The sequence below is a fragment of the Acartia tonsa genome, chromosome 6 (assembly GCF_053477335.1).
Source record: "Acartia tonsa isolate MP-2025a chromosome 6, ASM5347733v1, whole genome shotgun sequence".
Lineage (NCBI taxonomy): Eukaryota > Metazoa > Arthropoda > Copepoda > Calanoida > Acartiidae > Acartia > Acartia tonsa.
Window position 1 is genome coordinate 29,464,459 of NC_137265.1, and position 144,179 is coordinate 29,608,637.

General features: G+C 33.2%; 8 protein-coding genes and 2 long non-coding RNA genes across 22 annotated transcripts; 3 read left to right on the plus strand and 7 right to left on the minus strand.

The window, feature by feature from the left end:
• Positions 1-6,710: 6,710 nt before the first annotated feature.
• LOC145323056 (uncharacterized) lies at positions 6,711-15,020 on the minus strand. Its single transcript, XM_080165440.1, has 10 exons — positions 14,981-15,020; positions 14,644-14,706; positions 14,359-14,476; positions 13,849-13,964; positions 13,280-13,378; positions 12,993-13,074; positions 12,515-12,586; positions 7,885-7,994; positions 7,240-7,302; positions 6,711-6,780 (listed from the first exon to the last, which is right to left on the minus strand). The coding sequence occupies exons 1-10, from the start codon at positions 14,983-14,985 to the stop codon at positions 6,711-6,713; spliced, it is 798 nt and encodes a 265-aa protein (XP_080021566.1). The 5' UTR covers positions 14,986-15,020.
• A 10,297-nt stretch (positions 15,021-25,317) lies between these two features.
• LOC145322340 (luciferin sulfotransferase-like) lies at positions 25,318-33,564 on the minus strand. The gene is made up of 9 exons (XM_080164306.1): positions 33,238-33,564; positions 32,117-32,184; positions 31,554-31,624; positions 28,981-29,110; positions 28,345-28,536; positions 27,509-27,563; positions 27,131-27,247; positions 26,342-26,396; positions 25,318-25,745 (listed from the first exon to the last, which is right to left on the minus strand). The coding sequence occupies exons 1-9, from the start codon at positions 33,466-33,468 to the stop codon at positions 25,636-25,638; spliced, it is 1,029 nt and encodes a 342-aa protein (XP_080020432.1). The 5' UTR covers positions 33,469-33,564; the 3' UTR covers positions 25,318-25,635.
• Positions 33,565-41,171: 7,607 nt separating this feature from the next.
• On the plus strand, positions 41,172-46,952 carry LOC145323336 (uncharacterized). Its single transcript, XM_080165762.1, has 7 exons — positions 41,172-41,281; positions 44,217-44,308; positions 44,636-44,675; positions 45,053-45,116; positions 45,507-45,581; positions 46,530-46,590; positions 46,818-46,952. The coding sequence occupies exons 1-7, from the start codon at positions 41,193-41,195 to the stop codon at positions 46,850-46,852; spliced, it is 456 nt and encodes a 151-aa protein (XP_080021888.1). The 5' UTR covers positions 41,172-41,192; the 3' UTR covers positions 46,853-46,952.
• Positions 46,953-47,603: 651 nt separating this feature from the next.
• LOC145322342 (tektin-3-like) lies at positions 47,604-70,727 on the minus strand. Its single transcript, XM_080164307.1, has 16 exons — positions 70,701-70,727; positions 59,197-59,255; positions 58,891-59,004; positions 58,454-58,538; positions 58,249-58,356; positions 57,798-57,870; positions 57,097-57,242; positions 55,817-55,954; positions 53,594-53,717; positions 52,953-53,022; positions 50,999-51,054; positions 50,581-50,646; positions 50,036-50,136; positions 49,505-49,613; positions 49,125-49,193; positions 47,604-48,704 (listed from the first exon to the last, which is right to left on the minus strand). The coding sequence occupies exons 3-16, from the start codon at positions 58,988-58,990 to the stop codon at positions 48,573-48,575; spliced, it is 1,377 nt and encodes a 458-aa protein (XP_080020433.1). The 5' UTR covers positions 58,991-59,004; positions 59,197-59,255; positions 70,701-70,727; the 3' UTR covers positions 47,604-48,572.
• Positions 70,728-71,686: 959 nt separating this feature from the next.
• LOC145322343 (uncharacterized) lies at positions 71,687-73,662 on the minus strand. Its single transcript, XM_080164308.1, has 4 exons — positions 73,577-73,662; positions 73,117-73,302; positions 72,389-72,458; positions 71,687-72,271 (listed from the first exon to the last, which is right to left on the minus strand). The coding sequence occupies exons 1-4, from the start codon at positions 73,640-73,642 to the stop codon at positions 72,144-72,146; spliced, it is 450 nt and encodes a 149-aa protein (XP_080020434.1). The 5' UTR covers positions 73,643-73,662; the 3' UTR covers positions 71,687-72,143.
• On the minus strand, positions 73,642-81,723 carry LOC145323057 (uncharacterized). Its single transcript, XR_013880860.1, has 3 exons — positions 81,586-81,723; positions 74,031-74,154; positions 73,642-73,663 (listed from the first exon to the last, which is right to left on the minus strand). It is a non-coding gene; the product is annotated as an uncharacterized LOC145323057 (long non-coding RNA).
• Positions 81,724-81,957: 234 nt separating this feature from the next.
• LOC145323058 (uncharacterized) lies at positions 81,958-87,270 on the minus strand. Its single transcript, XM_080165442.1, has 8 exons — positions 87,147-87,270; positions 86,241-86,309; positions 85,788-85,876; positions 84,376-84,472; positions 83,808-83,969; positions 83,163-83,266; positions 82,524-82,625; positions 81,958-82,125 (listed from the first exon to the last, which is right to left on the minus strand). Exons 1-8 carry the CDS (start codon positions 87,187-87,189, stop codon positions 81,958-81,960), a joined length of 834 nt encoding a protein of 277 aa, XP_080021568.1. The 5' UTR covers positions 87,190-87,270.
• A 3,799-nt stretch (positions 87,271-91,069) lies between these two features.
• LOC145322345 (uncharacterized) lies at positions 91,070-95,066 on the plus strand. Of its 2 annotated transcripts, none has more exons than XM_080164322.1 (7): positions 91,070-91,202; positions 91,941-92,015; positions 92,464-92,542; positions 93,157-93,295; positions 93,939-94,069; positions 94,428-94,470; positions 94,932-95,066. In XM_080164322.1, the coding sequence occupies exons 1-7, from the start codon at positions 91,082-91,084 to the stop codon at positions 95,049-95,051; spliced, it is 708 nt and encodes a 235-aa protein (XP_080020448.1). In that variant the 5' UTR covers positions 91,070-91,081; the 3' UTR covers positions 95,052-95,066. The 2 variants fall into 2 exon arrangements, with proteins under 2 accessions (XP_080020448.1, XP_080020449.1); XM_080164323.1 differs by having other exon boundaries at positions 92,467-92,542.
• A 354-nt stretch (positions 95,067-95,420) lies between these two features.
• LOC145322346 (uncharacterized) lies at positions 95,421-96,292 on the plus strand. Its single transcript, XR_013880630.1, has 2 exons — positions 95,421-95,486; positions 96,174-96,292. It is a non-coding gene; the product is annotated as an uncharacterized LOC145322346 (long non-coding RNA).
• A 457-nt stretch (positions 96,293-96,749) lies between these two features.
• CkIalpha (Casein kinase Ialpha) lies at positions 96,750-113,000 on the minus strand. Of its 12 annotated transcripts, none has more exons than XM_080164320.1 (13): positions 112,195-113,000; positions 111,553-111,635; positions 110,591-110,694; positions 108,444-108,556; positions 107,991-108,077; positions 107,367-107,489; positions 100,812-100,907; positions 100,281-100,407; positions 99,709-99,803; positions 99,300-99,433; positions 98,568-99,093; positions 98,371-98,437; positions 96,750-97,056 (listed from the first exon to the last, which is right to left on the minus strand). In XM_080164320.1, exons 1-10 carry the CDS (start codon positions 112,218-112,220, stop codon positions 99,301-99,303), a joined length of 987 nt encoding a protein of 328 aa, XP_080020446.1. In that variant the 5' UTR covers positions 112,221-113,000; the 3' UTR covers positions 96,750-97,056; positions 98,371-98,437; positions 98,568-99,093; position 99,300. The 12 variants fall into 12 exon arrangements, with proteins under 12 accessions (XP_080020446.1, XP_080020442.1, XP_080020441.1 ...); XM_080164316.1 differs by having other exon boundaries at positions 98,122-98,437; XM_080164315.1 differs by having other exon boundaries at positions 98,122-98,454.
• Between the last annotated feature and the right edge of the window lie 31,179 nt (positions 113,001-144,179).

The window sequence follows — 144,179 nt, forward strand, 5'->3', positions numbered from 1 at the left end:
TATTGGAATGTGAACTTTATAAGAAATTTTTAAATCTAAGTAGTGAAGTTTATCTTTATCTTGAAAGCTCTGAAATTGTTATTGTAAAAAAAGAATTAGATATTAGATTATCTAAGTTTCTTCTAAGTGAAAAAAACAAGTATAAGGCAAAACTTTTTAATCTACAAAATGTGAATAAACCAGATTTTATTAGCAATGAAATAAAACCTGCTGAGTCTGACAATAACACAACTAAAAAACGTAATCGCAGATTTATAAAACGTTCCAAATATAGGAGAAAAATGAAAAGGTTAAGTCAAAAACCTTTAGATGATTTGGTCATTAATTATTCTGACCATGTTTTAACATCAGATGAAATTTCGCTTTTCAACAAACATTTAAATTTCGTTCCTTTGCCAAAAAAGCTGAATATTACCAGCTTAAGTTATGATGTTAAGAGATTCTCTAGGTCAATGAGATGGAGGGATGCCATTGATTTAAATCCCGATATTTTTGGTGAAAATTCTGATACAAATAATATACCAGAATTTAGCGTTCCTGTTAAAAAGTTTAATCTACCTTCATGTCAGCCAACTAAAACTTTGTCTAATTTTCTGTATGGAATTGAAAGTGATTTAATGTTTAATCAAAAAAAGAAAGTCTTTCCCAATGTATCAAAAGGGGAAGAAATTGCCTTAAAAAATTTAATTGACAAACAAAAATCGGGTCACATTGTTTGTTTAAGAGCTGATAAAGGTGGTGCATCCACTATAGTAAATAGAAATGATTATATTTCAGCGATTGAAGGTGAACACCTCAGCTCAAAAATAACCAATCAGGATGGATCTGTTTTGTCTGTTTATAGACAAATAGATCAAGTAATGGTGAAAGTACACTACAACAGAATCAAGGAGGCCTTAGAGGATGCTGTTGTAGACGAGACTATTGACAAAAAGCTGGCTGACCAACTTTTGCCTGACCAACCAGCAGAAGCGCGAGGTTATGGCTTAATCAAAGTACACAAAGGTGTAGCAGAAGGTAAAAAAATTCCGCCCACTAGATTAGTGATAAGTGGGTGTTCCAGCAATACTGAAAATCTAAGTAGCTATTTAGATTTTAAAGCCAAACATATTCCCCCAATGCTTGATAGCCACATTTTAGATACCCCCGATTTACTACGTTTTCTTGATCAGCAAAATGAAAATATGGACCAATCAGAACAGGCTATATTGGTCAGTATTGATGTCGAGGCACTTTATCTTTCAATTCCTATCAATGAAGGGATACAAGCTTTTAAAGAAGCTTTAAGTGATAAGAAATATGGCGATTGTAATGTATCTATTCCTTTTTTAATTATGTTACTATCTTTTGTTCTAAAATTCAACTCGTTCATATTTAATGGATTGTATTATTTGCAAGAGTGGGGGACAGCCATTGGAACAAAAGTGGCACCAACATATGCCAATATTTTCATGGGAAAACTTGAATCCCAATTACTCACAGATTGGAAAGGCCGTCCCCCCTCTTGGTGGAAACGCTTTATTGATGACATTCTTTGTTTGTTTGTAGGAACAGAGGATGAACTTCTTGATTTTTTAAAATATATAAGTACATTTCATAACACTATTAAATTTACATGTGAATATCGTTTAAAAGATAAAATTGTAAAAACAAAATGGAAAAATGGCCAATTTATTGTTGAAAATTTTCCTATTTTAAATATTAGGCCCAGATCTGTTGATTTTTTAGACTGTAATATTTGGATAAATGAAAATAATAAATTTGAAACTGACCTTTTTGTAAAGGGATCAGATCGTGTAACCTATTTAAAGCCTCAAAGTGCACATGCACCATTTGTTACAAAAAAATATTCCTTACAGCTTAGCCTATAGATTAAAACGAATTTGTTCTTCAAATGATAACTTTGTAATTAGATTAAAAGAACTTGAATGTAATTTATTAATTCGTGGATATAACTCTAAAGTTATAAAACATGCTTTTGAGAAAGTAAAGATTATTTCTCGCACACAAGCCTTACAAAAAGTTGTTCATGTAAAAAGTAACAGTAGACCTGTGTTTTGTTTAACATATGACCCTCGTATTGATTCTGTATCTAATTCTATGAAAAAACATTTCTCTTTAGCAAGTAAAGATCCAGTTTTTAAAAAAACTTTTCCTCTGATGCCAATGATAGGATATAAAAGAGCAAGAAATTTAGGTGAACACCTAATTCGAGCCAAGTTATATCCTACTCAGAGATACAACTTAAGAGAAAGAAATGGATTCTTTAAATGTAGCATAAGAGATATTGGTTGTAACCTGTGTAATCGTAGTCAAAATATTTCTGAACATGTTGCCAGTTTTTCTCAAAAAAAGTACCCAATCAAGTCAAATATTAAATGTTCAGATAATTTTGTAATTTATTCTATTCAGTGTAAACAATGTCCAATGCAATATGTTGGACAAACTTCTAATGCTGCCTCTGTTAGATTTAATGCTCATTCTTCGGATATTTTAAACAAAAAAATTTCAAAGCCAGTTGCCAAACATTTTAACAGTAGAAACCATTCATGGTCAGACATGGTTTTTACCCCTTTTGAAAAACTCCACAAAAAAGATAAAACTCTGTTGGATATCAGAGAAAAATATTGGATAAGAGAAAAGGAGAAAGTTGAACATGGTTTAAATATAAATTCATGACAGTTTTATGTACCTTTTTGCTAGTTGCAATAAAAAAATTTTTTTGTTTTGTTTTGTTACATTTGCTCATCTTTTTTTAAAAAAATTTCTTGGTCAAACTTTTACTTAAAGACTGATCTGCAAAGCTGCACCTATACTGAAGTTTTTTCTAGAGCAAATGATTTAATAACTTGTTTAATTTGACCGTCCAACTTTCAAAAAATTTACAAAAAATCAATCAAAAATTTGCCAGTTTCAATTTGTGTTTTGTTAATAATGTACATGGACGAAAAAAAGTAAGATTTTATTTCAAATTTAATTCTATTTTGTTATTTAAACTGCCCTACTTTGCATTTAATTAACCTTGTATAAACATATATCCTATCTATTCACTTTATTTGTTATCAATGTGCAACCATAGGGAATTTTAATTCTTTTTTTTATATGTAAAAATGCCTATAAAACATATATTAAGTAATAATTGACTTAAAATGCATATTTTGATAAATTTTAATTGCTATTTTTTTGTTTAGTTCCTGATGATGAGGGCAGTTTGCCCTCGAAACGTTGAATAAATTTAAAAATTTGATGCCTTGAGTTTTTCTGTCTGAGGATTTTACATGTTGGGTCCGTTAACCATTCGTCTTACTTACATATTACCATACTAGAGGTGGCGGGCTATAACTATTCCGCAACTGGCTAGATTTATTTATTGTTTTATTTACTTTTTTATGGTTTTACAATATAAAAAAAACTTAATCTTCAATTAAATGTTCGTTTTTTTATCTCTTTCAATTGCTTATTCACATTTCTCTCTATTTTAATTTTTTATTAATATATTAGAAGATGTTTCGTTTATTAAATATGTATATTGCAATTTTAATTTTGTTTAAATTGTGATAACTTATATTTTTACATTTTTAAAATTTTATATTTTCTTACCCAAAGGGTTAAATTGTTTAGTTCCCGTAGCTGCCACAAAAAAACTTGTGTCGCTACTGTATACTTCTTCAAAATATCCTTTTCTTTAAAATTACATCATTATATACTAATATTTTTTAAAAAAAAATAATCAAAATTATATTTATTAGGACATTTACAATAGCAACATAAAATTAAAAACTTTATCTAGTCCGTGAAAAATAGTATAATTGGATTAAACTAAGCAGTCAATGAGAGTTATTACAGAATGATTTAACCACTATGAGTTTCTAACACAAATACTTTGGAAAATTTGAGCTCATATATAGACATTTATTTCCTATATAGATCTGTCATGGATCTTGATGCAATAAAGTAAGCCGTTTTGTACATGTTAAAAATTGGAAAATTCTATAAAACAAAAGTAATCGCAAATATAGTATAGAATAAACCAGAGAGGAAGGGAAATTATTCTAATATCTTAAGTTTTATAAACAGTAAACACGTTGTTAAATTAGTTTTTTCAAAACTTTGGGGAAATTTTATAAAATCTTAATCAGGGGAGGTAATTTTGTTTATGATAACAAAATTACATCAACTTATCGTCAATTGTCTTATCTCTTGGGATCCCTTGGTATTTTAGGTACTCATTAATTTTTTAAATGTTGAAGATGTTTGGACACTGATAGATTAAAGAGTGGCATAACTGTAAAATATTAAGCGGTTTTTGTACCTTTCTATACAATGTTAGATTCGTAAGAAAGTTCATTACATAATTCTACACATTGATAAATCTAAGCTTTTTAAAGTAAAGCTTTTATATTTTATGGAGTGTCGTCCATCATTCCGACTGATAATTTTTATTCATGTTAGAACTGTCCTATCTATATTAAAATGTGACATGTGAAGCAACTCTTAGTAATTATCAAAACGTATGTATGTCCTAATTTTAAATTATTTCCAGACACATAATTCTAATTTATGAATCACATTGTTAATAAGTTATTTTTTTAAACTTCAATATTAAAAGTGTTTTTTTTTTGGCTCTATGATTGGTTATAATCTTTTATTCTTTTTCTTCTCAGCTCATATGGAGTTGTTTTCATCCTTGTTTCTATTGATATTTTTAAAATTGCAGTGTAATCCTTATGTGTAAAATGTTGATATTATAAAAGTAATCTTATTATTTATAACTAAACAATTAAACATTTGATAATAACTTAAATTAAGAAATATGCTAGATTATCAATATCTTGCTAATGTAACGTAAAGGTACGTAACGGAACAAGGATGACAACAAATTATAAAGTTGTTACACTTCCTGTTATAGGAATCACTATTCAAAGTTTGAAAATAGATAGGGATAAAAAAAGGAAAGTCCCCTAACTCCCTGGTAACTGTTTGGGGTAATGCCTTGGCCAAACTTATTTTATTGAGGATTGTAATAGGTCAACATAAAGTCAAGGAAAATGTATGTCAGTATATACCTTTTAGGTTTAACAAAGACAATCATTTTATTTCATAAAATAATAGAAAATTACTTTTATATATAATTTCAATTTTATAACAATTTAACAACTACATTAACATAATATATATTTCAACACTATAACACTATTAATTCATTAATGTTATTCAATAAAACCAGGGCTTGGCAGCCGCGGATAAGCCTCAAATTTAAACACTCTGGTGAGATAAATTTTTTTCTCTCAAAAAGATGGATTGTCTGTTCGTGAGAAGGACAACCAGCTGAAATTTAAAGTTACAACATTTCTATAAGACTTTCACGCGGCTAACGCCCGGCTGCCGAGCCCTGAATAAAACAGTTTATAAAACAAGGAAATTAATTGTGCAATAACGTCCGCAAAACAATAATGCCTGCAAATAATTATTCTGCAAAACATTGAGGAAAGTGGCAGAGGTAAGGGAACATTGCATATACTGGTATCCAAAGGTTTATGAACATTTGTTGGCACTTTTTAAAATTGTCATTGGTTAATTACAAGAGTGTCTAAAATTTTCAATCAAAATTTGAAATCTACAGAAGGGGCAATTTTGTTTATTATCAATAGGGATGTACTTCAATTTATTGTCCATTGTCTTAACCATTAAGATTAAGTAAGAATTTTGAGGAAAATTAAATCATTGCTGAAATTATGATAAATTTCAGGGATCTTAAAAGACAATTATTGACGATAAATCAATTTACATCCTCAATGTAAAAAAAATTCCCATTTTGGCGTATATTCGAATTTTTGGTTGAAAAGGTTGGGCACTACTATTTTGGAACAAGCCAAATAAACTTCAATTAAAGTACCTAAAGTTTAAGCCAACAAATTATATAACGCGGTTATGAAACTTTGAGTACCAGTATAATTTACAGTCTATTGCCCATTTCCTTCCTAAATAATTTTATAATTATGATTGCTATTATAATTTTGAATCATCTACTTATATATGATTAACATTATTAAAAAAACAAGTATTTTTGCAACTGAGTTTGAACACTAAAACTTAAACAAAAAAACTTAATCAAACAAAGAATATATTAAATTTGTACTGGACATAATCTTAGTTTTTCAACAAATTCTTAAAAATGATACAATTTGTTCTGTTTTTTTTAAATTTCATACGTAATAACATTATAAGTAGCGAAGCTACTCTATAAATCACTATGTCTGTCCGTCCTTACAACTATTGAGAAATTTGATTTTCTCGGCTGCTACTTCATTTAGATTACTGAGTATCCAGTCCAGTATACATGTCAATGGGTCTGTCGGACAAGCTACAAAGTAACTGGACAAAGTGTCTCAAAAATCAGCCACATGACGTCATAAAAATGAGGGAGATGAGAGGTGAAGTGGGAAAGAAAAACCCTAAAAAAGAGATGGATAATCCTCCATTTTTATGACGTCATATAGGTAATTTTTGAGACACTATTTTCATTAAAGATTTCGATATCTAACTCATTTGTTGTTTTATCCTTCAATGATCTTTTTGTGCTTAGCTACTAATGTATCTTGTCATCCTTGTTTATAATGAAGATAATATTATGGAATCATAACCATATCCCCAAATCAGCTACTAATGTATGTTGTCATCCTTGTTTATAATGAAGATAATATGTAATATTATGGAATCATAACCATATCCCCAAATTGATCCCTCAGTCTGTCAAATTTCTCCTTCAGACCTGCGCGTCTAAAAAAAACAAGAATCATTACCTTCATAAATAGTTTCCATTCATAAGTTTTTACTCGAGCACAGATTCCCCTCCCCCAATTTTTTTTAAAAAAATGGATAATCTAAGGAAAATCACCAGTTTTGCTTTAAAACTTTTCTTCTTAATTATAAAAGTTAATCTCAATGTGCTTTATTTTACCTTTCTTATCAAAATGATTCGTTAATGCGTTACAAGCTAAAGAAATAAATGGAAGAATAAGTGAGATTTAGGAAGGTGATTTTTATCCTCTTTTTCAGATATGTGAGAAAAAGGAGAGTGATTTTTGTCCATATTTGAGATATCTGAGGAAAAGGAAGATGATTTCTGTCCTTTTTGGAAGGGAATTTCTGTCCTTTTTAGGAATGACTTCATTTCCTTCATATGATCCTGGTATTTCTATCGTCTAATGTTCTATCCCTGTAAATATTGAAACTTGCCTAAGAGCTTCATCTGTGTCTTTTTCATTATCTTTCCCAAGATTTAGGATCCAACCATTTTCACTGAAATATGTTTTATTTTATCAATATCCTATTTGTTAATTATGTTGCAGACAGAATGGATATAGTTGGAAGGGAGGGGAGGGGAGAGGATAAAGGGGTGGATGGGGAGGATCGTTATTTTAGCCAGCTGTTAGTATTACTTTATCAGGGTACATGAAAATCTGGTGCAACATGGAATAAATTATTGATTGTTAATTAGGTTGCAGAAGAATGTAATATAAAAACTGTTTTTGGAAAAGATGGAAAAGAGATGGTATGTTTGTTTGTTCATCTGTCTGTATGTCTTTCTATTTAGCTACCTTCCTCTTTAACAAATTACTTTATTAGTTTGTCTATATGTCTCTTCTTCTCTTGTCCATCTGCCAGTCTCTCTATTTATCTGTCTATTTGAAGAAAATATATTCTTTTATAAAAGTAACAGAATATCTGTCTGTATATGCTCAAGGATCTCGATAACCGCTGAACCGATATGGTTTTCCTTTACAATGTAGCTTCTCATAGGTCTCGGGAAGGTTTTTAACACAAAGATTAGGGGAGGGGGGTTAGCAGCTATTAAATGTAAACAATGCTTTTAAGACTTACTTTCTAAGTTGAATAAGTTGTTGTATTTCCCTGGGATATACACCACTCCAACTTCGTAGGTCTGTCAGCTCACACAGGTCAGGACAACAGGATAACATTGTTTCTACACTCTAAACAAGAATAATTATATTTATAATTAGTATAGCTCCAACTATATATAGGTATATCAGTTCATATAGGTTAGGACAACAGGATAACATTGTCTCTACACTCTAAACAAGAATAATTATATTTATAATTAGTATAGCTCCAACTATATATAGGTATATCAGCTAACACAGGTTAGGACAACAGGATAACATTGTCTCTACACTCTAAACAAGAATGATTATATTTATAATTAGTATAGCTCCAACTATATATAGGTATATTAGTTCATAATCATATAGGTTAGGACAACAGGATAACATTGTCTCTACACTCTAAACAAGAATAATTATATTTATAATTAGTATAGCTCCAACTATATATAGGTATATCAGTTCATATAGGTTAGGACAACAGGATAACATTGTCTCTACACTCTAAACAAGAATGATTATATTTATAATTAGTATAGCTCCAACTATATATAGGTATATCAGTTCATATAGGTTAGGACAACAGGATAACATTGTCTCTACACTCTAAACAAGAATAATTATATTTATAATTAGTATAGCTCCAACTATATATAGGTATATCAGCTAACACAGGTTAGGACAACAGGATAACATTGTCTCTACACTCTAAACAAGAATGATTATATTTATAATTAGTATAGCTCCAACTATATATAGGTATATCAGTTCATATAGGTTAGGACAACAGGATAACATTGTTTCTACACTCTAAACAAGAATAATTATATTTATAATTAGTATAGCTCCAACTATATATAGGTATATTAGTTCATAATCATATAGGTTAGGAGAACAGGATAACATTGTCTCTACACTCTAAACAAGAATAATTATATTTATAATTAGTATAGCTCCAACTATATATAGGTATATTAGTTCATAATCATATAGGTTAGGACAACAGGATAACATTGTCTCTACACTCTAAACAAGAATGATTATATTTATAATTAGTATAGCTCCAACTATATATAGGTATATTAGTTCATAATCATATAGGTTAGGACAACAGGATAACATTGTCTCTACACTCTAAACAAGAATAATTATATTTATAATTAGTATAGCTCCAACTATATATAGGTATATCAGTTCATATAGGTTAGGATAACAGGATAACATTGTCTCTACACTCTAAACAAGAATAATTATATTTATAATTAGTATAGCTCCAACTATATAGGTATATCAGTTCATATAGGTTAGGACAACAGGATAACATTGTCTCTACACTCTAAACAAGAATGATTATATTTATAATTAGTATAGCTCCAACTATATATAGGTATATCAGTTCATATAGGTTAGGACAACAGGATAACATTGTCTCTACACTCTAAACAAGAATAATTATATTTATAATTAGTATAGCTCCAACTATATATAGGTATATCAGCTAACACAGGTTAGGACAACAGGATAACATTGTCTCTACACTCTAAACAAGAATGATTATATTTATAATTAGTATAGCTCCAACTATATATAGGTATATTAGTTCATAATCATATAGGTTAGGACAACAGGATAACATTGTCTCTACACTCTAAACAAGAATAATTATATTTATAATTAGTATAGCTCCAACTATATATAGGTATATCAGCTCACACAGGTTAGGACAACAGGATAACATTGTCTCTACACTCTAAACAAGAATAATTATATTTATAATTAGTATAGCTCCAACTATATATAGGTATATCAGTTCATATAGGTTAGGATAACAGGATAACATTGTCTCTACACTCTAAACAAGAATAATTATATTTATAATTAGTATAGCTCCAACTATATATAGGTATATCAGTTCATATAGGTTAGGACAACAGGATAACATTGTCTCTACACTCTAAACAAGAATAATTATATTTATAATTAGTATAGCTCCAACTATATATAGGTATATCAGTTCATATAGGTTAGGAGAACAGGATAACATTGTCTCTACACTCTAAACAAGAATAATTATATTTATAATTAGTATAGCTCCAACTATATATAGGTATATCAGCTAACACAGGTTAGGATAACAGGATAACATTGTCTCTACACTCTAAACAAGAATAATTATATTTATAATTAGTATAGCTCCAACTATATATAGGTATATCAGCTCATATAGGTCAGGACAACAGGATAACATTGTCTCTACACTCTAAACAAGAATAATTATATTTATAATTAGTATAGCTCCAACTATATAGGTATATCAGTTCATATAGGCTAGGACAACAGGATAACATTGTCTCTACACTCTAAACAAGAATAATTATATTTATAATTAGTATAGCTCCAACTATATATAGGTATATCAGTTCATATAGGTTAGGAGAACAGGATAACATTGTCTCTACACTCTAAACAAGAATAATTATATTTATAATTAGTATAGCTCCAACTATATATAGGTATATCAGCTAACACAGGTTAGGATAACAGGATAACATTGTCTCTACACTCTAAACAAGAATAATTATATTTATAATTAGTATAGTTCCAACTATATATAGGCTAACAGCTCATATAGGTCAGGACAACAGGATAACATTGTCTCTACACTCTAAACAAGAATGATTATATTTATAATTAGTATAGCTCCAACTATATATAGGTATATTAGTTCATAATCATATAGGTTAGGACAACAGGATAACATTGTCTCTACACTCTAAACAAGAATAATTATATTTATAATTAGTATAGCTCCAACTATATATAGGTATATCAGCTAACACAGGTTAGGATAACAGGATAACATTGTCTCTACACTCTAAACAAGAATAATTATATTTATAATTAGTATAGCTCCAACTATATATAGGTATATCAGCTCATATAGGTTAGGACAACAGGATAACATTGTCTCTACACTCTAAACAAGAATGATTATATTTATAATTAGTATAGCTCCAACTATATATAGGTATATTAGTTCATAATCATATAGGTTAGGACAACAGGATAACATTGTCTCTACACTCTAAACAAGAATAATTATATTTATAATTAGTATAGCTCTAACTATATATAGGTATATTAGTTCATATAGGTTAGGAGAACAGGATAACATTGTCTCTACACTCTAAACAAGAATAATTATATTTATAATTAGTATAGCTCCAACTATATATAGGTATATCAGTTCATATAGGTTAGGACAACAGGATAACATTGTCTCTACACTCTAAACAAGAATAATTATATTTATAATTAGTATAGCTCCAACTATATAGGTATATCAGTTCATATAGGTTAGGACAACAGGATAACATTGTCTCTACACTCTAAACAAGAATAATTATATTTATAATTAGTATAGCTCCAACTATATAGGTATATCAGTTCATATAGGTTAGGACAACAGGATAACATTGTCTCTACACTCTAAACAAGAATAATTATATTTATAATTAGTATAGCTCCAACTATATATAGGTATATCAGCTAACACAGGTTAGGATAACAGGATAACATTGTCTCTACACTCTAAACAAGAATAATTATATTTATAATTAGTATAGCTCCAACTATATAGGTATATCAGTTCATATAGGTTAGGACAACAGGATAACATTGTCTCTACACTCTAAACAAGAATAATTATATTTATAATTAGTATAGCTCCAACTATATATAGGTATATCAGTTCATATAGGTTAGGAGAACAGGATAACATTGTCTCTACACTCTAAACAAGAATAATTATATTTATAATTAGTATAGCTCCAACTATATATAGGTATATCAGTTCATAATCATATAGGTTAGGACAACAGGATAACATTGTCTCTACACTCTAAACAAGAATAATTATATTTATAATTAGTATAGCTCCAACTATATATAGGTATATTAGTTCATAATCATATAGGTTAGGACAACAGGATAACATTGTCTCTACACTCTAAACAAGAATAATTATATTTATAATTAGTATAGCTCCAACTATATATAGGTATATTAGTTCATAATCATATAGGTTAGGACAACAGGATAACATTGTCTCTACACTCTAAACAAGAATAATTATATTTATAATTAGTATAGCTCCAACTATATATAGGTATATCAGTTCATATAGGTTAGGACAACAGGATAACATTGTCTCTACACTCTAAACAAGAATAATTATATTTATAATTAGTATAGCTCCAACTATATATAGGTATATCAGTTCATATAGGTTAGGACAACAGGATAACATTGTCTCTACACTCTAAACAAGAATAATTATATTTATAATTAGTATAGCTCCAACTATATATAGGTATATCAGTTCATATAGGTTAGGACAACAGGATAACATTGTCTCTACACTCTAAACAAGAATAATTATATTTATAATTAGTATAGCTCCAACTATATAGGTATATCAGTTCATATAGGTTAGGACAACAGAATATCATTATCTCTACACTCTAAACTACATTATAATTGATTAAAAAACGAGTAGATTAGTATTTTTTAAAACTTTTGTTTTGAATGGTGGAAAAGTTGTAGCATACCTGAATTGTAAGATCAGATCTGTCACTTGCTCTGATTTTTAGCTTCTCCAGGTTAGGAATCAATCTAGCAACCTAAACAAGTACATATCCTGTTCAAATTCCATTATAGGTCCCTAGATGGTTTTATGCTATTCAATTTCTATATCTACGAGTGCTTTTGGTCTACTTTCCTATTTTCTTTCTACTTCTAATACATAGCTCATAGATGCTATGAGCGCAGCCGCTGGTAATAGTATAAAATTAAAGTCCTATGAAATTATATTTTATTCTTTTGAATTTTAAATCAACTGGTTGCTTCGACTCTGGTCTCAATAAGAGTTTCGAGAAAATAGTGCAAATGAACCCTTAAGACATTAATAAAGATCCCATGAAAATTATATCTCATTTGGACATGCAATATCCGAGATCTTAAGTTAAAGACAATACAACTCTTACTGCTTATATCATAGGATAGAATTATCTATAAAAATATTATAACCTGGGTTAAATAATAATCATTAACTTCTACCCCTAACCCCAAATCCAAAGATTTTAATTGTGGTACATTCTTCAGCAGTAGGCTAAAATAAAATTGTAGTGAATTTAAATTAATCTATTTAATACCAAAAATATTTAAGTACGTCGATAATAAGGGTTGATAAGATGTTATTATTTTCTGAAATATATACTTTAAAATCTCTTTTTTTAAATATTGATAAGAATTTTAGTTTTAGTAGGTGCAAGCACTAAGAAATTAATAATCAATCAATCAATAATCAAAAATACCTAGTATATTGTAGATCACATGTGCTATTAATACAAAGATGTTCTAAATATTTGAAAGTCTGCATGATCTCTATTGTTGACTGATCCGTCAATACAAGTCTGTAATGAAATAATAAGATTAGGTATTAAATTTAGGGCGAGCAGGATAATTTCTGACAGATGCAAATAAAGAATTTCGTCCTATTTTTATTATTTTATTTCCTACTAGGATAAAACATAACTTATCTATGTCTAATGTCTACTATATTATAGAATGAATGTCAGGTGCATGATTTATATGTACATTTTAAATATGATGAATTCCTTGGCCTAAAGCAGGCGCAAATCATTACCATATACAAGTAGGACTTCCAGACAAAGATCGTGCAATCAAAGAGTTGTTAGTCTTTTGGGTGTTACCTAACATAGTGTACCGGATGTACAGACAGAAAAGGATAAAAGGCTACCCTTAGATATCCCTGGTTGTTAGACCTAACGATATAGTGTAATGTACAACAGCCTTATCCGTATGAAGTAATGGACAAGATAATCTCTTCCTCTAAAGGTTATCCAGGTTATCAAAAATTTACCTGACTATTGAGCCAGGAGCACCCAGTTCATGATTGTTATCCACTGGAATAAATCCACAGTTGGAAAACGAAAGTTTTGTTAGTCTTTTACAGTACACTGATAGCATCACTATGGCCTAAAAATAATAAGATTGTATATTAAAGAATATATTTTTGAATACAGTACACTGATAGTATCACTATGGCCTAAAAATTGTTAGGAATTCATTAGTTGGAAAAGAATAGTTTAATAATTAGACAGCATCACTATGACCTAGAAATCTTAAATATGGACATTAAAACGTAACAATTGAATGCATAGTATATGGATCACAGTAGACTAAAAAAATAGTGATTTCTGTCCTTTTTGGAAGGAAATTTTTGTCCTTTTTAGGAATGACTTCATTTCCTTCATGACATCTTTTGCCTATAGATTAGTAAATATAACAATAATACTGACATACAGACATATTTAGTTTGAGATATAAAGCCTAATTAAACAAGCATTGCTTCTAAACCTTTAAGAAATACCTTGATGTCAATTGTATCCACAAACTGGAGGTATAAACTTGATAATTGACCTCCAATAATTTCCACAAGCTCCAGTAGTTTGTCGTCATAAAAATCTCCTCCACAAATGTAAAGATCTCTAAAATTTGAAAAAAGTTTATTCATAACAAAATTAAATATAGAAAGGAATATTAGTTTGAAGCAAAAAATCTCTGAAAATGAGTAGCGGTAGTTCTTTAGGATTAATTAATACCAAATCAACAGTCTCAAGATTATAAATTAATTTTCTTTATATCTATTATCTACCTTAATTGTTGAAATTTGGAAAGTGGTAGAAAATCTACCAAATGTTCTTTACTGTACATAAACCTAAAAAGAACAATCCTTAAATAAAAGTAACCGGATCTCTATCTGTCTGTACTGAATGATCTCACTAACCGCTGAAACGATATAGCTTCTCATAGGACCTGGGAAAAAATCCCCCCCCCCTTATCTATAAAAAAATGTATTGAAAACCAGTAGAGACAGTCTATTTGTTGTTCTTTGACAATTAATGAAGTTTGCTCTGTCTCATTTGATGAGCTTTGCTGTCATTGATGTTATTATCCTTGTTTTTCATATTTGAATTAAAAAAAAGCTTTACCTCATACTTTTTAAAGTTGGGCAGTATTTAGCTACTAAATTCATCTAAACAGTTTTTATTTACAATAAATCTATGTATATATATATTTTCTCCTAAATCGTTAAAATATAATGCAATTTATAATTTTATCTAGAGTTTAAATAGATGTTATACCTGTTGTCTAAGTAATCAAATCACTATTTCAATTCTTCCAACCAAAGAATTTTCTATTCAATAATACCAACATCCAGTTGAAAAAAAAACTCTAACACGTTTAAACTTTTCATATTGATTTAGAATGTTATACTTTTAGGTTGATTTTAGCATTTAATAATTTACAATTAGAGCAATGCTTCTCTGACAGATTATGTAAAAGCTTCCCTCTTTAAAACTAATCTTAGGTTGTAAATATTTCCTGGTGTATGGTGTGGAAATGATAATCTTCAGAAGAAACAAATTCTTGAATATTGAAAACTTTGTCCTTAGTGTCTGCCATATAGTCAATCCATTCTAAAGTAAATTTTAAAGATGAAAACATTCCTAAATATAGCGAAGCTTAAAATATTGACAAAGTTATTAATGATCAGATGTTCATTTGTATGTATTTATCAAGAAATAAATTATAGAACAAGCCATGAAACCTTTCATTCATTATTTTTTTTGGCATAACTGGCCAACTAATACAGGATGCTCATTTGTGCATGGAATCTTAGCAACATAATTTCAGCCATGTACCTTGTATAACAGCCTAGAAAATAGCATTTCCCCCCATAGCGTTACGAGCTGACGGACCGACTGATAGACAAAGTTAATTATAAAGTAGCTTCGCTACTGACAAGGATGCATCGCATCATACTTCAGCAATTTTCTAAGAAAAGGTTAGGCTAACAAAAAACTTACCCAAAGCATCGCAAAGAAAATCTCCTCTGCGCAGATGAACAAGATTCGGCAGACAGGCTAATATTTGTGCTTGTCCCTGGATTAGCATGCAAACTGAACTTTTATTTTGCAAATATACTTTAAACACATCATGTCTTTCTGATGGTATTTTTAGTTGGACTTTTTTTATCTCTATTTTTTTATCCCTTTTTTCTTTTTGCCAGCCCTTTTAAATCTTACATTTTTCCTTTTGAATATTATCAACATACTATTGGCTGCGCCACTAGCATCTAGGGCAGAAAAATGGCATAAACCATCTAAAGATTTTAATAATAGAAAACAACCTAAAATCATCCCAGGACCTTTATGAAGCTTTCCTGAAATGTAGAACTCGGATCATTGACAGTAATTACTGGAATATTAAGCTACAGACAAAAACTTTATACTTTATAGTATGTGAATCTATAACCAGACAAAAACTATTCTAGAATTAAGGTTGTAAGTCAGTTTGTAATCCTGCCTCAGAGGAAAGGCCACATGAAAATAGATTCAACTCTCTGAAAAAAACAATACCTTTGTGTTTTTTTTGATAAATAAAGAACTTTAAAGAAGGATATTTAAGAAAGAAGAAATATTATTTTGACTATAAACTTTTTGCGAGTATTTTAATTAGTATTTCAGTCATGATGCAAAAGAATATTTACATTTGCGAGGACGTCTAACCTTTTTTTGTTGGGGGGGGGGGGATGTAAACACTTTTTTATCACCTCCCGGACATCCTTGACATTTTGATACAGGTTTTGTGATTTTCATTATCTAAAATTCACAATTTCTCTGACTTTTTCTTTTTTATGATCAACGAACTTCTGCTGCTTCTGTGCTTCGCTGCAAATGAATGACGTCATCCTTGTTCTTACCTAATAGCAGACAACTGTTTGAAATATGGGGCACATTGATCTGTAACAAGAACTGAATACTCTATATCCAGGTTTCTTAGAGTTTTGCTGCAAGGAGAACAAGCTAATGTCTGAATAAAACAAGCATAGTTATGTTCTGTGGAAGCAGCGACAAGAAACTAGGATTCTAACAATTCTAAGTAAATATTTCCCCATAACCCACTTCACCCCCCCCCCCATTTCTTACCCACTTTCCTCTAGTTACAGAACAAAACAAGTTTTACGGAAGACGAAGAAAGTTCCTTAAAAAAAAAAATTCTGACATCATAAAAATGAGAGATGAAGAGTGGAGAGATAGATAATCCTACACTTTTAAGACGTCACAGGCTGATTTTTGAGTGACTTTCTTCGTCTTCGTTTTGAGACAACATTACGCCACTAAAATATACTAATTATCAGCAATTTGAAATAGAATTAATTTGCTTATTCATAAACCCTGTAGCTATATGAGAGTATATCCTTTACATTTAAAGAAATTATTTCAGTTTAGAAAATTTTGAAAAATTAAGGATAATCGCCCAAAATAAAACTACGGAACCCCTTTTCCCCTCTTCCCATTTTGTCTATATACATATTTTATGCATGAAATTAAAAGACATAAAATTTTAAAATAACTCCACCATCTAATTGAAAATTACTATTTACCTTTATAAGATCATCAAAACAGTCATAATGGAGAGAAAAACTTGACAAATAAGGCATATTCTTTATACCTTCTATAAATTGAATCCTTAAAAAGTAAAATCATTTTTATTTGCTATTTTAATCAAATTTTAATATTTGAAATGCAATTCAAATAATGAAAGTTGTGCAGCAATACCAATCTACCAAGTCTATTGTTTATAAAAAATGATAGTATTTTTGAACCATTCTATGTTCTATGCATGATTATTTTTTTATATAAACAAAATTTTCTTATAGGTATTAACTGCTGTTAAAAATACTTAGACACAATGGCGTAAATTACTTCATCTTAGTCTTTTGTACTGTTGAATTGGCATAGAACTACTAGAATAGTTTCTAGAAGTAATTATACTGACCTATAAAGCTCTGGAACATATCCATAGGATCCCTCAGCTAAATTTAGATGTTTCATTCCAGTAAAGTGTTTCAGGTTGGAATATAGTTTGGTTCTGGAAGGCTATAATAAAATTTTATTAATCACACAAGTTTGATCTCATTTAAGAAATTAGACAGTTTGTTCAATGAATATAAACAATCAAAAGTGACAGCCATTCTATCTATTTTACCCAGGGAGCTAACAGTGTGACAATGGCCGATAAATTGATGTACATTCCCAATAATGACACACAAAGATACCCCTTCCATAAATTACAATTAGTGGTTGAAACGTCTGGACACTCAAATTAATGAACCAACCGATTAAAATACCCCAAGTTCTTAAGAAAACTAATTAGAAGACAATAATCTAAAACTTTGAGGACTAGTGTAATAAACATCCAAATGTCCCCTCCGTCCCTGATTTTTACCTGTAAAAGATTTGAAATGTCCAAACTCATAATAGATGGAGAAACTATAGCATCAACAAAACTAAAAACATGAATAATTGTGTTCATAAGCAGCGCAGATAATAATCTTAAATTGTTTTAATCAATACAGCTAGATAAATTTTTCATTATATAAAAGGAACTGGATGTCTATCTGTGTGATGTAGTGAAGGATCTTGCTAACCACTGAACCGATATGGTTCTCTTTTCAGTGAAACATTTCATTGGTCCAGGTCATGTTTACAACTATTTTTTGGGAGGGTACCTTCCCTCTCCAAAGAGAAATCGCACCTGGAAAAAATGTCCACCCTACAATTGCCCCTAGAGGTCTTTAGAAGCATGGCCGCGTATACTTAATATTACAGGTACAAAAAACTACATTAAAATTTTATCGTATTTTTCAAAAAAAATCAGTACCTGATAATGATATACATTTGTGTAGTGATTCTTGCCATCTTGACAGGCATATTTTGTTTCTGCAGCTCGGAATTTTTATCTACCACTGCATTCTCTATTCCCTGAATAAAATTCATACATTTTTAACCGCTTTCTGTGCAGTATTTTAGCTGCAGATAGACTGAAACAAAATTATTGTCATTCAATTAATGTCTGTTTGCATCTAGATTCTAAGGGATTGCAAAAAATATCATTTTCACTGAGGTAGAGTGTTGCATAAAGGAGCTGCAGTCAATGGTCCCAGATGGGTGTTTCAGCTGCAGCCTCTAAAAATCCGTTAAACTAAGGGAGGTTAATGCTGAAGAAGATGGATTTAACTGAATGTGGCGGAATTAAAATTCAAAGTGGCTGCCTCTGTAGCTTCTTAAAAGCTACACAGCTTAGGATTGCTGTAGCTGTAGGTGGCTGAGGGTGTTCGAATTGAAATTTGGTGGCTGGACTAAAGCTTATATTGTACATGAAGGACTTCAGCAGGGGTCTTATTAATTGATTTACCTGTAGAACAGCATTAACAACTTCATCTAGAACTCCAGGTATACAAGAATTGATAAAATATTCTCTGAGGGTTAATGTGGTTTCTTTACTAGCCACTGACAGGTTCGTATCAAGCTCTATGTTTCTAGCATCATACTAAAACAAGGACAATTATGTTTATTAGAAGCACAGCAACAAAAATATAAGAAAATTGTTGAAAGAAACAGAAAAAGAAATTTGTCACGGGACTGCTAAAATTTTCTAAAGTTTTATAATGTGTTTAAAACTTTTATTTTTTAAAATGCAGAGATCTTAAGAGATAAGACAATAGACTATAAAATTGTAAATTAACAAAATTACCCATCCAGTATATAAAATCATTAAAAATTGTTGTCACTGCCTTTTTGGACATTATCCTCTTATGAATTTTTTTCAAAATTCGAAAATTTTTGTAACCCCCCCCCCCCCCCCCAGTTCAGTTATTTTTTTTTTACAATTTCTCGGTTAGGTTATATGGCTAGGGGGCCGATCGTCAGCGGCTAGGCAGGCAAGGGGGCATGCTCATTATTTTGTATTTGGGAGGGAGGATATAAATTTTTTTTTAATTTGATAAAAAGTCCTGGATTTTACCCCTTTTTGATCCTACCAATCAAGATTAAATATAAAACCTGATCAAACTGTTCTCTATGCTCATAATCCAGATTTTGGTTTGAACTGTTGGCAAATACCATTTCTTCTCCTTCTCTCACTCTACCTAGAACAATAATTATAGAGTAGCTGCATAACTTTTTACAACTTAGTTTTAGTTAGATTTCATGAATTTAAGTTCAAGGGCTTTTACTCTACTTTCAATTAATTATCAAACCATGAGCTGAATAAAGTATTATGGTATTATTTTAATATCTTTAGTATGACACAGATTCTATTTTTGCATACCTGATGTAAGGAAAACTTGGCCTCTAGTTGTGATACCAGGTCGACGTTTCATCTATAGCACGAAAAAGTAAAAAAAAAAATAAGATTGATTGTTCTTTTTTTTCAAAAATTCCTGATAACTTATAATTATGTTCCTGAAATGTAATATTTAAAGAAAGGAAGAGGACGTTGGAATATAAAAGTTATATAAGTTATCTTATTCGTTGGTTAAAAACATTTGTGTACTATTATTGGTCCTATGACAAACGCAGGAGTCCCAAACGCAGGAGTGGAGACTTAACCTAACCTAACCTATTTTAGACCTTCTTTTAGGTTTTATTTAATGCCTAACCCCTGCGGGGGGCTTATTTGTGCATTCATATCTCAACCTAACCTAATCTGTATAGAAATACTTAATTAAATTAATATTTTAATACTCCTGCGTTTGTCCACTCCTGCGTTTGGGACTCCTGCGTTTGTCCTGGAACCCTATTATTGAACGTTACAGTTAGCCATTTTAGAGATATTTTACATGAATCAGCCGAGCAGACAGCATTACGATTTATATTTATTTTCAAAGTCTAAGATAGCAACAAAATAACAATTGCAAAGCATTTAAAAAGAGCAAAAACATAGAAGAGAATTACAAAGAAAAATAAAACATCAAGCATATTAAATTTCTCTTACTTAATTGCATTGTGTTTTTCAAAAATAAAATAGTACGTATGTATAGAAAACAGTGGCGTATACAGGGTTTTATCAGGGGGATGCGAGAGGCGAATCCGAAACACATTCCTTGAACCTAAATCGGGGAGGGGGGTTGAGTTTTTAGATGGATGTAATAAAGACAAAAATGAAGGTGATATTTTATTGTTAGGGAAATGGTACTCAGTCTTTCACATGATTATACTTTTCACAGAGGAAGGGAGAATTGACCTATGCTACACAAAATAGCTTAATACCTGTCTTTGAAAATACTTTCCAGAATATCTTAGATCGTTATGTCTAGGATAATATTTACATATCGTAATGAAAACTCAGTCACACACATCCAACTACATCATTTCCTTTTGTTTGAAAAGTTGAATTAATAAACCTGTGGGGGTGTTCTCTTGTATTTTGCCCATTTGTTGACTAAATTTGCTGCAGCATTCGATACACACCCCTAAACAAGATTAAATCTGTCCATGAAATACTTTTTAGGTATTTTATAATTGATTTAATACTAGCTAGCAGAACGTAAGAAAAAGCTAACAGAGGAAAGCAACGAAGAAACTGCATTGTTAAAACATTTAAGTTTTGGAGGAGCTGAAATACCTAAATTTACCTTTTCTTTACTTTACCCGTACAACTGTTCCGTCAGCCGAACGAACTAACGTGTCTACCTTGTTGTAGCGTTGCCATTAATGCTACCCTTGCATGCTTTATATCAATGATTTTTTCTAACTCCTTTAGGATTGATGGACGAGCTTACCAACATATTAATGTGTAGAGAAGCTGCGCTACTAATAATTTACCTTTACTATAACTTGAATTCTTTCTAAGCAAAAATCTCTCATTGAAACCACACCTATATGTTTACGGACAATTGAACGGACTTACAGACATATGCATATGTAGAGTAGCTGCGCTACTAACAATTTACCTTTACTATATTTGGAATACTTTCTAAGCACAATTCTCTCAATGAAACCACATATATAGAATAACGGACAAATTGAAGGACTTACAGACCTATCCATATGAAGAGTAGCTGAGCTAATAATTTACCTTTACTATAACTGGAATACTTTCCAAGCACAATTCTCTCAATGAAACCACACTCAAGTGCTGTGGCATTATTTACCATATATAATATCTAATTACAAGGATGGCAATACACATAACACAAGACTTAACAAATTATATGGTCAAACAAACGAACATTTACTAGTATAACCTAAAAACACTAGGACGTTTCTAACATGCTTAAATCAACAGTAATAGCTATCTGTTATATTTATACAGACCGACCCTAAAAGAAGAAAACTTTTTTTAATATTAATTAAATAATACAAGTAGCGCTTTAAAACAATTAAAAATATCTACTGGAAAAGAACAATAGACTCTGATGCAGCAAAGTTTTTTATTGTTATTGGTGCGCTACTTAATAAACATTAATTCTTCCTCCATTAATAAAATCACAGCAAAAACTACATGTTTGAATTGCGCGCATGGGTCAATCTGTTTGTAGCGTATGGGTCAAACGAGCGGGTTTAACTGGACGCAAATATTATACCTGACATAAATAATGCCAGGAACATGGACAGATAAACATGAAAAGTTATACTAATAATTGATTTTAGATATTTCAAAACTAAAGGTTTTTTATCAAATTCTTCCTCTTTTCTTTTGGTAGGAAAAGGCTATTTTTTCATGGGGTGTTTCTGATGACCCCATAAGTTTGCTTAAAACCTGTTCTCGACTAAGGTAAGCAATCCTAAAAAGCAAAGCAATTGGGTTTTTATTATTTAAGAGATCTTAAGAGTTAAACAGATAGTCAGGTATAAAAAATGTATTACAAGCAAGCACAAATAACCAATATAAAAAGAAGTATTAGATAAATTTAGCTGCCACTAACTCGCCATTAAACTAAGATTAGATTTAAAAAAAACAATTAGATCTTAGCAAAAGGAACAAACATGCAAAAGAAAATATTTAAAGAAATATTATTTAGTATGTATGTGTCCATGAAATCGACAAAAACGGTGAAAAATCACCGCGTAAGCAGTTTTTGTCGATATTACTTGAACATAAATAAAAACAATCTCGCACACATACACACGCACACCTACACACGCACACACGCACACATACACACGCACACTCACACACGCACACATACACACGCACACTCAAACACGCACACATACACACACACACACACACGCACACACACACCACGTACATAAACACAGACACTTAAAAAAATATTTACAAAAATAATTTATCTTCAGACAATAACTAATAATTAAAAAGATACAAAAACTAAGATAATAACGATTGGTACTTTTTCAGAATTTTTATTTCCTGTAATCGGACAACCCTTAAAATAATATAATTTTGACTTACTGCTATCTAATCGCGTAAAAAGAAGGGCTTTTATTTCACATTTCTGTGGACATAGTGTTTATATAACATTTATTTTTTTCTACTTTAGGTTTTAAGATTACTAAAGGAAAATACCACCGATTTTCAAACCCATTCAGAAAATTAGGTTTTTGGCCTTAGAAAAATTAAATTATATTAAAAGCTTCAAATATATCCTAAAGAACTATAAAAATAAAGGAAAAGAAAATTTTACTTTACCAATAATTCTATCTATACCCTAAAATAAAAGAAATATGCAACTAAATAAATATATTATTATCCCCATTTTAAAAGTTCTCTTTACGCCCTTAAAACATTAGAAATAGACAACGAAATAAGTATATTAATATCCCCCTTTTAAAAGTTCTGTTTAGGCCCTAAAAACATTAGAAATAGACTACTAAATAAACATTTTGATATCCCCTTTTTAAAAAGTTCTGTATAAAAAACATATCAACGCCCTAAAAACTTGAGAAATAAACAACTTAATAAATATTTTAATATTCCCCCTTTTTTAAAGTTCTGCCTACGCCCTAAAAACATTAAAAATATCCAACTGAAGAACGATTGCAAAATAATTAAACTAAGTGTGACCTTATTTAGTGTCGTGTGTATTCACATCCGCTCATGCTGTTTTTTTATTCACAAAAACGCGAAATTTAGATAAACAAGCGGGAGGATTTATTTTCAACAGGGAAGTAAGAAAAGGGGCGATTGTATTTTTGTGTTATGGTAGTTTGATTTTAATGCATGTGTAGAAGTGAATACACACTATTTAGTGTAACTATGCCAATCTTGTAAACTATTGGCTGCACCTCTTACCTCTAATGACATTGTTTTAACCTCCATTAACATAAAAACTATTTAGGAAGACCTACCAAAACATATCTGTTCAGGACTCATAGAAGGATGTTACAGCATTTTATAAGTATAAAAAGGACATTCCATTATGTTTTAAATCAGCACAGATACCCTCAAAATAACATTACGTCACGGAAAAGTCATTTCATATTAATCCTCTTGATATATTAAAGACATGTATTGCCTAAATGAAGTTTTTTTCTCAATCAATATTTAAATCCTTATACAATAGTAAAACTAAAACTGAAAGTAGAGGGTCTTTTCCCCTCCCTACTTTCCCTTCTCCCCCCTGGCCTCTAGGGGCGTAGCAACCTAAGTATATATAGAAATATTCTGTTTTGATTGCCAAATCCTCTTTTTAGAATTTAATTTTAGCAAAATTTTGCTACACTACGCTGCTTATGGGCATAAGTGTTTTTGTTAACAATACATCTAAAATTCCAAATATTTGCTAGATTCATACAAAAAGTTTCGTTGACGATTTGTCAGTAGTTTTGACACTTGAAGGACAATGTTTTACTCTTTTATTCAATTTAACAATCATATTTATGACGTACATCACACACATCTTTTGTGTGTTGTCTAGTTATATCTCAGGAACTATATATGTATGTTAGTAGCAAAGCTACTTTAAAACTCATTTTGTCCGTCTGTCCACCCTATGAATAAACATTTACTATATTTCTCACTTATATGTAGTTTGTCTGTAATGCAGTAACTTCTCTCACCTTCTAATTAAGATAAATGGCTAAATTTCCGTTGGTCGGTCTGTAAAGCTCTTGTAAAAAATTTTTATTGGCTTTTCACAGATGCTATAAAGATGATTTTGTTGTTGTTGTTGTAATATTTTAATAAAAAATCAGCCATGTTACGTCATAAAAATGAGTGATTATACATTTATTTTTGAGGGGTTTTCTTTCCCACTTCTCCTCTCATCTCCCTCATTTTTTGACGTCTCGTGGCTGATTTTTGAGTCAGTTTTTTCCTTTACACTTATTCCGCTGATCTGTCTGTTAAACTCTTAATATTATTCTCTGGCGTCTATACATTATTTCTCATAAAATACAGAGAGCTGAATCTACTCTTTACCTGACTATTTGCTTCAATGTTTCTTATTGCCTCGCTACTTATGGATGTTGTTATCCTTGTTTTCAAATGAATATGTACATAAGACTACAGATGAGAATTACAAAATTTATTATTTTTACAAAAAATCTATTAAAAATAGTATAAAAATCAATAAATGCATTGTATATTTCTTTGCAGTCTAGAAAATATGGTAAAATTTATTCCTTCTGTAAATTACAATTAATGGTTGAAATGTTTGGGGACACTCAACTTAATGAACTAACCAAACAAAAATCAATTAAAGTCGACAACGTTGTTGAGTCAATGAAAAAGAAAACGCTATATAAAACTTTGGGGACCAGTGTGATAAACAGCCCCCTTCCCACCCTGTAGATATAAACATTATTATACAATTCCAGCTATTTTGAATTTATTCATATTGAAATTTGAGATCCGAGTTTTCAAGATGCTTTTTCTCCCAGGCTTCAATCCTGCTGATCTGATCTGGGGTCATTTTTTTCTTCCAGCCTCCAGATACACCTAAGGGAAGTTAAATTTATTTTCAGTATGGCTTTGAAACTGATTAATATCAACTGGATTAGAACCAGTTCTAAGCCATACTGAAATATCATGTATCATATCGTATTATAACCAGTTTTCTACGAATATAAAAATGTATAATAATCTTTAATATCCGCAGAGGGCTGTTTTTAATTTGCGATAAATAACTATAATATAGCTAGAAATAAATGTAGTGACCTTCAGAGCATTACAGACAGACTGACAGACCAATACACTAGATATTTATTGTCATAGAGAATCTTCACAAAATGTTTCAGTCGTCTATCTTGATTAACAGCCGAAAAAAATCACGTTTCCCCCTAAACGTAGTTGACAGAAGGGCAAACGGATGGACAGGTGGATATAATTATTTGTAGAGTAGCTTCGCTACTATAAAATGAAATAGATTTAAATGATACAAAAATGGAGAAAGAAATTTTAAGTAAGATGAATAATGAAATTAAAATGTCTGAGGAAATCAGTCAGACAGGAGTTTAGTCATTTAGTGAGGTAAATGACTGCATTCTTTTAGTAACCTTTTTTCAGTGAGGTAGATGAATGCATTTTATATTTACCTTTATTCATAAACTTAGCTCCAGTGCCACTGCTGAAAGCTTCCACATGTTGCTCCTACACACACATTATCTATACATAACTGTTTCACTTTGCAAAATATTTCATTATCTAAACTTTACTTTCCTATCTATAATACAAAGTAGAACGATGTCTGCCTGTCTGTCTGTTTGTTTGTATCAAAGGATCTCACTAACCGCTGAACCGATCGGGTTCTCCTTTACAGGGTAGCTTCTCATAGGTCCCGGGAAGGTTTATAACTATTTTCTTGGGGGTGGGACACCCCAAACCCCCCAAAAAATGAAAAATAGCCCCCCCCCAAAAAAAAAACTTTCTTTTTAAAACTAAAATTAAAATAGTGGGGTCGACTACCCCTCCCCCCCCCAAATAAAAATTTTTAAAAAAATTTTCTTTTAGATCTAAAATACATACGAAAAATCGGTTTGATCAAACCTCTTGGGGCAAAGCCCCTAGAGGCTAGGGGCGAAGCCGCTAGTATAAAATAATTCAATAAAACTATATGTAGGCAGAATATATTTTATCGGCTGATGTTTAAGTTAGACAACTAACATTTTTGGTTAAGATTCTCTGTCTCAATGATCATCCAATATATAATTTACTTGGCCAGTTAGTCTGTTGGTCATGGTTTAAAAATTGAAATCCTGTTTTAATAAGGGTTTGGCGAATTAACTAATATTCTTTCCCTTTCTTTTTCATTATATGACAACTGATCATCTGCTCTTATGAATTTAGTTGCCCTAAACTCGGCAGCTGTTTAATATGTGGTGTGCCTGGTTGACAGCTTTGTTGTTCTTCATGGCATCAAACTGTAGATGAGCAAACAGCTCTTCTTCCTGACTTTCTGTTAGGGTCTTGTCGAGGAATGCCGCTACTTTGCGCATCACTCCCTGCGTAAATCAACATTATTTTTTTTTGTTAGATATTTTTATAATAATTGGAATATATTTATCGCATTGTTTTATAAACAGTTATACAAAAAAAATCATCTTTTAATTTTTATTTTATTTTTTATGGTTAACGGTGTATGATACAAGTTTTGTTTTATTCAGCTTTAGTAAAAATCTGTTAGATTTGAAGCAATAATCAAAAGAATTTGCAAAAAAATCTTTTTAAAATTAATCTTAAAATTATAATATTGATAAATCTGCCTTTAGATTTTTTTTCATTTCTTCATATGTGATGTACAAAATATTACTCTGGTGCCTATATCAGCTCATAGATATCAGGATCTTAAGGGACAAAACAATGCATAATAACTTGTTGTATGTAAACATCCCCATCTATTATAGACAAAATTAAACTTTTTAAAAGCGAAGCTTTTCTATAATTAGGGTCGGTCCGTCCGTCCGTCCGTACGTCCGTAACGGATAGCTTTTCCTGTTAATTTTGGCATGTTAGAATTATCCTATCGATTTCAAATTTTGCATGGTGATTCCTTTAGTAGTTAGGTACGATTTAGAAAGCGTAGCAACTCTATAATCATTACCAAAATGTCCGTACGTCCATTTTAAACATGTTGATTTTTTTTTTTTTTTAACAACAAATTTTTATGTGATCAAATCATCGGATTGATCTGATTTTTGGTATATTGATTTCTGGGACAACAAAGTATAATGTAATAAGCGAAGCAACTCTATAATCAAGTCCTAAAAATGTAAGTATGTCCATAAAAATTATCCTATATCAAGCAGTTTTACAACAAATTTACTTACAATTTTGCTTTGACTCTTATAAATTTATATTATGATAATTATTAAGTTCTAACACTATACAAGTGTTAATGTCCGTTTGTCCTACCGTTTCAGTGCTTCGCTTTTATGGATGTTGTCATCCTTGTTGTGTTCAAAATCATTAGTGGTTGAACCGTAAGTCATCCTTGCCTTTTGGTTTCTCTTGGGAGGGTGGTAACATGATCATAAGCTACAGACAGACACACATCCTGTTACTTTTGCATTAGAATTTCAGATATATATTATCTATGTGCCTGATATTCCAAAATCCGAGAACATTATAGAAGTAAGAATTATATGTGGGTCCACCCTCACTAATAAATCCATCAAAAAATGTAGAATAGTCGCCAGAATATTCTTCAAACAGGCACCAGTGGTTGTGGTAGGAGGCCACAACATCCCTAGGATTTCTGGCAACATAGATTATCTTGGCATTGGCAACTACCTCCTGCAGTTAGATACAGGGTTGGATTTCTGTGTTTTGGGAAGATTGTGTTTTATTATCTGGTTAAAACAAAAGTCCTGTTTAATGGTATGAAAAAAGTGTTTTATAAGAGGGAGAAACACTAAGGAATCAATTATAAAAGATTATTCATTATTACTTTGTAAAGTAAAATTTGTACATAAAGATTTAAGATTCTTGTTGCAATAATGCATAAAAATGACCATAGTTTCTTGAAGCCCAAATGCACATAAAAAATGTACAAGATTTTTTTTCCTTCAAAGTACCTATTCCAGCACAGAACCTTTATAAATCTAGAATAAGGGAATTGTTAGTTTTTCGTGATTTGTGTCTGGCTAGGTAACGCCTATAACATCTTAAAACCACTTTGATGAAAGGTGTCGAATTGATCTTACTCTAAACAAAAGTCAATTCTTGTATCTAACAATCCTTGGGCAAAAAGTCGACAGGCAGGTGAGTTTTTATCATTCTTGTCTGATCCTTAGGCCAGGCCTCCGCAGTTTCCACAGACTTCATCCATATGTCCATGAAAGCGTCCAGATCATCCAATCCCATACCTGGACAATAAATGTATAAGATTAGATGAATACTAATAAAGCTAAATGGGTGGTTGTGCAAAGGACATTTTTACAACTTTAGCAAAAATAAAATGGATGTTGCTATAGTAAAAAAATACATCAACTATACATCTACAGGTTGTAAAATTGTAATACACCCAGGTGCCGTGATTCAGCAAATTATTCCATTTAATTTTTTTTTTTAATTTAGATATTTTTTTGGCGTAATGTTGGAGTAAAACCAGTTCTCTGCTGTAACTATACGGAAGTGGGTAAGAAAAAAGGGGGGGGGGGTATAAGGAAATGGGTCATAGGGAAATTTTTACATAGAATTATTTGTCAGAATCCTGGTCCCTTGTCCCTGAATATACCAAAGTGCAATGCCCTATATGTAGCAGAAAAGAAAACTAGAGACTGAAATAAATAAATATATTATAAAATATTTTAGATGTATCAAAATGTTATTATAATTGATTTATTTGATTCAGAAATAAATTTTAAAGTTAACACTTTAACAATTGGTCCTAGAACTGTTAGCTGTTATTTTTTTTATGAATTTGATATAGAACTTTTTGTTCCTCTATTCTTTCACTTCATTTAATAAGAGATTTGAATTAAATTCATTTTCTTATAATAGAAAACAAGTTCTGAACCATGAATAAAAAAAATCTAGTAAGGTTTCTAGAGATTATCAACAATACATTATTATAAGGTCAACTAGCAATACCCTTCTTATACCTTTTTCTTCCTTTTTTTATTATGTTTTTTTTTCATTTACATAACTGTGGACAACTTTTAATCAAACCCAAAAATGTAAATACCTGCATATCTCTCTCTGGTAATCAGCTCCATATAGTCTGTCATGATACCTCCAGTTTCAAGAAAAGTATACTTGCACATCTCTCTCTTGTGATCTGCTCCACATGGTCTGTCATGATACTGGTAAACCTTTTTCTCCTTTTTTTATTATGTTTTTTTTTCTCATTTACATAACTGTGGACAACTTTTAATCAAACCCAAAAATGTAACTACCTGCATATCTCTCTCTGGTAATCAGCTCCATATAGTCTGTCATGATACCTCCAGTTTCAAGAAAAGTATACTTGCACATCTCTCTCTGGTGATCTGCTCCACATGGTCTGTCATGATACCTCCAGTTTCAAGAAAAGTATACTTGCTCATCTCTCTCTGGTAATCTGCTCCACATGGTCTGTCAAGATACCTCCAGTTTCAAGAAAAGTATACCTGCTCATCTCTTTCTGGTAATCTGCTCCACATGGTCTGTCATGATACCTCCAGTTTCAAGAAAAGTATACCTGCTCATCTCTCTCTGGTAATCTGCTCCACATGGTCTGTCATGATACCTCCAGTTTCAAGAAAAGTATACCTGCACATCTCTCTCTGGTAATCTGCTCCACATAGGCTGTCAGGATACCTCCAGTTTCAAGAAAATTGTACCTGCACATCTCTCTCTGGTAATCTGCTCCACATAGTCTGTCATGATACCTCCAGTTTCAAGAAAAGTATACCTGCACATCCCTCTCTGGTAATCTGCTCCACATGGTCTGTCATGATACCTCCAGTTTCAAGAAAAGTATACCTTGTATGTATGTATGTAGCCTTGATTCTCTGAAGCTAGGATTCAGATGCACGAGGAGATTGGAGGTGAGAATCCTTTGGTCAATCATAGATTGGTAAGCTTCGCGCACAGCTGAGTGTATACTATGTTACATTACAAGCTGACCCGCAATTATTGTGGAAGCTACTCAATTATTACATCACCCTGGCCTAGAGTTTTGGCAGGTGTTCCATATTAAGCCACCCTAATTAATGGCACTCTCATATGAATGAGGAGCATGGACGAGGGAAAGCACGATTACAGTTGCTTGATAGGTAGGATCCTAACTTTCTACAAATCTCCCCCCTTACAACCTAAGGGCATCTTAGAGAAGGTTGCGTGATTATATTATGACAAATTGCAACAGCATTTGTCATCCAAGTACAATATTTATGGGGGGACTTGAACTTGGATTTTCCCAACCACAGCGTAGTGCACTAACCACTACTCTATGGGACACCCACAAAAGTATACCTTCACATCTCTCTCTGGTAATCTGGTCCACATGGTCTGTCATAATACCTCCAGTAGAAAAGTATACCTACACATCTCTCTCTGGAAATCACCTCCATATGGGCTGTCATGATACCTCCAGTTTCAAGAAAAGTATACCTGCACATCTCTCTCTGGTAATCAGCTGTACACAGGCTGTCATGATACCTCCAGTTTCAAGAAAAGTATACCTGCACATCTCTCTCTGGTAATCACCTCCATATGGGCTGTCATGATACCTCTAGTTTCAAGAAAAGTATACCTGCACATCTCTTACTGGTAATCAGCTGTACACAGGCTGTCATGATACCTCCAGTTTCAAGAAAAGTATACCTGCACATCTCTCTCTGGTAATCTGCTCCACATGGGCTGTCATGATACCTCCAGTTTCAAGAAAAGCATACCTGAAACATAAATAATTAAAATATGTTTATGTTTTGATATGCCATGAGAAAAATTAGCTTGTTTTTTGCTTGTGCTCTGCTTGTCCGACATTCGGCAGCCTATTATTCCTAATCTGCGGGAATCTTTACTTGGCTATTAGCTGGCCTTGGTTTTGGACAGCTGGCCTTGACAACTAGTAACTTTAGGCCAATATGCAACCTTGGTTGGGAAACACCCAAGAAAAGTTTTAAGGTATATTGGATTTTCTTATATTTTTATCAGTCTTTAGTATGAAAGTTTTTATCTATCAGCACTCAAAAATCTTGAAAGATGCCACATTGTGCCTAATTTCTATTGGGTTCACATTGTAAAATAGCCCATCACAGAAATCACCATGCAAGGTTTGAAATCTATAGAACAAATCTTATATACCTTAGTTTAAGATATGATCTATCCGTTACAGATGGAAAGACATACCAATATGTAGAACACCTTTGCTTTCATGAATTTACCTTTCATCCATAGTTTTACTTTTAGCTGTCTCAAAGTCACAATCATGAACAATGTTCCAAACCATTTCCTATAATACAATTATTATCACAGTAAAGTTATTCATGCTAATAATATCTTTAATTTTTAAAAATACATATGTATATATTATATAGCCAGAAATTCAAAAAGTCGGTCTGATTAAAAACAAATAGATTAGCATTTGCCGAAACAAACAGGGTTTTATAACTTTTAGGCTGTAATAATAATAGAATTAGTTATTACAACTTTTCATGCTTTTTAGTAGCGCAGCTACTATATAATTCAGAATGTCCGTCCGTCTATCCGTAATTTATGAATTGGGGGAAACGTGATTTTCTCGGCTCCTATTCAAGATAGGTAAATAGAATTTTTAGGGAAGATTCCTATGACATATGCCCATCTAATCTATAATTGTTTTGTCCATCTGTCTGTTATTTAGGGTGCTAGATCGATTCCTAGATTTTTAAGGTTTAGTTATTTTCTCAATTTCTTTTCAAGATAGAGGGCTGAACTTTTCAGGGATTAATGGATTTTACATTCTACATATGTTCACCACGTTTTATTAAGATTTGTTTATTAATTGGGGTGCTAGATCGATTCATAGATTTTTAGATTTTCAAGATTTTCTCGATTCCTATTCAGGATTGATGGCTGAAATTACCAAGGAATGAATATACCCATATTTTACATATTTCCATCTGGCATCAAGTTTCATTAAGATTTGTCCAGTAATTTGGTGCTATATCGATTCCTAGATTTTTAATTTTTCTTAATTTTAAAGGTTGTGTGATTTTAAAGTTTTCATTATTTCCCTATTTTATCAAGTTTAATGTTTATTGTATGACAATGCTCTATAGTAAATTTTTCCCCAATATCCATTCATCATTTTTGAGCTTCGCTACTTATGGATGTTGTCATCCTTGTTTAAAATCTATCTCTATAAAAATTTCTTCAGTAAGAAGCGTGCTGTGGGCTTTTCAACATCCCACAAACTAATAAAATTTTGAAGGATTTTACTCCCTCTTTTCAATCACTCAAGACTTTTTCCCTCTGTCTAACACGCCTGTTCTTACCCGATACCTAATAATTTTCCATGACCCACCTGAGTCCATGTGGTGCCAGCCTTGGGGTAGGAGGCTACCCAAACATCATTGTCACGTGGCACAAAGTCGGCCATCTTGGCAAAAAATGCGGGAAAACATCTTGGCATAACCAGTCCTCCAGGCTTGGATTTGATGAAACCCTCTGGGTAGTATGGGGCATGGGACATAAAGGTTTTAATTGCATCTGTCTCTTCTATCTCCTCCCACTCGAATTCATTTAGGGTACTCATTTTTCTACAATTTTATTTAATTTTAACAATTTTCAAACCAAAACAAGAAAAAAAAGTTCAATAAGTAGCTCAGCAATTATTATCCATGAACATTTTTTTAAGTAATAGGAGGTTTTATTAATGGTTAAAAATGATGATGACATTTGAAAAATTGTGAAAACTAATTTAAATATTGTACATATTGTACAAATGATTAATTAGATATCAGTTAGGAAGCTCATTAAATTTTAGATAATTTATTTTTTAAGCTTTTAAGACTATTTAATAAACAAGAAAGATAAAACTTATTATCTACGAAAATTCTGATAAACTAAAGAGTGACTACACCCTTAAAAATAGATCTGAAAATATATGTTGACAGCTTCTAAACTTTATTGCCAAACAAACTGAAATAGCAAAAAAGATTTATTTGCAAAACAAATATAGAATAACTACAAATGTTTTCTGACAACTAAACTGTACACTAAGCTATGTAGTATATTTCTGTTCCCTTTAAAAACTCAAGAATAAAAAGATAATCATATAATGTCTTGTATTAAACCAAACAATTTGTCTACTTTGCTTAAAAACTAAAGTATTGAATGAGAAATCATGATTAGATCACGGTGGATCTGTCTTATTTGCCCTACATTAATAGTGTTGCAAGAGAAATCATGCTTAGATCACTATGGATCTGTCTACTTTGCCTTACATTTACAGTGTTGCCAGAGAAATCATGATTAGATCAATGTGTATCTGTCTACCTTGCTTTAAATTTTTAGTGTTGTCAGAAAAACCATAATTAGAAGAATTTGAACACATGTCTACTTTGCTCCAAATGTTTAGCGCTGTTTGAGAAATCATGATTAGATTTCGCGATGAATCTGTTTACTTTGCCCTAGATTTATAGTATTACCAGAGAAACAAAGATCACTGTGTACATGTCTGCTTTGCTCTAAATGTATATTGAAATCATGATCAGATCGCGAAATTTATCTGTCAACTTTGTCCTAAAATTTAATTGTTGCCAGAGAAACCATAAATGTATTGCTCTGGATCTATCTTCTTTGTCCAAACTGCATGACAGGACAAAAATATAAAATTATCATTAATACTATATTTCCTAACTTTTAAAACAAAATAACACTTTTGACATACAATATAGAAGATACAATAGTCAAAAATGAATAATTCATATGCATATCCCTATATCCTTTGTTAAAACTGCATGTCTGACTTTGGTTTTTAACTACAATTTCAAAATATAATCACAGAGGAGTATAAAGTTATTCCAATCTGATTCTGTTTTGTAACATTTTATAATCTGTTAACTTCAGGCACAACGCCATCACTAATTGAAAAATATTATAAGCTTATCACGCTACTCCTTAGTTGCATAAAGCCATTTATAAAAATTTATATCAATTATTCTGTTTAAAAAACTTGTCTAAGTGTTACTAAATCATTATTAGTTTATATTATAAACATAATAAAAATACTACTCAAGAAAATTACAGTTTCGTATATAAATAACTGTGCATTCATTTTGGCGACCTTAAGGGATAAGACAATGAACGATAAATTGATATACATGATGATAAACAATATATTAAAATTCTGTTAATCAAAATTATGGAAAAGATAGTTTAGAGCCATCTAATCAAATTTCAATATAAAGACTACAAATGAGATAACATGGCTAGAAACTGATTAATATCCGCTGGATCAGAACTGGTTCCAAAACATACTGAAAAATCATGTATTGTATCGTATTGTATCCAGTTTTCTACGAATATAAAAATGTACAATTATATTATTAAAACTAGTTTTGGTCACCCGTGCCTTTGGTAACTAGGGTCTAACAAAACTGGTTTTAATCTTATAATTGTATGTTTTATATCAGCGGAAAGTTGTTTATTATACGATGCGATAAATAACTATTCCTATCTTAACTAAATTAAGGAGAACAACATTATTTTAAATTTACCACTATTACTAAACAGCAGATAAGAAGCTTTAGAATGGCCACAATACGTTGAAATAGTTTGGAAATGCAGTTTATGTTTATCTTTATGTAAAACAGTTTTTCCTTGTTTTTCATTAAGTACATAAAAAGATATTCGTATCTTCTACTTATCAATTGAAGTTTTTAGCAAAGAGAGAATGGACAATGGGCTGTTTATTTTACAATAATGTTTTCTTATTCGTTGCCTTATTAACTTTGAGGACTCTTACTGAATTTTGATTGGTTGGTTTATTGAGTTGAGAGTTCAAACAACTAGTTTTAATCTACAGAAGGGGTAATTATGGTGATGTACATTAATTTATCGGCCATTGTCTTTAGATCCCTCAGTTTTTATTGAATTATTACACAATATTTAGATTTGATCTATTTAAAAAATGATGCTTTCCAATTGGGTTTGATGCATTGCATCTCATTAAGTTTATGCAATGTAATTTATTATGATTTTGAATACACACAATAACAGTTTATTATAAAACTTACTCTAAAATGTATCTATTAAACATTTAAATGAATCTTAATTGAATAGAGACACATTAACATAAACAGTGAACATTGGAAAACATTTAGGCTATAGGGGTTATAGTAAACAATATTCTCATTCAGAATAACAAATATTAAATATATTACTAGCGGATTCGTCCCTAGCCTCTAGGGGCTTTGCCCCAAGAGATAATTAAAAAAAACAGTACCACTGGTGCAACAAACATCCGTTTAAAAAAAATGGTGGGGGGGTTGTGAGTGTCCCACCCCCAAGAAAATAACATAAAACCACCACAGGACCAGTAGGTATATTCCCTGAGAAGTAGAATCCGATCGGTTCAGTGGTTACCGAGATCTTAAGGGACGGACGGACAGACGGACGGACAGACATCATTTTACTTTGTACTATAGATATTTTGGGAGGTTTAATAGATACATTTTTTCTAGTAAGGCTTCGAAACCGATAATATCTGCTTGATTAGAACTGGTTCTCAGCCCTACCAAAAAAACATCGTATTGCAGACAATTTTGCACGAATATCAAAATAAAAAAAAACATAAAATTAAAACCAGTTTTGTAAGCCTGAGCCTTAATAACCTTGTTTAACAAAATTGGTTTTTAGGTTATAGTTTGTTATTTTAATATCCGTGGAAAGCTGTCTATTATACGATGCGATAGAGTAACATATATTTGTCTCATTTATTTGTGATAAAAAAAATCATGTCTTTAATTATATATTTATAGACAAACATATATAAATTCACAATATGTTTACATTCTAACTGAGATAAGAAGCAATTTTGAGATGCCGAAAATATTATAAAGGATTCACAATAAAATGCACCCTTTTTTTAATACACGAATTGCGCGGCTTGTGTCAATATTGCTTTTCGCACACCCCTTGTAAAGAAAAACATACTATTCTTATATGAATTTAAGGTTGATATTTCATAAATTCTTTAAGATTTAGACCCTCTCTTGGTTTGATGGAAGAATCATGATTTATTCCATTTACTCCAACTATTGAGATAGTGCTCTCTCGCAAGCCCATGACCTTATAATAGAAAGCATCAAAAAATATATAAAAAGACGCTCTAAAATCAGAAAGACAATAGAATTATTAGACAAGAAGCATAATCTGACCCCAAAAATCGTAAATCTGAAAAAGGAACTCCTCCAGCAGACAAAACACCTTAACATTTTTCGAGTATGTCCTTAAAGAGAATTCTGTATTTAAGAAGTTTTGCAACAAATATACTTATAATTTTGTCAAATTTTTTCAGAGCTTCGCTTTTATGGATGTTATCATTCTTGATAAGACTTTATCATTTTAATGATTACAAAAACGCACAAATGACCACTAAAGTAAGACTATAATTTTAAAAATGCAAATATAGACCTAATAGCCTTACCTTCAATGAATAACTCAATCTTCTATGAATAATTTCTAAATAAATAAAACAATATTTAATTTCATAAAATAAAATACTAATGCCTTTCCAAGAAATGGTTAGTGATATTATAATATCAGATCTTCTTTTGTACAATTTAAAATTAATTTTTATCACTGTGATGCAAACTTTTCTTCTTTTTGTGCGTGATTGAGCCTGCAGTCGTTTTATTTATTTATCAATAAACTAGTGGTTTCGCCCCAAACCTCTAGGGGCTTTGCCCTAAGAGGTAATTAAAAAAACATTAGGTACGTGCCTAAAAAATGATGTGAGTATCAAAATAATTACATCTTCTATTACCTACCCAGACGAAAAAATTGCAGATGGGTCGGAAATTTTCGCGAATAAATGGCGAATTAGCAAAATTCGCAATTTTTGCAAAAATTCTTTTTAAAAAAATTGGGAGAGGGATTTCTTGTGTCCCACCCCCCAAGAAAATAGCCTAAAAACACCACAGGACCAGTAGGTTGCTTATGTGCGATGGCGTTTTACGTTTAGACTAGGTTAGGTTCGGTTAAATTAGATATAATATTAGAGAAGTCCAACTTCACAAGGTTCCGACATATAACTAAGCTACTCCCTTAATTAGCCTAGGAGAAGGTAAATGGTATTATGTGCTCACTAAGATAAGGACAAGCACCTAAGACTTGTACATATTCATTAATGTTAAAATTGTATACCAACTATTTGTTGTTCAAGGTCGAATGCCAATCTTGAGTCAGCCCTCAACCGCTGGTCTGGCTTAGAATTTCCATACATGTCCGAGATTTTACTGAACAAGGAAGATTTTTTTCAGTTTAAGTAGACTAACTTAGATAGTCTTAAATGGAAGGCAGCTAATTTGACAAGTTGTTTGTATATGCCTTTTCATCTATTTTCAAATGTTGGTAACGTCACTTGTGTTAAATTCATTAGTTTATGATACCAAACAATTACTAACAAGCGTATGAAAGTGACAAAATTCTGGCCTTACTACAGCGCAGCTACTATATAATCTGGTAGTGTCTCTAACTCACGTCTTACCCTACAAAAACTATATTAAAGATTTAATATAAACATAAACCCATGTAAATAATGGCCATAATTATCGTTGTTTAAAATCATACCTATTACAATTTTTTGAGATTTAAATTTTTATGAGATTTTGTTTGAAAACGCATTAAGTTATAACTAGTAAAGACATGTTATTAGCTTATTATTGCTGCGATACTTATTAAGATTATGGATCTGAATTTAATTGTACCTATTACAACAATGTTTTTGTTTAAAATTAACAATAATACAAGAAGCAATCAGAAGGAGTAGTAACATCAAACCAAGAATCAATCTAAAAAAAAAATCAAATATCAAATATTTAGTGCATCAAATATTTAGTGCAACCAATAAGTAATGAAAGGGCCATTAGCGAATGCTATGTACGAAGATTCCCATATTTTCTACTATTATTCTATCCCCGAATCCCCTAAAAAGCATACAATATTCAATTTCACTGGAGGTAAGGTTTATTCACCTGACATTGTCCTATCCCTGTATCCCTGCTGATGCTGTCTAAAATGGGGACAAATTTCAAATTGTTTTGGCGTGTGACGTCATACCCCCATCTCTTTTCTAGGGGGTTTCTTTCCTCCTTCTCTTTTCTTTCCCCTCACTTGTGACGTAAATAAACAGCCCCGTCAAATCAATTTGAAATTTGTCCCCATTTTTTGCACCATTTTAGACAGCATCTCCCTGCTTAGTACTTACGCTGTTTGTTTCATGGACTGATGTTGAAATTCTTCATTGTAAATCCAATCTTTTTCTTCTATTTTTAAATATATGTTTAAAAGCAAAGATTTTCTTTAATTAGGGTCGCTCCGTCTGTCCGTAACGTTAAGCTATTTTCGTTAATTAAGGCATGTTAGAATTGTCCTGTCGATTTCAAACTTTGCATGATGATTCTTATAACAGTTAGGTAAGATTTAGGATGCATAGCAACTTTCTGAGCGTTACCAGAAAGTCCCTACGTCCATTTAAAACATACTGATATGTAACTTTTTGACAACAACTTTATATGATTTTTGGAATAATGTGTCCTTTCCTAGGACAACAAGGTACTATACTCTAAGCGAAGCATCTTTATTATCAAAATCCTAAAAAATGAAATTGTGGCACTTTACAGTATCTCGCATTTACGATTTTGTTTAAACTTACCAATTAATGCTTCAGAAGTTATAACACTCTACAAGAGTTAATGTTCGTTTGTCCTTCCTCCTGATCTTCGCTTCGCTTTTATGGATATTGTCATCCTTGTTTACTATTAAAATGATATCATTTCAATGAGAATATATAATAACATTTCTAAATGCAAATAAGTTTTTCCTTCTGAGGTTGAATTTGTATCTAAAGTTTTCATTTTAATATTTATCTGAAAATAGGATTAAACATTGTTATTGTTGAACTTTTGATTGCACTACCTTTATAATGTATTTGCCATTGGCCAAGATATTCTCCAGTTCTCTAACTTGTGGAGTATCTAAAAAATGTCGACATATGTATCACAATTTCTATGGAAAATAGAATAAACAATGCAAAAAATATCCCTCAAAAGTATATCTGCTTGTCAGTTTTTGAGATCTTTTTCTACACACACATACACAGAGATATCAAACTATTATTTTATTTTTTATAGATTATACGATGAAGAATTATAAAAAACTAATTTAAAATCTTGAATATTCAATTATTTTTTGTTTCATGATCAAATTATTTTATATATTTCTATTAATATTAATTAATAATTTAATTTTGATATTCAAGAAATTCTTAGGGATCTGACAATGGATAACACAATGGACGATAAATTTATATACATCTCAACTGATGACAAAAAAAATTACTCCAATTGTAATTTAAGATGATTGGTTGACAAGTTTGGACACTACTAATGCATAATTCCATATTTACCTCTTAAACTTTGTTGACTTGTAATTCAATACTTCGTCGACTAATTAATATTTATCAAGTATGTCATTGATGACACATTATCGACTTGTCTTAAGGAGACCTACTATACCTAATATCTACGTCGATATTAAGACCAACGTTTAATGTTAATAACATCATATGTCACTATTCTAGTAATGATATTATAATTAAAGCTATCATCATATACTTCATAATAGAGTTAGATATCTTCATTGTTAAATTACATCTCCCCCCCCCCCCCTCAAAACTTATGAAGCTAACCTATTACTTTATCCCTGATAATGTAGTATCTTATTTTACCCCTTATACATATATTTAGGTTAAGCAAATATTTGATATTGAATATACAATATAAATATACTGTTTGACCAGTTTAGATAATTTCTTGTATGTATTATTTTAAGATTATTTATTACTCTGTCCCTAACCTCTAGGGGCTTAGCTTCAACCCTTAAATTCGCTTTTATAAAAAACCATATACTTGAAGTTTTCTGAAAAACACAATCTCTAAAAACAAGTTGTTTCAGAGAAATTAGACTTTACAAAAAACCTTACATTATTTACTTTAAGGGGTGAAGTTCACCCCCTAGCTTTAGAAGGCTTTGCCACTCACTACAGTAAAAATAAGAACTATGAAACGTTAGAAGCTACACTGAAAAGAAGAAATCTAGTTAGTTACTGAAATCTAAATGGGCATTTATCGTTTTACTTTTATTTATGAAAAAAATACAAAATTAGATACTCATCCCTTTAACCCTAATTAAATATAATTATTTTGACACTGTAATGTTAGATTTAGCATTAGTTTATAATTATCTTTCATAATGAGAAGAATTAGTTTAATTATATTAATTTTGTCTATACTTTGGATTCCTATATTTTCTACAGATAAACTGATGGATTTTTTGGTTAGGTAAACCTCTAATATATGTGCATTATTAGCGAATCTACTAACTAAATTCGACCATCCGTTTGTTACGGACAGCTCTGACCGTTGTTAGAGTTGTCCTATTGACCTAAAGCATTAATGTTTTTCTCATTTTTTCCAAATAATATTTTATTTCTTTTAAGTTAAAAGAGCAGTTACTCTATGTTTGTAAATATTAGTTTGTCCGTTTCATTAGGTGAGCTTGGCTCTTATAGATGTTGTCATCCTTGTTTCTGTTGCAGAACCTTCCCCAACCCCCCCTTATTGTTAAAATAATTTGAAAATAAGGGGTGGAAGGTTTTGTATGTTCATTACTTTAAATCATTTTATGCAACGGGTAGTCCCACACACTAGTCGCCGGAAGGAAAAAGCAGTTTTTTGAAACAGGCTCTCTGAGATTATTACAGATTCTGATATATACATATATAGACTAATGAAAAATGCAAAAAACGAAATCAAAAGCGTTCCTTCTTGGGAGAAAATCCGGGAAAAAGATTTTAGCTATTTTTAACCTAAAATTCACATTGGCAAGCCTGCATAGAAGTATATATACAGACATTTTAAACATGTTATTGCTCAGCACCTAGAAGTGGTAGAAAAATGCTATGCATACCATTGGAAAGCCTATAACCTCTAGTTTCCATATTGGTATATAACGTTTTTGTACTATTATTATTTTTTGAGCTATCCTCTGAAGTATACACAAGTTTAATAAATGCAGTTTTTTCTTGAATTTTAAGTTTGACACTTGTTACACAAACCTTTTAAAAATTATATTGCTTAGCACCTAGGAGTTATATAATTATTTTATATAGGTATATTTTATATTTTGGGTGCATTCAATTTTAGCTTAATTAAAAATAGTCTTTGAAATGTGTGTGGTTTGACATTGTAGTAAGATCCAAGGAAGGAGGGGGGGGGGGGAGTTTATACACTTATAGGCAATAAAATTATGTATAAAATTTTGCTCTGGATGTTTTTGGGTTTGTTGTTATAGTTATTTACATGATTCTCTTTGTAAGATCTCTTATATGATTAAATCTACCAGTAAAAATATTTGAAATTGAATTTTGGCACTATCCTTCTAGGGGCTAGTGGGGTAAAACAGCTCCAAAACACTAACATCTAAGGTCTGAATTTATTTTTAGAAATATCAAGCTCATTTTTTTGTGCATATTTGAGCTAAGTAGCCACTAAAGATTTCATTTTGGCACTTTCCTTCTAGGGGCTAGCAGTTTATAACAGCCCCCAAAACACCAAAATTATAAGTTATGAGCCTATTTTTAAAGATATCAAGATGATTTTTTTAATTTAAAATTTATTAACATAATTAAGATACATAGCCACTAATCTTTCTAGGGGCTAGTGTGGTAAAACTGCCCCCAAAACTACTAAAACTTTAAGTTCTGGGCCTTTTAAAAAAAATATTGGGCTGATTTTGTTAAATAGCTGGACTAAATAATCATTCATTAAAGTTCAACATAATATCTTTGAAAATAAGCTCAGAACTCCTAATATTTGTATTTGGAGAATGTTTAACCCCACTAGACTCTAGAAGAAAAGTGCCAAATTGAAATCTGTAATAGCTACTTAGTTCAATTATGTGAAAAATGTTTACATTAGAAATATTAGCTTGATATCTTTTAAAATAATCTCATAGCTTATAATTTTAGTGTCAAAAAATAAAATTTTTAATGTTTTACAGGTAGATCCAATCATATAAGAAAATTCTAAAAAAAGAATCATTTGATAACTATAACAACAAGTCCAAACAGCCAGGGCAAAATCTTTAGTGGCTATGTATCTCAAGTACAAGAATAAATTTTAAATTAAAAAAATCATCTTGATAGGCTTATAACTTATAATATTTGTGTTTTGGGGGGTGCTAAAACACACTAGTACCAAGAAGGAAAGTGGAAAAATGAAATCTTTAGTAACTACTTAGCTTAATTATGCAAAGCAAAGTTTACAAAAAATTAGTTTGATACCTCTATAAACAAGTTCAGACCTTAGATGTTAGTGTTTTGGAGCTGTTTTACCCCACTAGCCTCTAGAAGGATAGTGCCAAAATTCAATTTTCAATATTTATTCTGGTAGATTTAATCATATAAGAGATCTTACAAAAAGAATCATGTTAATATCTATAACAACAAGCCCAAAAACATCCAGAGCAAAATTTTATACTGAATTTCATTGCCAAAAAAAGTATAAACTCCCCCCCCCCTTTCTCCTTGGTTCTTACTACAAACTATACACATTTCAAAGACTATTTTTAATTAAGCTAAAATTAAATGCACCCAAAATATATAAATATACCTATATAAAATAATTATATAACTCCTAGGTGCAAAGCAATACAATTTTTAAAAAGTTTGTGTAACAAGTATCAAACTTAAAATTCATGAAAAAAATTGGATTTTTAAAACTTGTGTATACTTCAGAGGATAGCTCAAAAAATAATAATAGTACAAAAACGTTATATACCAATATGGAAACTAGAGGTTATAGGCTTTCCAATGGTATGCGTAGCATTTTTCTACCACTTCTAGGTGCTGAGCAATGACATGATTAAAATGTCTGTATATTTCTATGCAGGCTTGCTAATGTGAATTTTAGGTTAAAAATAGCTAAAATCTTTTTCCCGGATTTTCTCCTAAGAAGGAACGCTTTTGATTTCGTTTTTTGCATTTTTCATTAGTCTATATATGTATATATCAGAATCTGTAATAATCTCAGAGAGCCTGTTTCAAAAAACTGCTTTTTCCTTCCGGCGACTAGTGCACAGGGTTCTGCCCGTCACAAAAACTATCCCACCTTTTATTCAGTTTACTTCAAAAAAAAGAGGGGGGGGGGTCAGTGCTCGATAAGCACTTTGAAGTGAATCACAAAATTAACTATCTGATCAATTTGTAATGTTTAGATCATATAGACGACGATTACAGCAGGCGCAGAGAGCAAAAGAGGTTCGAGCCAACTATGGGATTGAGGGTCTTGAAAATAAGTATGACGCAGGTAAATATCTGAGAGTTCCAACGGTTTAGCTCTTAGCGGTAGCCCCTAAGTTCGAGCTTTATGTTTCATGAGGTCGTGTAAAGGAAAAATAGCCTAAAATATCTTATGTCATATCTTGTTCTTCAGGCGTAGCTGAACTGTAATTATCCATATAAAAATGTGTTGTATTAATGTTATTTACCGTTATTAATATTCTCAATATTTTTTTGGATCATGGAAAGAAAACAAAGTAGCGGGTTTCGTCGTATTTTCACAGTAACTTTTGGTAGATTTTTTAAAATAAGGTTAGATAAATGTTAATGATTAATGATCCATTTATTTTTGTAGAATGTTGTTACTGCGCTACTGAAGAAATATTTTGTCCTAGGTAAATTACAAATATTCTGACAAGAGTGAAAAAGAAATGTTTCAGTAAAGTAGAAAATGAATAGCCTAGAACCAGCCAACATGCCTGTCAAACTGTAAGCAGTAGTATTACCACAATGAATATATTTTTAATTGGATAATACACCAGATTTTCATATACTCTAATAAAGTGAAACTTGCATTAGTCTAAAATAACAATACCCCCATCCACCCCTTTTATCCCCTCCCCTCCACTTCTAATGACCAACAAATGAGTTCCATGTTAGAAATCTTAATTTACAACAATTTTTTCCCTGTCATAATATCGGCCATGTATAATGTATATTCTATATTTATTATTAAAACAATGTTTTGAAAGAATATTTGTAATTGATATAGAAATGAAATGATAGCTCCTGAATTCGACACAAGTGGTTTGACTCCATCCAAATGCTTATTAGAGGTATTAGCATTATGCAGGATCTTAATTGACAAGAAAATAGACTATAAACTATTGTACAACTCCAATTACATTATACAAAATTACCCCTTCTATAGATTGTAATTATTAGTAAAGGTAAAAAAGTTTGGACACTCAAAATTTGTACTAATCAATAAAGATTAAAAAATACTCAATTTTAAATCCGATGTCCACTTCGTCCCTGGCCCTAAAAAGTACATAGTACTGGTTTTGAAAAAAGAATATGGTGCAATGCGTTGTCCAAGAAACAGGCTTAAATTCCTTTTTTTATGAAAAAAAATTCCTTGAAGTCTTGGAACAATCTGATATATTAGCAGACATACATACGTACAGGGTGGCAAATAGACTATTGTATATAAGAATAAATTTTAGGTTCCTTCACCGTGTTTTTGTTACAAGTTCAAGATATCAAGCTTAGAAGAAGGACTGATTAACAGCTATGAAAAGGTAATTATGGCGAATCACTAAATATTAAGGGGCGTTTTAAGTTTACGAGTATTGTATTCAAGATATAAAGCTTGGAAGAAGGATTGATTAACATATATGAAAAGCTCTCAAGGGCGTATTCTTACAGATTAATGGAGTAGGCCAGGTTAAGGTGGGTTTTAAGTTTTTTTTTAAAGTTAAGGGGCTTTGAATTCAAGATATAAAGCTTGGAAGAAGGACTAATTAACAGATATGAAAAGGTCTCAAAGGCGTATAACTATGGATTAAGGGTTTTTTCTAGGTTAAGTGGACCGGATTGAAAGGTTCAATGGCATATGTATAAGAATTAAGTAAGGTATGTTAGTTTAAGAAGGGTTTAGAGATCAAAATATCAAGCTTAAAGGGGGAATAATTAATAGATATAAAAAGCTCTCAAGGGCGTATTCTTAAAGATTAATGGAGTAGGCCAGGTTAAGGTGGGGTTTATGTTTTTTTTTAAAGTTAAGGGGCTTTGAATTCAAGATATGTAGCTAGGACGAAGGACTAATAAACAGATATGAAAAGGTCTTAATGGCGTATTACTAAAGATGTAGGGGGTAGGCTAGGTTAAGGTAGATGACAGGCTTAAAGGAGGTTATGTTAGGTTAAGAAGGGTTCAGAGTTTGAAATATCGAGCTTAGCAGAAGCTAGTAATGATTAGCAATGAAAAGTTCATGGCGTATTACTATGGATTAGCTATGGGTTTGCGGTTAGGTCAATGGAGAAACATGCTGGAATATAAATATAATAAGCTAAATCCTATAAAATTTCGTGAGCTAGCCTTTGAGTTTCTTTAACCTTACATAAATATAAGGGACTGTATAATAATTAAAAACACTAGCTAACTTGTGATTTTTTTTATAGGTTTAGGCCCAATATCATTGTTGAACTGTAAATGCTTCCTCATAATTTTACAGTCTTGCTATATAGGTTCAGATAACATATGTGAATGCGACCATTCAACAGACCACAATTTGGGTGGCAACTCCAGGTACTTTTACCATATAACCTCACCAATTTAAAAAATCCGCTAATAAGATATTGATGTGAACTCTTTACGAATTTATAAAAGTACATTTTGTCCATCAAAAGATTATTGGTAATAATTATGAAAATTAATCTCTAATTAAAAAAAGTTTTTTGATAAAGATGAACAATGAAATACGAAAAAGTTAACATTATTGCATATCATACAATAATGTTATTTTTGTTTTTCAGGGAACACTGTCATACACTGCAAGAAAAATATTTGAGACAAAATAAAATAATTTGATAAAATAATCTTATAGTATTTGTGTAATTTTAATGATTTTATAATATGGATATAGATAAATGTATAATGTATATTATATAGTGTTCCAATTTTTAAGAGTTTTTCTAGATTTAGAGTTGGTCCAATTGTATGTCTGTTGCACATTGTAACAGCATAAGATGTTCAACAAATTGATTTACAAGCACAAAACTATCAATTTTATTTTTTTTTGTATTTTTATCAATTTTCCTTTTATTGAAAAGGTATTTAGAATCTGATTTTTAGGATGAAGAAATACCTATTACAGTTAGGGAGTTGAATCCATTTTTAAAGAAGCAGAAACTGTATTATATAACAATTTTAAAAGATTTGTGGCCAAATAATTATCAAGAATATATCAAAATAACGAGATTTATAGATGAGAGACAATACAACGAGTAAGTCTATACATTAGTGTAAAACTATAGAGGAAAAGGTTGTTAAATAACTGTATGTCCCCTTCCCGAGGACCCTGTGTCAACTTTCAATTGGGTCTTTGAAATTCAACAAATAGCGCCAGGAATTTTAACACAGTCAAATCACTACAAAAAGAGCAGAAAGCAATTTGCTAGCAGACAAAAAGGTCCTCGACAGGGGGATCCAGGTAGTTGTCTGGTTATACATCTATACTATAATGTATTGTCTATACATTATTTGAGTGAGAACGCAAACAGAAACCTTATAGAGAAACTATGCATTTAAAAAAAAACTAATTATCAATGAAGGTATATATTTTGAGAACGTTTTAATAGCAACAACAATTAATCTATTTTAGTAATACATGCCAATTTTATAATAATATAATAATAATACTAATTAATTACATTTATAAATACAATATTTATATATAAGTTCATTTTGCATAACTCTGTGATTTTCCCTTACAAACTATAACAAGGATGAGAATTAATCTAAACAATACAGTACAGTGTATATTACCATATTTTCAATAATAAAAAGCATAATTATAGCTGGTTAGCCCAAAAATATTCTAGCAAGCAAAGCTATTTTGAAATAAGTGTGAGGTTTGTGAATTTTTATTAAATTTTTGGTAGATTTTTTTGTTGATAGGTTTCGTGTTTTTAAAATCAACCTCTAATTGTATTTATGGCTTTTGGTAATATACCAGCTATTTTAATTTATTTACAGTATAACAATAATTAATAAATACATGTAGACATAAGCATTCGGGGGCAATTTAAATTTATTACTGTATGTTAAAGTATTTATATCATTTTGATTATTTTTAAAAGACACTTTGGTATTTTAACCTTTTTTTTAAGGCTAAAAATGGTTTTATTAATTGTATCTTTAAGATATATTTTTTTTGTATAAAAAGACTATGTTATAAGTTGCCTAAATTTGTCATAAAAATGGCAGTGAATACGTTTGTTCTATTGATCTAAGTTTTGATTTTAAGTTTTTCAAAAAAAGTATGACGGTTTTGTTTATTATTAGAAACAGCTTTTTTTTAACCATCTTAAAGCATGTTTCAAAAGCTTAAATGATTTTCAGATGTTGTTGAAAGCTTTAAATGTAGATGTTTCTTTGAAAAAATAAATAATTATAAATTTTGAGTCAAGATTTCAATTTTTTTTAAACTTCTTATTTTTATTTCCAATTTTTAAGGATTAGGATTGGCTGTTGAAGAATCGAACCCTGACAAATATTTGAGACAAAAATTACAATTTAGTGGCCAAAGACACAACTGGGAACGACTTTCTCATGGAGAGACATTTTTCTCTGTCAATGAAAAGAGAGTTTGATTTGATTTTGAGATCATGCTCTAGACGAGCTTTGTTCTGGAGGAGATCCTGAAAATAGTTTTCATTAAAATAATCTTATCAAATTCAAACTTTGTTTGATTATTCCTGTGACAGTTGGGCACTATTAGGAATCTTGGTTACTCTATAAATGTTATAAGAAAGTCTGTCGGTCCACTTGGAATTTAAAACATATTGATATTTAATTTTTTAGAAAATAAAGGACAACGAGGTACAATGTTAAAAGTGAAGCATCTCAATTATTAGGTCCCAAATATGTATTTATTTCCTTAAACAGAAGTCCAAAACTTTCTAATTTTGCAACAAATTTACTGACAATAGTTTAGACTTATAAGACACTCTACAAGTGTTCATGTTCGTTTGTTCTACCGTCTGATTTAATCTTAAGCCCTATTTTACTAATAAACATGGGACGAGACATCTATTGAGAAATATAAGAACTAAATTTACCTGATGCGCCATTTCAGCTTCGTTGAGCTTTCTGTTCAATAGATCAATACTTTCTTGAATTTGTCCAACCTAAATATTTTTTTGAATAATTATTACATCAATAAAAAATAAGAATTGCAGCGATAAACACGATTACTAAATGATTAAAAAAAGAATGACAACTTCCATAAGTAGCAAAGATCTATAAAATCTAGGAAGGAAAAATTTTTTAATGTTTATATTTTTGCATAATGACTGACAGACCTACGGACACCAGGTAAATTATATAATGGAAGGTCAATAGTATAAAGCTGGAGGTATAAAAAAGACTACAAGACCGTTTAACCCATTTTTTCCTCCTTCGCTCTTTTTTTCAAGAACCTTTGTCTGTAAGTACTTACCTCTTCCACAAGTCTATGATGAGGGGGGTCTCTGCAGAGCTCCACATCAGGACGGTGGGATCTTGCCTCCAGACGTGTCTGGGCGACCTTCAGGGGGGCGCCCTTGTCCCTGGAATAAAATAGAATTATGTAAGGTGTATTGGATCTAGGATAATGGAATGTATTTGAATGTCATGATGATTGTGGTCCTAAATCAATCTTTGTCAGGCAGTAGAAAAGTTTGTTCTATCTTAGTGTCATTCTGTTCTCATTATCAGAATAGCGATACATAGTCATTGTCAGCATTAGTATCTGCTTTTAGAACAACTCTGTATTTATCCAGAGATATAATGGGAATAGACAATGGACAATATGGTGATGGACACCCCTTAAATATGATTACTCTTTGTAAACAAAGATAATTAGAAAGAAATTTTGGATACTTCTAGTTGTACCAACCAATCAAGATTTAATGAAGTTGTCTAAAGTTTTTCAACTAACAAATGAAATTTTTTTTTTATAATTTTGGGCCCATACTTCTCTGATAGTTACCTGATAGCTTTCTTAAGATGTTCAATATGTTTCTCTTGATCATAGATTTCTTGCATGCACTTACTAAGATGGGACTGCAACTTGTTGTGAGCGTCATTAGACTAAAATATGTTTAATTTAGATCTCTAATCATACATTTTACCAGCGGCAAAGGAGTAGTTTAAATCTTTCTGTTTACTTGAATGACCATGCTTTGCCAGTAGGATCATACCTGGATCTTAAAAAAAGGTAAGACTACCTATATTTCCTAGTAAACATTTCTAGGTTAAATATTTCTTTAGATTAAAATTATTTAGATAAAAGGTTAGGAAACGGCTATCAAATCGAACTCAATAAAACTACCCAAAGTTTTTGATCCAACGAATAAGATATGTTGGTTGCAAAACTTTAGGTACCAGTGTAATTTACAGTACAGTAATCTCTCCTTCTCTCATTTTTACCCACTTTAATGCTTTGTTTATGTCATAAAACATATTTTTGTGTGTAATTTTCACAGTATGATTTACTGGTGTCCCATGGCCACAAAGTTGAATTAAAAAATTTACCTCTGTAATTCTTTGTTGGAAACTCATGTTAGTGTTGCTCCAGTGTGACCACATCTCATTAGCACACTAAAATAATAATATTTTGTACTTATTTTATCAGATAATTGTATTATTAATTAACAACAATATTACATACTGGATCTTAATTTGATTTTCTAATTTTTCTCTTTTTTTAAACAATAAATCTTTTTTACTTAATTTTTAGTTTTTGGAGGGAGAGATACTAATTTTAATTTTAGACATCTACTTATTATTCTAGTAGATATATTTTACTATGAAAAAAGAGAAAAAGTCACGAATAAGATAACATATAAAAGGATGGTGAGAGAGGGATGGGGATACAGAAGTAACAAAACTAATTTACTCTCTAACTAGAAAATGTTCATAATGTTTGATAAATGGTGGATATGTTAATTACCTGAGTAATGAGATTGTCAACCTCTCCACGTAGACGCTGACTGGCAGATCTTGCAGCTAAATAGAATGATAATTGTAGAGTAGATGCACTACTATTCAAATTAACCTAAATAGTTCGAGAGAAAAAAAATTCTACACTCATATGTGTATTGAGCGATTGACGTGCATAATCATGAATGAAATAAAAGTCGCGCTATTAGTTTAAAACGCATGTTAAGAAACAAGTATTATATATTGGATTTGACAAGATTTATATATGTTTCATTGACATATGCCTGTTTTAAAACATTTATTTATTAAAATAAAGACAAAGTTAATTATGATGAAGTTACGCTTATCAAAAAAGTATTTATAATAGTAAAGCACTTGTAATTCTTTTGTAAAGCAATTTATACAATTTTCTAATAAGGGATTATTTATTTTCTATAACAAAAAATCCCCAATAACAAATTACAAGTTACATAATAGCCTTGGTACTTACAAGGACATTCCTATACATGCAAAAATTTAATTATTTTCTTTTCTTGGACATAGATTATTAGATAGTGGCAATAAAAAGATATCCAAGGCCTTAACATTGAGGTGATTTTTTTACTCCTATCATAGACCTTGAGAATGACAAACCAAAGGGTGAAGAAATTGTTGATGCTTTTTTGGATCATGGTTATTCTAGAAAGCTGATTGCAACCATATAGCTGAATGTCATGTTATGTGCGCAAATTATTGAAACTGGCATGGATGGCCTACAAATAATTTGGAACAGCCAATACTCAATTATGCTCAATCTTTCATAACACGTAAATGGGTGAAAAAATGCTCTAAGTTCATTATTGAATCTTGGCTTTCTTTGCATTATTTGTAGGCCTTTCAATGTTTAAGTTATAATGATATAAATACATAACATGTTACAAGACTTTGTATTTGTGGTATGGTATGTTTTAAAGAATATTCCCCCTGTAACCACTTGTTCTGCTATTCTTTAGTTTCAATGCTACATACTTTAGTGCTTTTAGCTTTATGATAGTGATATAAAGTCTGAAAGTAAAATAGCTGCTAAACAACATTTCTAGGTAGGTTTGATAAATGTTTAATTTGAATAAAAGAGTTTCTTCTTCAACAACTTGAAAAGGACAAATTCATCACTTATTGTCCAAACCCTATTGATGATTACATATATCTTGGAATTTTGTAACTTATTCTTTAAAATGCTAAATGATCATTTTACAATGATATGATTTTGTATATACCTTATGAATATAAATCAGATGCTTACTTTGTAATTTTTGTTACTTTCAAAGCTAGGCAGTTTATTATTCAAGGTAATAAAATAAAACTGGACTCCATTGAAAAACTAATATTTTTTCTATTAATAATTCCTTAATCATAGACAAGCAATATTTTTATTAAAACTTTTTATGTTCTTTATTAGTTTTCAGTACTTTGTTTATACTTTTGTTACAACTTTATCCTACAATCATTACTTGTTCTAAATCATATAATTACTAATTTTGAGTTATTTTATATATTATTGATATATAGGTATTGGATAGCGTAATATTAATTTCTATTTTGATTCATATAATACTGGGAAATGTAGTATATGTAGTAAAGGTCTATGTTTCCAAACCATAAATTGCTATTTTCAATGAAAAATTACTCCAAGTAATAATAATCATGAAATAATCTACTTTGTTTTAGCCTGAGGTTGCATATTTCAGCTCAAACTAAATAAATCTTTATTTCTTTGTCAACTTTATATAAATCTTTACTAAATTTACAAAATGATTTAAGGCAAGCCATTATATTTGAAGTTTCGTAGAAACCAAATTATTTGAAGCAAATTTTTTAAGTCACTCAAATATAGAACTTAAAAGTAGACTTTCAACATCACCAAAGAAACTTAGATTATAATTTTTAATTGACAGATGAAAAGGATAGATAACAATTAAACTTACATTGTGAAGCTTGAATATTTCTGTTGCTGAAGTCTGCCCATGTCTCTGGGATACTCACATTGGGGTCAACCTATAAATGTCACATTTTTTGTCACAAATATTGCAAATATTTGTTTAGCAATGTGCACTACATTCTATATTAAGGAGTTGGCCCTTAAAAAAGTGAAATCATAGTTTATCTAATAACTTATACTTTCCAAAATCATACGTTGTTGTATTGTGCTGACCCTTGTATTGGGTTTAGATACATCCACAGGATGTGAAAGAATGTGTTTAGCATGAGCTTTACACCTAGTCATTAGATGGACAATTCACCACTGGAACTTACTTATAATTTGTTCATACCTGATTATGACAGGTGTCCTGCTATTTTCACACAAATGAATGAATATGTTGAATTTTTTAACAAACATTACTATATGTATTTAGTCATAGAGTAGATTTACTATTGAAAGAAAATATACCTGTCAAATGACAAATTTTATGTTAATGGCAAAGTCCTTTAAACAGTGAGCTATGATAATTTAACCCCTATTTTTAAAGTTGGGTATTACACAAAAATTATCAGATAAACAAATATAAAAATTGTCAAATTTCTAACTTATAGTTTAAAGGATTATCTCCATAGGCTTCATATTTACCTTCTCAATACCCCCATGGAGATTAATAGCTCTACTTGTATTCTGTAGATTATGGCAGGTATGATCTATACCAATACTATGATCCTTGTTAGCTAGATCTCTCTCTAGCTGGTGCCTAGCATTCCTGCAATTTTAGAAAATATTAATCATCATTGAGCTTACCTTCTCAATTCCACCGTGTAGATTTATAGCCCTACTGGTATTGGTTAGATTATGACATGTGTGGTCGATACTAATACTATGGTCCTTGTTGGCCAAATCTCTTTCTAGCTGATGTCTAGCATTCCTAGATACAAATAATATATCTTTATATCATTTGTGACAGGTAGACAATAATTTTAATTTAAAAAACTTACTAAGCTTTGCTATGTCACAAATATTTTTGTGAATAATGCATTTGAAAAATCAAAATATTTTAAATTTTGTATTTGTATACTTCTTTTTTCAATATTTTATCAGTGATTGGTGTGTTTATCAGATTTTTTGCATTGTTGACTAATATTTGCACAATTTATTTTGAAAATTGACATAAAGGTCAATTCTAAGAAGCATAAAAGAAATAAATACAATTTGATGACATAACTAGTTTTGTTTCTAAAGTTCACATTAATAAGTTTTCAATTTTCACAAAATTTTTGAAGTAAAATATACTAAAAAGCAGGGTAAATAACCTCTTTAATGGAAAATAATATTTTTGTTTTGATATCAGAAAAATGCAGAAATGTGGCCAAACAGATTGTTCAAGTTATTATTCACTTTAACTTCTCCAGAAAAAATACCTTTTGCAGAAAATTGTCTGTAAACTTTTATCAAGAAGAAAACTAGCAAAATTTCTTTTTCTAGTTTTTTTTCAATTTCTTGCTTATCTATCTATGTTTTTGCATAAACAATTAACAAAAGCTTTTAATAATACTTTGGAGGATTAAGTTAAAAAGAGAGATGGAAGAACTGTTTTTTTTATGAGTATTTCAAAATTTTTTAGCAGTGCCCTTCTCTTTGTCTCGTCATTACTTTAAACCTTCAATAGATAGAAAACTGAATATAAAGCAGCATTACAGACAGATGGACAGACAGACATAATCACTTATGGGATAACTTCAATAATTATAAAATGTTGAGATGTTTAATGATAAATGATTTTTGTACAAAAAAGTTAAATGTGAAATAAGCCCTAGTTTGGAATTCTCTATAAAATAAAGTTAACTTGTTATAAATAGAAGCAAAACCTTGGTTATTTATTGAATTACTGTCATCTTTAATTCAATAACACTGCATTGTTGAAAATATAGGCTCTTTTTACCTGTATATCACATTTATAGAGGTATTTTAAACTAGATTTAAAGAAAAATATCTTAGGTACTACAGGTTTATTAAACATTTGTTTGTGTATTTTTTTATAAAACAACTTTTTTATTAATATCTAATATGTATTCCTTGAAATTCTTAATTTGAGAGATGTGAAAAAAGGAAAAAAATATATTTGTATTTTTATCATTTTATTAATATCTTTATTTTGTTTTGTCCTACAGTGGAGATTATTTTGGCTGTCTACCCTCCAGACAGTTTAATGACAGGTTGTGCCAGGTAAAAGCTGGATGATTGGACAACTTTTCAACCCAGTTACAAGTATTTTCAGGCAAGGATTTAATATACTAAGAAAAAGTTACAAATTATGAAGAATCTTTTAATGAATATATTTACTGTTAAATTATTTAGTGTTATGTAATTTCTCTAGATGACAGAATTTGGGGAAAAAATATGCTTTACTTGTAACCATTGTAACAGTTACATTTTAGTTTTCAAGAAATTTTGAATAATTTGTATTTTCCTATTATTTCAAGCTATTGAAGTACAACTCGTGCAGCTTAGAAAAATTTATAAAAATATATTAAACATGAAAATATGAATTTTTAAATCTATTTTTCTCCTTTCTATTTTTCATTTTAAACTAGAATTTAGGTTCGACCTTAATTGCCATTCTAAATCAAATAAATGGAATACTTTTTAGATATACATTACATAGTGTCATATTGTCTAATTCACTACCTTTTTTTTGGTTGACATTAACTTTCACCAGTCTTTTACTAGTGTATCACATTATACAATTATAAGAACCGCAAATTATCACAACAGCATAAAATATCTCTTTCTATTTTCTTAACAAACAACACCTTATATTTCACCCATGATCCTTATAATCTACCTGACCTCTACCAGTTGTACCTGTTAGTGCCCAGCTGTTGGTTGACCTGCTCCAGAGTCCTCTTCATCCTGTCCTGGCAACCCTTGATGTTGTCCACCTCTCTCATCAGCGAGTTCTCCACCCCATCGTTAACCATGTCGATGCCCTTACGTCCCTCCCTGAAGTTATTATTCATATTTTTACCTAAGAATAGTTATTTATCGCATCGTATTATAGACGGCTATCCACGGATATTAAAATGAAAAATTATTAACAATAATTAAGATAAAAATCATAAGATTAAAACCAGTTTTGTTAGCCCCTAGGGGGCCGAAGACCCAGGCTAACAAAACTGGTATTAATCTTATGAATTTTATCTTGATAATTGTGGACAATTGTCTGTACAACGATGCTACATATTAATTTCAGTATGGTTGAGAACCGATTCTAATCCAACGGACAATAATCGGTTTCGAACCTATACTAGAAAAAGTAGTTTTTTATGCTTTCAGTAGATAAATAGTATCCTTGTTTCTTGTAATAATAAATACAAAATTTATTTTTTAATTCTATCTCACTAAAATAACATGTCATGTCATGTTGATAGCCTTCTAACAATCCATGAAAAGAAATAGAGATAGGGTGTTTTTTCAGCCCCCTAGTATCTTAATAACCACTGGATTGTTTAATTTCTCTTTCACAGGAAATTTGCATTGGTCCTTGGAATGTTTTTATATTTTCCTTTTCAACACTCCAAAATATTATCTTTACAAAACTAGATAAATAACCCAAAAAATTGTTGACAAAAAATAAGGTTTCTCATAGGTTAGAATTTTTCTTTAGTTTGAGTTTTGTGCTTAAAATAATTTGAATACTATTTAGGTCAGATCATAGTCGATAATGGTTGCATTAGACAAAAAAGTTTTAACCAATTTTATGCTCAATTTTACAGACAACAACTTTGCAAACCTTTTACAATCAAAGTTTAAGTTAAAAATTTTGTGGAAAAAAATTATATTTTAGATTTTTAATATCTACTTCTACTAATTCATTCTACACTTTTTTTATAGGTAACCATTAATCTATAAATTAAACTGCCAAAAGCGCCATGGAAAGGATTTGATTTCTCTTAGACTCTTGATATTTTTTTGTCTTCTAAATATACTAGCTTAAATTACTTTTTATTGGAGCCAAAATAATGATCTTAACTCAAATAAAATTAATCTTTTCATGAGGGATAGGGATAAAGGTCACACAAATTTATCTCTATGAAAGATCACAAAACCTTTAAAACAAAACAAATGGCCGCCTCATAACTAACCTGTGATAGATACACTCCGAGTTGACGCGCATAGGACCCTCAGTCTCTGCGAGAGCGCGCTCCAGGTTCTTGCGCATGGTCTCCAGCTGGTGAGTCTCGTTGATGTTCCTCTCCAGCTCACTCTGGATCTCTGACCGCCAGAACGTCTAAAACAAGGACAATTATTGCATTCCATCGATTGTAGCGTAAGACGTGGTGATTGGTTCTAATCATGGCCTAATAGTCAGAGTTAGGAAAAGTCTTGGTCAAAAAGTCGTGGCAACTCTTTATGAAATACAGTTAGGATATAAATATTAGGGTTCTGAAATCAAAGGGTAAGTTGTCTGTAAGGCTTTGGTTGTTAGTACATTGGGACCTACAATTAAAGTTCTTGCCCCATGTTATTAACCATTACCAGAGGTATTAATCACATATATAATTATGTTAATAATTAGTGCAGCAATAACAAACTTACAAAATTTTTGTTTAGACGCCTAAAATAAACTTTTTTTTCGTAAGAAAATGTAAAAATGACAAATTTTAATGTAAACTGATAGAAAGGGTATACTGGAATTTGTATTAAAATAATTACAAAGCAATTGCAAAGTAATAAAATATAAACAATTAGGACTTTTAAACAAATGGTCTATCAAAAAGGTCCTACTTTTACACATGGTAACTTAGAACTTCAAGATAAATGATCATACAATCAAAGATCCTACCTCGTCATGGAGCCTCTCTCCAAGTCTCCTGTCAGCATCTCGTTGAGTCATTACGGTCTTATCTTCCCTCTCTCTATAATAAACATTGTAAAAGTAACAGAATGGTTGTCTGTCTATGTGTAGCAATGGACCGATAAGGTCTTCCTATAAAGTGGAGCTTATTAAAAGTCCAAGGAAGATTTTTGATTTTTCGAAGAGAGGTTCCCCCCCCCCCCCGCCTCTTTTTAAAGTGCCCCTAGATGGCTAAATGATCAATCTCTTAAATGAACCAATAGTAACACGTAGTGTAGAAACAATCCGACCACTTTATTTAGTAACGAATTTTTAAAGATCCAATCATCAAAAAATTAATCTATTTATTAGTAATAAATCAAACATGCTATGTTTGTTATCAACAAACAAATATTATTTATTTAAATTTCAACCTAAAATCAGCTGATTAATATTGTACCTGATAAGTCTGACGGCTTCATTGCGCACTCTCTCGCTGTTGTTCCTACTCGCGTCAGCTGTATTGTAATGGTGGATGTTAGATGCGCTCCAGTCAGAGGTAGAGTACCTGGATAGATAGATAGATAATGATATATATTAGATAGATAGATAGATATATAAATATAAAGATAGATAGATAAATAGATAGATAGATAGATTTGTACCTGGTATAATTGGCCATCCTGGCAGCCTGAGTAGGCCCAGTTCCAATTACAGATGGAAAGTTTGTATGACCAGCATTTCCTAAACCTAAAATATTAATTTATTGTAAAAAGAAGGATGACAAAATCCATAAATTAGAAGCTCTAAAACAGACGGTAAGACAAACGAACATAAACAGTTGCAGAGTAAGAGAACTTATCTGACTGTACCTAACTGTTACAGAAATCATCCTGCAAAGTTTGAAATCGAGAGGACAATTATAACATGCCCAAATTAACGATAAATGCTTTCCGTTACTGACGGACATACCCTTATTATAGAAAAGCTTTGTTTTTAAAAATGCACTAATAATGTAAAAAAAACTGTGAAATGACATTTATTAGTAGAAAAGCTATTCTAAAAATCAATTGTGTTAATTATTTGGGTAAGGATTGTTTACCTGGATTTAGGCCATGGCTGTCCAGATAGTTGTTTGCCATTGGTGGCTTGGTGGCTCCGCCTCCAGCCCAGGGCATTGGCTTAGAATAGGCTCCAGACATCCTTCTTTCTCTTCCTATGTAAACAGATAGATGATTTATAGATAGGAAGATAGAAAACTTGGCACATTTTATTCCTGTAAAAATTTTCTTACAAATTTTCGATCTTTACTAGATCCACGCCATCTAGCTAAACAAGATGCGAAGATTTTGTTTCTGGTACCAAAAATCCAAAGAATTAAGAATAAAACTTTGATAGAATTGTTTACCTGTATTAAAACCTGCAGGCCTAGCTGGACCGTTCAACCCCTTCGAGTCTGACAGGGACCTAAACAAATATAAGATATCAGGCATACATATCTTCAATAATGATATAACCTACAGGTAGATCTATGTTAAGATACTTAATAAAAGCTTTCTGAACAAATACATAATCAAGAATAACACTTGATATCTTGTGACATGAACCAATACCTCGTAGATTTTTTAAAAAGTTTCACCCGGAATCTTACGGAATAAGATTTTAAAGATGTTAAAAGGATTTACTTTCCAAAAATTGATTTAATTGGAATATGGACAGGACACAAATTAATCCTTTTTCAATTTTTATGTGTAAAATTCTTCCAATCGGCTTTTGATCATTTGTAGATTAATCTAAACTCCAAAATTAAATTATCGAGGAAATGTGATTTTCTGAGCTGCTTTTTAATATAGATAGCTGAAAAATCTAGTGAAGATTCCAAAGGCCAGTGCCAGTCTATAAATTATTTTGTCCGTCTGTCTGATCTGTTTAATAGTTTCCTGATTTTCTTAGATTTTTAAAAATATAATCTCTATCTATGTTTTATATTTTTTCTATGACAACTCAACATATGCTCTGTAACTTACTTTGTCCGTTCGTCTATCCATATTTTTTTTATGCGTCGTTACTTATGGGTGTTTCAATCCTTGTTATGTGTTTAATTAAAAAATATCTGTTATTATCATACCTAGGTCTAAAAGATTCGGTCCCATTAAAATCATTTTGGTAGGTGGAAATATTCGACACTTGCATACCCGCCTTTTTTAACAGGGTGTGTATGTCAACCTATTTACCACCTAGTTTAACAGGGTCCCTCGGATTTTTACAGGACACAGTAGTTTAAAACTATAGAAATATCTAATTGACTTTTTGATAGATGCTTCAAAACTAAAAATGCAAGTTAGTTTTGTTATTTAATTATAAGATATAATATTTATGAAGGTTTTACTAGGTTGATTTTTATAACGAGAAAGAAGGACATATCATTAGTTGAATTCTAATATTTAAAATGCTAGACAGTTGTCATAATTGTGAATTATATGATAATATGGTATCACCAGCAATAGACCAGTGAATCTATTTTGTAGATATGCACAATGCACATACCTAAATTGATATAGATACACCTCTATAGACGTATATTTTGTGATTTGATTAATAGAAAGTATCAGACAGAAGATTTAAAATTAAAGTTCAAAACAAAATGGTCAATTTTCTCCATCCCTAAGCGGCTGGTGGGGTCAGATTTAGGTTCATAACATTAGCAGAAACCATTCAACTTTCTGAAAGACAATAACTTAAAATTTTAACTCAAAATATAAAAAAACGTTTTGATGTCAGCCAATTTAAAAAAAAATGTTAACAAAAATATTTAATTAATGATTTATCACCCTTTCAAACGTTTATGCTTTTTTTATAAACAAAATTAAATAGTATAATGGCCTTACATTTTATTTACAATTTTTCGTCAATTTAAGTTGCTAAATGGATCTCATTTATTGGTCAGTTCGTTCATCCAGTAGGAGGGGAGGAGATGGGGTAAAATTTACGGATGGAGGGCATTGTTATTTTAGACAGCTGCAAGTTTCACATCCAAGTAATAATATATCGCTTGTCAATATAGCCTATTATAAAGACTTATTATGTAATGTGAGTCACGACCACTTTTTAATAAATGCTATATGATCGACAAAACCCATCAAAATAGAAGGTCAATATAGATTTGACAATGTAATTTTTAGAAAATATTTTATTTATATAAAAGTTTTTTTTGGCATTGATTGTTTGAAGGTTGAGGAAAGACTAAACTCATTATTCCAGAAATTACGAGTCAAAAAAAGTAAAGTAAGGCTTGGATGGAGAGAGAGAAAGAAGTAAATGTATTGAGAGGGGAATAGAGGGGAAAGGGGGGGGGGATAAAAAAATGTCGAAGAATCCCTTTAATCACTAATGGACCATAAATTTACCCCTCTTACTCAGTTTTCATTTACATATCTTTTCCTGTATTCTTTTTAAAGCTCCAGCTTTGCTGGGATATCCTAATACCATCTATTCCCATTCAAATAGTATTTCAAATACTCTTATAACGCAATATAAAATGAGGGGGGGTTATAAAGGTGTTTCAGTTGGCAATTTGTGGGATATTGTGAGAAATGCAAACTCAATAACTCGTAATCCGCCCCTTTACCTGAAATTGCGCCCCTCCCTATCACGCCCTACCAGGTAATTTGGATTGGAGTGGTGGCACTGGAAAAAATACCAATACCTAGCGAGGTAGGTCTTTAATCATCACCACCCCCTCCCCTCCCCAATCCCCAGCCATCTTTTATCCTTTTCTGTCAATACTCTATTCCTCCTTTTCTCTCTTTCTTTCTCCCCTTAGTATTTATTCTATTTATTTCTCTTTTTTTCTTTTCCCTGTTTACTTTTTTTGCTCTCTTATAGGCATTAAACTCTCTTTTTGTATTAATGCTTTTTGATATGCCTTATAGTCTACCAGCGGGTACACACCTAGAAACCTCTAGGTGCACTTGAGGAGGGGATAGTTGAATTTTATAAACCAATATTTTAGATTAGATTTAAATTTTTTTGTTGGGGGGGGGGGGGGTAATTTTTATAGGGGCGATTTCTCTTGGGAGGGTGATGGTACCCTCCCCTTAAATAGTTATAAACCTTCCCGGTACCTATGAGAAGTTACCCTGCAAAGGAGAACCCTATCGTTTTAGCGGTTGCCGAGATCCTTCGGTACAAACATTCACGCAAACACACAGACAAACAGAAAGACATCATATTACTAAATTATAATAATAAATCTTTTTTCTCATTTATTTTTTGAAATATCTATATCAGATACCTATATGTTTACTTTTAAAGTTTTATTTGGTAGTTTAGAGAACACAAATTTTATCCCTATTTTAGGTTAGGTAAAGGTTAGAAGAGTACCGCAGATATAGGACCCAGTTATGATAGAGCTGTATAGGGTTAACGCTCCCGCAGGGGCTAGAAATATGATTTTACAAATTTAAAAAATGAGAGACGGATTTAGTAGTCCAACTATAGGTATGAGTAAAAGCACCTTTAAAAAATTGGAATTGTACCACCCCAAAAATAGATAAAATGAAAAGAAACCGTAAAATAAAAGGAAGAAATAGAAAAAGGAAAAGGAGAGAGAAAAAAAGAGAGAGAAATCACCATGACCTTATTCTCAAGTGCCTTGCTCAATAAAGTAGTGCTTTGCTGTAATTGAAGCGATTTCTTGTGTTATTATATATCCTCAAATCACAGTAGAGTCAAAGTCCTATGTTCTCTTATTTTCTAATGTTATGTTTTTGTTTGAAAATATCTTAGGAACAACTTTTAGTGCACCAAGGTTTTTTTTCAGAAGGGGAATTATTCATTGTGATAGGACAAGGAATGATATATTTATCCATTCCTATTTTACGTAGGGCTCGACACCCGTGCATGCATAACCTTAAAATTTAATCCTGCTTGTAAGCAAAAAAAAAAGAAAATTGTTAAAAGATGATCTATTTATGAAAAGGTTTAAAAAAAATTTAAAATCGGATCATAAACGCCAAAGATATGGGGGAAAATGTGGAAAATAAAAAAAATAGCCTAAAACCTGCTAAAAAGCTGTCCGACAGCCATTGATGTTTTATAGTTAATTGTGCGACACAATAAAAACTGTCCCGAATTTGTATTAATTTTGAGGAACACGTCAATTAATTGTGCTCCTTAAGGATGGGAATGTTGTCAAAAAATTTCAGCATTCTATCTTTTATAGGAGCTGAGTAAATTCCACTTTCCCCATAGCGTTACGGAATGACGAACGGACGGACTGACTGACGGACAGACAAAGTGAATTATAGAGTAGCTTCGCTACTAAAAACAGTAAAATATCTATAGGGTTACTGTTATTTTACGTATGTTTTATTTACAGATTGAAAGACTACTTTTTTGGAGTAGCTACGCCATAGGCGTCCAAGGGGGGGGGTAATGGGCCATTTGGCACCCCCAAACGATTTTAAAATTTTGTTAACAATACCCCCCCCAAAAAAAAATTACCCCTACCTTGGGGGTGCCCAAAATAAATGTTCTTTAAAAAAAAATTTTGGGGGGGGGTATTTACCCCCCCCAAATTGAATGTTCTTAAAAAAAAATTTACTGAAAATTTTTTTTTTGGGGGGGAGGGAGAAATCCCCGCCCCACCCCCCCTAAAAAAAGTCATAGTGTGACTCGAGCCTTGAGGTGTAATATATTTTATGTTCCTTGTTTAGTCTCCCAATAGTTAATGAAAAGTATATCCTAAATGGCTTTTGATGGTTTATTTTAGGATAGGTTATATTGGTTTAGGTGATTGCCCCACATGGTTAAGCAATTGGCCCCCCGCAGGGGCTAGAAATAGGAGAGAAGCTTGTGTGAAAAAAACGAAGAAACGCCCCTTAAAGAGCGTTGCCACAAAAGGGACTATACCCCAATATAGTCCAACCAGTTAAAACAGTTCTTAACCATGATAACAAAAAATTTAATAGTTTGATCATGTTTTATTTGCTTGGGCCTTTATAAGGGCTAAAACCATCCCGGGGATCTATGATGTAATTGTAAAGCACTGAAGATTCCATAAAATAGATACCTAACTAAATCAAATATTTCATTAAATAATGAAAAAGAATTTCTATAGGCGATTTCTTTTGGGAGGATGTCAGGGTGTCTCAAAACTAGTTATAAAACTTACCAGGACCTATAAGACGCTTCACTTTAAAGTATAATCATATTAGTTCATTGGTTAGTGAGTTAATTATTGTATTTTTATGTTCTAAAGAATGAGATACTACTATATATTTGAATAGTAGTGGCGCCCTTAGCATCTAAGAACTCGAGTTTTCTAAAGGGTAAAAAGGGAGGAGAAAAATAGCCTAAAACCACTCAAAGGATTGACCTATAATAGTGTGGAACCATCATGGGATCTATGTGAAGCTTTCCTAAAAAGGAGAACTCAGTATTAAAAGTAATGAAATCTGAAGCTATAGTCAAATAAACCTTACTTACTACTTTATGTTATAGGATAGTACTTATTAACTTAATAGATTAGGTAGGTGCTTTTTTTACATAATTAAATTACCCCCCCCAAAAATTTTACCCCCGGGGTAAATTAGTTTGGGGGGGTAATTACCCCCCCCAACAGATTTGGGGGGAGTATTTACCCCCCCCAACAGACTTTAGGGGGGGTAATTACCCCCCCCAATCAAATTTTACCCCCGGGGTAAAAATTTTGGGGGGGGGTAAAAAAAAAATTTCGGCGCGCTTCGCGCGCCATTTTACCCCCCCCAAACACGAATTACCCCCCCCTAAAATTTTTTACCCCCCCCAAAAAAAAAAGCTTGGACGCCCCTGAGCTACGCTTCCAAAAAAGGATATAAGAGGATGAATAAAAAAAGGAGGAAATATGAAGTATACTTCAATAGGGGAATAACACTAATGGTGATTAATCACGGATTCAGTTTTTATTCCAAAAACGATTCGGGTAAAACCTAATAAAATAATGCATTTTTTGATATGTTCGTCTAGAAAGACAGATCTCAAGTGAACGTTGATTTTGATTTTTATGTTTTCATAAACGCTTTCTGTTGGCTCTAGAGTTTTAAGTCATTTTTGTTAGGGTTATAAATCCATACCAAAATTAAAAGATTTGATAAAACATCAAAAAATGGAAATATCTGTAATATGATTTTTGTTTTAATAAAAGAACTCTATAACAACTAACTTTTAAAGTGCTTTTTACTAATTCTTATACTCTCACCCCCCTTCTTAAATTTTTCTTCTCAGAAGACGTGACCATGCACGAGGTTAGAACAAGTTATTTTTCAAGGATAATAACAAAGTTATTATTGACCCGAGAAGAGGGATTATTATTAGAATAGCAGTTGTATTGTAGGCCTTAATTAAACAAGGATATTTGAATTCAAATTAGCGAAGCAATGAAAACTTAGTTTTCAAGGAAAGTAATTGACCCGAGCAAAGGGATTTATTATTAGAATAGCAGTTGTATTGTAGGCCTTAATTAAACAAGGATATTTGAATTCAAATTAGCGAAGCAATAACATTCTTAATTAATAAAAGTTATTAACCTTAGAATCGTGTAGAAGTATAGTGGGCATTAGAATAGTGTTATAGTATAGTAGGCCTTAATTAAACATGGATATTAAGAAGGCCTTTATTGTTTCACAGCAATAACAACCAAAAATATGATTGTTGATATCTCTGCTTGTACATAAAGATCTAGCTAACAGCTACAATGTTCTTTTTTTGGAACTCTTTTTGCTCTTTTTAGGTTATATTTCTTTGGGAGGTAGCACCTACTCTGATATTCGAAAATTTGTATATGAGAATTATAATAGTGTTCAAACCTTGGTCTTAGTGTATTTTTTATTTTATTTTGAAAGACTATCGCACAACATAAACTCTCATACAAATAACATAGATTCATGAAAATTAAAATGTTGTTGTTTAAACAGTAAAGACTTTAATATTTCCTCTTAGTGGATTGAAAGTATACATATATTATTTTTTTAGTCTAAATATTTTACTTATAATGTAATGTTTTATCTATAGTATAGATGTATATACAGGCAACTACCTCCCTTCCTTTTTCAAAGACCTCATTCGTCTGCTTCTAAATTATTTTCTGCTACTTGTCTGTGTTAATATAAGCGACACCATTGGTTGATTTTCAATGACCAATAGAAAGGTTGCACAAGGCGGTTGCGATGTGGAGATACAGTTATTTAATCCTTTCTCCATCTAATGTTTTACTCTAATGTTTTATCATATACTTATTTTGTTGTTGTAGACTTTTTCCTCTAAATTGCGATGAGAAAGATTTCTAACTGAATGCTTTTTAAGCAATTTAAAAATCATAAAAAAGCAGGTAAATATATTGATCAAAATGGCCCACCTATATAATGCATTTTAACAATTAACCATCTAAATTTCAACTAATTTTAACAAAATTGTCATTTACAAGTATAGTTTCAAAGAATTATGTTGTGTCTAACTCCTGAATAAAATGCTGCAGCAACCCTTGCCTAACTTCCAGCTGTTATTATTATTCATAACCAAAACTGGAACAAAACTTTTAGGGAATTTTTTGTGGCTTGTGGATAATTTTGTCTAATAATCAGGGATCTCGAGGGATAAGACTTAAGGACAATTAAAAGTATTCACGCTCTCAATTATAATGAACAAAATTAGTCCTCTTGTAGATTAACTTTTAGTGGAAATGTTTTAAATCTGTTAGTTTTTTTCCCCAATTAAGATTTATTAAAAGTGCCCAAAAAAACTATGAAGACAATAATAATTTGCAGTGTAATATCCCTCCCTCCCTGCAAATATTGCATCTTTGTATTTTTGTTTGTGTTTGTACGGCCATGACCTAGAAACTTTTAATTCTAGTGACAGCTGAAGCATGTATACCAATTGAAATAAATATAATCTTTATTTTATAAAAACAACAACAGATTGCATTGAAACAAAATATAAAGCATGAATAAAAAGACTGAAATATTATTCTAGTATGTTTCAAATATCTTAGTTAACATACGAGAACTAACATTCGCTTAAAACCGAAATGAAAAATCCACCTAAAAGATAAAATTTCAAAATCAAATGCTTTTCGAATGTCAAGCTGGTTAAAAAGGTGAAATTAAGATTATATTGATTTTAAAATTATCATAATTATTCTATGAAAAATCTTCGCACGTTTGCCAAAACGTCAAAGTAATTAAAATAAAACGGCTGAATATTGAATATAAAAGCATTAATAAATGCTAGCCAAGAAAAAGTCACACTCATTGATTTAATTACATTAATTAAAAATTATTCGAAGATAATCTTGTTTTGTGCCAATTTTCTCTATTCTTGCTACAAAATTATAACACTGTCATTTGTATCAAAACTATTGTTATAAATGCTGCACTACATATGGACAATCTATAATACAAAGTAGAACGATGTCTGTCTGTCCGTCTGAAGCTTAAGATCTCGGTAACCGCTGAACCGAATGGGCTCTACTCTTGAGGGAATATACTTACTTTTCCTGTGGTGGTTTTAAGCTATTTTCCTGGGGTGTGGGACACCCCCCACCAAAAAAAAGTTATTAAAAGAAAAGAAAGCGTTATGTATAACCCATAAAATTATGGTTCGCAGCACCAAAATATGTTTTTTTTCAATATGTTCGAAATAAGTGGTTGCATCTGCAATTTCTCTAAAATTACCTCTTGGGGCAAAGCCGCTAGCCGAAGCCGCTAGCACTCTATAATTCATTATGAGTGTATTCTGTCCGTCTATCGTGCTTTGTTACTTATGTTATGTTATTGTTATTAATGGTATCCTTGTTTAAATTAATTTCCGTCAAGCTTATTTGTAGCCGTCTGAATTTTGTCGATAAAATCAATGGCCATAGTTAAGATTGGATTAAATAGAATGTTTTATTATAACTTTTTATAAACAGCTGATTTTTATCCTGTCTTAATGGAGAAGGAAGGGTTAGAAAAAGAAAAGTGGAAAGAAAAAAGGAAAGGGAAGCAAAGAAGAGTGCAAAGGACAAGCAAAATACTTATAATTCTTAAGGGATAAGACAATGAACGCTAAATTGATGTAAATCTGCATTACTGATAAAAATTAGCCTGTAGATTGAAATTATTGTTTTGGATTAAAAGTTTGATTTACCCATTGTCTTACAACAAAAGAAAATAAGAAAGCATTTATAAAACTTTATGTACCAGAGTAATTTACAGTCCAAGGTCTCTTTAAACTCTGGCATGGAAATAAGGTAAGCACCTGATTATGGACCTACATCAATCCAACATCCCGTCAATGATATAATATTACTTTAACTTTAATATTTGTATTTAAGTATCATATGTACTGAATATTACATAAACATTGTATTAAGTACTTTCTTATTCCTTTTTCCCTATGGTTAGTTGAGTGGATATTATTGATAAAACTTGTGCAAATTGTAATAACATCAAAACTAACTTCAAACGGTGTTCATTTACGTACGCGAAAAGTAACATAGAAAATTAGCATATTTAAACTTTCATAATTGTGTTAAATGAAAGATTTGTGTTAATTATGGTCATATAATTAACGCAAATATGAAGAATATTAACATAATTGAAGTTCTAATTGCTTTTATAGCAAGTATTGATTATGTAAATAAACAAGAAATTTTGCCGAAAGAAAGGAACACCACTCCAACAGTTGACTAGGGATAGGTCAGAATTTGGTTTAGAAACTTTTAGGGACAAAAACATAGACGGGGATAGATTTTCTGAATAAAACACTGTACTTTAAATTATACTGGTGCCAAAAGTTTTATAAACTCATTGTCAGATTCATTTGGCTTAAAAACTTTAGGGACATTTTAAAAGATCCTAATTGGGTTGTTCAAACTATCTAATCAACAGAAGGAGTGATTTTGCCTATCAAAGTTAAAAAAAATTATCGTTTATTATAATGCTGCTTAAGATCCCTAAAATTTAGCGCTACATTCGAAAACATTGACTTACAATAAAGATAATTATGTTGATCATAAGAATGACTTCCATTAAAAATTGTTACATCTAAGCTCTATTGTTATCAAAACTATTTAGTGTACATATTTATCAGTAAAAAAACATTATGAATAGATAAATAAATAAATTTTCAACTAAATAAATGATTTTCTGATTTTTTTTATTCTCTAAGCACAACCCTAAATTTACTTGAGCTATAAAAAATAATTTAGCAATTTCCTTTTAAATGTAAGAATTCCAGAAATAAATCTCACCACCCCCCCCCCCCCACACCAATGTCCCATAATTCAGTCAAAATTTAAAACTTGAAATTATTGAAGGGAGGGTAGATTTTGTCCTTGAAATATCTCGAATACTTGAAGGAGTCCTAAAATTCTTGGGGTAGGGGGTTCAAACCAACCAAAAAACTGGACATTGTCACAATGTTGTTTTGCAATGCAGTCCCCTAGCGGCCAGCTGACCCCAAAACACAAATTTAAAATACTTTCCCATAAAATAGCATAGAACCCATAAAATATTTTATTGACAGCGGAAATGCCTTAGCGACTTCAAGGGTGTAAACAAAATGGGCAGGTACCATTTAAAACATGTTAATGCCAAGCAGTTTTCGGGGCTATATTTGGCTGATATTTACATCGACAAAATGACATTTAACGCTTTTTTGATAATAACAATATTACTCAACATCTTTTGTTGGTATAATGATAAAACCATGTAGATGAGAACCAGGGCTAATTTCTCTTGCTATTTTTGTTGCTAAAAATTATTTGCACGTGCATGGAAACACCTTTTTAGACAATCTTGTCATTTAGCAACTTTAGAAAAAAAACAAAAATGACTTTGACCAAATAATATTGAATCTTTTTGAACCAATTATTGTTTTTAACCTATCATGATGTAAAGAGATGCTACGATTCTGGATCTAAGAATAGTTATTCATCGCATCACATTAAAGACAGCTTTCCGCAGATATAAAATGAAAAATGATAAGATTAAAAGCAGATTTGTTAGCCCCGAGGGGCCAAAAGCCCTATTAATAAAACTTGTGAATTTTGTGATTTTTATTATAATATTCGAGGAAATTTGTCTGTAATGCTATACAATTCATGATTTTTCAGTATGGCTGAGAACCGGTTCTAGTATAGCGGATATCAATCGGTTTTGAACCATACTAGAAAAATGATTCTAAACTAGAAAGCCTGAAAAATATCAAACAATAAGAGCCAATAAGAAAATAAAGCTTATTGTTTAATTTAATATTTTGCCTATTAATAGGATGACTACTGAAAAAGTTATTACAAATATTTCTAAGAATGGCGGCAAAGTTTTTATTTAGAAAATTACTATAGAATAAAAAAATGAAATTATTACTATTTAAATTGGAACATTCATCATTTCTAATAAAAACATTATTATCTACCTATAATTCGCTTATCATATAAAAATGATTTTACATTTTAATAGGTTTACTTATACAATAAAACTACTTTTAAAAAATCCCTTGAATGGATAATTATATTTTTATTATTATTTAAAACATAAAATAATATGTTAAATAACCCAAAAACAAACAGTAAAGAAGCTTCACTATTACTAAAATATTGCTATTATAACACCCGCAATCCATTACTTAGACAGACTAAACACTGCAGAACTTTTCTGAAGCTTACTTAACCCAGCCTAACCCATAAAAAATAAATATGGGGGTGAAGGGTGGTCCATGGGCTGTATAAAGAAATTAGTCCAGGGATGGAAAGGCAAATGGCAGATAAATAATTCCTACAATTCTTTATTAATTTATAAGAATTTCACAAACTAGAATTGGGAATAAGAAATAATTTATCCGCTATTGTCCTCTCCCTGTATCCCTGGAGGATTATGAAATGAATCTAACCTGTCTCTCTTAGCACGGAGCAAGAGTAACTGTGTGAAGTCGGTAGGTCGGTACAGAGTCAGCGGGGGGAACCTTATGCTGTAACACGGTGGGGGGGGGGAACATTGGAAAAATATATAATCAACAAACAAAACCAGGCTAATCTTTATTTTTGCAACACTTTGAATTGGCGCTCCATATAATCTGTGATAATAAGTGTTATTAACAACATTAAAAAATCTTAGAAATTACAAATCATTTAAAAAACAAGGACAAATTTATCCTAAGGAGTACATCAACAATATACTGTTTATTTCTCGAGTGAATGATTTTAGCTAATACATAGTAAATACGAAAAAATGTAGGTATTTTTAAAAATCCCGAATTTCATCTTTAATAAAGCAGTTTATGTAAATAACTTACTAAGTCTAAAATTTTGTAAAATTTATGTGTAAGATGTAAAATGTATAATGAAAACCGTACCAAATTTAAAAATGCATTAGAAAAGTCGCCAATTTAAAGGTGTATTATTTGTGAGAAAAAGTGTCCAATTGTTGCACAAAATCCAAAGAAGGGATATTGCTATTATTTCTTTCATTATGAGAAAGAGAGAGACTTTAAAGAGAGGGAAAAAATGAAATGTATATACTTGTATTAGATAACAATAGATTAAAAGAAAGCTACTTCATTTAATTGATGTAACAGTGATTTCATTTTTAAAAAGCTAGGACAAATTTTTCTCTCAATATCGTAGCAATTAGATTCAGAAGAATATTAAAAAAAATGGTAATTTTATTTTTCTAAGTAACTTTAGATTGGTTTAGATCAAAGTCTATTTTTTAGATATTATTAATGATTGATATTAAGGTTTGATAATCAGAAGAGAAATTTGTTGCTCCTAAGTCCTTTTAAAGAATAATATAAAAATAATATTTCTATATTGGCATTGTTTATTTTTAATAACATAAAATAAAAAATCTAACAAATAAACTTAAAAATAATAACACAACATTTAAAATATATTAAATAGGATTTATAAGCACAATATTACAAATTAGCTTATATAGATATAAAGAAATTCATTATGACTCAAAACTAAAAAGGATATTCTGCACATCTAATAATAATGAAATATATATTTAAATACTTTTAAAGAAAGGAAACAAATTATCAGTGTGTATCAAATAGCAGGTTAGTTGGAAGCAGTAAAAAGAAAAACTTAAAAAAGAAGTTAAACATAGTTACAAAGATTAAAAAGGATAATCAAATAGATGAAGGAGATAAAAATACTGAAGCTAAACCTTAAAAAGAAGCAATATTACTTAAACAATTAAAAACAAGGACTATCAGATGTTTAGCACCAACAAGTTAACAAAACTTTAAAAAGAGAAATGCAATGTTCTAAAATATAGAAATAACATATGTATAAATCCTTAGGCACATTAGGAAAATGAATATGAAGAATTAACACAATAGGCAGGATTTTTTGCAGACCAAGCTGATGGAATGATGCCTGCAGTATCCAAGTCTGGCCAACTGTGCACAGTTACTGTATTTGTTGTAGCAATATGTCGACTCGTAAGGTCTCATACCTGAAAATATAATTCTAATTGTGCCATAATTTAAGTTAGAATTGGATATTTTTATCTATTCATAAATTTGGCAAAATTTAACATGTTTGCGGACATCCTCTATTCATAATTATATACCTGGACACTTTCCACATGTTTGTGGACACCCTGTAGAAATTGTGTTGTGCCAGCAAGAATCACGGACTGCCTAAAAAAATATTGTATGTAAAACATCGAATCTTAATTAAAGCAAAACGTGTAAAATCATAATATGAAAATAATGACAACGTCTTATATAATAAAGCTACGAAATACATATTCCATTGAAAAACAGACGGAAAGATGGACAAATAGAGTGAATGCTCATTTGTTAATGGAATCTTCATATGAAATTCAGAAGCCTATCTCAATAGCAGTGGAGCAAACTTTATATCTATCATATGAATTAAGATAAGACATAAATGCTGCATGGTCAAGGAATCTTCACGAGAAATTTTATAATAATATATAACAGTTCTGACTACCAAAAAATTCCATCTACCCCAGAGTGTTAAGGACGGACGGACAACAAAGTAATTCTTAGTTACTGATAACACACAAAATTCTGCAGTCTATCTTTCATAACTACTACGTAAATCAAATTTTCCTTTCAGTTACGATAGACCAGGTGCTACTCTTCAGCCAATAAATTCCATTTCAAATTGCAGAAAATTTGTTATTTAGATGGCGTAAAACTTGTTTTTCATGTAGCTGAAGGGAAGTGGGTTCGACAGACTGTGAATAAATCTAAGACGGTAGGTAAACCCCTGAAGAGCTGACAAATTAGTTGCATAAGTTTAAAAGTAAAATGTATACTAAACTATTGCCTGGCAATTAGAGTACATGTCTTTGCACGTACTTGTTGTTGTAGAGCTAGTAGATCCCCAACTATTACTACTGCTGCTCTGTCCGGCGCTGCAAGTCTGAGATTCATCGCCAATGGCGGCTACGGCAAACCGGTTTTCAGTCAGGGCACGGGCGTTGTCGTTTTCGTATGTGCCAGTTGGATAACCCTACAAAAAAACATATATAATCTCATAAATGGCAATTTTATGACTAATCGGCGCAAAAATAACAAACTTATAAAAAAAAGTTTAAGTGAACTTTGGCATACATTGACAAAAGATCTATGAATTTGATAGCAATTAATGTTTAGTTTGTACTATTACCCATTATGGTAAAAATTACATTTATTTGGACTAATAACTACAAGCATACGGACATGATATTTCCCAGATTATCTGCGCTTCATTCAGTCATTAATTCTAAAAAAAAAACTTGGTCTACCTGATAAATAACTTTAGGATTGGAGTAGTAGTTGACCCTTTTCTCCCCAGCCATGTTGTACGCCATTATGCTTCTGTAACTTCCTTGCTGAAAATATATATATATATATATATCATAATGAGTAAGGGATAAGACAATCGACGATAAATTGATGTACATCCAAAAGGATGATAAAAAAATGCCCCTTTTTAGATCAGAATTAATGGTGGGAAAGTTTTTACACTGATGGTTTGTATTAACCAATCAAATTTTTCCAAATTTTTTTAGGCCAACAAATGAGATTGCAGGTTTATAAAACTTTGGGTACCGATAGAATCTACCGGAAAATGTCCTCTTCTTAATATGGAACAGCATATTAAAAAGCTTAAAATTAGAATGTAAATAGCAGGTTAAAGATTGCAATGCTTTAGAAAATGCTATGATACATATAACGTGATTTAGCAACAACACCTACCTTGATAATGTTACCAAAAGCATAATCTGTGCTGCTTGAGGTAGCCACCCTACGGTCATGAGCCAGTCCAAATCCATGGGCAATCTCATGGCCAAAACTGTAATAGCCGAGGGCACAGCCTTTCCTAGATATCAATGATTTCAGTTATGATGTGGTATGCGGCAACTCTGGACCATGCAGAAACCAAGACATTATAGTGATGCTACGCACCCAGCTAAATCCTGTTATTCTACAATTATAAAGCCACCTGAAAATATGTCAGATAACGGTACTGATTTCATCTCTCAGTTGTCCTGCAAATGGAGGGAGGGGTGTTACCCCTCCCTCTCCCATCTTAAGCACCGGAACCTTCCCCTTCAACCACCAAGTTATCAGCACCACCTCAACCCTGAGGATAAAGGATCTAAGCCTTCCTTCACTTGATAGAATCACCCCCACACAGACTGCTGTTGCCACAGTAATCATCAAACCTTCCCTTTTTAGTACCCAGACCTACCACTCAACCCCTCTATGCTTATCTACCTATTGTGCTGTTCCATGGGCTATCCTGCCTTCCCCGGACAGGGATAGCCATCTACCTAACCATTGCAATTATCTATGTTTTACTTGTATGATTTATCTTTAACTATCTCTATTCCTAATCCATATGTATTTATATTATGTTGTACAACTTTAGTTATCCTTAGACCTGCAATAAAGAAACAACTGAATAGACTATGTTTGTTATTTAGTGATTGCTAGAGAAGCGTAGCTTCTCTATAGTATAGGTGTCCACGTCTGTTCACACTGCCGTAGTCTTTATTCGAACTCTGGTGTCTGCCATTTACCCTAGGCGGATACCACAACTTTTGGTGACAGCTGTGTGAGATTACGGCGAACCACAAGTGTAGAGCAGACGCGCAGCTGAGGCTAAGGTACTCCCAGCAGTGAAACTGGCAAAACTGACACAAGCAACCTGAATTACCCACCCTGGATAGCAAGGTCTAACTCTGTATCCGGCAGTTGTGGAAGCGAAACTGGCAAAACTGACACAAGCAACCTGAATTACCCACCCTGGATAGCAAGGTCTAACTCTGCATCCGGCAGTTGTGGAAGTGAAACAGCGAAACTTGACGGAGAACCGCGAGAAGCGACGACATCTAACGGAGAATTGAGCGCTCAAAGGGCTGAAACAGGCCTGCGGACTGGCTGAAACAAGCCAAATAAGTGCAAACGGCTGAAAATAGGCCAACATTTACTGCAAGAGATAGCAGGATCCGAACCAGCGGCGCTAGCAGGACGGGACATTCCCTGCCGCCATCAGCCGGATTTGGATAAGCGGCGCTAGCAGGACGGGACATTCCCTGCCGCCGATAGGCTGAAACACGCCACATAGCTGTAAGCGGCGCTAGCAGGACGGGACATTCCCTGCCGCCGATAGGCTGAAACACGCCACATAGCTGCGAGCTGCGAGCCAACATACGAGTGTAGTGCACCAAAGCAGAGAAAACTACGTCAACTCCAAGTATCCTGAGAGGCTACAACGCAGCCACCCATCTAGAAAAACAGATATTATATCACATTGCAGGGATTACCACCCTGGTGTGATGGTTAAACAATAGATTTATGAGCAAAGATTGGCAAACAATTTGTTGTGTTGTGATAAAACTAAAAATAGAACAGGCTTGGATTTACTGTGTATTGTGATAACAACTAAAAATAGAACAGGGTTGGTAAACAAATCTGTTATGTAATTGTGATAAGGACAAAAATAGAAGCTAGATGTAATATAACAAATGCCCTGATACACAATCTAATCACCTCAAGCCTACAGCACAACAACAATACATCCCTTATTTCAGAGGAAAGGGAGGGGCTCACTCTCCATTGAAGAGAATACAATCAAGGTGATATAACAATAAACCTAGGATTAAGGAGAGAGGGCAACATTACCTCATTACACAGTTACCTCAAACCCACAGCATTCCCCCCCTTCCTCACAGGGGGAACGGACGGATTTACCCCGTCCCCTCACGCGCTTCCCCCCTCCTACCCACACTTGACTAAGTCCGCCCACGGTGTGGAGCTAGTGACCGGGAACACAGAGCGCCATTTACGGGTAGCGCAACGGAGTGCGGAAATATCATAAAATTCAACGGACAAAGCGGACCAACGAGAGAGCGAGTTGAGGGATAAGTGCGCGTTTTACCTGTGTGCGCGGATTGACGGTGCGTAAGCGCGCTGCACGGAAAGGAGATTTCACGCACACACACACATACACACACACAGGAGAGGGGCCACTCTATAGCATACAACAGAGATATTTTTTTAGGAGAAAAACTTGCAAGCTCCTCCCTCCCTATCTACAGTGTGATAAGGAAAACTAAACCAGTTCCTTAAACCCGCTCAGACCCTCAACATCTTCCTAGCCCTGCCAACCCTACTTCAAAGCTGAGTGGTTAGTGAAACAAATATATGTATATATAAATACCCAAGTGACAAATAGTGTTGTTTTTGTATCATGGGTGCAAGTAAGTGAATACTAACCTCACCATACAACACTGGAAACTGATATGGTAACTGAACGAAAGTACGCCCACCCTGTGGATATAGCCTGACTTGATGCCCCACACTGGGCAGTGGTGGTGTGTACCTGGACCATCGACCCTCATAGTTGTGAACTATATACAGAGGAAGCGTGATTTTTTTGGAGCAAGGAGGAAAGCTAGCTAGCTCTGGGGATATTCCTATACACGTATATATATATATGGGAGTGTAGCCATATATATATAGATAGCCTACCTATCCATATATCTACTAGCGGATACGCTCCTAGAGACATCTATGGATACCTAACATATTCCCTTTTATCTCTAAGCTAAGATCCACTGGTTATCACAGAAATCAAGAGCTATACTGGAAAGGAGAACAACTCAGGCTCAACAGTTAAACAAGACGCTGGCACCAACAGACCAACCCCCTGCTACTTATCATGGGGACGCGCCAGCCACAGAAACTCTTGAGCCAGGAGGACCGAGCCTACGGCTACGTGGACTACCACCCTAATTACACAGCTATAGTATTTATAATAGGGGTGAGCCGGCTCGAACCTCCTTGCGGCGCGGCTACTCTACTCTGCTCCTATATCCACAAGATAAGAAATTGTCAGCCCCTAGCCCGACGTGCGGCAATAGAAGACATTCCAGATTGGGCATTAACTGTGTGCCTAGGCCTGCTGCTGGCACTGTGGTGGACAGAAGTCTTCATTTGGACCAGGACCACCAACATCTGTACCCCACCACTCTCTGCTTCTTCATACAAGATACTGCTTCTGTTATTACTTTGGCCTACTGTGTTGAGTACAGTAAACATCAAACACATGCCAGGTCACAGACCCCTGGTCCCTGAGATGCCCTTGTCTGGAAGGGTGACTGAATGTCCGCTGCACAGCTCCTGTACAGTTGGTGCTCAACGCACGAGAAATGGCGATACTGGACTGGGGATTGTTGAACCTGTAGGTGTCCTCCTGGGGGTGTTGAACGATGCAACTGAGCCTAATGAGAAGGTGACAAGCTTCAGAGACTTAGTGGCCAGCCCCAAGATGGACACTACCACCAGAACTGAGACTCCAAAGGGGCCCAGCCCTAGGGCCAGTACCACCTGTTTCTGGGGTGGAAAGGTCCTCCCTGGCGCTGGCCTCACCAAGCTGGAGGATGGGGAGCTGTCCCAGGGGAATAGGCTCTTCACCCAGATGCCCGACGCGTACCTGGGGGTGGGGGAGCCGCCACCCAAGCCTCCCTGGAAGCCCCCAGGCATGGAACGACTGGGGACCGGCCTAAGGATGGGGAATGGTGACCTGCTGCAGTGGAAGGCTTTACCCAGCACGGAGGGAGCAGGGTTGACCAGCAGCAGTGAGGCTGTTCCCCCACACTCCAAGACCAGATGCCTCTACTCTGTTGAACCACTGCACACGTCCCAGCCAAGTCCCCCCATGCTGCTGAAGATGGAGGCCCACCAGGATGCAGAGCTCCAACTAGGGAAGTCAATAGGAAGGGCACCCCCTGCCAAAACCAGAACCACCGCAGGGGCTCCCCACCAGCAGCTGACGGAGCCTGGCAGGGACGCAATACCAGCTGGCAACTCTGGCCCAACTCAGGTGGCTACCAACAGCCTGCTGGCAGTCCAGAATGCAGTTCAGGCTACCATCAGTATGGCATCTTCTGGGCCTTGCTGGTTCAACTGTGGGTACCTGTCCACACACCGGCCACAGGTATCCCCCAGAGATCATAGCCCCCCTTCCGACTGGCACCATCAACGGCCTTTGCTACCAACTACCTGGCGTACCCAGAGGCAGGATCCCTCATGTGGAGAAGCACCTGCAGAAGCTAAGGCCGAGGCTGGCCTCGCCACCCAGGAGAGGAGAGCCGCTGTTGGATGGAAGGGACCTGTGTGTATGGGGAGGAGGCTGAATGTAACCAAGGAGCCACCACAAGCAGCCCAGCACCGCCTGACCCCTAGTAGGGGAGACCCTGTTTGTCAGCTGGTGCCCCAACTGGAGGAGGAGAGACCTGGCAGGTTGATACACCCCGGGGAAGACGGCCTGATGGGACCCAGCTGGACGAAGGGGCGCTGCCGCTTCAACGGCCACACAGCCGCCAAGTGTAGAACCGGTTGGGACCAGGCAATGAAGAAACACCAGGCAGCCCAACAACCTGCATGCAACCTGGAGGGAGATGCCCAGCTGTCACCCCAACCAGCTGCCGCCGCTGGGGCCGCGGCTACCCAGGAGTCTGTGTCTCAGATTGGGACCATAGTGGCCAGGATCAACGTGCTGGGAGGAGCGGCTGAACCCAACCGGGTTGGCCTGGACCTCAGCCTCAACCACATGGGACCGGTGTTCGTGCAGCCAACCAACATTGCGGAGCCAGAAGTCCTGCGGCCTCTGCCGGTCGGCCTCAACATGATGGTACCCGTCAGACCGCGTCCCCCGAAGGAGGAAGTAACCCCTGTCACCCCCAGCAAGAGCCGAGGGGCGCTACTCAGCGCCACCGGGACGGTGTACGGGGAGGCCCGGGCGGCCGCCGAGCGGGAGAGGCAAGAGGCGCTAGCCAGCGAGTCTGAGTCGATGTATGGGACGCCAACCGGCGTCGCCACCTGGAAGGAACGAGAGGTGCTTCCCTGCACCACCAAGCTGATGTCTGGGGCGACAACCGTCGCCGCCACCTGTGAAGACTGGGGGGTGCTATCCAGCGCCCCACGCTGGTGCCTGGGGCGACAACCGTCGCCGCCACCGAGAGACCTGGACCCCTGTGAAGACTGGGGGGTGCTATCCAGCGCCCCCACGCTGGTGCCTGGGGCGACAACCGTTGTCGCCACCGAGATACCTGGACCCCGGAACGAGCCCGCAGCCCCAGAGGAAGGGGTGACACCCGTCACCCCCAGTCAGCCAGAGCCCCCAGCCAGCAGGGAGAGTCCAGCTGTCCCTCACCCTCAACTGCATCCAGCTGTCTACCTCCCTCAACCAAGCCAGGGTAATTGTATTGCACTGGTGTACCTGGAAGTTTGGGCTGGGTCAAACTTGCCTGCGCCCCCTGCATCTGCCCCAGGAACCAGGATATCAGCCATTACCAGCCAAACTGAAGAAGCTTTGACCGCTGCCTGGGGAGTAACTCAACTAGAGGCGCCAAGTGCCGAGCCTAACCATAGAAGTAGAGGATCCCCAACAATTATGTCTACCCAAGATGGAGACGATGTGCCTGGACACCTTCAGGCTAGGGGAGGAAATCCGGAGCCTTGTGCCTCCAGTCCACCAGCAGCAGTGGCCGTGGATGGGCCTGTCTCCCAGCCAACTAGAGCGGAGCCACCCTTGCAGATCCAAGACAGCCTCCGGCATAAGGGATGGACTGTTACCTTCCCCTACCCTGCAGGTCTGACTGCCATGCACCACCCTGCCAATGTCCAGGATGAGCCTGAGAGAGGCAACGCTCCTACAGTATGGCAACCACCACCTGCCCGCGTTGACAGAGACCCTGGAAGCCGAATGAACCTGACCAGCCCCGAGGGCGAAGGAGCTGCGCCTGCATCCAGTAGCCAGCCTGCCAGCAGCAAGGTGACCAACACGATGGAGACCACCAGCCCAGTAGAGAAACCTGAAGAGGTGTATACCAGGCGGCTGTTGGTCCAAGCCCCCTCATGTGCTGTGCCACCCCTGGAGGGTGCCAGGGTGGCCTCAGAGGTACACATCCAACGGCCAGAACATCCAACAGGACCAGCTACTCCAGCAGATATAGCAGATTTCGTTCAACCTGGGGAGGGCTGGAGTCTACCACCGTTCAGCAGCTGGTATCCTGGCGGACCCATTCCACAAGGACAACAAACCGAAGGCCGCAACCACTGTCGGAAGTCTGGCGGTGCAGACAACCCCTCCCAGCCTTCCGAGGGGAGAGTTGTGATATGCGGCAACTCTGGACCATGCAGAAACCAAGACATTATAGTGATGCTACGCACCCAGCTAAATCCTGTTATTCTACAATTATAAAGCCACCTGAAAATATGTCAGATAACGGTACTGATTTCATCTCTCAGTTGTCCTGCAAATGGAGGGAGGGGTGTTACCCCTCCCTCTCCCATCTTAAGCACCGGAACCTTCCCCTTCAACCACCAAGTTATCAGCACCACCTCAACCCTGAGGATAAAGGATCTAAGCCTTCCTTCACTTGATAGAATCACCCCCACACAGACTGCTGTTGCCACAGTAATCATCAAACCTTCCCTTTTTAGTACCCAGACCTACCACTCAACCCCTCTATGCTTATCTACCTATTGTGCTGTTCCATGGGCTATCCTGCCTTCCCCGGACAGGGATAGCCATCTACCTAACCATTGCAATTATCTATGTTTTACTTGTATGATTTATCTTTAACTATCTCTATTCCTAATCCATATGTATTTATATTATGTTGTACAACTTTAGTTATCCTTAGACCTGCAATAAAGAAACAACTGAATAGACTATGTTTATTATTTAGTGATTGCTAGAGAAGCGTAGCTTCTCTATAGTATAGGTGTCCACGTCTGTTCACACTGCCGTAGTCTTTATTCGAACTCTGGTGTCTGCCATTTACCCTAGGCGGATACCACAATGACATTTCCCTTACAAAAACACTTTACAAAGTGCTTTTTCACAGAAACATGAACGAGATATTGATACGTATGAATTAAATATTTCTTGAAAAATAGAATAAGATTGATCAAAAAAAGTGTTTTAGATTTTCTATCTTGTGTTCAGATCCCATTATGCTCCATTAATACCGGTATACTAGTGGTTACGCCCATTGCACCTGTCTGTATTCGAGGAGCTTGAAAAATTGCTTTTAAGACTTAAAACGGAAAACAAAATTGCATACAACCATTACAGAACCTATGTAAAGAATACATTAGTCCAATTTGTGTCAATGTCAATGAAAACTCAAAATTTCATGTAAATCTTTTTCATCAACAATTAACTTTATGTGAAGTTAGGTTGAGCTCATTTTAACTCATATTTATACACCTGATGACAATGAGTTAATCATACCTGACAGTACCAATAGTTTGTCCAGTATGGATGGTATCAAACCAGTTGACCCCACAAGCTCCAGCACTGTTGAAACTGTTGACCAGAAGAATGGATGCATCTGCAGATTTTCTCACATCATTCAGGGAGGACTGAAATAAATATATATGTATGTAGGATATTTAACAAGATTAGCATGAGAATACTTCAAGTGTCTTTTGTTTGTTTCATGACAACTCTTAATGTCTGAATCGTATATGGCTTTGCAGGCGTTATATATACAGAGTTACACAGTGGCTTTGAGAGACTAACTGCTATGTTGTAAATCATATAAAGTAGACTTTGTGGTACAATACTAGCGTTACACACAAATACAGAGTTAGGGAAATTAATCTATAAAGAACACACGTTATGAGTTATAATAACCTGAGATTTTGTAAACTGTGAAAGAGTTTCACTGCTGTCTTGTCCATCGTGAATATCTGACTCAGCAATACAATGTAGCCGAACTCTGATGGGAATCTCACTGTTCACATAACCTTGGTTAGTCTCTGCAATAACCTGAAAATAGTTAATGCAAATGTATAAACAGCTAGAACATTTGGGCTTTGCTCCTCAGTAAATATTCTTTTGTTTTTGGAAAGAAAACGAAGCAGTTCAGCGTTTCGTCATATTTTTACAGAAGCTTTTATCCTATTTCTAGACCCTGCGGGGTTCTCTAACCCTGAAGGGCCAATTTCCAAACCCTGTGGGGCAATCATTAACATTTACCTAACCTAACTTAAAATAACCTATTAAAAGCTACTGTGAAAATACGACGAAACCCGCTACTTCGATTTCTTTTCACGATCCAATAAAGTTTTAAGCTATTTTGGGGAAATGGGATTATAGGTGTTAAAAGGAAAAAATTTTCCCCTCTGGGTGAAAGAATTATCCGTTTAATTTTTAAAAAAAGTTACCTGTTCAATGAAGGTTTCAGGATCAGCAGTAAACTTTCTGAAGGTAGAGGTATAGTAAACAGTTACAGAGTATTCAGCAACTGAATTTCTGTCAGCAATTCCCTAAAAATAGTTTTGTTTTCATTTTAGAATAAGCTATACTCCTTTTTTTATTCAAATTTGATTGGATCCACCCTACAAACTGCTTATCCTAACTTGAACCTTTTTTGGCAGTATGTATGAAGATGTTAATGGATTGCAAAAAAATTTTAATTAATTACATTCCACCAGCACAAAGTGTTCATGATAATTTTATGACCTTTTTTATTATCTTGTGTTATGACGTTGTACTTTTTGTTAAATACGATAACAGGTAAACAAGTTACATATCTTTTCAAAGCTGAGGTTTAGTTATTTATCGCATCGTATTATAAACAGCTTTCCAAGGATATAAAAATTTATAAGATTAATAATAATTTTGTTGCCAAATGCTCGAGATGCCAAAATCACGGTCTAACAAAACTGGTTTTAATATTAAGATTGTAGAAAACTAAATATAATACGATAAAATACATGATTTTACAGAATGGCTAAGAACCAGTTCTAATCCAACGTATATTGATTGGTTTAGAAGCCATACTGATGAAAAAATGTCTGTACCTGGATTCTAAATTGTTCCATTCTATCCTCCGGAATGATGGAAAGTGTATTGTTAGGTAGACTTAAGTTTACATCTATTGGCTGGTCATCCCATACTGATTCGTCTAAACAAAAGATAAAAAAGATAGGTATACATATATAATATGATAATTATTTCTCACATGTATGAATTTACTGTATGATGTACAATTATAAAATTTACTTATATAGACGAAAATTTGGGTTTAAATGTATGATGTAGCTTAATCCCTACAAAAATTCAAAAAAAGGGAATGTGATTCTGACAAACAATTGTAAAGGAAAGTTTCCCTACATCCCCTTCCCCTTTTCCTCCCCTTCTTACCCACCTCTCTTCGGTTAAATGAAAAAACAAGATATAACCCCACCTTACTTCCAAAGATTTCGTGATTTTTTTTTGTAGAATTGATTGTTAGAATAGCTAGGCCTGACAAAAATTATAAAAAGAGGGACACTTAGACAGATAGAAATCCGTATATAACCAATTTTAGTCCAAACAACTTGTGAAGAGACAGATTTAATAATGAATGTTCTATTATATAAGAGCAAGATCCTTCCAAAAATCAAAAAAGAGACACTAATAAAGACAGATAGACATCCTGTTACTTTTAAACTAGAAAACCTTACCAATTTCAGCCCAAACCACTTGGGATGAAACAGATTCAATGATAAATGTTCTATCATGATGGAGCTTGATCCTGCCATAGATACTTTTCTTCTTGAATGTGAGCATAGCCTCACTACCACCAGACCCAGAGTAGGTCAGTGTCATGGGGGAGCCATTCAAGTCTGAAAAAAACTAAAGTCAGTAAACGACGCATTTTTCACTTGGGCCGGGTCAATGTGAAGCTTTTTATAGTCCCTTTAAAAAATAACGCCATTCTGGCCTACCAATTTCCAATTAAAATGTACATGTATTTTAGTCTGTGTGTTGGCCTATCATTGGTCATTTGTAAAGTATGACGTCATTTTTTTAAATAGCTGTGATCGTTGTTCGTTAATTATTGATATGTTAGAATCTTTTCTATCAGTTTAAAACATTGAAATAAATATGTAGCATTCAAATTGAATCCATATTTTTGCATGTTGTCATTCTTGTTACTTTGATTCTAATTTTAAACCTCATTCACCTAATTCCCTTAAAAATAGCAAAAATCATGCCATAAAATCACAATACTAACAAGATTAAACTCACCAATAGATCTAGATGCCTCAGCTATGGATTCAAACTTTAGAAGATCACCAGTTGGTAGAATTAGATCAGAACAATCCGCTATACCTTGCCAGTTTACCTGTGTAATAATTGTAATTAATATTGATAATCAAATGTAATAATACTAGCGGCTTCGCCCCTAGCCTCTAGGGGCTTCGCCCTATATAGTTATGGGAAGTCAACCCTTCTTAATAGAAATATTCAAAAAAATTATTCTTTGTTTAATTACTCTGTGGTAAAATTAAACCCAGGTTGTGCGCTTTATGCACAAAAATTTTGATTTGTACAAATTTAACCCAATTTGTTTGCCGTATACACAAAAATTCCAATTCGTAAAAATTAAACCTATGTAGGTTGTTCGCATACACAAAAATTTAAATTAAAGAAAAAAATACTTTTATTTTTTTTCGGGGGGGGGGGGGATTCATGGGGGCTTCGCCCCATGATGCAGTGGGGTTCCCCCACCCCAAATGTTTTTTGTTTACAAAAATTTTAAAAAATTAAAAATTTTGGAAGTGGAGATTTTCTTATTTTTAGAGGGTTTGGGGTGTCCCACCCCCCCAAGAAAATAGCTTAAAACCACCAGAGGACCAGTAGGTATATTCCCCGAAGGGTAGAGCCCAATTTGATCAGCAGTTACTGAGATTTTACAAAAAATGTAAAAAAAAAAATTTTGGGGGGTTGGTTTTTTTTTTTCCCACCCCCCAAGAAAATAGCCTAAAACCACCACAGGACCAGTAGGTATATTCCCTGAAGAGTAGAATCCGATCGGTTCAGTGGTTACCGAGATCTTAAGGGACAGACAGACAGACGGACAGACAGACGGACAGACAGACGGACAGACAGACGGACAGACAGACGGACAGACAGACGGACAGACAGACGGACAGACAGACGGACAGACAGACGGACAGACAGACGGACAGACAGACGGACAGACAGACGGACAGACAGACGGACAGACATCAAGCTACTTTGTATTATAGATTGTTCAATTGGAATTTCATCCAAACGGGGTTCCTACCATGAGACCCCATAACTCCTGCAGGGGACTTAAAATTGTGTTTAAATTATATTCATATATGTAGCTAATTGCTTCCTCCCTAGCCTTTGGGGGAGGGTGGGGGAGGTAATGAAAATAGCCTAAAGCATTCAAAAGACATTTAAAAAGCTCTCCAGTAAAGTACAACCATTTCGGACAAGTATACCGAGATTTTTAGCTTCAAACAAAACAAAAACTAACAACCAGCTTTTAACGAGATCTTTCGGTAAAGACAAATGGACAATCTACCTTTTCTATAAAAGGATAAATTTATAATTTCATTAATATACATAGTTCTAAATTTTGTAATTAGGTTTAATTATGATTTAATTATTTAATTTTTAATTTTTACCTCGGCAAGTTCACAGCTGATAATTTCATTTCCATCACAAGGAGGACCATTATAAACCAATCCTGTCAGTAACAATAGCTCTACGGGCTCTGAATGCGTAAAGTTGTTACAAATGTGAACTTTTAATTCCATTACCAGAAGCAAAGAACACTTTTTTCCTGTATGAATACGAAACCGATTAATATCCGCTAGATTAGAACCGGTTCTTATCCATACTAGAAATAGCATTGTATAAATTGATGCATATTCTCTATTAAGCTACAGAAAATTACCCCATGAGTAGATTACAATTAGTGGTTGAAACGTGTGGACACTCAATAATATGGACCAACCAATCAAAGCCCTCAAAGTTGCTAAGCTAACGAATAAGAAAACTTTGGGAACTATTGTAATTAACACCTTAATGTCCCATCCCTCATTGCTTTTTTAAATCCAGAATTGAAAATATTCTACCTGCTGAATCTGGTAGAATAATAGGGTCAACTTCTTCCAGATGATTCTGTGGAATTAAGGGTGAACATCCTAAAAAAAAACTGTAGAATGAACAACAGTAAATCATTTCTCGTATTCATTCGAAACCGATTAATATCCGTTGGATTAAAACCGGTTCTCATCCATATGATAAAGTTATGTATAGCATCGTATTATATCCAGTTTTCTATGAATGTCATGTCGTAATCTCGTGGCTAAAAAAACTGTTTTTAATCTTATAATTGTACATTTTATATCCGCGGAAAGCTGTTTATAATACGATGCGAGAAATAACTATAAAAGAGTTACTATTTGTGAGAGAGGTGCGAGCACTGAACGAGGAGAAATGGGAAGGGAGTTCTCTCTATCCTTAAATAACAGAATGTATTTATATGTGTCTGTCTGTCTGTCTGTACCGAAGAATCTTGCTAACCGTTGATCAGATATGGTTTTCCTTTGCAATGTAGCTTCTCATAGGTCCTTGGAAGGTTTATAACTATTTTTGGAAAGGGTACCAACACACTTCAATGAAAATTTGCCCTTTGAAAAAAAGGAACCGCCTCACTTTTTCTTTTTTAAAATCAAAATTGAAAATGGCAGTGAGTCGAATTAACCCCCACCTCAAGTGCTCCTAGAGGCCTCTAGGTGCATAGCCGATATTAATGTAAGACAATGGATGATAAATTATGACAAACAAAATTACACCTTCTTTAGGTTAAAATTATTTGTATAAAAGTATGTTAGTACCAACCAATCATTATTTGTAATAAAAGAATCCAAATTTTTATAAAACTTATAATTTACCTACATTATTTACAGTCCAATGTTCCATCCCTACCTGCAGATAGATTCAAGATATAAAGTTGCTTTAATAATAAAGATACCAACCTATTATGGTTATAAAAGGTAGGAAAAGAGTAAGTCTCCACATTATTAAATAATAAGAAAAGCTCCTCTAATAAAAATTTTAAATTTGTATACTCTTGAAGAATGAAAGTTATTCTTTTTGAATCTAAAATGACAAACTAATAGTTACAGTAATAATACCATTTCTTTTATACCCTTTCACAAGTGTCATACAGTTGGGACGTTTATATGTTATATTGATTACTGTGAAGTAGAGTGGATAATATCAGTGAGGGGGGGGGGGTGACAAAAAACTGTATACACTTATATAGACCCAAAACTTTTACAGACACATTATTTTATTAGTTGACTTTAAAACTTTTCAATCAATTTCAGTGTGAAGCTAGTTCTATCTCAACAAGGATGACAACATCCATAAAAGCGAAGCACTGGAATGGTAGGACAAACGGACACTAACACTTGTATAGTGTCAGAACTGAATAATCAGAATATAAATTTATAAATGTCAAAGCAAAATTTAAGGAAAATTGTTGAAAAACTGCTTGATACAGAATAATGTTGATGGACATACTTACATTTTTAGAACTTGATTATAGAGTTGCTTCATATGATATTGTACTTTGTTGTCCCAGGAATCAGTATATCAAAAATCAGATCATTCGGATTATTAGATCACATAAAAATTTGTTGTTAAAAAAGTAAAAAAATCAACATGTTTAAAATGGACGTACGGACATTTTGGTAATGATTATAGAGTTGCTACGCTTTCTAAATCGTACCTAACTACTACGGGAATCACCATGCAAAGTTTGAAACCAATAGGACAATTCTAACATGCCTAAATTAGCGAAAAAAGCTATCCGTTACGGACGGACCGACCCTAATTATAGAAAAGCTTCGCTTTTACAAAGAGCCTCTATGAAAGAAAAATAATTATTGGCAAATTAATTACATAGTTAACAATTTAACATCCCTACTGTTTCAGTAAAATCAATGAAAATAATTGGAAAATTAATATGTTTACATTAATGGATGCATTAATGACTTTTAGTTGATATGATCTTAATCTTAACATAAATCATCTTATGCATCAATCAATAGAATTTATGCATAATTTCTTAACTGCTACTATCCTATAATATAAAATAATTAGGTTTTTGTCTGAAGCTTAAGATTTTGGAAAATATTAGTCCGAATGGGTGGTACTTTTCTGGAAAGCATTGTAAATGTCTTTGGGGTGGTTTCAGGCTATTTACCTGACCTATATCCGCCTCCCCGCCCACCTAGATGCTGGAGCCGAAGCCAATAGTGCTTAAAACTGTTGATACTTTTCAATGCATAATTTTCTAACCTTAAATGCAGAAACACAATCCATTTTCTCCCAATTATGAAGATGTAGACAGACAAAGGTGAATAAAAAAACAAATTTGCCCTATTAATTGAGTAGCTTTACTTCAATTATTACAAGTTTATGTATTGAAAATATGATTTTTTTAACCCTAGTTAGTAGTTATAGAGTAGCTGCACCATCATTAATAATACATATGTTGATCATCTTAATTTATTAGATGCTTATCTATAGATAAATTTATCGGCAATATTTCTTTTGCATATACGAGGTCTATAGTTACATAAATGCCAAATAAAATATATAAGAAATTGATTAAATAAGGGGGGGGGGGGTTAATGCAACCATCTCGTAATCAATGATTAAATTGCACTTGGAATTCGAATTTCGATCTGAAAATTTTCATGAGTAATCCTTGGTAGGTCTATTTTCCCTAAATTGAACAAAAAGTTGGAAAAGTAACGGCTGGCGGCTCAGCCGTTTAGCCGTTTTTTTGCCTATTTTCAGGGCAAATTCATCGTTAATTACGTAGGAATCAACTTTTTAAAACATATTTTTGGTTTAATTCATGTTAAATGGTAGCAATAACCATTTTTTAAATTTCTAGTACCAACAGCTACCGGCTAGAACCGTTTGATACGGTTTTTGAGTGACAAAAAGTAAAATATGAAGATAGGTTTCGTGACTAATATGCTCTTAAGAATGGCAAAAATTGGCAAAACGGCTGAGCCGCCAGCCGTTAACCGTTATTTTTCCAACTTTTTGTTCGATTTAGGGAAAATAGACATGCCAAGAATTATTCATGCAAAATTTCAGATGGAAATTCGAATTCTTAGTGCCATTTAATCACTGATAACGAGATGGTTGCATTAACCCCCCCCCTTTTCTTTGTTATGAAAACCCCCTTAAAATTAATTGGAAAGGTTTTCCCCTTTTTTTATCCCATCAAGAAATACACCCCCTGGCAAAACCCTGTGTACACCACTGTTTTGAAAATAAATCTAAGCAAAGAGTGTCCCTTTTAAAGAAAGTCCAGGGGATTCCCAGAAAATGATGATAGCAATTAAGATGAATAAAGCAAAGGTTTATGCCTGGGTGGGGCGTTGTACGTTTACAATTTTTTTGCTTAATCATTGACGTAATAATCAGGGTTATTAGGATTGGGGAAGATGATTAAAGTCATAATCTGTGGATGGACTATAATCATCTTCAGGATTGGGAAATAGAAAGCATATAACCTTCCTGGACTATGTTGTTTTGAAGAAAAAAATCACAAAATAAATTGGTGACAAAACCCACATCCCCTTGGTTTCATACAAAAAAAAACAAGTTTACAACGAAAATGTTGAAATTGAATTAATTTGTTGAATCAAAGTCCCTGTCCCAATAAAATAATCTTCATTACTTTCTCTTATAAATGTTACTAGAGTTGTCTCGATATAATTATCTCCCTATTGGCTAGTTTTCTATATGCATATCTATTTCTCAATAAATCTATTTTCCTCACCCGGCATTACTATCTAAAAGAAAGTAAATATTAAATAATTTAAATGATTTTAAAAAGATTTTTTAAATTATATTTTTTTCTTTACATTACCATCACTAAAGGGTTAATGATGCTGATTACAATTTTAGTTTAATATTTGACCACACAAAATGTCGCCACAATCGAATTCTTTTAAAACAGAGTTTTCTTAGATTTATTATATTATATTATATTTTCTCTTTTATGATTAGAAATTAAATACATCAATATAAGGTAAATAGCTACATGAAATAAAAAAAAGGAATTCATTTTTAATAAAGTAGAATAATGAGTCTTATCGTTCTGGGCAATGAGAGTTTATTATGGATTATTGGAGCACTATGAGTTTTAGTCATATATTCCTTGGAAAACTTGAGCTCGTTTATAGACATTTATTTCCTATATAGATCTGACATGGATCTTGAAGCAAGTAAGCAGGCCGTTTTGTACATGTTAAAAATTGGAAGATTTCATTAAATAAAAGTTATCGCAAATATACTTAGTAAATAAACCATAATTCAGGCCAATCCTTAAATGTAAAAATTCGATTTAATCACGGTTTAATCCTTATTTGCTTTGTTTTAGATAAAATATTTTTAGTTTTGTCCACCAATTTAAGACTTTGTTTTAAGTATACTTATTAAACTTTAGACTTATTTAGTAAAAGTTATTTATTAAGGCAGTTTAAAGACTTTAAGAATTTAAATATCCGACCCAGGACAATAACAAATAAGAAAACTATAAGGGTTAAGATTTAGAAAATTTAGTTATTCAGTTACAATTGAGCAATGAGCACACAACTCGTAGAGTAAAGTTTTTTTTAGGAAGAACTAGAAGAGTAGAGGACAATGGACACCTGAATTAAAATTGAAAGAAAACGTTAATTTGTCGTCCAGTGTTAAAATTATACAATTCTTCGGGTTAAATTAAACACCAAACAAAGTTTGTTGGCCTTTACAATAGTAGTAATCTTATGGCCTTTAGGATAGTGATATTCTGTCTTCACATTCTTACTTTAAATTTTTTTTGTATGATTATTTATATATTTTATATTCTTTGCATTTCAGATTTATCCTTGACAAAATGAAGGCAAAAATAAAAGAATTAAGTTTGCAAATTGCTGTGCTAATGATATTTAATGGTTTACTAGCTGAATGTAGTTTGCTTGAAAAATTACAAACTCGCCTTAGAGAAAAATTCAAAGGCAATTTTCCTTATAGTGTGTTAAAGTGGCTTACCCCCAAGCATCAAAGAACTTTTCTTGTGGTAATGATGAATCAGGATAATAGCATAAATCCACCTTGGGACATGTTTAAATCTTCTTTGATTTGAATAAATAGATTTTTTTCAAGAGAAAAAATTTTACTTATTTTGTTTCATACATGTTGACCCGCGACCGTGGATCAACACGTAGCGCATCCGCTCGTCGTCGGGAAGGTGTTAGGTTCGAATCTCGGTCCGACACCGCGTCATAACTAAAGACGTTAAAAATGGTTCCCACTGCTACTATGTCAGATGCGCGACGTAAATAGTTAGAGTGGGGGGAATGCCTTGGCCCAAAACAGGCGCAACTCGTTACCATGCACAGTTAGGACTTCTCAGACAAAGGTCGTGCATCACAGAGAGTTGGTTGTCTGTAATGTACTGTACCACGGGTATGAGGTGATGGACCAAGAGTCTGGCCTTGAGTTGACAAGTTGACTGTTCAGTCCAGGTGCAACTCACCCATACGACATTAGCATTCATACATGTACTTGTAATTGTAATAAAATCATATTCTTAAGTGCTATTATTCAATTCATATTTTTTTTCTTATCATTTTAAACAAAAAAATATATGAGGAAAGGAGTTTAGTCCTTTCATTGCCTATTGGAACTAAGCCTAAACAAACAGTCTAGAGGCGAAGCAGATCTTTGCACACAAAGAAAAATTTTGACTTTAGTAACGAGGCTACCTGCTGATCACTTTGCTAACAATCCAGAAATTGTACAAGTCAAGGACATACGTCCTTTTTCAGGTATATTCATATATTCTTTTTTATTATTATTTATAATAGCTTAGCTACTCCATAATTATGATTTGCTCCACTATACTTGCATGTCTGTCCGTCCTATATAAAAGTATCATAATAAATTGTAGGTTTAACTTTTTCTATACTCTCTATACTCTTTTATGCTTATCGTTTCAACGCTACTGGATTTGATTAAAATAGTTTTTTTTATAGAAATTTTTGAGTAATACACTTTCCAGTATGAATTCGAAACCGATTTAATATTCGCCTAATTATAACAGATTTTTAGCCACACTGAAAAATCATGTATTGTATCGTAATAAAGAAACTTTTTACGAATAAAAAAACAAAAAAAAAACTGTTATTAATCCTTTTAATTTTGCATTTAATTGTCCGCGGAAAGCTGTCTATATAAAACGATGAAATAATCAACTATTACAATCGTATTTTGTAGAAGCTGTGAGAAGTGACTTAACAACATCATTTCAAACTACCACCATAACAACAACAACATCAGTACCTATTACAACAGCAGGAAAAATTAACATCAGTTATGTAAGAATGGATTTATAATATACGTGGATATTATCACAGGGGGAAAATTGTCGTTAGTTTACGTGCTATCATGGACATAAATTATTGGTCAATTCGTTCATCTAGTAGGAGGGGAAGGGATTGGTTACGGGGTGATCATTATATTATTTATTTCAAGTTTCACTTTTTTAGAGTACATGATAATTTAGTGTAAGGTCCAAGTAATAATAAATCCATTGCTCCATTGCTCGAAAGCAAGGGCTTAAAAATGTACCTTCTATTTGAACAGGTTTTAATTTTTAAAGTAGCTCTATCATTTACAGTTGATGGGTTTAAACTACTTTTTCCATATTGATAGAAAAGAAAATATTCTTAGATGCTTAAAGTTACCAGAAGTATCCCTTTCCCTTGCTTAATTACTTAAGCTATAACTTAATCATTCAAATTATAGACGCTCTCTAAGTTGATAAGTTTGTAGATGCGCAGCATCTTTATAAATATTTGCTTCTCTCACTGACTGAACAAGAAATGTTGTATATACAGCTATTAGAAAACATTAAAAGTCAAAGCTATATTTTAAACAGATTTAATGAGATTTAATTTTGTGTTGTATAGTGCAACCCAACGTGACAGCAGAAGATCTAAACCTAATCAAAGAGTTACTGAAAGATATTCTTGAAGAGGACTCTGTTGTAAACAACCTAGCTGAAAGAATCAAGGAGAAATTACTTACTTCTGAGGATCTTTTCCTGGTAAGATATATTAAGGGATTTCGTTGCTTCTTTGAAAGCTACAGTCCCTACTTTATACTCATTTTGTTGTGCAACTTTCAATACACTCACCCTAGAGGTATATCCCTCCATTAATGAGTGGGGAGTGTGAAAGCTGATATTGGTACAAGTGGACCTTTAGAATAGGTTAATCTCCAATAAGAAGATGTTTTTATTCAATATAACAATTCTGTTTCCTACTTTTAAAAAGTCGTCATCAAAAGAATAGCAGAAAAATAAATTGTAACATGCTTTTCCAATGAAAAAAAATATAATGAAGAGCTCCGAATCAAAGAGAATATTCATATCTGGCATAGCAAACCTATCTGAATATATTTTCAAAAATAGACTATTTGTATGTATTATTTACTGATTTGTGTTTTATCCTTTACAGTACGATTGAGAATGAAAACTTTTGTTTTTGAAATATATATTTGGCCTGTACAAAGATGATAGATTGATAAAGTAGTCTTCGGTTAAGATAGATCAATAGCTTTTAAATCCATCTGTTGCCTTTATTTACAAAGAACATTACTCGCCTTTTGCGACGATTTTATAATCAAATTAAATAATTATCATAATTTTCTAATACTTGTTGTATAAAACCTTATCTAATTAAATATAGGGAGATGCAAGCTTGCAGTCATCGGATGATCATGTTCTTCATATAAATCCATTTATACCTGGAGGAGCCCTACCTGGACCTCAATTTGAATGCTGCTTATGCTCGAGCTCTCCACAACTGTGCCCCGTCAGGTTATTATCTTGTTTATATCGAATATTTCCAAGACGTAAGATATTTAAAGGCTGGTAACATTGTAATCTACAAATAATCTTGAAAAGCCAATTCTTGCACCCTTTGTTCTTGGCTATTCCAATTTTTTCTAGGGTATATTCTCTTAGTATAAGTAAACTTTTCTTATGTGGGTAAAGAATTTGGTCTATCATATAGTCTTGGCTGATATGAAATCCGTTAGATAAACAACAACTCTTATTGAATAAGTACACAATGGGCTGCAACGTGGTCCAGATTCTGAATAGCCCCTATCTATTTATATGCTTTAGTTCTATTAGGGCCCTTACAAGATCAATTTAAAAGTTTTATTTATTTTAGATCTAGTAGTCCAGTATTTATCCAGGGTAAATGTACATCAGAGGTTAGTACTTGGGTCTTACTTTACTACAGTTTTACTTTGGGTCTGTGTGTGTCTAGTAAGATCACATAAACGGCTTAACGTCATTACAAATCTTAAGACAATTTATTATTGGTGACGGTAAGGTTTTTGGCTATTTAGTGGATAGGGTAACCATTTCCCTTTAATGTTATTATACAAAGAATTATAACTTATTAAATAAATTCTACCACCCCCCTCTCAAAAAAAATAAAATATGTCAAAAGAACTACTTCAAACTGGGGCTAATAATCTACATCTCATTTTTTCCATTGTCCTCTCCCTGTAACTAGTGACAATAATTTGAAATTGAATGTTTTGGTAGTCTGGACCATTGGGGTGAAGGTCTAAAGGAATGCATCATTTTTTGCCCAATAATTAAACTTAGGGGAAGAAATGTACGAATGCCGCTGTTATTTTCTGTTTATTGATATAATAATGTTAAGGCTCCTAATGCTTGCCACTGTTATGATGTATCTGCTAGTGAGCTAGGACCAGATCTACCATCTAAGCACCAGGCAAGAACACATATTCTCTATAGTAGTTTATTTTTGGTTATTCTATAAGTCAATATTTATTCTGTCTTTACCTCTGTCTGTAATGCTGCTCTATATTTGGTTCTCTCTGGCAGTGTAAACTTCTCTTAGGAGGGATCAGACAATGAACAACGTACAACCCCAATGATAAACAAAATTACTCAGTCTTTATATTAGACTTATTTGTGGAAAAGTGTAGACACTGCTGTATGAACCAACCAATCAAAATTTAATTGATTAAAGTACCCAACATTTTTAAAAGAACATGTTTATAAAACTTTACATACCAGTTTATTTAGTCAAATAATTCCTATCTCTCTGCCATGTTTATTTTTAAAAACAGCTTTGCTACTAATAGGCGTGATGGTACTTGTTTTTAATGAGAAAATGTTTGTTTCTAGTCTATCGAGATATTGTACCAAGACTCAATTATCAACCGTGTCACTATCTGGCAACAGTTCTCAGGTATTATTCATTATCATCCGTGTCACTATCTGGCAACATTTCTCAGGTATTTTTCATTATTATAGTGTCACTATCTGGCAACAGTTCTCATTTATTGTTCATTATTAACCGTGTCACTATCTGGCAACAGTTCTCAGGTATTATTCAATATTATTCGTGTCACTATCTGGCAACAGTTCTTAGGCATTATTCATTATTATCCGTGTCACTATCTGGCAACAGTTCAAGGTATTATTCATTATTATCAGTGTCACTATCTGGCAACAGTTCTCAGGTATTATTCATTTCCCCACCTCTTTTGTCTAGATAATTAAGAAATTAGAGGGAGGGGGTGGGAATCAAGATAAAAAATTGCACTTAGCTTTCTTGATATTTCTTAACTATTATTTACAGTAACTTTAATACTATTATCCTTATAATAAAGTAACAGGATCTCTATGTGTCTGTCAGTACCGAAGGATCTCCCTAACCGCTGAACCGATTTGGAGCTTCTTAGGTTATAAATTCCTTTATGGTTATTTAATTTTTATATCCAAGTTTTTTTTTTTGGCTATTTGCCTTAATATTAAGAATACTAATATGCTAGGAGCGCAGCCGCTAGTGCTTTTAGAGAGCCTTAAACATTTTTAACAAAGAAGCCTAACGCAAAGATTGGATACTCGACTAATACCTATGTTATCAATTTAGGAAACGTGGTACACTGTCAAACCAAGAGCTAGAAGCAGATTTCATAAAGAAAAACATATAATATTATATTTTCATTAAATTGTAGTATTTAGATATATTTATTAAAATCATCAACACTTGCATTTTCTTGTTCTTTTTGTGTAACGCTAGAAATACCGCTCGTGGAATTTTTAAGCACTTTGCATAGTGAAAAATCTACTGTAAGTGGTGAAAAAGTTTGCGCATAGCTAGTTTGAATTGAGATTTAATTTAATAAATGTTATCACCGTTCTTAACGATTTAGATAACGTTATCATAATACTTTGTGTACTTCAATTGAATTTTCAATAAGTACAGTGTCCAAATTTTCAACCAACAGTTTTAATCTACAAAGGTGTATTTTTGTTTATCATCATAGGGGATCTACATCCTATCAACATTCAATGTCTTATCCCTTAAGATCTACTTCGCATTCTATCACATACGGACATTCGGATATACTCTAAACTACTTAACTACTACATATCTACATCATTCGGATATACCCTAATTATAGTAAACCTTTGCTAATACATATCTACTACAACATAAAATGAATTAACTATCAATCATTATATATTTTCCAAAGTTTTTTTCAGTGAGAATAAAACAAATAATTTCGGATCACAAATATGTGTTTACAAATAAAATTCCAAAACACGAGTGTCAAAATAATAGTTTACAATCAAGTCACATTTTTGTTGTTGGGTTAGGAATGCGGGAAAAGGGATACAAAAAAAGAACGTTGACACCCATGTTTTGGAAATTAAGGGAGGAGGGGGAGATGATCCAACCTTTTTATAATTCTTGTCTGCTTGTTAGGTTTTTATTGAAAAGGTTTATTTTTTATAATATCTCACTTTGACTGAATTTTTTTGCGGTTGGGACCGCGAAATCAAAATTGTAGTAGTGTTTGGTTTCGCGACCCCAACTGATTTGCCGTACGTAATTGTTATCTATTTACATGGTGGAGGTGCAAGTTGCCCGTGGGGGAGGGGAGGACATAAAGTAGAAAAAGAAAATGATTTTGTTTTCACACTTATTTACAATCCAACCAACAGCTACACATTCAAACAGTTTTGCCAGTATACAAAAAAAAAACGAAATAAAGGGGGTGGTTTGTTGTGTAAAAATCTCGTAATAAAGATATTGAGGACACTTAATATGTTTGAAGTGTCCAATATATCTTGATTACGAAGTTCTACAATAATAATCGCCGCCTTTAAACTTGTTAAAAAATTTAGAGATCACGTAATTGAATTCAATGTTGTTGGCATATTTTTACACATTTTTCATTCAAAAATAAAAAAAATGTTAAATGAAATTAATTTAATACCGTTCACGCACATAAAAACATTAATTTAAGATGTCCCCACACAACTTGGCTTACAAAGAAGAATTTTAGTCTTTAGATTTTATTTTTAATAAAATATTTTCATAACCAACTGAAAAATTAAAATTTTTACTAAATAATTCGACAAATACTAAAAAAATGATTAATATTAATTATGAGAGTAAAGTGAATAATAATACCTAAGCAGTTTTATTTTTCAAAATTTTCAAGAAATAAATTGCTACAAGAATGTTATTGACCATAAAAAATATTGTGTTACACTTAATAATAATTAAAGAGTAGCGTCGCTACTTTAAATATCATATATACACTGGCTAATAGGAGCGGTCTAGAAAAAATGCAACAAATTAATAACGTGAATTTGAAGCTTTTTGCGGTAATTTTCAGATTTTTATAAAGGAAGGCATAAAGCCGTCGTTTTAACGTCAAAATGCTCGTTTTTACTACTAATATTTTCCTTAAAATTAAAAAAAAATAGAAGAAAAATGGTTAAAATATTTAGTAATTTTTTACAGAGAAAAAATAAAAAGGATGTAGCAATATTGAAATTAAGTTAAAATTGCTATTTTTATACACATTTTGGCAAAATTAAAAATATATAAGTGAAATATGAAGTTACAACACAAAACACTAAATTTTAGATCCCAACGGAGTCTTTGAAAAAAAAAAAGAATTTAAAAAATATTAAAACGTATTTCTTATAGTTTTCTCAGTCAAAAAAAAAATGTGAAATGATGAAAGACTCGTTGGAATGGCTCTGTTGTTTTAAAACCAAAAGAAAAAATCATCTCCTATTTTCCACGAAAAGAAAATTAACAATTTTACCATCGTTACTATATCAAAGTAAAAGGGAAAAAAAGTTATTTTCTACAAAACTAAAATAAGTCAGGAGCTAATAAAAAAAAGTAGCTGAAATCACATAAAAATTGTTGGTATTTCTATCAAAATAGATATACCTATACTCTCAATAGGCATCTAAAGTAGATAGAAATACCTAGCATTTATGTGATTTCACTAATAACCAATTTAAAGAAATAGTAGTGTTTCATTTTTGTAACATGAATAATGTATAAACAAAATGACAAATGTAGCTTTGTACAAAGTACATCGCTCACATTACGAATATCCATACTGAAAGTTCAACACGTAAATGGTATGTGTGTATATAATAAGTATTTTTACATACGTGTACTTTATTTTAAGATATTGTTTGAAAAAAAAATGAAGATTTACTACAAAATTCCAATGGCCGCCAAACATTTAGGTATTTAAAAAAAAACACAAAATCAAAGCTGCTTTCGTAACTGTTGAATAAATTGAGCTGCTTAAATGAGGAGATTAGCCGCAATTCTCAACAGCTACGAAAAAAAGCCGCTAAAAACCATTTTTTTAATATTATTATTGGAATATGCAACGGACGAAATATGTTGGCGATTCTTTTCTTTGTTGAAGTTTGTTGGTTGGTTGCTTTGTCTGTCACAAGAATTTTGAGTAAGTAGAATAAATCTTATGACAACAGTCCCAAAGCTAAGGTTCATTCAACAACACCTGAAAAATAATCATCATTTAGACAAAATTATAGTTTACAATTATACAACATTAAATTGCCTGAAAAAAAACATTCATTGAAAAAAAAAAGATATAGATGAATAATAAATATTAAGAAGAAGTGTACATATAAGATGAACTTTATTGTTTCTTCACAGTTCCAAATTGTACCCCATTGTGTACCCTCCTTTATGTTTTTTTTTTACCTTAGCGGGGTCCCTGGGGCGGGGCTACTGGCGGCGCCGTTCTGTCGGCTACGGCGCTAGCGGCCGCCTTCTGTTTCAACATTGTCCAGTCAAAGGTGTAATCATACTGGTGGTTCAGCGTGCGGAACAGAATTCTAAATATTAAGATCATATTTCAAAATTAGAAGGTTTAAATTACAATTTGAGGTTATTTTAGGACAATAAAAGATTGTTATTTGAAGCCTAAAAATGATTTTGTTTATATTGATAATTATTACCTATTTTAAGTGGTACCAGCAAATTTTCATCAAAATTCAAAAGGTTCTTATTGTTCTTTAGCTTTTTTTGGATAAAATGTTTAAAAAGTTTTAAATGCTAGGTATTATTTTTACCTTAATTTTCAAAACCCTAAAAACCAGTAGTGGCGTACCTGAAAAGCTGACGGAGGTACATGTAATCTGGAGCCTCCTCGAACCTCAATCCACGGCAGTAATTTAGATACATAGCGAACTCAGCGGGAAATCCCTGAAAATTTTTTTTTATTAAAAACTTAACATAATAAAGCATAGGTACCAAAATTACACTTTTAATAAACCTAAAATAGTTGCTTTTTTCATCTGTAGTAGCTAAAAATCTCGGAAAATACTGATCGGAATCGGTTGAATATTATAATTGTCTTAGGATATTTTTTAGCAAAATTAGATGCTTAACAAAATTACCCTAAATTATTGGGTTAGAAAGATTGTAAGTTATACATGTCTTGGGGTGGTTTTAGCAAATTTAGATTTTAGATAAACAAAATAACCCTTGAAATTTTTGGTTTAGAAAGATAAAACCAACTAGTTCAATACGATGAATTAGGATAATAAAAATACCTAAGGTTTTCAGTCAATGAATGAGGAATAAACTTAAGTTTAGTCCCACCCTACGTTTATCCCTACAAACAAGGTTAGTTACACTCAAGGGCAATGTGAACTTTTTGTCCGTGTGTTGACTGTTTACCTTGCAGAGGACTTCAACAGGTGTGGACATCTTTTTCTCGCTGATCTTCTCGTATTTCTGCTTTTTGGTTGCCGCCTTCAGGCCCTGCCACGGCAAGGACCCACGGTTAAAGTACATCAGCACGTATCTAAAACAAGGATAATTATATTTCAAGTATGGCTTCCAAATCGATTAATATACACTGGAAAATAATCCCCTTCGACCCCTCGGGGTTAAAAAACTGATTTTAATCTTAAAATTTTTTATTTCAATATCCACAGAAAGCTGGCTATAGTACGATGAGATAAATAACCATTCCATAATTCATCGGTTGAGATTATCATAACCATTGAACAAAATGACCTTTCCTCTCTAGAAGGGGCTAACATAGCTCCCAGGAAGGATTTAGACTTTTATTTTGCATGCTCCTTCGAATAAGAGTTTCTAGACATGATTTAGTGAAATGATTTTCGGATGGAAGAGGACGTCGTATTGACATAATTGGGTTATTGAGAAGCTGCGCTAGAAAACAAGAACAAAATGAATACATACCCGAGTGATTCCATATCATCACGCCTTGACTGTTCAATTCCCAAGTGTGCGTTGATACTGGCGTACCTAGCCGTGCCGGTCAGGTTCTTGTCTTCTCTGAAATAAAAATTATATTATTGTTTAGTTTTACTTACGTATGTATGGTATTCTTTCGTCCTTGGGGTTTCTTTTTTCAATTCATTCGAGCCTAAGATATATCCCCACTAAAACATTCTTTTTAAAACATTGAAAGATGGAGGGTCTACCCCCCCCCCCCCCATCCCTCTAGGGGCGTAGCCGCTAGCAATATAAATAAATTGATACAAAAAGAGAATAGTGAATACATTTTTGAATATATAACAAGAAAAAATAATTTCCATTAGTAGCGATCTAATAACAAGATATCATAATTTTATTAGCAAATCTATTTTTTTTATTTTTTTATTATCTGCTAATAATCAAATTCTGTTAACATTCTATCATGCGTTCTTAGACAGACAGACATATATTATCTAGTTATAGAGTAGCTGCGCTACTAAAAATGAATGCTTTTCATCCGAAAGTGTTTTAATTGTATTTGTTTGTGTCTGTAGGTCTATAACATTATCATGGAAATAGGGACAAGCAAAAGTAAGCAAAATCCAAAATTATTTTTACATTTAAAGAGAAGAGAATTTAAGCAGAAGGGATATTTTATCATACAAAAAAAATTATGGCCGGTAAAATTATCATTATTTTTAAATAAAAATGTTTCTTTTCTTTTCAAAAATAGTATTTTATACTATGATTGTTATCACTAAAGAATATAAAACAAAGTTCAAAAATAAGTTAAGAGACTATCTTAGATATCATTCTAGTCAGGGATCTAAAGGGATAAGACAATGGCCGACAAATTGATGTGTATCTCAAATGATGTTGAGACATTCAAATTAATAACCCAACCAATCATAATTCAATAATTGTCTCCACACATTATTATTAAACTTTGAGGATAAGTGTAATTAACAGCCCATTGTCCTCTTCCTTCCTCCATTCTAGCCCTTTGATTGCATGAACTTTGGCTTAAAAACCATAAACCTATTTATTTTTCCCTGTAGATGTTTATATGAATCTGCACACATCATCACGAACATACACAAAGACACCATGGAATTATCCCATCAGATTCAAACCAACACCCTACTCTCTTATCTACCTTTAGTAACAGGATGTATATCTGTATGTATGTCTGCAAAGATCTCTTAAACTGAATATCCCAAAAAAGCAAATGAAGTTTTCCATGGGATATATGTTATGTTTTAGGCTATTGGCCGAGGGATGTGCAACTCCCCCTCCCCCCTTAAGTCCTTATAAGAACCGCCCAAAAATTATTTTAACAAAAAAATATAGGGGGAAAAAAACTTTTATCCCACTTTTGGCGAAGATCTTAGAGCCTAAGGACGAAGGCACTAATAAATTAAAAAATAAAATATAAAGTAAATGTAGAGAGGGTGGGTGTGTCTGAATAACTTTACTTGGGATGCGACGACAATTCAAAGTTCCTCCCACACACACACAAACAAACACACACAAACATACCACCAAAAACCTACACGCAATTACAGTACACCAAAAACTTCAATCTTTCTAGTTAATTCTTTGGTATTTCAGCAAATCTTTAAAAAAAAATATGCATTAACGCTTTTAAAATCAATTTTATACCCAATAAAACTGATGTAGTTAATTTTTTATTATCTCCCTTTTATATGTTTTTGTTTGTAATTATTTGATTTTAAATTTGGAGTGTGTGCGCGCGCGCGAGCGTTTGTTTCTGTTGTCTGGTTTGTGTTGAAAACAAAGAGTAATTTTATTTCAGTAAAATTGAACAATTTATGACTTAGATAAGTGGAAATTTCAATTAAAATCTAGATTTTACTTTAAAACAAGGGGAACTAAATCCATTCGTAGCGCAGCAATAAAAAGTAAAAAGAAAGCCCAGTATTTTTAAGCTGTAATACAACAAAATATACATTTTCAAAAAATATCGTCGAGCAACTAGGACATTTAAATCATTGGTTTCATAGGAAAATTTGTATGTCATTGTCAATCTGTCTTGCTTTAAATTCGTCTGTTTGTACGTTAAACTATACATAAAGGGGCAGTTATTATTTTTCTTTTTTTCAAAAGAAAGTATTATGAAAAATAGTCGAATATTTTATTTTCTTGTTAATAGGTACTGCATTAAAGTAAAACAATTGAGGGGGAAGAAATTGAAATAACCCCGATAACCCCGTGGACCCTATGCCGACTTTCAATTGAGTATTTGAATATCAGCCAATAACGTCAGAAGTATTAACATAGCCAAGTCGCTACAAGAGAGCAGAAAACAATTTGCAACAAGACGAAAAAGGTACTCAACACTGGATCAAGGTAGATATCTGAGTTATACATCTACACTTAATAAACTTATTGTTACTGCGCTTCTTGTACATTTATCTCAACTTCTGGCTCTGGAATTACTCTATGGCCATCTAAATTACCAACCCACTTTCCAAATTTGAGGCATCTTTGTTTAAATATGGTTCTTAAAGACCTTCAAATTGGTACAGTTACAGTATGCTTTCTACCCTTTGCTTTAAAGTTGAAATATGTCATACAGCTGAACATAAAGACAAAAGCATTCATATTCAAAGTGTTGAGTGGAGTTTCAAACCTTTTGCAAAAATAACAATTATAAATGATAGCTTAAGCTTTCATTGACGATATGATACCTACCAAAATTTTTAAAGTTTTAGGACAATAGACAAAAATATCCAAAATGATGATAAACAAAATTGCCAGTCTGTAGATTAAAATTTTTGGTTTAAAAACCAAACAATCAAAATTGATTTAAGTCAACATAGTTTTTGAGCCAACGAATAAAAAAAAGTGGTTTTAAGACTTAAGTACCTAATTTAAGCCCTATGTCCCTTCCCTCACTGAAAAAAAATAATGTCTATATTGACAAATTATTGTTCTTTTATATTTATATCTTCCCAAAAAATATTTTTTTTCTATTTCAATAAAACAATTGAATTTTGCGGTTGCGCTAATTTTGTACATATTAATTCACTGTTTTGATTGAACATTTTCAGAGTATGGTTGAATGTCATTAATAGTAAAACAAGGATGACATCATTCAAAAGCAATCCACCAAATAAATGCAAAACAAGAAGATTGTTTTAGTAAGTAGGACAGAAATAGCAAGATAACAAAATTGTCATTGAAGAAATAACAGTAAAATATGATAAAGTAAGAAAACGGTGATCATTACAGACTTTGAGAAAGTATAATTAAGACTTAACTGCGAAATATCACGTTTTGTTTTAATAATGATCATTGATGACATTCTATTTGTTTATTAAAATGTGGATTTCAATGCTAATGTGCACTTCTTTTATTATAAAAGCAACAACAATCTTCAAGCTTCCATAAAAAGGAAGATAATGTCATTGTTACTTTATACAATTCCCTAGGTTTTAATTACAATAAAATATCATTCTAAGCAACATGAATTTAAATATCGTATGTAATGATTTTTAGCAATTATAGTCTACTTCTAGCAATATTTTGGTTATGTAATTGCTAATTAAGCCAAGATAAAAAGCACTTGGAGTAATCTTCAACGCTTTCTTCTTCCCAATAATATAGCTACTAGCATATGGGAGCTCTATAAAGGTAGAGCGGGCGAGTCTTAAAAAATAGCCACAAACCATTCTATGACCTAAATGAAGCTTTCTTACATCGGAACATTAAATCTTTTAGTGGTGGGGAAATCTGAAGGGAAAATGACATCATTACTACTTTATGTAATAGGATGTATAAGATTTTGGGATGAAGTTTAATTTATCTCACATTAACATATCTCTCTCTCTGTGGACTAACAACCATCACATTTATGGACACATGTGTTCACTTTTGAAAAGAAACTGTTCTTAAAGGCACACTTCATACTGGTGTGTGTGTGTGTTTTGGTATGCTTTTATTTAAAGAGAAAAGACCTTTAGTAATGAAGCTACTCTATAATTCCAAACGCCAGTCTGTTTATGTTAGGGATTATTACTTTCCTACTTTTAAAGGTACCTAATTCGTTAAATTATTATTACAAAAACAAGGATGACAACATCCATAAAAGCGAAGCTCTGAAATGGAAGGACAAACGGACATTAACACTTGTATAATGTCAGAACTGAATAATCAGAATGCGAATGTATAAGAAGCAAAATTGTAAGTAAATTTGTTGAAAAACTGCTTGATACAGGATAATGATTATGGACATACTTACATTTTTAGGGCTTGATTATAGAGTTGCTTCGCTTATTACATTATACTTTGTTGTCCCAGGAATCAATATACCAAAAATCAGATGAATCCGATGATTTGATCACATAAAAATTTGTTGCTAAAAAAGTAAAAAAATCAACATGTTTAAAATGGACGTACGGACATTTTGGTAATGATTATAGAGTTGCTACGCTTTCTAAATAGTACCTAACTACTAAAGAAATCACCATGCAAAATTTGAAATCGATAGGACAATTCTAACATGCCTAAATTAACGGAAAAAGCTATCCGTTACGGACGTACGGACGGACGGACGTACGGACGGACCGACCCTAATTATAGAAAAGCTTCGCTTTTAAAAAAAAGAGTATTTTTTTTTATAGATAAATAAGACTATATTCTACCTTTTTCGTATTCTTTTATCGTAGAAAACATACGGATTATAGGCTAATAAGGAGAGAAAAAAAGCTAATAAGATTACTGAAAACTAAAATAATGTTGTAATAATCTAAATTCTAGACAGAGAATTATTATTATTACCCAATAAGGAATATAAATAAATTGTTGTTAAGTTAAGAGTAATTTCTAATGGTCATAGTTTTATCTTGTTTTGAAACTATCGAGTGCTCAATTTTCGGAAAGCTTCACAAGGTTCTTGGTTGATTTTATGATGTATATTAAAGTCTCGAAAGGTTTTACAACTATCCACGAAAAAATAATAAAATCAGAAGCTTTTAGTTTGTATATCGTTTTAGATTTTTAGTAGAGCATCTATTTTAAACAAATTTGGCTATTTGTCCTAAAAAACACTGAAAATGCTATGAGATTATTTTTAGTTCAGTAATACTTAAAATTTTTCTTTATTTGTACCACAGTCTTATATTCTTTTCTTATATATAATAATCTTAGTTATCATAATTTTAGACATATCTGTACTTGTTTCTAGACGTAAAGTATAATGACCAAATAAGTATATAAAAATCCATGCAGGTACCCTACTATTACATCTGTATGTTTATTACTTTCATTAGGGATTAATATGGAATTATATATCCTATGATTCATATGTTTTATCCAGGCTTAAACATAATGTTTATCTTTGCCTAACAGCCATTTATTATCCAGGCTTCCCCCTAGCATTTAGGGGATTTTATTCAAAACTCATCTCATTGCCTATATAATTGGCTTAATAGAACTCGATTACTTTTTTATACTGAAGTAGATAAATATCATAAGTAATTTTTATGTGTTGGCCCTGAATAGGTTTTAAGCTATTTTTGAGGAGAGACATCTTTCAGATTAATATTTTCCCCACAAGAAAAAGAAGACTTAAAACTGCCTAAAAGACCAATTAGAAGCTTCATTGAAAATTTTAGATCTATGAGTTGTTCAAGCAATCAACACATATACAAACAAACACACACTTTTAATAATTGCGAAAACTTAAATTTTGACACATTTACAACGTAAAGGTATTAGCATTTGATAAGTTTTACATTTTAATTTTCTTATCAGTAGCGTAATTTGTAATCATCATAGATTTACATACATAAGCACAAATATATGTATTTTGTATATTTAGCTTGAAATATAATTAGAATCAACAATATGAATCATGTTTTTTCATTCGTTTTCTTAAAAATCATGGGTATTCTTATTAACTCTTGATAAGATGGTTCAAACTAGCATGGTCCAAACTTTTCCAACAATAATATGAATCTACAAAACGGGTTATATTGTTTATCGTGATTGAGGATAGAGATTGGTTCATCGTTCCTTGTCCATCGCTTAAAAAATTGATTAGGGGAACGGTTAGAAAATGACAAGAGAAATTAAAATAATAGTCTTTTAACTTTTGCACCAATGTTATTTAACCAAACGAGGACTTTCGTTGATCATATTTTGCAGCGGTTCCGGCTCCGCGGAGCCGTATCTGGAAATACGGCTCCGAATCCGGCTCCAGCTCCGACCTAAAATCAAGAAAAACTCGACATATTTTTCCCCCCATAAAAAATATTTTTTATTTTTGACTTTTAAAGGTTTTTTGATAAAGATGGACTTGAAAAAACTTAAAAAGGGCATTTGCACATGACAAAACAGAGTTACCAAATTATAATTTGTAAAAAATCTCTATCTAGTCCGGAGCCGGAGCCGTTTTTAACGAAAATTACGGCTCCGGCACCAGCAAAATATGGCGGCTCCACGGTTCCCGGATACTGAGTTTTGGGTGAGTATTTTTTTTGGCCACTGTCCTATCCCTGAAAAACTTCATACCTGTATGGAATATGTTGGCGGGTGCGGTTGTCCCGATACTTTTTGGCCAGTCCAAAGTCAATTAGAAAGAGCTTGTTGCAGTGACGTCCAATTCCCATCAGAAAGTTGTCGGGCTTTATATCCCTGAAAAAAATTAAGAGATTAGTTAAGTAGTTTGTTCATCGATTCATAGTAATTCGACTGCAATTATTCCAAGGCCCCAATAAAACCAGGAAGAAGGCAGTTCGTCAGAAATAAAGATATTATGTGATATTTGGTCTAAAATTGTAGGATCAAATAAAAACGGGTTCCGGGTGAATCTGAATAAAAATCTTAATTTTAAGGTATTTCGGATTTGAATAGTTCATCCAAAGCGAATTATGTTTGAAATAGCTAGGTAGGTATTTTATATAACACGTATAGGTATAAAAACATCTATTTTAATAAGTTTATTTATTATTTTGTATATTTATTTTTTCTTCAAGGTAATAAATGTAATCCTATTTTTCCCTCCATCAAAATACTTATTTCATATTATTTCCCTTTAAAGCACAAAAAAACCTTGATTCCCTTGTATTATAATAGTTTTCCCTTGATTAAAAGCAGAGAAAAGCTTTAATATATCAGTTAAGTCCGTTGGTTTACCTGTGAATAAAGTTCTTGTTGTGAACATACTCTATTCTTCCAATCATCTGATCTGCCAACATAAGCACGGTTTTCATCGTGAACCGTCTAAATAAAAAAATAAGTAAAAAAGCTGCTTCATAACTAAATAAAAGGTTTCGCCCTCCCCTCCTGCTCAATCTTTGTGCACGTTCGCATGGGGATGAAGCAAAAATGTATCAAATATACAAGGTAGAGCATTTTCCAAATAGGAGGTGCGCGAAGCGCAAAGAAATTTTTATAACTAAATAAAACAATTTTTAAGTGGTGTTTGAATAGTTTTTTTAGAAAAGAAAACTAGAATAATGTTTAGGGGAGGACTATACCCTAATCTATATAACATCAGTAACATTTTTGCCCGTTTGACACTGCACTGCACTGTGGTGACAAGACTCAAATCCTGGACAACCCACGGAGACGTAACCTTAACCCTACCTGGAACAAAAGTTGAATAGGTCTTCTAGTGAGGGGCCCAACAAGTCCATTACTAGCACATTGTAATCCCTTTCCTGACCGAACCAGCGTATGTGAGGTATTCCCACACCACCCTGAATAAAAAGAAACAATATTAGTTCTAATTCATTATGTTAAAATAATATGGGACACCTGCCATAAAACTAGAAGTTACTTTACTTTGTATTAAAAGTAGATTGCGTTTATTTTGAAATCTAGTTTGATGTTTATTGAAGAAATTTTTACACATTTTTACAGAAATTTTACAAAAATTGCAAAATGCTATAAGCAAAAACTTGCAAAAATGGGTATCTAAATGCGTTACAGACCGATAAATCAAATTAAAGAGTAACTTTGCTATTCAAAATTTTGGGTGGGTGAATAAACTTTAAGTCTACGCAATGAGGAGTGTGTGCGTTTAATTCCACAAATGTTTCACTATATTAAGTCAGCGGAACTAAATATTTTTACAAAAGCACAAGATATCCTCTCAATGTTTCAATCTCAATATCAAACCCCAACCCCATCACTTTTATTTATTTGCTATTGAGCTTTAATGAGAATATAAACCACTATGCGTGCGTGATATTATGCGGCTGTGAAAGATCACCACTGAAAAGACGCGTAGCTTTCTATTGCAAGGACAACGCAAAATATATCAATCAAGGACGAGAATAAGTTTTCGAAATAGAATTTACTTACGAATTTCATATTAAATTAAGAATCTTATTTTTTTATACCTACTTTAGGTTAGGTTAGGTTAGGTAATGGTTACGGTAAATGATAACACAATGGGCCAGCTTCCCAAAATGACTTTTTAATAATTTTTTTATTAATAATTAAAATAGCGTCATATTAATTGTAACTGCTCTAGGTACTTAAGGCTAAAATTGACTTTGTTACCATCTAAATCTACACATATAATATTGCCATTGTACTTGCCTAATATTTATTGATTTCAGAATACTTATCCCTGACTTAAGAATGATATGTCTACGTATTTTTGCTTCGAGTAATATTTATGAAATGTATATTTTTTTACATGGAGCCCATTTCTATTCCTAAAAGATTTTGCTGTTTGAATTGCGTTTCTCAAACGTTTCATATGATTTTTATGTTTTTTATTTTATTTAGGTATTTATTTTGCTTGAACATAAAATTTTTATAAATAAGATAAGATAGATTTTCTAATTTCATATTTTTGGGGATTGATAATTGATAGGTATAACCAGGGTTGGCAGATAAAAAACCCACCCCAAAACCCACCCGGTTTTTTTGCCCTTTAACCCACCTTAAAAAACCCAATGGGTTTTAGATTTTTGGGGTTTTATTAAAAAAAGTAAAATTGTTTCAAAAATAAGTTTATTTTTCATTGTTTATATAAAAAAAATATGTTTTTCATTGACCCCTTGCATGTATTTAACAAAGGAATCGACTGCTGTGCTTGATTTTGCCATTGTCACGGGCTCAGGAAGAGATGTACCAGCAAGAAAAGCACGTACAGTTTTAGGATCTTTAGATTTTTGCATTTTTTCTGTAAATATCAGCCAACTTTTCATCTTTCTTATGTCCTAGCCTGTTTCTAAATATTAAAAGAATGGACCTAATTGGTTTCATGGCACAGTGGTTTTCTTTGTATTTTTATAGTAGCTATTAATAGGTTATTTAAGGTTAGGTTAGTTAAGGGGTAATGATTGCCCCGCAGGGGTAGAAATAAAAGAAAAGCTACTGTGAAAATACTATGAAACTCGCTGCGCCATAGAAAGAATCGTCTATTATACAATTATATATAATATACTATTCAAGCTTTTACAGTATAAAAACTATAAAAACCCAAAATACCCCAAAAAAACCCTAAAACCCGGGTAAAACCCCTATTTTCCACGACCCCGGGGTATTTTTAAAAAAACCGGGTTTTGCACAGCCCTGGGTATAACTCCTACAAAACAGCTTAAAATATGTATATCACAAATACAAAGGATTTATGAAATAGACAAAGCCAATTATATAAACTTTATCTAATGAAAGTTTGCGTTTGATTTACTCCAAATTATCCTTACATTTTTATTATCCAATAGGTTAGTTCCTATTTTCATATAATCTCTGTAAATTGGGTATGTTCATTTTACCTGTAATATTTTATATAGTTTTGATTCATAGAGTAGCTGCGGATGCCTGGCCTTGACACTTTCCAACTTCACAGCTACCTCCTCCCCATTCGTTATGTTAATGCCTGAATCATAACAAATAATAAGTACCTACCCACATAGTAATGGTTACTTTTTATTAAAGAGGTATATAAGGCTTTTTGATGCCTATTGTATTCTAAAATGTTAGTTTTAATAGGTACCTAGCTATTACTTTCTAGTATACTAGTGGCTTCGCCCCTAGCCTCTAGGGGCTTTGCCCCAAGAGGTATAATTACATCTTCTATTACTTACCCAGCAGAACGGATCACAAATTTTCGCACCTACCCAGCAGGAAAACATTTTGCGATTAAATTCGCGAAATTCGTAAAATTCGTAAAATTCGTAAATTTCGTAAAATTCGTAAAATTCTAAATTCGCGAAATTCGTAAAATTCGTAAAATTCGTAAATTTCGTAAAATTCGTAAAATTCATAAAATTCGTAAAATTTGTAAAAAAAAAAAAAAAAATGGGGGGGGATTTTTTTTGTTTTTGGGGGGGTTGGGGGTGTCCCACCCCCCAAGAAAATAGCTTAAAACCACCGCAGGACCAATAGGTATATACCCTGAAGAGTAGAATCCGATCGGTTCAGTGGTTACCGAGAACATAAGCTTCAGACGGACAGACAGACGGACAGACATCATTCTACTTTGTATTATAGATGTATGCACATAGCACATGTATGAACAATAATATGAGAGATAAAATTAATGAGTCACACGTGTTTAAAAGTATGATGCAATAATAAAACGAGAAAAGTGTTATTATATTAGTAGCAAGGCTATTAATATTTTAATAACAGTAACAAATACCTGTAGGACCTATAATTTACTTTTCGACGGTAAAACGAACGTACGAACATAACATATTTAAAAGGTAGCTGCGCTACTAAAAATTGAACTTACCGAGGTAAATATCACCGAAAGATCCGCTACCAATTTTACGGATGAGACGGTACTTTCCCCCGACAACGAATGAGGAGTCAGACCTACAAAAATATAAAAATATCATTGTAAAGGAAATTAATGTAGGGAAGTACGTCTATTCCCTGTAAATATAAATATTCACTACCAATCGAAAAGGATCTGTAATCCGTTTAAATAATATTTAGTATAGCAATAAATAATACACATAAATTACTACACGATTTGTCAAAAAAAGGGACCGTTTTCGAAGCTACAAGTATAACAAGGCTATGAATTTTAACTCTTGATACTTAGAAAACTATATGATATCATTTTAATGAACAGAATTTTGAATTAAAACTATTATTTTTATTTAACATTATTTAAGCTACCTTGGGAAATTTATAATACGGTATGAGGAGGTTTTAATCATCAGCAAATGTCCTATCTTTAAATAACCAAGCAAATGCCATAAACAGCCTAACCTATATGCTACCTATGAAAAATTATGTGGTAAGAAATGTATGAGGAGGTTTTAATCATCTGCAATTGTCATACCCCCGTTTCAAACCCCAATAAAAGCCATAAATAGGCCAAAATATCTTAACATATACAGCATCCAAAAATAGCCTAAAGCGTTACCTGGAAGTTGCAGGAGCACTGGCCATGCTCCTGGCGTCTGAGGGATCCCCTGCCACAGCTGAACAAAGTGTGACGCGGCTCCCAGGGGCTAACACGGGGCCTCTAGAGCACCAGAGACCTTAGGAGGGGGGAGGGAGGGAGGATGAGCCCTTAATCCAAAGCTGCGAGGTCCACGCTTTGTTTTCCGGGGGGATGTTGGTGTTACGAGGGGGGCTCAGATTATCATTACTGTGACTTGAACATTTTAATCAAATCTGAAATGATGATAACATCCGTATTTTTGAGAATACTCAATTATATCCGAACTTACTAAAGTCGGAACGAAACCATAACAATAACTTTCTTTATACATACATCAAAATATTGGCTTATAAATAGAAGGCTTAATAAAGAATGCTTACAGTAAAATACCTAATTATAGATGCGTCGCTTACAATATTTGTAAACCATATAAACCTGAGAAACAACATTTCATATATAAATTGTATAGATTACAAGTTTATTTCATACATGAACAATCATATTTAGAATAAACATACGGACATTCTAGTATTATTAATAGAGATAATACTCTTTCTAAAATGCACCTAAATTTATAACTTTCACGACATAAAGCTAATTTTGAAATTGATAGGACAATTCTCACATGCCTAAATTTACAAAGAGAACTATCCGTTTAGGACGGAAATATCGACTCTAAGTGTAGAAAAGCATTGCTTTTAATTTTATTACAATATAAATTTCACTTTTTTGGGGCTAATTTGTTCTCACAAACATTCACAAATTTCTTTTGTTTAGTCACAAAAAATCCTCCAACAAAAGTCGGCCATGTTACACATTTCAACCACACCACACACACACACACGCACGCACAGTGCAGTGTGTGTCAATGTATGACGTCAGGTGTAGTCAGCTGGCAGCCAGCCTAATTCTCCTGCACGGCAGGGGTCAACTAAGAAATGAGCTTGCTTTAAGCCAATCAAGACTACCACCTTACGCCAGGGGTCAACCATGCCTATTATACTTGACACACTGCACTGTAAATACGACGGCATGGGTCGACCAAAGTCAGCTGGTTTAGGCCAACTAGACCAACGGCATGGGTTGTTCCTATCAGCTGACTGAACACAACAAAAGGTACGGCAGGGGTCAATAAGATATCAGCTGAGTTGGCACATAGTACATTCGGCAGGGGTCAATAAAGTCAGCTGGGATTTATAAACACCAAGGCAAGGCCAAACTTGAAGGTCATAGACAAAATTTATATAGAAAAATCCAAAATATTCAATAAAAGTTTTTCATATTAAACAATCAACTGAGACTCCAGAAGAAAAAGTCTATGTTCTTGAATCTTTTTAACTTTTCTAAAGCTACAATTTAAATAGTCTATGAAATTTCACATAAAAGGCATACGTGCCATGCCGTTCTTTGTCTGCTATTAATTATTTGTACCGTACCGTAAAGTCAGCTGGGCAACTAACTCGATTTTACAGCTAGCATCAACAAAAAGTTGCCATGCAAATAATTGTAATGTATAAAAATGTATGATTTAAAAGTAAAAAATATATCTTTTTATATTTGAAAATACTAAAAACAATTATATAGTTTTTTAAACAGCTTTTTAATTTATTATTGCAATTAATGGACTTACATTGGATTTCTTCTAAAAATTGAGATTAAAGATTGGCCACATTTTTAATAATTTTGATATAGCGCACTCTTGCGGTCCTCTCAACAAACTACAAAATCAAGGCAAGGTAAAACCAAACCTTTTATTTTTAATTTTCTCTTTTCTTTTATTTTAAAAAATGCTTTTTAATAAACCCAAAATATAATTTGAGAACAAATATACACCATAAAACCTCAAAAGTTATTTAATTAAACCAATAAAGTTGTAAATTGTATTTCAGAAAATGTCAAGGGAATGAGATTCAAATGTCGTCGTTTACGCTGAAAAAATATCAAATAATTTAATAAAATTTTAAAGAAAACAATTAGATCGATTATTATGCGCTTTTCAGGATAACTTTAGATTTACACAGGCCTTGTTACAGGCTTTTCTTTTTTTTGGCAAAGGTTTACAAAATATTAAATCACTATAGACCCTGAATACTATGTCCCAAATTAGAATTTTCTTTGATTTCGGATCATTTTTTTAAAGTAAAGAACTACCCTAAAATAAAGTAAAATCCTACGCACAATTTGAAGCTTCCCCAAAAATATAAGAATTATAGAAAGTTAATCTATTAGTATTTTACCTTTTCAAAATTTCTGCCTATTCTTTCCTTGATATTTTTTCCCACATATTTTTGTTGCTGGAAATTTCGAATTTCATTATTCATAACAAGTAGGATCTTGGGGGTACTTAGGGGGTCGACTCTCATTAAAAATAGTTACGAATCTATCCCCTGCAAGTTTATTAAGCCTTTCAGGAGAACTATATCGGTCGATCAGTATGCGAGATCTCGAGCTATACAGAAAGTTAGACATAAACACAGACAGAAATCGATCCTGTTTTATTAAAAGATTGCAGACTGAACATTTATACTTGAATTATAGAGCAGTTTCACCATATAGTAAGACCAAATATCATTCTTTTATTGTTGTAGTACAAGGTACCCATTACTAGTTCCTTGTTGAGGTTTTCTAAAAGTTTAGAAAATAAAAGATATATTAATTTTTAAAAGAATATCGATAATATTGTTACCTTACAAATTAATGAAATGTAAATAGTAACGAAACAGATAAGATTAAGATAACCAAAAAAAGCTTGATATAAAATTTAATACATTTGTCCTCCGGAGAAAATAAAAATCCTATCATCTTTAATACTACATTCCCTGACAGCATTTTATATAGAATCAAATGCTGTAATAAAGTCTAAAGTACGATAATGAACGTGATGGAAATCTATATCTCTTGAGTGACCAAACATCACACTGTCTAAATAAGCGGACAAAATCGTTTAATTATATTAGCGGCTTTGCCCCTAAATTTTTTTTTGGGGGTATTTTTCATTTTTTGGGGGATTGGGGGTGTCCCACCCCCCAAGAAAATAGTTATAAACCTGTCCGGGACCTATGAGAAGACACCCTGTAAAGGCGAACCCGATCGGTCTTATATTAGCTTATTTTACATAAAATTCATTTGTTAGCTTGGTATAGCTGCACTAATTTTGGACATAAAAAACCTTGGTTTTCAGTAATTAAAGCAGGCTAGTGGGAAAATATTCCCTCCCTATCAAGAACTCAACTTTCTAGTACATTACCCCTGAAAAAAAATCCAATATGATTTTTCCTATTCTCAATATAGGTGTCCCATCACATACGCAAAATAATAGTTCTGCAATTTAGATATTATTACAATAAAAAGTGTTACATATGTGGTAATACGGCAACAGACGGACGGGCAGTTTACAGAATTGCTACGCAGTGGCTTATCATAACAAGCCTTCTGCACTAATCCCATTATATCACCATTTACCTCATGACCGCCGGTGACCCCGCTGCGCAGCGGTCAAACTGGCCTGGCTAAATATGGGGAGGGGCACGGACACGCAGCTATCACGCGCCCCTCATGCAACTATACAACCGGGAGGCGCTGCCTCCCCTTTTACCACAGCTACCCCCACAGACTGTCTACCGCCGTGGGCTAAGCCCTTGTGTCCCACACCCCCTTCAAACCTAACCTATTGTTATAATCTGTTGTATATATATAGTAAACATCCATTGTAAATGTATTCAGTTAAATATATAATTTTTGTATGACTAAATCCTGCTAGTTTGTTTTGGTAGAATACTTCAAGGCTAGGGCTCGTTGGATTCGAACTCGCAACCGGTGAGCTGAAACGCTTCGGCTTACCACACATACAATATACATTCCCTCAAATAAATTATAATAGAAAATATGACAATGGGGATTTTTTCTTGAATATAACGTTTTTGTGCATAGGGGAGGGGAGGTTTGTTACTCCTCTAATGTAAATTTTGCTCTTCTGTTAGCTTATGCGGACTTGAAAGAGCACCTCCCAATATATGGGTCTCATTAACCTATTTTATAACTTTTTATCCCCTCCGTTAATCTTTATAGTTACCAGGGATAAAGATATAGGTAAGCTTTGTTTTGTAGCGAAGCTACTCACAACTAGTGTTAGTTGACATAACTTGCTTGCTTACAAAGTTGAAGCAATCTATGCATTCTGAGGAACTTCTGATTGGTCCCGTAAGCGTCCATTTGTCTGTAATCACTTATTGATATTCTGTTCTAATAATTCATGTATAATATATGGTAAACAAGGATGGCATTAAGTTGCCTAATAGTTCTAGGATCACCAACATTTTAAAATAGGAAATATTTTTTAGAAAGTCAACATGTTCAAAATTGTACCTATCTTGTTCTGGAATCATCACGAAAATCTTGAAATCTATAGGACAATTCTCACAAGCTTAGATTAACGACCAATGCCATTGTTATGGAAGAACTGACAGAGCCTTAATGTACAGGGTGTCCCTCGTAAACTGATTTTTAAAAAACGCTTATTACTCCCTTATTATTTGAGCTATCTTAGTAAAATAAAAAGTATTTGCTTTATGAACTTTAGGATTAGTTAGGGTCCAAACGGCTGTTCGCTCAGACTTTCTAAGCATAGAAATAGAACAGGCTTGACATGGCATACCAGAAATTCGCAATATTCAAGAATCTGAAGTGTAATATAAGTGAACAATATGTAAAAATAGGCATAATATTGATCTTCTTTGCTAATTTTTCATGAGAGCTCGCTTCAAATGCACACAAGAACCTGAAATATACCAGATTTTTTAATTATACTACAATGCCAGTTCTTATAATGTCTGGAGTAAGTCTTTGTGATCCACAGTTTGACCACCAGCTGCTTTTAAAGTTAACTAAGGAATATTTTTCTTGTGGATTAGTCTTATATTCACTAAAATCAGCCTGTTATGTATTACCTTGTAGATTTTTTTCTGTTATCTTTGCGGATTTTTCATCACTATATCATTAAATGGTCAGTAGTAGGCAGCCAAATACTTTTTATTTTACTAAGCTAGCTCAAATTTTAAGGGAGTAATAAGTGTTTTAAAAAAAAACAGTTTACGAGGGACACCCTGTAGATTAGCTTAACTTTCAACAAGCCTGTTATGTTAACGAGCAGCGGAGCAAGGCGATCTTTATATATAATTTGCAATTTACTTGTCCCATTATTCCTTATAGTTGCCCCGTTAATCTTAGCCGGCCTCATTAACCTGTATTTGGCCTCGTAGAGTGCCCATATATGGACTCATAAACATTCACTACTACTAGTTAGATTAACCCAATAACATTTACAAACTAATACATTTTTGTCACTATGAAGCGTAGCAAGTAGATCTTTTGGCTGGGGTAACCCATAGCTTACTTTCCCTAAAACATAAACATATCTCAAAAATAAAAATTTAGTTTTATTTCCAGCATTTAGTGAGATCTTTTGGTCTTTTACATCCTTTCTTGAAATATATCTGGCAAATACCTAAAGTTACATTTTAGTAAATATAGGTATATGATAACTCCAAATCAACACATTACAATAAATATCACAAAGATTTTTAAGATTTTATAGGAATAGATTTTCTAGAAGCTTTTCTACAATTATTTCTTTGTTCCATCGTTCATAAGACTTACACCTAAGTATTCTATGAAATCGTATATATTAAAAATCCATCCATCCCTTTATCCAACCACAGAACCATTCAACTTATCCATCTATCCATCCATCCATCCATCCATCCATCCATCCATCCAATTATAAATCCATCCATCCACCCATCCATCCATCTATCCATCCATCCATCCATCCATCCATCCATCCATCCATCCATCCATCCATCCATCCATCCATCCATCCATCCATCCATCCATCCATCCATCCATCCATCCATCCATCCATCCATCCATCCATCCATCCATCCATCCATCCATCCATCCATCCATCCATCCATCCATCCATCCATCCATCCATCCATCCATCCATCCATCCATCCATCCATCCATCCATCCATCCATCCATCCATCCATCCATCCATCCATCCATCCATCCATCCATCCATCCATCCATCCATCCATCCATCCATCCATCCATCCATCCATCCATCCATCCATCCATCCATCCATCCATCCATCCATCCATCCATCCATCCATCCATCCATCCATCCATCCATCCATCCATCCATCCATCCATCCATCCATCCATCCATCCATCCATCCATCCATCCATCCATCCATCCATACATCCATCCATCCATCCATACATCCATCCATCCATCCATCCATCCATCCATTTATCCATACATCCATCCATCCATCCATCCATTCATTTATTCATCCATCCATCCATCTATCCATCCATCCATCCATTCATCCATCCATCCATCCATCCATCCATCCATCCATCCATCCATCCATCCATCCATCCATCCATCCATCCATCCATCCATCCATCCATCCATCCATCCATCCATCCATCCATCCATCCATCCATCCATCCATCCATCCATCCATCCATCCATCCATCCATCCATCCATCCATCCATCCATCCATCCATCCATCCATCCATCCATCCATCCATCCATCCATCCATCCATCCATCCATCCATCCATCCATCCATCCATCCATCCATCCATCCATCCATCCATCCATTAATTTGTCTGTCTATTGTCTATCTATCAAAAATGTATCTGTCTATCCAACCATCAATTTGTATTAGTTCCCTTAAATTTGTATTAGTTCCCTTAACAAAACTGTAATGCTAAAAGAGTTGACAAGTTGGGCCATTGCGGGGATAATTGTGTGTATTTGCTGAGACATCCTGTAATTAATTATTATGAAGCAGGTTAGGTGCATGAATGTATTATTGTGTAGTGGTACTGATTAGTTGGGCCAATTGTGTGTAATTGCTTAGACGTACTGTCTCATTAAAAAAAAAGTAATTTGCAAAACCAGAACACAGTGAGCCCAGAATTCCAATTTTGTGGAAAAAATTAATAACTTCCTTATTTTTCAACCAAATCAAACAATTTTTTTTTTAATTAAAAGGTTTTTATAGTACCTTTTACAGAATTAACAAGATTATCCCTTCCTCCCTCTCTAGATGATTGGGGGGTCAAAATATCACCCCCAAAAATTGGTTTTGGTAGATTTTGACCCAGGCCACTTTGAATGGCCATCACGGCCAGGGAAGTGATGGGAAAAAAATTGTGCAAAATAGCAAAGATGGGCAATGGCCCAGTGTGTCAGGTGACATGTGTCCCAGGCCTGTCAGCCAAGCAGTCTGGCTGCACTGGCATGCCAAAAATCCTCAAAAACTTCAATTTTTGACAATTTTTGTGACCTTTAACTGGGGCTGTTGGCCAAACGGCCGGTCAGACCACCTCTGGCCGCACACCCGCCAATCCGGCTTGGAATGACCTACAAAAAAGTGGTAATACACGTGGCTGCGCCACAAACACATGCTGCCCTGTGTGCAAAAAACACAACAAAAAATTGTCATTTTTTTGGTGTGCTAACTTTGCCGCCAATTGAAGGACAGAAGGCGGCCGGCAATTATCTCTGACTTCTTCTGAGTGCAGTTAGAGCCGGCCATTGTGGTTCTAAAGATACCTTTAGATTTCTGGTAGCCCCTCCAGGAGGCCCTCAGAGTCCAATACACAAGGGCATAGTAAAATTTTATTTTGAGGTGCTCTAACTTTTCCACCGCTGGTGGGAAAATTTTATGCAATGATTTTTCGGAAAGGCATTTTGCCAGATTTTTACCCTGTAAAAGGATTTTTCTCTATAATGAAATCCGGCAACAAATCATATAAGGATTATACACTAAAAATAGCTTAAAACGACCTTTACAAAAATATCTATAGAGGTTAAGCAACTAAGTGAAAGTTGATAAGACCAATGGGATCCTCTTATATATTGCCTAATTAATGCTAGAACTTCATCCTAAAAATTTTCACCTCGTTGCTAAAAAGATCAAGGTATTTGAATCAGAGCTTAAAAAAATAGTCAACGTGCTTTTTTTTGCATTTTCACCAACTTTCTTTAAAATGGATTCAAGAGGTTTTTTTTATACAAAACTATTTAGTTTCTTGTTATCCAGCGTTAGATAATTGCACAACCTTTCTAAAATGTTATTACATTACGTCCTAAGTTAATATTTGATTAAATGGCAAGTAAAACAAAAAAATTTTAAAAATATTTTTTTTGGGAGATTTTTGTATCTAAATTTCGTGAATTCCAGGGTAACAACTTCAGAAGGCCATAAAAACTTTATTTTTTATATTTTTCATTAATTTAAAATTGCAAACCTCCTCTAATATGATGAATATTAACATGGACTTTTAAAATAATTGATTTTCTAAAGTTCGATTTTTGGGCAATATAATTTTTTCCACAAAGTTGGATTCCTGGGCTCACTGTGCAGAACCCACAAAAACTCTCAAAATAGACAAATCCATTTATGTAACTAGCTGTATTATAAATACAGATCTGGGCTAGATTAAGGTGAAGTGAGGTAGGCGTAGGAATACAGGGATATAACAAATGACAAGTCATTTAATTTGCACATCTTGTTTCGTATAACTTAACCTTTTTTATCAAGGGATTTTATCTCCATCTCTTTTTCTTTTTAAACAAACCTAATCACAAGACGTGACAAAGTATGTTGGGTCATTAAGTTAAAAAATGCGAGTTTGACATAAACAAAGCATTTAAATCTAACCAAATAATAAAATAACCTTTAAAAGAAATACTAAGCACATTTGTCTGGAATGTTCCTGAGGTCCAGAACTTCCAAGTCATCAAAATATGTTTGGTAGCTGCTACTAATTGGGTTCCAGACTGGCAGACAGTGGTTGTTTAATTAATGTCTCAAATAGGCTGGTTACTTGAATTTCAATTGATGTATGAGAAGAAGCATTTTTAAGTAAGGGATACCATTGTGAAAGTAGGTATCACTGAACTTTGCTATTTGTAGTACATTTAGAACTTCCAATTTTCTTTAACTTCTATTAATCCCTTTATTCAATTAGTGGCTGGGAATGAGGGTGGGGACATTAATATAAAAAGGTAGAGAAGAGAGAGTGGGTACTATGGGTGGTAGTATAGTAGAATTAATGTCGCATCAACCTTCTCTTACATACAATTATTGTCTTCTCTCCCCTCCCAACATGACTACTTTATGTGTAGTAGAGCTTGCCATTCTACGACTGACACAATAATTTTATACACTAAAATAATTGGATGTATGTGTGAGTGTGTGCAAGTCATATGAAATTATACGATCTTTAAGTACATATTATCTAGAAGCTTTTACACTTTGGAAAGTTAACCTACTAGCTTAAAAACAGTCTAAAACCTTACAGGTCAATTCCAAAAATTCCTGAGAATTGTTGACCAACTAGCTTAAAGTTTCTGAGATATTACAGGATACCATATATCTAAAATATAGGTTTGATAGCAGATACCAAACCTCTTTGTCCTTTTAACATATCCAATAGTGTATAAAAGTAACAAGCTTGCCAAATTAAATATTTGTTACATTAGTTAGCTAAAAAATCATATAAATAAATTACTACAGAATTTTATCTAAAAGTTGGAAATATGACAATATCATATTTTTAAACTAATTGTATAGTTTCCTATATATACTATACATATTATAGCTCAACCAAGTTAATTTGGAAACTTTTTCAATATGTCTACATTAGAAAATAATTGAAAAACTTGATCAATTTACTAGAAGAGCTCAGGGGGATTTGATTTTTGTTGGCCAGAGAATGAATATTGTATTATACCTGCCATTAATAGAAATATGTATCATATTGTTTAAATATAAGAATATTAAAATAAGAACATAGATAGGTTGGTTTTTCAATGGTTATCTTCAAAATATTTTTGGTTAACAGCTGATTTTAACATAGATTGAAATGAAACAATGTTACAGGGCGTAGCAGCTAGTTGTAAATATTGGAAGTATGAATACTTCAGGAATAATGCAACAAAATTTATTATAATAAAATACAATCAAATTAATTTTGCCATCAATAATTATCTTTATATGTATTTCATTATGGTTGTACCTGTCATTTGAATTGATTCAAAAAAATATTTAGTAATTTTATTTAATATTTTAATGATTTTGGTGGGCAACAGTAAACTTTCATCTGGTCCAAATATTATTTTAGATTTATTTTGCTTGTTATCTTTACCTTATTCCTGTGGTTGTACTTTTAAACAATAATAAAAAATCAGAAACACTGATGTATATCAAAGTAACGAAGTTATCAGATCTTATTTTATTCATTACTACTACAAAAAAATATCAAATTATGGTAAATATGATCTAATTTATACAAATAAGTTGATTGAATTATCTTCTATTGCTCAAAAAAGTTTTTAAAAAACTGTAAGAATATGTAAATATTTACTTTTAAGAAAATTTAATACTTTCTTCTCTTTTTTCAAAATTTATAAATTAATATATGCAGGGATAAGGGATAGGAAACGTAGAAAAATATTATTTCAGGCCTATTTCAAGCCTAGGCCTATTTCTATCCTAATAAACCAGTTTTGGGATGGCGCAGTGCTTCATATAAAACGCTAATAAAAAAGCTGTGTGTGTGTGTAGATAAAGTATAGAATCAAATTCAGGTAGCTAGTTTAAAGTAAAAAACATAACTTTTTATAAACCTATATATTAATGGCTTTTGTTAAAATGAAGTTTTTTCTCTCCCAAATTTTTTTATCTTTTACTTTGGTAATTTGAACTGTCAGAAAGCTATCATTGGGTTTCCCTCAGACAGATTTTAGTTTGTATTATTTGCATTTTTATTAATGAGTAAAAATTTTATTTGAAAATTTCATTGCTAATTAAAATTCAAAATAAATAAATTAATATGCACTTGGGTAACATTCTATCAAGTATTCTTTGGATACTATATGTAGTGATATATTTGTACTGTGTTGTATTGTACATATATTAGGGTTAAAGTGTTGTATCAATTCCGTATTAAATTTTTAAAATTCAAAATACAACATCTAATTATAAACTACCAAATGAAAATTCGTAGCTACCTCCTTTCCAAAAAATAATCCCGTTATTTTTGTTTTTTCTATATGGCCCTTTTTTAATGTTTAACTCTAAGCAGATTTAATAATTAAGCTAATGTGATCTAACACCATTTATATTTATTTTTTAGTAGCAGACGAAATCATTATTTTTTCTAGAATTGTCTGCTTTTAAAATTTTCGCCAATTGGTGATTGGTTGTTAAAAACAGGCCGATTCTTATTGGTTTAGAGCTATAGCTACTTGGGAGCGTCCGCCAGTTTGATAGTAATTTGTAATAGTTGCAATATCCCTTTAGAATCTAGGCCGGGACCTAATTAATGGCCAGGTTTCCTATCCCTTATCCCTGAATATATGTCATTGAAATAAAAAAAACATCAATAAAAAGTACTCTCTAAAAAGTATTATAAACATATATTACAAAATACAATAAATAAATATAATTATAATAAATAATTTATATCAGAGTCAGAGCCAGACATAAAGGCTAAATATATTTAGTATTTACTTTTTTAAAGCAAAGCTTTTCTATAATTAGGGTCAGTACGTCCGTTCTAATGTCTGTAATGGATAGCTTTTTTTGCTAATTTAGGCATGTTAGAATTGTCCTATTGATTTCAAACTTTGCATGACTATTTCTGTAGTAGTTGGGACCGATTTAGCTACTCTATAATTGTTACCAGAATGTCCATCCGTTCATATTAAACTTGTTGATTTTTTTACTTTTTCAACAACAATTTTCTATGGGATATAATCATCTGCTTGATCTGATATTCCTATTACAATAAGGTACAATAAATGTAATTTTGTCAAAACATATATTTATATTTTGTATATTCAGTTCTGACACTCTATTTACAAGAATTAATGTTAGTCTGTCATACCTTTTCAGAGCTTTGCTTTTATGGATGTTGTCATCCTTGTTCAAATAATATATTCATTATTTTGGTTATTAGATTACAGTAATCCAGGTTAGAGAAAATTATGCTTTGATTGGATACGTATTGTGTACAATGATAAGTTTCTTTATATTTATTAGGATGGGATAATAAAAAAAGACTAATATGGTTACCTTATCAACAAAATAAGTCTAATAGGATTAGTATTACCCAATTTTTCCATAATCATAACTACTCTTTTTTATATTTTTATTCTTTCTTGTGCTAAGTATGGAAAATTATTGACAAAAGTAATGTTTCTTAATTTGTCATAAAGTAAAAGAATAGAGGGGTCATGGGCTATATGCAACTCTCCCCTTAGGGCAGGGACCCTGTCTCAATTTTGTATTTAGTCTTTTATGAGCCAATAGTGTCAATAATATAAATGCAGAAATGAATGAAAGAACAAAATTCATTTGTTAGCAGACAAAAAGGGTTTCTGCCTCTAGGGGCAGGTAGTTGTCTGCATTATGCATCTATGATTTGTCAATACATAAAAAAAAAGTTATGATATAATTGGCAGAGGTGATAAGTTAAAATCTTTGCCATACTGCATCATATATAAAGATGTTAAAAGTTGTACCTACAGCTGCTATATCTGATGCATAAATAGTAAGAATAGGTGGAATGCCTTGGCCTAAATCAGGGGCAACTCATTAACATGCACAGTCAGACCTCCCAGACAAAGGTCCTGTAAACAAAGCGTTGGTTGTTCTCAATTGTTGGTATGTTGGTACCTATTGTAATAGTCTGGCTCTATGTTACTATCAACCGTCCCCATAGGTATTAATCAGATATACAGTGTGTTTTTTTTATGAGAACTTTTTTGAAAGCAATTTTACCCCACTTATTGTTATCAGAATTTAATGATCAATGGCTTATTTTCTTCGTTTTTTAATGCAATTAATAGAACATTAAAAAGATATTACAGTTTTTGTTTAAAAAGTACAGTAAAATGTAAAATTCAAAACTTAGGTGTCAACATCTGAAAATGGTTTTAGCGCATTTTTCTTATGTTCAAATCTTCTACCTTTTGCAAGAATGGCTGCAAAAACGCTTCAAAGTTGAGATCTAGAGCTAAAAATTGATACAGATACTATTGGGGACATGTACTAGAATATATCAAAGTTTGTAGGTCATATCTCAATCAGGGAGGGAGTACTGGCCCCCCAAAGTCTACTACTGAAAATACAATTTTTTTCTTGCAAAGGGTAGAAGATTTGAGCATAAGAAAAATGCGCTAAAACCATTTTGATGTTGTCACCTAAGTTTTGAATTTTAGATTTTACTGTACTTTTTAATTAAAAACTGAAATATCTTTTTAATGTTCTATTAATTGCATTAAAAAACGAAGAAAATAAGCCATTAATCATTAAATTCAGATAACTATAGGTGGGGTAAAATTGCTTTCAAAAAAGTTCTCATAAAAAACACACACTGTATAATACAGAGTTTTAAGATTTAAACAAGGATGACTACATTCTTAATAGCGTAATCATAAACACAAACAAATGATAATGAAGCATAAACAGTAAACACCGAAGGACGGAATAATTGAGTAGCTTCTCTATCACAACTCTGATTCCGGCAAAATTGGTTTGTCGCAACTTGGCAAGCCTGTTTTAACTTATCCAGCAGAATACCCTGGATAATTACTTTTCCAACAGGGACTAAATATTTACAAGCTTTTGCAGGAGATACCTCTAAATGAAGGGTCAGGTACCTAATTAAACATTGTGTGTACGTCTAGACAATAGTTCTAAAATAAACAGCCTGGTTTCAACTATTATTGCCGAATTCTTGACAAATAGGTAGTATAGGATCATAAGATGGCTCGTATTACCAGGATAAGGTGTAAATTTTTGACTCTGTCATTTTTTTGTGGCCTTTATCAATTGTATGTCTACTTTTATTCAATTTCATATAGTCGACATAAAACATAACATATTGTATATTGAGCACAACGTTTCATAACTGTGTTATCTTATGATATTTTGAATTTAGATTTTTTAAAACTATCAGTTTACAAACTCTTGACCAATAATTCTATCTATAATCTACAAAAGGAGTAATCTTGTGTATCATCATTGAAAATTTGTTTAAACTTATCATCCATTGTCTCATCCCTAATATTGACACAACTTAGTTTTACAAAATTGCCAGGGAAGGATAAAACATACTTTTCCCTTCATTGAGACCAAACTAATTAAAAGATTGTCAAAAATCAATTTTTACGAGGTTAATAAATCCGTATCAAACATCTTGCCAAAAAATTGGTGGTGGAAGGGATATTTTATCTGAAAGAAAACTTGTGCTCCCATACTTTTATGAATATAAAAGTATATTTATTTTCAGATAAGAATAAGGAAGGTAGGGGACTTTGAATGTAAATTACAAAGGTACTAGAAGTTTTATAAACACTTTGTTTTATTCTTTGAATCAAAATCTTTGGGTACTTTTATTGAATTTTTATTGGTTCTAAAGTAGAAGTGGCATAACTTTTTAACCACTCATTTGTTTATCATAATTGGGTATATATTGTACCTCAATATATCGTCTGTCTTAACCTCTTTTCGAGGAAGCTTTGTGTTTATCAAGTTCGAAATTAATTCCTTATCATTATCCTAGAATTAAGCGCAAATGTCGTCCTTTTTGACTTTCCCTTCATAATGTGACGCGGCATGGATTGTTTATATATTTTGATGCGCACGTTCGTTACTTTTGAATGAGATATGAGTGTGTGAAGATTTCGGAGAACAAAATTGGGCCTATCATTGGTCTCATAGTGTGTGAACGACCCTAGTATACCAGGGATTTGAAACCATAAGAACTTCAGGTAGAATTTGTTAATTTTATTAAGAAGAATGGTGTATAGGACGATTATATGTAGTTTTAAAAAGGCTTTAGCCAGCTAAACATGAAACTTAATAATGATTAATATATGTTTTAGTATTTTTTTTTATGTGCCTTTATTTTTGCATTTAACAATGATTTATTAAACCAAATAATTTTCCTTTAAAGCCAAAGTTTCCAAAGATTCTTAACCGTAGAGAAAAATGATTTTTAAAAAAGCAATTAAGATTACGTGGTTATAAATAACTGGAATTATGAACTAATTGATTTTGTAATTTCAGGACTTTGAAATAATTTCATCAATAAATCTATATTCAAACCTGCTGTTGAAACTTGATGGTTCCTGGTATTGGGGGTTTGTATGTTCGCCAACAGATCTCGAGAACTTCCCGCTAATTCGGAAGTCATACTCAACCAAAGTGTCATGGTTGAGACAATTTCAAAGTATCTGATGAATAGGCGTTAGCATTCATCAAGAGATCAATAGCATCCAGTGAATTATTGATGCAATAAACTGTGACAATTTTTTCTGTGAAATAAGTACCTAGTGAATCAATATGCCACTAACCAAAAAGCAGAAAATTGAGCGAGCTATCGCTATTGGCAGTGAAAGGCTAGAAGTGTTTGACGAACAGTTAAAAGTGTTTTATGACAATCTAAAAGCCTGCCAAAGTTTTAGTTCATGTGAAAATGTGAATGTAAAATCAATTCGTGACATTTTTAGTGAGGTCAAGGACCAATCTGACCTAATAAAAAGTCTAAAACCTGCCGTGGAGACTAGTGAGCTGCGCGAGTTCAAGCGTGATTTGGATGAAGCTAGTGAGCAGAAAACTGTTGCAGATAAAGTTTATGCGTCGTTGGAGCAGTGTACAAAAATTCTGTACTGGCTTGACAATGATTCAGACGACGCGAGGTCAAGCACTGTCGCCAGGAACCTCGACGTCATTGAGAAGGTGAAGATGGACATGGGAGTGCTTAAAATTTCCGTGGAGTTGCGCCAAGAAGTACGTGATATGTACCGAAGGCTTAGAGAGATGGAACGTCGTTCATCTAACTTGGATGAGAGTGGGACACCTGCCATGCTCTCCAGAAGTATGTCTGCCGTGGATATTCGGAGTTCCAACCCGCAGTATGGGCGCTGGGACAACAGTTTGTTGCCGTCCTTCGACGGTACTGACACGGATTACCCAAACTTTAAACAGGTCTTTAAGGATCTATGCTCTGGTTACGGATTTGCTGACCAGAGGTTAAGTCTGATGTTGTGTATGGAGAAGGTGATAACCAACCCGGAACTACGCAAGCAAGTGTCAGCGATTAGAGATCATAATGAACAATGGTCGTTTCTTGATCAGATGTTTTTATCAAACACTCGCCGGTTCATGAGGATTTTAACTAAGCTGAACAAGATGAAACCTGTGGATAAACCTGTGGACGTGGTTAGCGCAATTGCTACCTTCAAGAGCATGATGCAGGAAGTAGAAGCCATCGTTGGTTCTGCAGCTAAGGATTACAACCACCTAACTCTTATTCATATTTTTAAAGACAAGTGCCCTGAAAATTTGAGAGAGAAAATTATGATGGAGCTAGGTAGCATGAACCAACCAAACATCCAGAAGATTGTAGAACTACTGGAGAGGACCAGGGGAGCCATGTTGGCCGGTGATATGTCCTATGACACTAGCGCCGGCAAGAGAAATCGTGACAGAGCTGCCGCCGCGCAAGTATCTGGCCGCAGCGACAATAAGAATGGAAAGGCTGGAAAGGACAAGGCTTCCAAGTGGAACAGTGCATGTCCGGTGGAGAGCTGCAAGGAGAAACACCCGATTTTCCGTTGCCTCACGTTTAAGAAGATGGATGTGGTTGACCGAAAGAAAGTTGTCCAGCAGAAGAAGTTATGTGAACTCTGCCTGTGTGACGGCCATGCTGCTGACAAGTGTAATAAATCGGATAAGCTTGGTGTTTGTGGCACCAATAATTGCGACAGATATCATTCTAGATTGCTCCATGAGGCTAGTGCTGGTGTGAATACAGTCTACAAGTCAAGTTCTGCACCCAGCCCCTGTACCTTCTTACTTCAGTTAGTTCCTGTTGTAGCACCTGGCGGCGGCACCTGCCACGCCACTGTAATGTTTGACTCTGGTGCAAATTTGCCACTTGTGTCTGAGAAGTTATCCAACAAGTTGAAGCTGAAATCTACCGGCAGATATACAACTATTTCTGTAGCTGACGGCAGTGAGTCTTCCTGCCGCAATGTTGTGTTTTATCTGAAGGATAGGGACGGCAATTTGAGGGAGTTTGAGGCAGCTGTCATGCCTACCCTCGGCGGGGCCAACGAGATGCGCTCGGTCCACCCAGAAACTGCCGCCGAGATATTTAAAATGCCGCCAGAAAGATTTACATATATTAGTGGAGGCTTAGATATCATCATTGGAAATACACATCCTGACGTGTTTCCATCAACCTACCAGAAAGTGGGCCAGTCTATGTTGTGGCGAACCATTTTTGGTAGTGGTTTTATCTGTACGAGTGCTGACGGTGGAGCTGGAGATCAAAAGTCGGCATATAAGGCTGTCAGTGTCAGTGGAGGCACCTTACCAGACTTTCTGACGTCTGAATCGTTTGGCGTACAGCCGCAGGCACTTTGTCCAGGATGTACTGCCTGTCAAGAGTGCAAGGCTATGGCCGACGGCACTACCTGGGACCAGCGTGAGAGGCAGAGGATAATTGAGGCAGGTTTAACACTAGACTTGCAGTCCAACAAGTGGACAGGTCAATATGCTTATATTGAAGATCCTCACACCTTACCCTACAATGAGAGTTTAGCCCGCAAAATTGCTGAAAAGGATCGTGCCAAGATGGTCAAGGAAGGTACCTATGGAATGTATGTGGAGGTATTCAACGATGCCATATCCAGAGGCGTGTTTAAAAAAGCCACGCCTGAAGAATTGCAGTATGAAGGGCCTAAGTCTTGTTCATCAATAGTGGTTGCGTTCAAGGAGGATTCAAGTTCCACACCCATGAGATTGTGTGCAAATAGTTCTCTGACGTTCAAGGGTACCAGTTTTAATAACATAATGCTGGGAGGACCGCCGCCAATGCAGAAGATTTTTTATCATTTGTTGCTTTTCTGCGGTTACAAGGTTGGTTTAACCGCGGATATTTCCAAGTTTTATAACTCCATCCTGGCCACAGAGTTCGACAGCCAGATGAAGAGAGTTTTATTTTCCCCGACGCCAGACGGTCCACTTGAAATTTACCTGACTAAAGTTGTGAATTTTGGCGAGTTGGCTGCGGGAAACTTGGCAGTTACAGCCCTGAAGTTGACGTCCCGCCTGTTCGGCGGAAAGAGTGAAGCAGAGGTCAAGGAGATGTATGGAGAGGGGCAGATAAACGGTAGTGAAATTGTTGCTAAACCTGAATTATGGAAGGAGCCACAGATACCTACCTACCCTGATGAGGATTTCAAGTTACCTCAGATTCCAGTTGCAGTCAAGCTTGAGAAGCACAGCTTCATAGATGACGTTATTTCGGGAGCAGGATCGAAGCCAGAAGCCAAGGAGATGATGAAAGAGGCCGACAGAATTATCGGCAAAGGTAGTTTTTCCTTCAAACAAGTCATTTATTCTGGAGATGATTGCCAACCAACCAAGGTTCTCGGGCTGATATGGAAGCCAGCCACTGATGTGTTATCCATCGCCACAAGAGTAAACCAAGATGGTAAAGTCAAGGGAAAGAAGGTGAAAGAGGATGCTGATTTGTACAACCTCCAGGACGCCTTGGACGAGAATCTGACAAAGAAGATGGTCCACAGGTTCGCCGCCCAGACCTTCGACCCGATCGGGCTTTGCAGCCCTATTCTGTTGAGAATTAAACTTGTCCTGCGGAAAACATGTTTGCTGAATTTGGGCTGGCAAGATTTCATTCCAAAAAGTCTACGGGATGAACTTGTTAAGTCACTGGAGGACAGAGCTGAGGTCGCTAAATTGGAGTTTGACCGTTGTGTGGTCCCGGAGGAACCAACTGGCCTTCCATCCTTGATGATGTTTTCGGATGGGTCGTCAGAGGCTTATGCATGTATGGCATATTTGAGGTGGCCAACTAGACAAGGATTTGAAACGTTTCTGCTAGCCACCAAGTCAAGAGTTGCGCCGGTCAAGTGTGAATCAATTCCACTCCTTGAATTGATGGGTTGCCAGATGTCCACAAGGTTGTCAAAGTCCATCAGAGATGCCCTGCCCTTTGATGTTATCAGAGTGATGTACTTTACTGATTCATCGTGTGTTTTATCACAAATAGTTTCCAACAGTGCTATGTTGAACACATTTAATTCTCATCGCATTGGAGAAATTCAATCTGCAACCAACAAGGATGACTGGAGGTGGGTCCCGGGGACACACAATGTTGCAGATTTGGGCACCAGAAGCACCTGCAAGGTATCAGATTTGGGACCAGGTTCCAGGTACAGATTGGGCCCAGAATGGTTGCGCCAGGATGAAAGTGCGTGGCCGGTGAAAACTGCCGAACAAGTCAAGCAGGATTTACCACCAGAGGAGTTGAATACCAAAATGGTTAAGTTATGTTCAATGAAAGTTGCCGGAGAAGCCGCTGAAGATGTCTTTAGGTTTAAGCACAGGAGATCATTTGGACAGGCCAAACGTATTATGGCAGCTGTCCTGCAAGTAGCGAACACCTGGTTGAAGAAGCTAAAGAGCAGACAAGAAGGTAAGACTACAGCCGCTGGTAGTCATGTAGCAGCCGCAGATTCTGTGTACAAGCCGTCTTTGTACAATTTTATGGCGGCGGCGGAACTTTTCATTGTGTCATGTAGCCAACAGGATGAGTGGATAAATGACGCTAAAGGCAATTATGCGTCATTGAATCCATTAGTGCATGAAGTATCATTGACCTGGCCTGTCGTTGGTCCCGGAGGAAATTATGTGACCAGGGAGATGAGAATTCTTAAAATGGTTGGTCGTGGAGAGCCCGTCATTGACGCCATTACTGGTGGCCGTAAAATGATATTTGAAGACATGCCAGGTTTAATAATTTTGGAGCCTGGTAATTGGTTAGCTGCTGTTTTTATGAGAGAAGCGCATGTTGAGCTTCACTCTGGTGTCCGTGGAACTTTAGCTGAGAGCCGCCGTTGGTGCTGGATTGTGAAGGCAAGGAGGTTGTCCATCATGGAAGTGAAGAAGTGTTGGCCCTGCAGTGTTGAGAGGGCCAAGGAATGTCGTACTACCATGAAGGATGTGTTACCTGACAAGTTGGTCCCGAGCAGGCCTTTTGAAGCTGTGCAAGTCGACCTGATGGGTCCGCTGGTTACGAGGAGAGCTGCCGCCAAAACGAGGAGTCAGACAGCAACGAAGAAGGTGTGGGTGTTCGTGGTGGTCTGCAGGTTCTCAGGGGCGTTATGGTTAGATGCCTTGGAAAAGTATGATACCAGCAGTATCCTGTTGTCCCTGCGCAAGTTGGAGGCTGTTCATTTTCTGCCGAAGGTTATAGTAAGCGACATGGGCACACAATTATCCGGTGCTCGCAAGGTTTTAGAGCAGAAGTTGGGCAGCCAGGTAGAGTTTTCTTGGTCTCAGATCCCGGCCCGAGCCCACCATTTTATTGGGCAAGCTGAGAAAATGGTGGGATTAACCAAGAGATTGCTGTCCAAGAAGTTGGTGAATAGTTCTGTTAATTTCAACGAGCTCCTGGTGCTGTTGGCAGAGGTTAGCAAGTTGATGAATAGCAGACCATTGACGATAGAAGCTGCGAACGACGTGGAGAATTGGCGGCTGATTACCCCTGGCCAGCTGCTGGGAAATGTTGACCGCCAGCCGTTGTGCAATGTGGCGATGAAACCGGAGGACCAAATTTCCTCCAGGTTGAAGTTGTTAGAAGATTTGTCTGCCCAGTTTTGGACTGCCTACCGCCAGGAGATCCTACCGAAGATATTACGGATGTCCAAGTGGAAGGATGAGATGGCGGAGCCACTAGCCGACGGAGATATAGTTCTGGTTACGAGTACCAATCCGCTGATGAGATGTTTGCGGATGGGCCGAGTGACGAGGATTGAGGATGGGAGAAAGACTGCAAGAGTCTTGTTCAGGCTGTCAGATAAATCTCCCTTGGAAGAACATGCTGTATCAGTCAGGCAGTTATTAAAAATTATGATTAATAATTGATTCTTATTTTATGGAAATTGAGATTTTTTTTTAGTAAAAAGCCACATTTTTCATATGCCTATTTTTATGCCTAAAATAAGAATCAAATGAAATGCGATTAATTTTTATTCTATTTCATATGCTCAAATTTAATTTTATTAAGTTTAATTTCTTTTCAAAAGTACAATTTATTATAAAACTTACCTGAAAAGTTTACCAAAAAGGAATAAATGTGTCGAGGTTGCGTGATTCGATATTTATTCTAAGAAAAAAAATCAAGTATTTTTTTAGCAGATTTTTTTAAAATTATATATGAATTTCAATCAAGTAAAACATTTTTATTCAGATCAAGGAATGATTGAAAATTCATATTTAAAGTCTCATTTTTTTTTTACAATGAAAAATTGGTATTTTTTTTCATAATTTCGATGAAAATTCTAACGAAAATATTATTATTTGCTATTCTTTAAGTATTAAAAAGTTTTATTGTTGATTAAGATAGTACAGTTCTTATTCATTAAGTTTGAAAAACTTTCTGCCCAAGGATTTTGAAATATTTTTTCTTACTACTCTTTTTGATGCTTAACAAATTTAATTTTAAGTACCTATAAATCTTAATTTTCTTGTCTAAGATTTATTTCGTTTTATTTTACCATTATTGTTTACATTTCAACCTGATTTCGTAGGTACTTATTGATTTATTAATAATGATTTATTACCTATTGATTATGAAATGATTATTATTTAGTATAAGTTGTTATATTTACAACATCATGATTAATAGGATTATCCATTTTAGGATTTGTGTATGTGATCTTGTGAGTGTCAGGTGCATGGAATGTTGTATGGTACAAACCAATCCCATCCTTCTATCCTAAAATGTGAGGTATTATGAGTCCTAGTGAGGAGTATAATATTGTGTATGCATTTCACGGGGTTTCATTTAGTTAGGAGCAAAATTGTCACGTTTTCGGGATGTGGCCATTCTCATGTGATTATGGTGAGTTGAGTTTAGTGAGAAATGTTGCTAGTGCTCAGCGCAAAAAAACCTTGAATCTCGTTAAGGAAGTTAATTTGACTTTCAAACGGGGGGTGTGTCTTAACCTCTTTTCGAGGAAGCTTTGTGTTTATCAAGTTCGAAATTAATTCCTTATCATTATCCTAGAATTAAGCGCAAATGTCGTCCTTTTTGACTTTCCCTTCATAATGTGACGCGGCATGGATTGTTTATATATTTTGATGCGCACGTTCGTTACTTTTGAATGAGATATGAGTGTGTGAAGATTTCGGAGAACAAAATTGGGCCTATCATTGGTCTCATAGTGTGTGAACGACCCTAGTATACCAGGGATTTGAAACCATAAGAACTTCAGGTAGAATTTGTTAATTTTATTAAGAAGAATGGTGTATAGGACGATTATATGTAGTTTTAAAAAGGCTTTAGCCAGCTAAACATGAAACTTAATAATGATTAATATATGTTTTAGTATTTTTTTTATGTGCCTTTATTTTTGCATTTAACAATGATTTATTAAACCAAATAATTTTCCTTTAAAGCCAAAGTTTCCAAAGATTCTTAACCGTAGAGAAAAATGATTTTTAAAAAAGCAATTAAGATTACGTGGTTATAAATAACTGGAATTATGAACTAATTGATTTTGTAATTTCAGGACTTTGAAATAATTTCATCAATAAATCTATATTCAAACCTGCTGTTGAAACTTGATGGTTCCTGGTATTGGGGGTTTGTATGTTCGCCAACAGATCTCGAGAACTTCCCGCTAATTCGGAAGTCATACTCAACCAAAGTGTCATGGTTGAGACATCGTCCATTGTCTTAATATCATTATATGTTGTTAGAAATGAATTTAACATGAAAATAAAGTATACTTTGTCCCATTTTTTACTGGCTCAATAATTTATGATTCTTAGAGATGAACGGAGGAGGGGAATTAAACAGTAGACACCCTTTTCTTTTTGGTTTAATTGAAGAGTCCCTGTAATGACAGATACTGCTGTTAATGAACACAATTCTTACCTTAGGCGTGCAAAATAGGAGGATAGTGGGGGAGTGGGGGGGGGGGGGATTGGAGGAGATTATTTTAACCACCTTCCTTTCCAAAGAATATTATCATTTGTAGTGTGTTAAGAATTTTTTTTTCTGAATGTTAAGTGAACAAATAGAGGAGTTTGGGGATGGGAAATATTTTTTTGCACTTTTTTCAACCAAAAGCCCACCCCCCCTCTTCCAGCTTTAATAGTGCACACGCCTTAGATAAATACACAAAAATGTCATTTGGAGCCCGAAACCCAAAAACATTCATGCTTCCTTAAATCATATTTTAGTTTTTTAAACAATATTAATAGCTAGAGATTTTTTAAGGATAATTAATTAGCCACTTCGGAAGTGTTACTATATAGATCTCATTTTTTGCTGCTGAAATATCTATTTAGAAAATAAATAATCGTCTATAATTAGGGGTTATTATTTGTACAATTTCTGATCATTTAGATTTTTTAGATATAACTGAACATAAAAGTTTAGAAATAAATACACACTAAAAATTCTTGCGGCTCCGCCGCCGCTTTCATGTGGTATAGCTTCTGTCTGTCCATCTGTCTGTCCTTCCGTATGTTCTTCTGTATGTCTTTCTGTCTGTTTTTCTGTCTGTCCTTCTGTCTTTTCTTCTGTCTGTTTTTCTGTCTGTCCTTCTGTCTGTCCTTCTGTCTGTTCTTCTGTCTGTTCTTCTGTCTTTTCTTCTGTCTGTTTTTCTGTCTGTCCTTCTGTCTTTTCTTCTGTCTGTTTTTCTGTCTGTCCTTCTGTCTGTCCTTCTGTCTGTTCTTCTGTCTGTTCTTCTGTCTGTCCTTCTGTCTTTTCTTTTGTCTGGTCTTCTGTCTGTCCTTCTGTCTGTTCTTCTATCTGTCCTTCTGTCTGTCCTTCTGTCTGTTCTTCTATCTGTCCTTCTGTCTGTCCTTCTGCCTGTCCTTCTGTCTGTCCTTCTGTCTGTCCTTCTGTATGTCCATCTGTCTGTTCTTTGGTCTGTCCTTCTGTCTGTTCTTCTATCTGTGCTTATGTCTGTTCTTCTGTCTGTCCTTCTGTCTGTTCTTCTGTCTGTCCTTCTGTATGTTCTTCTGTCTGTCCTTCTTTCTTTCCTTCTGTCTTTTCTTCTGTCTGTTCTTCTGTCTTTACATTTGTAATAATGTTTGCTCACTGTCTCTTTATCTCTCTCCCTCTCTGACTTTCTCTCTCTCTCTCTCTCTCTCTCTCTCTCTCTCTCTCTCTCTCTCTCTCCTCTCTCTCTCTTCTTCTATCCCTCTCTCACTTTCGCTTTCTTTCTCTGTGTCTTTATATGCATCCTACTTTAATATGCTTACATTATCATTATTAAAAAGCTTTAATACTTTTAAATGATAATGAATCTTATTATTTCAGCTTTGGACATTGCTAGTATGCCAATAAATATTTCATAAAGGTTAGGCCTAAAACAAGTTTCTTTTTGTTTTCTAACCTTGTGTTGAGTATATCATGATATGTGTATTTAGTTAAAACCTATCCGCACTAATTTCCTTCGATTTCCGATTGCAATTTTTTACCAAAAAAAATATTTTTTCTTTTCATTGATTAGAAATTTATATAGATCGGACGATTCCATTTTCGAAATTCTTACAATTAGATAATATTAGTTGGGTTAAGTTATTTCTAGGAAGGGAGGGGACACTAAACTGTAACTTATACGGGTACCAGAAATTCATTCGTTTTCACTTAACAAATAAAATCTCTCTACAGAAGAGTTAAATATTTTTTTAAATCACTAATCATGGTCCATTTTCTAGGACATTTCCAAGTTAAGGAATAGGGAACCCCTCTATCACATGATATTGTTAGAGATTAGAGGAGCATTGACTCCCCCTAACCCTTATACAAATAGCTTATTATGGACCAATAGAAAACTTCAATGAAAATTTTTTATTGATAGATATAACTCTGTACGAGATTTTGATAAGCATATGTAGTAATGAACAAACAAATATCCCAATTAATATAGTTTAATTTTTTGAAGCTAGTAAAAGTGGCTGACTCAGATTATGACGTCAAAAAAAAATAACCAATGAGAGGCCAATATAAACTTTACCATTGGTCAATTACAGTGTATACTGGCCTCTCATTGGTTATTTTTTTTACGTAATAATCTGAGTCAGCCACTTTTACTAGTTTCCAATTTTCCTTTCTTAATTTTTATTCAGTATCAAAGCTGCTCTATAATATATGAATTGTCCTTACGTCTGTTTGTTACTTTGTCACTACCTAATCACAACTATGGAGAATTAAGAAAATTTCAGAAACATTGTTGATCTATGAAATTCACAGGGATAAGGGATGGGAAACGTAAGAAAATATTATTCCAGGCCTATTTTCCAACTAGGCCTAAAAAACTAGTTTCGGGATGACGCAGTAGTTAGATTTGAAAACTATGAACAATGATGAAATAGCTATTATATGAATGCAAAGAAAAAAAGTATAGAATAGAATTCAGGTAGTTGATTTCACCAATCATAAAATATAATAAAAACTTTCCAAAGAACCAATATGTTAGTGGCTTTAAGTAGAATCCCGTTATTACTTCGCCAACCCCCCCCCCCATTTAAAAAAAAGTTTTTTTTGAGATGGTTAAATCTGATTTATTTTCAAACATTTTAAGGGGGGATCTACTTCACCCCAAAATTTGTATTTAGAAATGAACACCGCTTTAGCCCCCCAGCTTTAATAAATAAATTAAGTAGATTCGAATAAGTACATGGGTAACATTCTATCAACTAATTGTTCCATAGCATACATATAAATTAAGAATTTAAAAAAAATTATTTTTACGTTAAATATTAACAAAAAAGTTCAATTAAGTGTGCATTAATTTTTACCAAAATTAATGAAAATTTTTTTTTAACAAAACACAGTACACTTTTATTTACATATTGAACTAGTTTTGTATTTGTAATCATTTAGGTGGGTTATCAATTCCACATGAAATGTAACTTTTAAATTGTCTAAAGACAATGAGTTTTTCACATTGTTCTAAAGTATAAAATGTTGAATCCTACTCAGTCTTCAAAAAACGATCTCTCAATTTATGTTTTGCTATATGGACATTTATTAATGTGTAGATTTAATAATAAGTTGATGTGATTGAACGTCATATATATTGTTGTCCTTCTGATGGCAGAAACTTTCCATTGTTGTCTTTCTAATAGCAGAAATTTATGTTTGCTTGAATTAATTTAGCCAATAATGAACTGGGGGACGCGTTTGTTATTAATAATTGGTTAATGCTAAAAGCAAGTTTCAGGTTATTGGATATTGGCCTACAGCCAATGAGGAACTGGCGAAAATGAGTTGATTTTATAGGCAAAAAAGAAAAGTTGCCCCATCACTTTTAAAAGGAGGCTGAGACCTAATTTTCGGCCAGGTTTCCCATCCCTTATCCCTGGAAATTCACGAATTATCAGTTAAAATGTTGGAGGTTCGATTTTTTTCCGCGAAAGTATGATGCATATACACAGCTGAATTATTCAAAAAATATCACATTTACAATTCAAAAACCACATGACATTGGAGGGTTGAGGGAGTTTTTTTACGGTAGCAATAAATTCAGGAGCGTGTATGAGTGGGGTGAAAAGTTGTATATTCCCCCCCCCCCCCCCCAAGAAAATTAATCCGGTATTTTGCCCGTCCCTTGTAGGGCTGATAAATCAAGGCAAATTACTATGCACATTCCATAACAAATTAATGTTTAATGTTTATATTCAATCTTTAGTTTGTGCATATTTTTCTGGCGGACGCAAAGCAACACCAATTTTTTTTGCCAATCCTACACTGTTAAAAATAATTTTTTTTTTTAGCATCAGGTAATACTATATATTCTTCACATTAATGTATAGTATCAATCCGTACGTACTAGGAAAAAAACCTCATTACGATACAAGGAAGTTTTCAATGCTGTATTGAGTATTAGGTAATGTTCTGTGAAGTAACATGTAGTACTAAATAATGTATTTGTCTGTAGAGTTTATCCAATACGCTCTTGGGAATAAAATTCAGTATGGTAGAAGTAATTTTTCATTACGCTCCTTCGCAATTGTTGTTACCCTCTATCATAATTTTTGATACTCTGGAGAGTATGAAACTGTTTTACTTTGTATGAAAGATCAGTTTATAATATATGATTATTATATGTACATAAACATTTTGTTATATCAACAAACATACCAAGCAGAGCCATAAAACATTAATTTAAATGTAAATTTAGTAAAAAAATTACTTTAAAGATGTTTAGGACTAAACAATATCCTTAAAAATAAAAACTATGGGCAGTCATAATTACAAAAATCAAAATTATAAATCTGAGCATAAATAGTAACTTTTCATCTTTGTCTAAAACGACCAAGCAGTAACACTTCCATGAGAGGTGTGCACGAATGGTGTCTGTTTCAATTATTCTTTACAGTACAGATTCGTACCCTAGAAGGTATGAATAGTTACTATTATAATAATCATTCTCTTGCGTATTGTCTGATACTTTACAGCGTATCAAATAGTACTAAATTAATATACATTTTTGTAGCGTATTTTCCAATACCCTACAAAGTATAAAATATTACTATTTTAATAAACTTTTCTACAGCGTATTCTATAGTACCCTAGAGCGTATCAATCGATACTAAAAAAATGTATGGGTTCTGTATAGTAATAATTATTGTGTTATATAGTATTACATAGTGTTATATATTAATTATATAGTTGTAGCGTACTTACGGGTCCAATACTCTCCAGAGTATCAATTGATACAAAATAAAATTTTTTTTTTAACAGTGTAGTGCAAGCAAAAAGCAGGAAGGGAGGGGGAGGGCAAGGGTGTACTAATAGCTAATTGCAGGGTGATGGGAAGTGCGATGTAGTAACTCATAATTTTTCCGGAAACAATTTGATTGCCTGGCAATAAAATAGGCCTAAGCAAACTCAGGTAGTAAGGGATAGGTCACCATGATTTTATTTATTGCTAGGATATCAACAAACTTGAAAATAACAATATTTAACTTTGCCTACAGATGTATGTATGTATATATTTTGATTTGGATAACTGTTTGACAATCCATGATTGTAAGATGGCCATTTAATCTAACAAAAATGAGTCACGTTAATCAAATCGGGTTTTAGTTGCGTAAGCTTCTCTATAACTTGGGTCAGTCTATCCGTGCACTTTAACAAAAACTAGATTTTTTTGTTTTATTGTTGAACGTAAAAAAATCAAAATTCATCTTTTTTATTTTCATAAACTAATTTCATAACCGAAAAGTTTATTAACCAATTTAACAATGGTATGGATAAAGAAAAAAGCGATTTAGTAAAATTATTATTATTCCTGTATGTAATTTGTGATCAGATTTTTGCACATCAAATAGCACTATAAAACATCCCAACTTCAAAAAAGTTGTAATATTTGTTGTAATGGATATTCTGCGTAGAAACTGCATCCTTAAAAATAATTGAATGACAGTCGGACGTACGAACAAACTCTAGTTATATATAAGTTGAACCACATCTATACACATTAAACACACACACACACACACACACACACACACAAATACACACACACTTGAAATTATTGCAAAGGCAGGAAATTGGCATAATTGCAAATCATTAATTGGCAAAGAGAGAAAGTGGCAAAAAAAGAAAGAGAGATAGAGAGAGAGAAAGATTAAATGAAAGAAGGATGACAATATCCAAAAGCAAAGGACATAAATATTAATTACTAGCGGCTTCGCCCCTAGCCTCTAGGGGCTTTGCCCCAAGAGATGACAACAAAAAAATTCAAAAAAAAAAAATTAGAAGAACTAAAGAAATCTTCTACAAAAGAAATTTTCTACAAAAGAAATCTTCTACAAAAGAATTCTTCTACGAAAGAATATTTCTACAAAAGAATTCCTCTACAAAAAAAAAAAAAAAAAAAAAAAATGGGAGGTATTTTTTTTTGTTTTGGGGGGGGTTGGGGGTGTCCCACCCCCAAAGAAAATAGCTTAAAACCACCACAGGACCAATAGGTATATACCCTGAAGAGTAGAATCCAATCGGTTCAGCGGTTACCAAGATCTTAAGGGACAGACAGACGGACAGACGGACAGATGGACAGACGGACAGACGGACAGACATCAAGCTACTTTGTATTATAGATATTAATCAATAATAGTAGATTTTCATATGGTTGATAGTAATTGAGTTTATTAAAATGTATGGCTTTAAACTAGTCGTTTCAGAAATAGAAATTCAGATATCTATCTTTAAAGCACTCAACATAATAATTCAATTTTGTTTAATCCTAGCGTAAAGAAGACAATCGAACAAAATATGTAATTGATGTAAATTCTTTTTTGTTATTTACCTTTAATAGCGATTAAATTAAAATAAAATTTCTCATTAAACACAAATGTCAAACGGACAGTTGGAACTAAAGAGATGCTGTGCTGCTTAAAAGGGAAAAGAGGAAATTGAACTCCTGCAAAAATAATAATATCTCCTCCATGATTATCTATAAATACTTGTAATCATAATTACAATTACTAGCACGATTAGGTACATAAGAAGCGCAGCAGTAATTAATTTTCTACAATTTGATACAAATTATTGACAAAATCATTAAAATAACTTCATGTCAAAAATATGTCAGTTATACTCATTTTAATTTATTTTTTAGTATGGATTCATAACCGATTGATATCCGTTGGATTAGAACCGGTTTTCGCTCATACTGAAAAATCATGTAAACCATCGTATTGCAGACAATTTTCCATGAATTTTTATATAAAAGTCATGATATCAATTTTAATATCCGCGAAAAGCTGTCTATAATACGATGCGATAAATATCTATTATGGTCGACACTTAAAATTTTTTTTTTACCAAAGTCCATTTTATGTTATGGAATACAGATTGAAGAGACGCATGTAGGTATAAAGTAGGTTCGCTACTAATAATACACCCATAGCCTAGGGTAAATATTTATCACAGCTTTTAAAAAGAGCGATGTTCTTTTACACTTTTGTTTAATCTGTCTGTCTGATCATTGTAGATAGATAGCATTTTTCCTGAAATGAATTATCTTTTCTTGTCGTCCTCCTTCCAAACACCCTGCAGTATGAAGGATGTATATTGGAAGTATAATTGCGCAAAAAGCAACAACATGGGATTTACCCTAGAAGCTGCAGCCAAATTCAACCCCCTCACAGCTGATGTAATCTGCAGCTGCCGCTGCATTTCGGCGCAGAAATAATGAAATGCAACCGCTTTTTGTGTATTTAACAATTTTACAATCAATAGACGTCGTAACAAAGTATTGATCTTTAACAAAAATATTAATAAATTCTTTTTATTCTGAGAGAACTTTTCCCAGTCCAAAATTAAAATAAAATTTGTTTATAATTTTATCCCAACCTCATAAGAACTACCTACAAAGACCAGTAAATGAAAATAAGAAAATAGTGAAATAAAGGAATACATAAATATATAAATATTAAATGTTAATTTTTATGTAAAGAACGATCAGACAGACAAACAGACAGATGAACATATCCTATTATATAAACTAGTAAGCGTTTTTTGTCTGTCCCGAAGGATCTTGCTAACCGCTGAACCCTTTACAATAAAGCTTCTTATGGGTCCTGGGAAGGTTTTAAACTATTTTTGCAGAGGGTGTCTTCACCCCCCCCCCTTTCCCCCCAAAAAATATTTTTAAAACATTTTTTAAACTCAAATTTAAAATGGGATGAGGTCGACTTTTCCCCCTCCTACCGGTGCCCCTAGAGGCTTCTAGGGGGCGTAGCCGCTAGTTGTGTTATATAGTAAATGCTTATTGTTCTCTAAAAATCTTCATAATGAATTTGAGATGCCTATTTAAAAAACAGTAATGTAAGAAAGAATCTTATTGGATTCATAATAAAATAGTCAGATAACAACCTGGAGATATAGATTCCTGTTTTGATATGACCAATCCTTGCTTCTCTGTTAAACTTGGATGTAAAAAGTTGATTAGTCTGGTGATTAGTATAATGTATCAATTATTTCAGAGAAAAACCGTTAATCACAAGAATTTTATCTGCATATTTATTGGGGGGAAGGTAGCGAGAACTTATTTTTCTTACTCGGGAAAATAGGTATATCACAAGACTTTTGTCTACTCAATTATTAAGTAAGGAATAAGAGCCTTATTTATGCCCAACTATCCTGAGAATTGAAAAAAAAACGGAGTACTTTATAGATATGTGATCAAAATATTTGTCAAAAATATTAAAACTGCCGTTAAATTTAAATTTTCATAGCTGTAAAAAAATAGAGGTTGCACTCTAACATCTGGGAATCATGATTGAAACGAGGAAGGTGGGGTAAAAAGTAGTCAAAAGCCATCCCCAAAAATAAATTTAAAAATGAAATAGCCTAAGACTAACACGAGACCTAATTAAATAACCTAAAATGAAGAACTCTATCGGTTTAGAGATCTTAACGGACAGACAAAAACTATATGTATATAATGATGAATAATCAATTAGGTATAAAATTTTGTTCTCAGTATTTTGAAGATTTAATTTAAATGAGCCTTATAGCAAAAACTGTTTAATGTTTGGCGCACAGTACTCGTTAGTGTCCATACAGAACAGCATAAGACAAAAAAATATAGCTGCATCCGCTATTATATTATGAAATACTTGTGGATATGCACCAAGAGGCCTAAAGAGGGGGGTGGGGGGATTCGAGCCATAACTACAAATTAATTTTGAAAAGAAAAAGTAGAAACAAAATAGTGACCCTCCCCCCTCTCCAAAAAGTTATAAACCTTTTCTGGACATATAAGAAGCTTCACTACAAAGGAAAACCATATCGGTA

Coding starts and splice junctions, on each gene's coding strand:
- LOC145322343 (XM_080164308.1), bottom strand. CDS start 73,642: ATGGCGTACAACATGGCTGGGGAGAAAAGGGTCAACTACTACTCCAAT. Junction 73,303..73,576: donor ATCCTAAAGTTATTTATCAG/GTAGACCAAGTT, acceptor GTTTTTTTGTAG/GGTTATCCAACTGGCACATA. Junction 72,272..72,388: donor AACATGTGGAAAGTGTCCAG/GTATATAATTAT, acceptor TTATATTTTCAG/GTATGAGACCTTACGAGTCG.
- CkIalpha (XM_080164321.1), bottom strand. CDS start 112,220: ATGGCCAGTGCTCCTGCAACTTCCAG. Junction 111,636..112,194: donor AGTGCTCCTGCAACTTCCAG/GTAACGCTTTAG, acceptor ATATTTTTGTAG/GTCTGACTCCTCATTCGTTG. Junction 99,804..100,280: donor CTGTTGAAGTCCTCTGCAAG/GTAAACAGTCAA, acceptor AAAAATTTTCAG/GGATTTCCCGCTGAGTTCGC.
- LOC145323056 (XM_080165440.1), bottom strand. Junction 14,477..14,643: donor TCCAAATTTCAACAATTAAG/GTAGATAATAGA, acceptor TTCAAATTTTAG/AGATCTTTACATTTGTGGAG. Junction 7,995..12,514: donor GATCTGATCTTACAATTCAG/GTATGCTACAAC, acceptor ATTCTTGTTTAG/AGTGTAGAAACAATGTTATC.
- LOC145323336 (XM_080165762.1), top strand. CDS start 41,193: ATGAGAAGAATTAGTTTAATTATATTAATTTTGTCTATACTTTGGATT. Junction 45,117..45,506: donor CATCCAAATGCTTATTAGAG/GTATTAGCATTA, acceptor AATAAATTTTAG/GTTCCTTCACCGTGTTTTTG. Junction 45,582..46,529: donor TGATTAACAGCTATGAAAAG/GTAATTATGGCG, acceptor CTTGCTATATAG/GTTCAGATAACATATGTGAA.
- LOC145322340 (XM_080164306.1), bottom strand. CDS start 33,468: ATGAGTACCCTAAATGAATTCGAGTGGGAGGAGATAGAAGAGACAGAT. Junction 32,185..33,237: donor CTGGCACCACATGGACTCAG/GTGGGTCATGGA, acceptor ATTGTATTATAG/GAAATGGTTTGGAACATTGT. Junction 25,746..26,341: donor AGCTAAGTTTATGAATAAAG/GTAAATATAAAA, acceptor AACTTCCCTTAG/GTGTATCTGGAGGCTGGAAG.
- LOC145322342 (XM_080164307.1), bottom strand. CDS start 58,990: ATGTCTGGAGCCTATTCTAAGCCAATGCCCTGGGCTGGAGGCGGAGCC. Junction 51,055..52,952: donor AAATATTCAAGCTTCACAAT/GTAAGTTTAATT, acceptor CATTCTATTTAG/CTGCAAGATCTGCCAGTCAG. Junction 50,137..50,580: donor TCCAACAAAGAATTACAGAG/GTAAATTTTTTA, acceptor AACATATTTTAG/TCTAATGACGCTCACAACAA.
- LOC145322345 (XM_080164322.1), top strand. CDS start 91,082: ATGAAGGCAAAAATAAAAGAATTAAGTTTGCAAATTGCTGTGCTAATG. Junction 94,070..94,427: donor CCACAACTGTGCCCCGTCAG/GTTATTATCTTG, acceptor TATTTATTTTAG/ATCTAGTAGTCCAGTATTTA. Junction 94,471..94,931: donor AGGGTAAATGTACATCAGAG/GTTAGTACTTGG, acceptor AATAATGTTAAG/GCTCCTAATGCTTGCCACTG.
- LOC145323058 (XM_080165442.1), bottom strand. CDS start 87,189: ATGTGGAGACTTACTCTTTTCCTACCTTTTATAACCATAATAG. Junction 85,877..86,240: donor TATTCTACCAGATTCAGCAG/GTAGAATATTTT, acceptor TTACGCATTCAG/AGCCCGTAGAGCTATTGTTA. Junction 83,970..84,375: donor TGAGGCATCTAGATCTATTG/GTGAGTTTAATC, acceptor AGTTTTTTTCAG/ACTTGAATGGCTCCCCCATG.